At 38.8% G+C, this 144,179-nt stretch overlaps 1 protein-coding gene across 1 annotated transcript; it reads left to right on the forward strand.

Annotated features, from left to right (window-relative positions):
- Nucleotides 1-56,182: 56,182 nt before the first annotated feature.
- On the forward strand, nt 56,183-120,276 carry FAM135B (family with sequence similarity 135 member B). Its single transcript, XM_018074404.1, has 15 exons — nt 56,183-56,220; nt 64,010-64,136; nt 91,982-92,135; nt 94,798-94,847; nt 99,312-99,467; nt 101,572-101,645; nt 105,352-105,506; nt 106,558-108,607; nt 110,395-110,561; nt 111,744-111,835; nt 113,990-114,087; nt 114,389-114,540; nt 115,349-115,459; nt 118,075-118,188; nt 119,528-120,276. Exons 1-15 carry the CDS (start codon nt 56,183-56,185, stop codon nt 119,731-119,733), a joined length of 3,744 nt encoding a protein of 1,247 aa, XP_017929893.1. The 3' UTR covers nt 119,734-120,276.
- The last annotated feature ends 23,903 nt before the right edge of the window (nt 120,277-144,179 follow it).

The following is a 144,179-nucleotide window of genomic DNA, read 5'->3' on the forward strand; positions in this document are numbered from 1 at the left end:
CAAACTCTTTCCATTTCCAGAATTCAGTGGCAGCTCAGGTGGACACATCATTTGTCTCTACTGCTGTGTTGTTCAGTACTACTCTGGTTCTATTTTGCCTTCTGTGAATAATTTCTCCTGGGAGAAAACTTTTGAAACACAAGGTTTGTGTGAATTCTTATATTATTAATATTAATATTTTTACGATTAGCTAAAAAATGAGGTCATAGCTTTAGCAGAGGGGACAGATTCATGATACAATTGGGAATGAAAATTCTTTTCCCCTCTCTGTATAGATTTTCTGTAAAGGAGTGAGGACTCATATTGACAAAAACATTGTGAGGAGGTTGTGATGTAGTTGTTAGTGCTGATTCCATTCTAAAGAAAATGGGATTTCCATCTCCAGAGCTGTCAGCCTTGTGCCAGCACTGCATGTACTTTCATCAGAGAGTATTCATCTTTCTTGGAAGAGGGGGAAATGTCCCTTCAGTGCTGCCAACACTTCAGTGAGAAAAATAGGTGAATTTTGGTAAGATCCCACATTTAGCAATTAGTTTTATTTGTGTGGAGTGAGTGGGTGGAAACAGAGATGACCCATTTCCTGAGAAAGATTAGGAAATAAAATGTAATGCAGAAAGTAAAAATAAAGATAATGAGAAGAAAGGGAGAAGGATGACTTGCTTAGGGTGCACTGATTTGGTTGTCCCCAGTCCTGGTGTGGGAGAAATGCTCCTGTGTCTGACAGTCTGGACTCTCTTTATCTACTCATTCAACTGCTCAGTTTCTAGATTTATACCTTGAAACAATACTTATGGGAAAAGGAAAGCTGAAGGGTCACTATAATCAAGGGTAGTTGGTGTCCCTGTGCAGGCACTGGAAGCAGGGACTGCAGGGAGGGCTCTGCGGGGAGAGGCCAGGGCTGCACCTACTGGACACATATGATTCAAGGGGCAAGGAGGTGGAGGAGCTGGGAATGAAGGAGTAAGGTTGAGATTGGGAAAAAGGCAGGGAGAGAAGTCGGGGATCAAAGAGTGTGGCTGGCTGAGCCTTGGGAAAAGAAATGGATGCGGGGAAAGTGGTTTATTTTTATTTATCAGCATCCTACTCTACTTTTACTTTTACTTACTCTATGTCAATAAATTAATTTTCTCCAAACTGCATCTGTTTTGCCTGTGATGGTGACTGGTAAGTGTTCTTCTAGTCTTTATGTCAAGCCAAGAGCTATTTTTTATTTTATTGTTCTGTTGTGGCATGGGGACTGAGAGAGCTGACAGTTGACCCAGGTCAACTCACAGCACCCAGGTTCACCTTCACTGGCCAAAGTTGAGTGATGGTGCAAGTCCCGTGCTCTTCCTGCATCTCTAACTGCCACTTCAGCTATAGTATCTCCTTATTTTTACTGATCAGATTATCTCTATATTGTTCTAATTGGTCTAATGAGGCTGCAATCTCTCTTGTGTCACAAGTGCTTCCTGTTCTGCCTCTAACAGTTCCTTTAGCACTCAATCAGAGCTGCCTTCTTTAGGTAGCCATGCATTGTATCATCTGATTTAAACTGTAAAGCAGACATCTGAATCAGGTTATTGTACTGTTGTTGTAATCTTTCTTCATATTCTTTTAATTATCTTACCGCTTTCTTAATTCTTTGTAGCTATTGTTCCAACTAGCTTGCAGTCTCTAGGACTTCAGTAGCTCTGTTCTCCAGTTCTTGCATCTATGCTACAAGTTTCTTTATTTCTTTGTCACAGGCTGTAAATTCTTGAAGGTTTTGTTCCTTTTCTAATAAAAACTCACTGTTTTCATCCATCTTCTATTTTATTTCTGCATGTAAAAATTCTACCTTATATTCTGTGCACATTCGGAAGTCTTTGATGTTACTTTTGTTTTAACTGTTCTTCCAGTTCCTTGATTTATTGTATCCCATTACATTTTCCTTTTTATCACTTACCATCAGTTGCCACTGTTTTTCAAGGACTGGAATTTGCTTGCTTAGATATACAAGCTCCAATAATTACTTAGCTAAGTCTTGGTTTCTATGCAGTTGTTCTCCATGTTCTACATCCTATTTTTTCATTTAAGCGGGCAAGCTTGAATGGTCCTTTCCTTCTTGACACCGAAGCTCTAATTTGTCCTTTGTTAAAAATTCTACTTCCAGTCCTAGAAGGTAATTATAACAGGAGCAGAGAGATTAAAGTTTTGTGGCATATCATTTTCTTTTTATTGTCTTATGGAGTTGTACAGGACATGTGAAACATCAAAAAACTGATGTATTTACAAATATGTAGTTTTTGCTCCATGTTCAAATCTGACACTGAAGAGTGTCCACATTTCCTAGCTGCTGAGTGTTTTTTTCATGATTTTGTACTGAGATCTTTAGTTTGTTAGAATAGGAAATGCTACCTTCTTTGTTTGGTTTGGTGGTTTTTTGTGTTTGTTTGTTTGTTTGTTTGTTTGGGTTTTTTTGGTTTTGGGTTTTTTTTTGTTACATATATGACACGGTCATGTCTTAATCTCTGTTTATGTCTCATCGGAGTTACCCTCATAAATAAATCTGTCTGTCTGAATTAAGAACCTCATTTTGAGAAGAAATGGACCATTTCCATCTCTTTTTCCTTAGCAGGAGAAAATTGAGTTGTTATGAGTTCTAGGAATTGGGCTCCAAAAGAGAGCAGTATCAAATTCCTTTCTGAAACCCATCTAGATATCTTAGGAAATGGCTGTCAGAGTTCAAGGAAATGACCAATTTATTAACAGCAGAATTTAGGGATCTGCTGGATGGACTGAGTAACATAACTTGTCCTGGGATCGCGATTCACTGTGTGTCAGATGGCACTGTATCTCCACTTTGCTCATTTCCCTAAACTTCCTTCTTTTGGAATCTCATTCAGGACCAGTGGCTAGAAGATATTCAGGCTTCGTATTCAATTGGGATTAGACAACTACCAGGCTGTGAGTAAAGACTCTCCTTAGTGTGCGGGATTAGACAAATTTATTGTTTCCCCAAACAGTTTACATCTTTGTTTCAAGGGCACTTTGGCTTTCAGTCTTCTGAAAGAGCCTGAGATATGAAAAAATCTTTACAATCTTTTAAGCAATGGCCTCTGAGGATCCATTTCATGCTTATAATTTTCATTTTTCTCCTGTTTCCAGGAGTGGGATACAAAACAAAATGTAGTGTAAATAACCATATCTCCAAATCTGTTTGTCAATTTCACTCTACAAACATTACAGAAGCACTTCAGAACTCTCATGAGACACCATGTTTTTCTTATTCTAGTAAAAAGAAGATGTAATACAAAAGTTTGAATTAATCTTCAGGATTATTCGGCTCATTCTATATCTATTAAATGACTGTTAGCATCTCTTATTTGCACCCAGAACAGGTAAGGGTTAATTACCTCCCTGAGATAATCAGAGCATAAGTTTTTCCAGGTGCTTCAGACAGAAGAGCACAAAATCTCTCATCTCTCGCTCTTCATATAATATAAGAACAGGTTGGAAAAGGTTACTACTTGACTGTGAGAATAAATTAAGCTATTTTTCAAGGTTTCTTATTGCCTTTGAGACAAGAATATAAGTGCTCATATCCTTATTTGGATCCTAATTTTTCTGCCCTTTCCTTTCACTGTCTCCCTTTTCCAACAATAAAGCACATTTCTATCGTTTTGCTCTCTGTTCACCATTCTACTGCCCACTCCACCCCTGCTTTACTATGATGACTGAAAGGGAAGAAAAGGGCAAACTGCTTTAATGGTATGAATATGAGACCAAATAATAGACAGCACTGTTATCTTGGTGAGCACAAGAGAGCAAGAGCCCCTGAGGTGAGCATGAAAGGAGATGTAAAGAGTGCTGGTTGGTGTAATTGTCAGAGAGCCACAGGGTTGCACGGACTGAAGCTTTTATGGCAAGTTTCTACAGAGGAGAGATGATCTGATGAAACTACAAGAAGTTAGATGTATAAAAACAATCAAGGCTGTGGTTTACCTGGATCCAAACTAAAGCCTTGCCTCAAAACAACAAGTGCCAAGGGTAGGCTCTCATTCAGCAATGCACTGAAATACGGGAGTGCTCCTGTGAACATTAGAGCTCATTTCCCAGGAGCTGTTTATATCTTTTTCGTGTTGTACCCAGAGCACTCAGCTCTTGAGAGCTTCTAGCCCTAAATCCTATACTCAGGACATAACTATCTGTGATTGATCCTGGGATGTGCTGAGCACCCTCAGAAGATGCAGATAACCCTTGTGTGCTGGTTGCTTGGGTGAGAAGGAATCACACCAAGTACTTCTCAGGCCTGCAAAACTAGATAGCATCTGTTTTTTAAAATAAGATTTTCTGTCATAAGTTTAAAAAAAAAGGAAAAAAAAAAAAGGTTGCCATACATGTAGAACTAAACAGTTTCCTCTTATCTGTGTCTGCAAGATGCAGCCCCCTTGTAGGTGAGAAGTTTGCTTTCAGTAGAACCACTGTCTTTTACCGAGAGACACAACGTCTGTGGGGAAGGATGTGGATGGCCCTCCTCGCACTATTAATTTTAGACCTACCTTCATCAAAAGTTAAAGAGCCTGAGATTAAAACTGGAGTGAGAATCATAGAAATTTGATGTGACAAATGGCTGTGGAATCTGGACCTGAGTACCACAGCCGTGTTTGAGTAACCTGCTGTCACAACAGCTCTGACATCGCAGGGGAAGCTGCCAGATAGACCTGTCATCTTGTGCAATATTTGTGTGAGACTCAGCACTGAGGGCTGAGGAAAGCCTTCCACTTCTACCTCTAATAGCTTCCAGAGGGAGTGTGAGATTCCCTGGGCTGTCCGAGGTTTCCTTCCTACTGCCAAGAAGGTGGGAAGAAATTTCTGACGGTGGGAATGGTGATGGCTGCTGTGAGTAATGATGTGTTGCCTGCTGGTAGCTCCTGTGTCACACATTCAGTCCTTTTTTTCTGGGCTATTCTAGAGCCTGGCAGGACCCTGAGGTAGAGTGGCGTCAAAAAGGCTTCTTGAAATAATATTTAATTGAGAAAATATCTGTATCAGCATTTGTAGATGTAAATGACACATTTCGTGGTCATATTGTGGGACTTACTCAGGCACATGGTATTGCACATTGTGCTGGCTTGTATAGCAGTGTAATAATTTTCCCCCATAGTCTGATTTGTTTGCCTGTTTTCAATCTTAGGTGTAAAATTATCACCTTCTCCCATGCTGTCCTATTTGAATAGCCAAAAAACCCACCAAAACATTTATATACAAAATAGAGATGGATTCATACAATGCACTTCTGTGTGACTCATGCATTTTATGGATCTGTGAAATATTATTGACTCTTAGATATGTAACCTCAAGCATTATCACCACAAGCAAAGAAAATTCTCTATTTTTTTATGCAAACTTGCAGAATTTTGCATGGCTACACCTCTGATTTTTTTTACTGAAGGGAAAGGAGAAATAAACAAGGGTCTATTTACCTCCTTTTATTGTGGCTTTCTTCCTATACCTCCAAGACAGATACTTCACCTGACAGCTTTTCACTTTTCACTTTTCCAGCAGGAAGCTAACTGCATGGAAAGCTTTTGGTTTTGAAGTTTTGGCCCCCAGTGTTTATATGGGAAATAATAGTGTGTTTGGCAGATTATCAGTTACTATATTTTTCTGGGAATCAGCCTGGCTGGTCAGAGAGGTTTCTTCTGTCCTGTGTAAACTTCTGAAATATGTAGCAGGCAGCTCTCAGATGATAACACACTTGGCAATCCTCTTCTGGGGAACATCAGTACAGGACAGAAAGCTCTCCTAATGTTTCCAGAGGGGGGAACATGTTTTTTTCTATCTGAAAACCCTGAGTTCAAACTTTTCTTATGGTCCATGAAGTTAAGTTTTGCATTGAGATTTGAGGTTTCTTCTCATGCTGTTTTCATGAAGAAATCTGTCTTTTTCCTTGCCTGTCAGGTCACTGACTTCCAAGTGTTCTGCAACACTTGGCTCCCTGGAAGTAGTAATTCAGTGGAGAAGTTTTGCTGATTGGAGTTGCTGGAGGGCAACTCCAACACTGGTCTGAGGAGCAGGAGAAACTCCAGGCTGACTGATCAGGCTCAGCACATAGCTCGTTTGTTTGTAGTATGTATTAGCTTAAGGGTTGTTTATTTGAGTGTGGCCTAGCTAAGGATGAAATTTTAAGGCTTGGAGCTGTTTGGGTATAATTCAAAGCAGGAGGAAAGCTATTCAGCTCTGAACTTGGCTGGCTCCTATGATACTGTTACTGAGCCAATGGTTTTGATTTCCATTCTTTAGGAAGGATCAAGGAGGAGCAGTCTGGTCTGTCAGGGCTCCTGGTGGAAGTGATCTGGTTTGGTGGCATGATACATCAATATTATATTACAAATTGCTTCTCTCAAACTAGTCAACCCTTCCTAACCAGGGTGTTACCTGACTTCATTGCCAGTCAATGGTGAAGAAAGACGAGTAGGCAGCAACTTGCAGGACTAGATGAGAGCTGAGATACTCTGATATTAATCCGAGAGCAGGAAGGCAGGGAAAGATGGAATCCCAAGTGTCAGGAACAGGGCTGGTACCACCCTGCTCTCTTGACCCATCTCTCTGTTGGTTTTTATGTAAATCCTCTAGAATTAGGTACTGCCCTGTGGTATGGTTAGATCACTAGAGATGACATGATGAGTTATCTGTAGCTAAAACATTTTCTTATCCTGACATTAGGAGAGGAGGTCTGAGCACCTCCCTCGGTGTCAAGAGACTGAAAGGTATCAGCAGGTCTGCCTCCTGAAGGAGGAGGCAAGGGGAGCCAGTGTCACCCAGCACGTGTGTCAGTGGAGTCAGGCTCCCAAGGGGGCTATGTCAGCATTCTGGGTGAGTCAGGACAGGTCATCAGGGCTTAATATGTGTCCAGGCACAGGAAAACAAAGAGGCTATTCAAATTATTTAATTTTAAAGATGAGCAATTCACAAATAGCCATTAAGGTGGGGATGGCAAATTCATTGCTACTCGGGTGACCCATGCAGTTTGTCTTGTAAGAGAGAAGGGACTTGGAGTAATATGCTCTGCCTGCATACATAGCATTGTCCTGCAAATAAGAAGGATCCATGTCCTATAAATCATTTGGAAATTTACAGAGCTCCCCTAAAAACAAATTGGCTTTTTCATTCCTGCTTTTATTAGGAGGTGTTTTTCGGTTTTGTTTTTTTACAGTCTTACTCCTTTGCCAGCTACAGCTTATTATGTCTAAACTGGATTTATTCATGGCCAGTTTGGATGTTCTTGTGGTTGTTCTTGTGCCAAAGGTGCACTTTTTTGTACCTCAGCCTTCTTTTTTGTTCCTGACATTTTTCCTCCCATGGTTTTAGATGGAGAGGGGATCTGATAGTTCAGTGTTTTGCTAAGTTAACTTACCAAGTTCCTTTAGTTCCTAAAATCAACTTTCTGTTTCCCGATCTTCCCTTCACAGTGCCTGTTCCACATTAGCTGGCAATTTTCCATGCTGTCCCTACTTTACTGAAGTCCAAATAAGCTTTTCTGCACTGCTCTTGCCATTAAAAAGGAAAAAAAACCCCAAACACTACAAACCAGCTGTTTGCTCAAATAGAGGTACTGCCTAGTCTAACTCTAATGAGCCAGACTCAGCTTAATTGCAGCAAAACAGGAATTGTACTGCAGTTTCTAATTTATTTCCTAATTATTCTTTTCCTTAAAATCTACTCTAAAGCCTCATATATTTCTGAGACCACACTCAAGGAGACATGTCCACCCCCTTTGCAAAATGACTGTTTAGCTTCTTCTCATCAGCAGCCCTTCTGTACCTTTATGTATTTCTTGGATTTGCTGTAAGTCTGTAAGTGTCCAGTTCACATGTCGCTTCTACCAAGGTTCTAGAAGCAAAACAGCTTGTTATTTTTGGAGGCAATATCTCCATATCACTATCAGACAGTCCTTTCCTACACATTTGTGGTGGAGGACCTGGCCTTGAACACTTCCAGGGATAGGGCATACACAGCTACTCTGGGCAACCTGTTTCAGTGCCTCACCACCTTCGCAGGAAAGAATTTGTTCCTAATATCTAATCTAAATCTAATATCTTTCAGACTGAAGCCATTCCTCCCTGTCCTGTCCCTTACCAGGGACTGAGCATATTATTCAACCATTCAACAGTATAATTTTTTTTGTAGAGGCACTGACAAAGTCTTTGTAGGACTTAAAGAGCACAGTTGCCCATCTCAAACACCATCACCACAGGACTTTGCCGTGAGATAAGAACAGAATGGAGTAATGGGATGGTGCTGATTCCAGACCTGGCATAGCTGAGATCTGGTCAGCGCATCCCGGGTAATGCATCCAGAGGAAAATTCTCCCTGTGGCAAACTGTGTAAAGAAGCAACTGCTTATACACGTATCACTGGTCAAAAAAAGATCACCCCAAGTTATGGGACAGATGCCATCTGCAACCATCAGCAACAGCCAAAGCCCCCCCAGATATGTCTCTGTGGATACCTCGAACTTGGACTGTAACTTAAGCCACAGCAGGAGCTTGAGATGAGGTAAAGGTGGTACTGTTGTCCAGGTGTTATCTCAGACCTAGGGGGAGGTTAAAAAAGTTGTGAGAGAATAATGAGAAGTCCAGGGTGAAGGCTGGGATGCTGCTAGGTCCACAGGAAGTGACTATCTTCTGCTTGATATCTCTCTCCCTTCTCATTTCTTTCTATCTCTCTACCTCACACTCATTGTTAAGTAAAATCCATATTATTGACTTATGATCATAAGGTCTCATTTGCACCTTAATTTGAGCGGAGACATCTCTCAGTAACTAGATCTTAAGAGTGCTTTTTTTGTTATTTACACTCACATTAACATGGCTTTGTTTTATATCTTGGTCTCACTTTCACTCATACTGACACAACTCAGAGGTATGTAGGACAGTAGGATGGGGAAGTGGAGGTACCTGTCTGTGTTTACTGCTGAAGACATCATATAGGACTCTGCATCTTGCAGTGGCCTGTATTTTGATCAGCAAAACCCTCCTCACAATGCATAAGTTATTATGAAGTAACATCCAGCTTCACAGCGTGAGAGCAAGAACTTTTGTTTTTTGATTTTTTTTATTTATAAAGTCACTGTTTGGTAATTTCTCCCTGCCTTCAAATGCTCAGAGGAGAAATGGGTAATATTTACCTGCTTAATGATTTAAATATTGACATGTGGCTTAAAAATAAGAAAAAAACCCCACGACAACCAATAACCAAAAAACTGGTAATGAGTTTTATGTTAACTGGAAAACAAGAAGTCTGGTGAAAATCAAATGAAGATGTCTTCAGGTTTATTAAGGCTTTGATCTGAAGTCCTCTACATCACTGTCTTTCTCTACCATTAATCCAGCTGACCACCAGTGTCACTACCTTGAGACACAAGTCTTTGCAATGCACTCTTATGCACAGTTGAACCAACAACAGGATATTTAGAAGCCTCTTGTGTCTTTTGGGGATGGGACCATTCTCTAAAGTGTTTCTTAAGGAAGACGGTATCTAATTCCATGATGATTTATATCAGAATTATTTTATGCCATTGCAATATCAAGGCCAGACGTTTTGGATCAGATGCCAAACAACCAACAATAAATCATTTATTAATGACTGACTAGTGTCATTTCTTTAATTAAGAATTAAAACGTTTGGCTACCTATAAAATATGAGTGTCATTTTTGGCGGCAATCCTTAATATTGCAGACCTTACTAGTCTCCAGATTCTCTTTACATCTGGACCTTTAACTTATAGTTTGACATTCGACTGAGAGTTCCTTAGGTTTCTATGACTTTTCTATTCCGTTTTTGTTCTGAGCAGTTAAATTTGGTGTGTACACAGAAAGACGCCTTTTTATGACTTTTAGAATATCTCTGACATTCAAATGAATTTATGAAAATTTAGGAGATGAACAGGGAACGGTTAAAATAAGATGAAGACCCATCTCCTCTATGTCCTTACACCTAGTCCATTTTGCAAAGGGCATAATGAAGGTTGGAACTAACCTTGTTATGAAGTCACCAGTACTGAGGTATCTTCATGTGTCTTTGATATCCAAGGCAGTACTGTATTCAGCAGTTTTAATCTGGACAATGAGTGAAGCAAAGTTCTGCCCACTATCCTCTTAGGATCTGAATGTCTCTAAGTCTGCTGAGAGTTTTGGCTGCCTCGTCATCATTGCCCAGAAAGGTTGTGGCTGCCCTATCCCTGGAAGTGTTTAAGGCCAGGTTGGATGGGGCCCTGAGCAACATGGTCTAGTGAAAGGTGTCTCTGCCCACGGCAGGAAGGTTGGAACAACATGGTTTCTAAAGTCCCTTCCAACCCATGATTCTATGATTCCATTATATGAACCTGTCACCTAAGACACCTGTGGGTAGTCTCCCCAGATTTAGGTGGCTTAATCTGAAACACCAGCCAAGCCACTGGAAATCAGTTTCCTAATGGAAGTATTTAGGGCTGCTGAGATGCTTCTGGACATGAGACACCTGATGAGGGAAGGCTGACATTATTATAGTGTGGCAGTAGGTAGCCAGCTGGATAATCCCTGAAGGAAATGCAGCCTGTGGAAGCATCCACTTTGGAGTAGGGAGTGTATGAAGAAGATAGAGCAGCTGAGACATGCTGTTATGGACTGACAGTAACTTCCATCCCAATCCCCCTGAGCTGCGTGGGATGAGAGGAGCCTGGGGACAAGGGGGTGGGGTGGAGGAAGATGTAATTTTAATGTTTGGGTTTGTTTCTTACTACTCAATTGTGAATAAATTAAATTATTTTCCCCCAAGTTGAATCAGTTTTGCATGTGAGAGTAACTGGTAAGTGATCTGCCCCATCATATTTTTCAGTCTATTTTCTCCCACTATTTTGTTGATGAAGGGGAGTGAGAGAGCATGTGGTTGGGAATTTGGCTGTTAGTCAAGGATAACCCACCACAGTCTTAAATAGCAAAAATCTAAAAAAAGTGGCCAAACAGTTATAGGAGGTTATTATTTAGAATAGGTATATTGGAATGGGCACATTCTGAGGAATGCCCTGTTACATTAATGTGCATTTCCACTTTAATATCATCTTACTGGTATTTGGAAGTTATTAGTCTTTATGAGTTGTCCAAATAGGGTACTTTTGTCAGTTAAAAAATTTTATTGCAAAAAACTGTAATGAAAATTCAAAGAATCTTAAAGCATAATTCTTATATTTGTTCTAGAAGAAATCACGAGCAATGCCGTCGGTTAAAAACTCCTGCATACTTAAGGACAGCATAAGGGATAAAAAGATCAGGCAGCTTAGATTTGGTTGATGTTACATTTAACTAGATACTGTGTGCATTTAGAACCTGAGCTGCTTTTATTTTCTTTTCTGAAAACTAAAATGTAAATGGAGAGTTTTTATGTGCAAGTTCTTAACTAAAACAGGTACCTAAAAATGCCAAAGGTTGTGCCAAGTTGGCAAGGACCTGCCAGGCAGAGTAATGCAGGCTTTAATCTGTGAAGGACCATGGCACAACTGCCTCTGGAGTGGCGTTTTACTGTTTTGGTTTTTCCCCTCTCCTTTCTTCACCTTTTAATTTAGCAGAGACAGATCTAGTTTATCCACTATTGAGCCCTTAGCAAAGATTTTGTTGGTAAGTGTAACCTGTATGAGTTGTTGTTCATACAGGAGTTCATAGAAAACTCGGTGTTTTCATAGAGGTAGAATGGTTTGGGTAGGAAGGAACCTTAAAGATCACCTAGTTCCAATCCTCCTGTCACGAACAGCGACACCTTCCACTAGACCAGGTTGCTCAGAGCCCCATCCAACATGACCTTGGACACTTCTAGGGATGGGACAGCCACAGCTTCTTTGGGCAACCTGTTCCAGTGCCTCACCACCCTCACAGTAAAGAATTTCTTTCTAATATCTAATCTAAACCTATTCTCAGTTTGAAGCCATTCCCCCTTTTCCTGTCCTTACACGCTCTTGTAAATAGTCTCTCTCCATCTTTCTTCTAGGTTCCTTCAGGTACTGAAAGACCCCAATTAGGTCACCATGAAGCCTTCTCTTTTCCAGGCTGAACAATCCCAATTCCCTCACTCTTTCTCTTAGCCAGTTTTAACTGTTCATTTCCACATACGGATACACTCTTCCAAGGAAATAATTCTGCTAAGTGTCGTAACATGTTTAGTTGCTTGGTAGACCTTTACAAGTCAAAATTTAACCTTTATTTTTGTATTTAGAGGCTTGAAAAAAATCAGTCCAAAAACATCTGCAAATGCTTGTGAGATATGACAGATTTATAAACAAAGAAACCAAAGAAGGGAAAATGCAGAGAACGGGAGATTGACACCAACATGGTGTTACAGCAGGTCAGTGGGAGATCTGCAAACAGGTGAAGGTATCCTGAGCTACAAGGTACTGTGTACAATGTACTGTACACTGCCTCTTATCCTTCATCCATGGAAGTGGTGATGAGAGAAGACTGGGATGAGTTCTTTTCTCTGTTTAGACTTCAGCTCATATTTTGGGCACTGGAACAGGCTCCCCAGGGAATTGGTCACAGCACCAAGCCTACCAGAATCTGATTCTTGGGTTATCCTGTGCAGGGCCAGCACTTGGGCTTGATGATCCTTGTGAGTCCCCTCCAACTCAGGAGACTCTGTGATTCTATGGGTAATTTAAGCCAGTGAAATCACTGACTTTTTCTGTCTTTCCTGTCTTTCTTCATCTAACACATCTATCTGCTATGGGATAGCAAACAACAAGAATACAACTGGCTTAAATATGATTCACAACATCACAGAATGGGTATTGTTGGAAGGGACAACTGTGGGTCATCTGGTCCAACACTGCTTGAGCAGTGTCATCCCAGACAATTCTTGAATATTTCCAGTTATGAAGACTCCACACGCTCTCTGGGCAAATGATTAATGCTAACATTTTCTTGATGGGGTAGCCTCAACATGGAACAGCAGAATGATAACCACTATGCATAATTTAAATATTCCCAGATGAGAGATTAGCACTTTTGTTCTTTCCACAGAAGTTTCCTCTCTTTTCTTTTTTTTTTTTTTTTGTATTCATTTTTTTTCCCTCCTTGTCTGATCTCACTGCTTTTTATCATAGATGTTTCTCAATGTCTCTTTTCCCTACAGGAGGCCACACAGGAGGAGCTTTTCACAACCTTTCCTCATTAGTCACACAGTGTCCACTCTGCCTGCTGTAAAATAGGAGGGGCCAGGTTAAAACTGCTTTAGTTAAAGTTAAAAGGTAGAATAAAAGATCCAGTATTCCTGAGCATGCCCGTTTTCTTAAGCGTTTTTGAGAATGGATGCCCAGGATTCCCAGACTTAGGTTGGATCAAGTGGTCACTTCTCTAACAGCATGTAATTTTTCATTCTTCTTCCCCAGGTATTACCAGATAAGAGCTGGACTGAAGATCCCATCCAGAATTCCCCACAGGCTGTTTGCTACGATTGGAGGACAGACAGGTGAGCAGATCCTAGAGGAAGGTGACATGATTGTACGTGGATTAGATGGAGGAGTGTGTGGGGGGAACAGGTGAGCCTGGATTTGGATCCAAGCCTGGATTTCCCTAATGTTCCGTAGTTGTTCATCTCTCTGTTCTGGTGTGGGTTTGGGCTGAGGTTTGGGCTTGTGTCTGTCAGAAAAGCAGAGGAAATTCTCACTATCTTATCTGCAAGCATCTCTTTTATACATGGTTCCTTACTGACAATTTTCCAGTTTAATATTCTTTTATGTATTTAAGGTTCTCTTTTTTTTTTAAGGAAAAAGGTGTATTGTTCAATTTGGAAGTCTCCTTTAAATAAAAACCAAAATTATTAGACAAGTTTTATCTGTATAAAATAGAAAAAGTTAAACCAAAATCTGAAAATAAATCACATGAAAAAAAAAATCCCAAATTCAAAATCTGAATAAAGAAATTTCTTTGCAAAATCAATGAATGTATAATTTATATATTTAGTCTAGGTTTGGAAAAACATCTTGTTGTGAAAAATCATCAAGGAAGAAAGAAAAATATTGTTCTTGATATTCCAGTGTAATTTTCCTTTGGCATATCCAGAGCCACCTGAAGTTCTCCAGAAATGCCCTCAAATTACAGTTGTTTCTGGCATAAGTAGTCCTAAACTAATTAAATATTCTCAGTATGAGGACAGACAGAATTTTACTTTCTTGGGGTAAAAAACACTCAACAACAAACAACAAAAAAGGCAAACTACTCCCCGTTGTACCAGGGATGGCTGTACTATTTAAGGAAAAAACTCAAATATTTACTATATTTACTTTTTTAAAAGAACAGTATTTTCTTCTCCCCCATACATCTTCAGTGTCAGGCCAATACTGAGGGTTCTTTCACCTCTTCAAGGAACAATTCATGCAGATGCAGGGGCAGGAGAAAGACAAGGCAGGCAGTGCAGTTACAGGATTAGCAGTTGACTTTTGTAGTGCTAATGCAATCCAGACTGGGTTCTAATAGCTTTATAGGGCTGACATCAAGACAAGGGGTATTTAAACTATTAAGGATTTAAACAGTTTCTCCTTGGCTATCTTTGCAAGTACTCCCTAATTGATTTCATAGATCTGCAAGAGAGCATCATTTAATGGGACTGAACTTAAAGGCACACAGGCCATACTGTTGTTTTTTTTTTTCATACCACTGACCTCTCTCAGTATGAAAAGCTGGTACAGGACTAATTAAATTGTTGTGCATGTTTCAATAAGACACCTCTACTAAAGTAGCATTGCAAAGAAACAAGTGTGTTATAAAACTGTGAATAAACTCCTGCCTCACCAACAAGAATATAAAATAACTGACATTCGTGAGTTTGGTGTAAAGGAAATATTTTTAATCTTTCCCTTATTGGGTTCATAGGATCTGTGAGAACTGAAAATATATTTTGAAAATGATTATGTAAATTTATGTAGTAAAATCTGTGAATATATGCAGTAATAAAATATATAAAATATGTAAATATATAAAATAAATAAGACTCAGTATTTATTTTCCAACACACATGGCTTTTTATTTTTATTAAACGTACAGGATTTACAATAATACCTTGCAAACTGGCAGCATTAGCAATGTTTGCTTCCCACTGTATGTTTTCAGCAACAGAGGCAAAAACCCTTGTAGTTTCCAGTAATTCTGGAGAGGAGAAGCTGAAGTCTGTGTCCCTTGGTGGTGACCAACCAAATGTGTACAGCAAGGACTCCGTCCATGGCACAGCACTGACAGGTTGTAAAGAAAGCCTTGATGAGCTACTGCATGGGCCACAGTTTGGCCACATCCTTTTTGGGAAGAGAATGGGCTGTGTGGCTCAGCCAAACCCAAGGAGAGCTGTGCTGGAGCCCAAGAGCCCCTGTGATCTGGTCACTTCTGTCATCAAGGCTGCACATCAGCTTGTAATGAGTCAGTGTATGAACAGGAATATGCCTGAATCCTATCTGCATATGCACATATTCATAAAAAATATACATTTAATTCGTACTCCTAAGCACTTTTAGCAAGGTGGGTTTTCTTAGAGACATGACAATACTGGTGGCTGATGACTTTTCACAGAATCGTGCAATCATAAAATTTTGAAAAGATCTCGAAAATCATCAAGTCCAGCCTTTGTCCAAATACCAATATGTCCACTAAACCACGTTGTAGAGTGCCACGTCTACTCGTTTTTTTAACACCTCCAGGGATGGTGACTCCACCACTTCCCTGGGGAGCTTGTTCCAATGCTTAACTGCTCTTTCAGGGAAGCTGCTTGCCTATCACCTTGGCCTCCAGGCCAAGAAAAGTGTTTTGGTGGATGAACATTAAGAACAAAAGATATTTTGCATGGCATATAACTAATTAAGTTACTCAGGACTTTGATTTGAGTTCTGATTTCTTTTTTTTCTCCATCCAATAGTACCATATTACTAATTCTCAAAACTTCAAATAGACAAATATTTTTTGAAAACTTGGCCTGAAAATGTAATTATAAGTAATACAGACTATTTAAGAAAAATTATCACCCGCCATGCTAGTCTTTATTAGATTGTAGAAGTCTTCCATCTAATTGCAGTCAATTAAATTGAATTATTGTCTAAAAGTGCAGATGGCCAAGGACAGCCAAAGAATGTAGTTTGTTCTTAATTTATCTCATACAAGGCAGGGGAGATAAGATGCAATATTTGTTCCAGACAAGTTAAGAAAAAGTAGTTGTGATTGTCATTACACATTAACTCTTTTGATTGGTGATGTAGAAGTGTTTCATGTACCCACAGTTTTAAGCTTTTTCATAAAATGAAATATCTGACATTAAGTGACAAGGAAAAAGTAGCACAATTTCCATTGTGGTATGCAAAGAAAAAAAATAAAAAAGTAGATCAGAAAATCATGGAATCATAGAATCTTTCAGGTTGGAAAAGATCTTTAAGATCATCTCCAGCCATTAACCTCACACATTCAAGTCCACTACTAAACCATGTCCCTAAAATGAAGAACATTACTGTAACCTGTGTCTGAACTACACAAGTTCATGATCACTCTCACTGAATGCCTTTTCCTATAAATTAAGTATTGATCTGTGGTTACCTTGCACCTAAGACATAATTTGAAGGGTTATTTACATTTCTGATATGCTCCATAATTAACTGTTTGTGCCTGATTTTAATAAACAAGTAGTTATCCTAATTTCTTTGTTAGTGTTTGACTATCTCAGAAAAGTTCCCAATGAAGGAATTCTGCTTCAATAATTAAAGAGAAATCTTTTCTTGTAAATGGTTTCTTAATGCAGTCAAAACAAGTAGTTGCTTTTAGTTGCTCATTAGAGCAAGAAGAAACAACACTGTGACTTGTGAAAGAGTATGAAATTGCAGTCATTAGTTCCAATAACTTTTTGGAAGGTAATTTGTGCCTCCATTAACTGAAGATAAGGTTACTGCTTTTGAAGCATGAGAAAAGAGCGGAGAAATTTATGCTTTAGCAAACACATGGGCTTGTTTTCAAAGCTTATTAAAATTAATCTGAAAATAAACATGCTTTTAATACAGATAATAAAGCATACCTGACAAATAAAAATTATATTCAGAGGGGACTTCACTGTGAGAGAAGGTATTTTAGGGATGAGTTCTCTTAGAAAAATTCGCCTGTGAGATCATAAGAGATGACCCCATCCCTGGAAACATTCAAGATAGACTGGATGGGGCCCTGACCAACCTGATCTAGTGAAGTTGTCCCCGCCCATTGCAGAGGGACTGGAACTAGATTATCTTTAGGATCCCTTCGAATCCCATTCTGTGATTCTATGGTCAGACATTTTAAGAATTGTTAGTTCACAATCTAAACAGAACTAATTCCATGATATTCCAAGAGAAAAGAAGAGAGAAATAGAGAAAAAAGGCAAAAAGGAAAAAACTGAAGATATGTCTGACAGATGTGCTACTTCTCTCTGCAATATTCAATCATCTTCCATTCAAGGCCTTTCATAAATTTCTCAAGGATGGAAGCTGAAAAGACAGATTAGTGGCTATGAGATTTTCCATTGCAGACCCTAAACTAATCTGGATGCCCTCATTTCCCTCCTCCAGAAGCTGGGACAGATCATACAGGCCACAGTCTTGGAGATGCTAAACAGCATCCCAACCCTAAATTGAGACCTGGTTAGTGGAGAAAGTCCAAACTAGGAAGTGTCTGTAAGCACCAATATGTGCCACAAGTCTCTTCCCCTGGACAGTGAGTCTGAGATACAAAACTTCATCATCAGTGGCCACCTGAAGGTCTGTCAGGGACAGAATCCAGTTGTTTACCTGCAGAGAGCCAACACAGTATTTCTGCTGCCTGAGGCCAAAGATGAACTTCAGCTCTGGGGTTAAATCATCCATACAGATGTTTCAGGCCTACCACTCCTGTGTGAATTGGGCTTTCACAGACCTCTCTTTTCTTCCAGGTTCACTTTTGTGCCTTTGATTTCCCCATACAGTGATCCTTGTTGCCTTCATTCTAATGGTTCAGTCTTCAGAGTCCTTTAAAATCCACCACTGCTCTAAAATGACTGATGAGTCATTTACACTGATTCAGTAGGTAAATTGTACCCAGGCAACAGTTGTACCCACTCTGCACTGATGTAAAAAACTATGTGGTGTCCTATTTTAATGTCCCATACTTTAGTCAGGGAATTTTGCCACCTGAATTAATATTTGGAATAAATACATAGAGTGTCAGCTACACAACTATGTGACACAACAAATTAACAATCTTGTAAGTTTTTGAAGAACAAAATTCTTTTTAGATATGAATTCTCTAACTAAAAAGTCTCTTCGATAACTGGCTATGAGTTTAGAAACAGAAATAAACACTACAAAAAGCATAGATCGTCTCTGTTTTAACAAAGCATTAAGCATTTAGGGAGGAAAACTTTCTGCTGATCCCAAGCAGGTCAGTTATTCTATCGTCTCACATTTCAGTATGTCTGAGAAATGAACCTTGGTTTATAGAATAAATCAGAGATAAGAGACTGCATTTATGTTAGGATCTTTTGTACAAGGAAATTAATAGGACAACTTGCTTTTTATCATCACGGAATCTATGTATGGGTAGAGAGGTAGTTGTATGTAATTCTTTCCATGAGGCTAATTCAAAATGTCAAAAAGCAAGGTTAAGATAAAGAATTCATCTCAGAAATGTGCAGCTTTAATCAAAAGTCACACTGAGGTAGAAAACACTCTGAACTTTTTGATCAAGTAATTTTAAAATTATGGTGTCTCCTTTAGAAATTATTTATACTAAATATAACATCTCCATTTATTCTAAATATAAATATGCTAAACACAATATTTCAAAACTAAAACAAGTCTCTTCAAACATTTAAATAGGAAAATGATGATGCATTGAACAAGTTCACGCCTGAAAAATGTTGTCTTTGCACTTTCCAAGTAGGCTTATTTTATCCCTGGAGGGTCTGTGTGAGTATTGCTCTGGTAAAGAATTTGTATTTTCAACCTTCAGCAGCTGAGTTTTCAAACCTTCTAAAAAGTGGATTTGCAACTCAGTACATGGGCAGATAAATGTGTCATGCTCAGCCCTGGTTTGTTGACTTCAGAGTCTAAATTTTCAGAAGTCACTGGTTATTAGTGTTGGTTTAGTCTTTATTTATTTTTTCTTTAGTCTGGAACACTGAAATTTCAGTAGAAAAGCACTTCTGGAACTGGAATGTCAAAATGGGCAAACTAAATAGCATATCACAGCTTAAAGTCTGGAATAAGTTCTAATATTTCTTGTTCACTGAGTGCCAAAAAGGCAAAGTAGCATTAAAAAATGGATAGCTTGCAATAAATTACGAAAATCTTGACAATCGGCTGTAACAAACTAGCATATAAAAAATTTATATATATATCAATGGAGAAAAAAAAACCACAAAATGTATCCAGAATTCCATGCAGGAGACAACTTTGTTTTACCAACAAAGCTCCTTCAAGTCTGTCATCAGAACCAAAACCAGAGTTTGTCTTAGCAGTTCATGGAGCTATAAATTCCTGTGAGTTCCAAGTAATGATGAACTCACATCATTAGGATGGTACAGAAATGATGGTACAGCAGATTTAGTGCTAAGATGGAAGAACATGTGTATTGTCTTTCTACAGATGTAACAGATAAAACTGAAAGTTTATCCTGCACCTTGAATTCAGTGTGAACTAGGAGCAGTATCATGGGTAACTGACAGCCCTAATAACCTCATTTTCCCCTGAGGTAGGAGATATCAGAGGAAATACGACATACTGAACAGGTCTACAGAAATACTAGAAAATTCTGCAGAAGGTGCTCCTGTACCAGATTAATGTTAGCTAAGAAATATGTAGATATCACAATTGAGTGTTTGCACAGAACCGTTGAATCATTTGGTTTGAAAAAGACCCCTGAGGTCATTGAGTCCAACCATTAACCCAAGCCCACCACTAACTCATGTGGCCTCAGTGCCACATCTACATGTCTTTTAATACCTCCAGGGGTGATGTCTCAACCACTTCCCTCAGCAGCCTGTTCCAATGCTTGACAACCCTTTCCATGAAGAAACTTTTCCCGATATCCAATCCAAACCTCCCTTGGCCCAACTTGAAGCCATTTCTGCTTGTGCTATAATTTGGGAGGAAAGACCAACCCCCACTTCACTACCTCATACAATTGGCCTTGGCCCATTGATCCAGCCTGAACAGATCCCTTGGTGGAGCTTTCCTACCTTCCAGCACATCGGCACTCCCACCCAACTTGGTATCATCTACTCTCTTCCTCTGTCATCTTTCTGTTTCTCTAAAAGTTGATTTCTACATTTTTTAAAAAAATTAAACTCCCAAAAGAAAGGCCACAGGCATCTTTGTTGAAGACTGTGACCCACTGATTAAGGGACAACCTCCTATGGATCTAAAATGCAGAAGTGAGTGAGGGAATATATGAAGGAGTTTGCAGCATGCCTGTAGCCACATGTTAAAGGGGTTCCTCAGTCAGAAGATCATTTAGCCTGATTACATTCTCATTCGACTCAGTCTCTTTGTGTTTACTTTCACATCTCTCAGGTAATTCTGCAATAAAGACTTTGCTAAACAACCCAGGTGATAAATATGAAGTCTCAGCGGTCATCTGAGATGGGAGACTTTGGGGTCTAGTAGGAACTAAATGACTACAAATTCAGGAAGGTGAAACTAAATTTTTGTATGGGGACCACAAGTATGTTTAAGACTGCCTTTAAAAAAATTTGTGAATCATGTGAATCATGGCCCAGTGTTCTGCTGACCAAATCATTACAGACATGCTGGAGGGATTGATGGTTTCTTGAGAATATTGGTGGTCAGGATGTTCTAGTGACTATGGGATGTAAAAGATCTTAAAAAATTAGGATCTAAAAATCCTGAGATCTATAGATGGCACTTTAGATGACAGTTGCTAAGAAAGAAGACAATATTCATTAGTTAAAACATATATAAATATATATTCTTACCAGCTACAGATAATAGTCGTTCTTCCCTGGGGAGGGTACCTTGCATGATTTATATATAAGCTTTCTAACAAACCTTATTTCACCAAGATTTCTATACTAGCAGGAAATAGTTGTCTTGTGTTAGACTATATTCGAAGGGCAGGTAATAAATCATCTGTAACCTGAGTTATGGCTGTGAGATGGAAGAAGCCTTGGAAATCTGTGACTAAGGGTAAAAATAATCTTATCTAACTGCTGATATCTATTCTGTGAGTGTCGCCACCTAAGCTAATCAACCAGTCTCCCTTTATAGCCAGAGGAGAGAAACAGGTAATCTGAGGGAGTAATTTAACCTATCTATTTTCAGATGAGTTGAATCACACCTATTTCTGTCCGTTTACTATAAAAAAAGTTGCAGGAACTTTGCAGAGAGAGACATTTCCTTTGTGTTTGTAAAAGACCTGGCACAAAAAGGCTGTGATTGCGGTTTGTGCCTTCATATATGTGTGCAAATTAGGCAAGTAATAATAAAAGGTAGGAAAGGTGACACAGTCCACATAGAAAGAAAATGGTGCTCTTATCTTTCCCAGCAAAGAATCAAAGATGAATCTTGATTCAGGATTCTGCATAATGCTCCTAAAGGGTTTTTCAGGGTAAAAAGTAAGAGTAAGGAGAAGACTCCGGTATGAGCATAACTTTCTTATTCTTTTCCTAGAACTTCATCCTGACACTAACAGAAAAAAAAAATCCACTGTATTATATAAAAAATGAAATAATATTTTCCTTCTGGATTTATTAATTGAAATGAAGTTGTAGAAGTGGTGTAGTTTGTTTATTTATATTTTGTAAGACTAAAACCATGATTATATTTTCACCATGAATTTCATAAATCGACAAAAAATATACTGGGAAATAGAAGTCAGGTTTGAATTTTGACAAACCAGAAATAGAATCTGGGGTTCAGCAAATAATTCTGTGCTATTAACTGATTTCCAGGACATTTCCCTGTGGCCAGTGCCTCTGTAGCTTAACATTATGCATGAGATGTGACTGTAAAAAAGAAAAACGAGAATTGTCTGTGTGTTCAGGTGTATATGTGGGCCTTTCAGAAGGATTTTTTTAATTTGCTACTCTAGCCAAGGAATGCTGGTTGGTTTAATTTCCCATCAATATTACTGACAGGGACTGCTCTGAAAAATCTTGCAGTCTAGAGATTAAAACAGGGAACACAGACAGCAGAACAAACTGTGTCTTATCTGTAAAATGATGGCACTGCTTCAAAGATGCAAATATATATATTTAATCTAATACCTTTCCAAACATGTGAGATAAACAAGAGGAATCCAAATAGCTAGAGACATATACCCTCTAGCAGCTGACTCAAGATATTCCATCTGCAGAAAACCTATGTCCCAGGTTGGATAATGATGTCATAATAAAAGGGGAAAGTTATAGGTAATTTGTGCATGAATTCTTTTATGTCTGAAAAGGACCATTGTAATAGCTAGTCTGAAACACTCTAAATCTGAGCCATAGAGCTTTAACCAGTGCTTGTGTGCAAAGCACAGTTCCAGTATGTGAACTGTGTCATATCTTTGTAGAAGTATACTCAATATTAATTTTTAAAAGAGGCGTGTGGGTGGGGTAATTGGTTTTGAGTCGGGTTTGTAATTTGTTTGGGTTCTTCTTTTTCTTTTCCATTTCCACTTGAGAGAAAACATTGCCCTGCTTTCTGTGGTTAACTTTTTAGCAGAAACATTTGGAACGCACAGTTTTACTTTACATGGAACGTGAATCTGGTTTGAACAACAGCCTTGAACCATTCGCTGCCCACATAACCTGATCTTACTCACTCTCTAACAAAAAGATTAAGATGGAGTAATTAGGAAGTCAAGGGAACTACAACAAACTGAACAAGAAGATAGAGGCTTGAGGAGAATGAGACCTCAGGTTTGTGTGACATACTGAAGAACAGGAGAGCAACTCAACTCTCTTCTTCCTCTTTGGACTTGCATTCCCTGCTGGTGTGACACCACAGAGCCTGTACGTAATGCTGGAACTCAACACTTCCTTTCCTACAGATTTCCACATGCAGAAGTAATGTCTGGATGTTTATATATTCACTTGGATTCACTTGGATTTCATACAAAGTTTTCATACCTTTGCCGAAGATTAAAAGCCAGGTGTATCCTGAACAGGGAATAATTTACAATTTATCCCATCTTTGCATTTTCAATGACTGGGAAGTGCTTGAAGTACAATTAAAAACCAAATGGCTCAAACAGGTGCAATCTTTGGGGGAACAAAACCGCGTTTTGGTTTTTGGTTTCTTCTTTGCTATCTCTAAGATCATGTAAATTTGGGTCCTCTTTTGTGTTCCGTGAAGAAACAGCTTCCTCCACACTATATGTAGCCTGTGAATATGATCTGATCTGTCAGAAGCCGACACTTTGTCTGGTGATTGCTGTAAAATTGTGTATAGTAAAATGCTGGTTTGTTACTTGAAGCTTAAAACCAATCCTTTTGGTTTAAATGGAACCTGCTCATTTATTAGATAAGCATTTGCTTAAAGGTTTGATAGAATGGAGGAGAATGTTAGGAAAACCAACAATTTCACCTTGATTTTAAATTATACAGCTGGTAGCATAAAAATGTATGATGCAAATCACGCACTCTGTAGGAACTAAGAAAGTTCAAAATGACAGGCTTGGATTTTGCAGACAAGTGATAAAAGTTCACCTTCTACTGCAGATGCCGTGTAACTTATTCTTCCCCTTACATACGTGTGTGGGAAGTCATAATGAGCATTCAAAATTTGCTCCCACAACCCCCTCCACTGGTTGGATCATAAACTCTCTGAAATCATACCATTTAAATGTGCCTCCAAGGGTTGCATGTGGTGGGGAGATCAGTAGAGTAGTTAACTCACTACGTCTTTCAGTGTCAGTATAGAAAGTGATAAAATCACTTAGTCTCCAGCCACTCTGGGCCATAATTTTTTACTCTAGCATTGCAGGCTATGACTTTGAGAGATCTGTTTCACAAGACTATTTTATAATGCTGCAGATAATGTAGAAAATGCAGCATTAGAAGAAAAACATGTAAGTGAGGGATGGTGCTCTATCTTCTGATTTTTCATCTTGAAGAAATGATATTGCACATTACCAAACAGGCATTAACTCTTAGTATCAAAAGCTGATATCAAAAAAAACCAAACCAGACCAAGCAAAAAGTAAATTAGAAAAAATCATATATGATATAAACAGAATATAAACTCCATAAGAATAAGAATAATTTTTTCTTATTATGTTAGAAGAAACAGTCATGCTACTCATACTTAGGTTCCCAAGAATTATTTCAGCATTTGTTGCTTTTACAAAAGAAATTCAATCAAAATTGTAGTGTAGAGAAGATCCCTGTGTTACTGATACTTCATTTGGTTAAATAGTACAAAAAAATGAGGTTGTGACACATATGGATAGTACCCAGTATATGTCCAACACCCTCTGTTCGATGGACTCACTCAAGCCAGTGAATACCAAAAGCAGAACCCGAGGGTAGAACTTAACAGAAACAAAACCCCCTGAGTCTCGTAGCACTGAGCTGTGTGTCTGTGGAGGACCTGAGGACCCAGAAGGGTTTACTAGTCCTTAACTCCTGTGGTTGCTGGGCTCTTTTTCCCAGCTCTGATCTTGAGCAATCAGCCTCCCCGTTTTAGTTTCCCCATGTGTATGTCATGGGGTTAATTGTAGCTGTATTATAAGGATATTGTGAAACTCAGTTACTTAATATAAAGAGCTCTGATTTTTTTTTTGTGATAGGTGACAGTGTAGGAGAGTACATCCTTATCTATGGTCTTGAAATTTTTGTGGTTGGTTCACATTTTAGGGAGTAATAAAACAGATCCAAAAAGGGAAATGTTTGACCTACTACTTCCACTCTGCACTGTGCAATGAGTCGCAGTAATAACAGTAATCTGGGAATCTGTTAATGTAATTAAAACCACTGACTTTGCTCCTAGGCGGGAGGTTTTATATATGGCTGATGTCCGACACTGAAGTATGCTGCAACGTCATTGTAGCTTCTGTACCACATCAAAAATTAGGAGAATAATTCTGCTTGTGAACATATTTCTCCCCAAATCTCTACATATTAACCTGTCAAAACTTGCTAATATGCTTTTGGAAAATCTTCATCAATGAACCAATTTCTGCTTTTGACTGTCTGAATACAGCCACTGGCTCTGGAGTGTCATTATACTATAGTCCTTCACAGCAAGAAATGAGGGTTACTGTGGTGGAAGGTATCGGCTCTCAGCACTCCAGTGTAGGTGGCACAGAAAGGGAGTGGAGAAGAGGTCTAGGACCTGCTCTCTTGTTCTGTGGAAAGGAAAATATAAAACTACTTCTTTTACATACACATTAAATCTATTGTTATTTCACCTGAACTCCAACATGGGAGACATCTCTCAGAGTGTCTGGTGGACACCTCTGGAACCGGGTCCAGAAGGTGAGTCACATGCCGAGCACAGATGAATGCAGAGCTTCCTTGGAGCTCGGGTTGACACCCCACGGCAGGAGACTACACTGCCCCACTTGCTCCATGACCCTCTGTGTTCATCAAAGCTTGGACACACAGTTTGTTGTGAATATAAAACAGAGACCAGCTGAGATGAGTGTGTAGTTAAGAGCTGTTCAGGGGAAAGTAGTTTAAAATCTCAAACAGCAAAAATCAGTTCCCCCATCAGTTTAGCTACATCCCTTCTGCACAGTACCTGAGTAGCATAATATATACAGCCAGATATTGCTTTGGTGGAGTTTTTCTCTTTAATACTTTTTTCACCTTTGGGCTGTTCTTAGGCAGATGACACCTTCCTGTTTACTGGGCAATGTTCTTTAACTTTCTGGGAAACTTGAGCTTAATTTGTCATGGGTACAGAGAAAGATGCACATTTATCTCTTCAGAAGCAACAGAGCAAACCTATGAAAATGGGAGAAAAACCCCCCTATTTTATTTTAAACAGCTCAGATACATCCATTAATGATTTTTGGTGTTTGCTCATTAACAGTTACTAGGTCTTGCCACTCCTGTGTAGCACTTTCCATCTGCACATCTCAACGTGTCTCACTGCTGTGAGTTAACTCAGCTTTGAGGCCAAATTCTTGTGAGGTAAAAAAGAGCTTATGTCTATACTGCCAAGCACAAAAACATATTGAAGATCTTTAGCCTGGCTTTGTCCTGGTGCATTCAGTGACCTAATAAACACCTTCTCTGAACTAACTTACCTCCTCAGAGTGTGCGTTTGTGCTGTGTCTCTTCGTCAGCACGTTGCACGTTACTCATCCTGCCTCTTGCTCTGATAGAATTTTGCTGGTTGTTATCTCAGGAGTATTTGCACCATTCTCTCTTGTGCAGTCGTTGGTATCATGCCAAGTTTATTTCCCATAACTTTCACCAAAAGACCCCCAAAAAAGCCCTGCACAGATATAGGCTGAAAATTTTGTGATTTTCTCTGCAAGCTCATCTTCAGGAGCTGGAAAACAGTCTAACTAGAGGTCAAGTTTTATCCAGGGAAATAATGGGAAATACCAAGTGAGGTTCTCCCTGAACCTCTGCTCTTTACCTGAATAGTATAAGGTTTTCCTACAGGAATGATGCCTTGGTGAAGATGAAGATACCATGCAAGTTCAGCCTACTGTTACGCTGAGAGTAGCTCCAGTCATGGTGACTAATATCATCCTGTAATTTCCTGGATTTGTCTATTTATGTCTATCCATCTGTTATCCCTTATCTTACATTTCACCTAGGAACCATTTACAAAAGCGAATATCAATTTGCTTTAGATTTGAGTTTTGCATATGCAGGCACATTTTCTGCCATGTCTCATAGCTCTGAATCATCTCTTGCATCTCTGTCTGCTGCTCTTAACAGTGGACTTCAACTCACAATCTCAGGAGGAGGAATGGGGGTTTCTCACATGATCTTAGCGGTACAGACAGACTGAGTAGCCTAAGGTTATAGAGGAAGTTTCCCCCATAAGTAACACCGGGAGGACTTCATTCCACATGTCTGAAGGATGCATTTTAGGTTACAGCAACTTCCTGATATTAGGTCTTGATTTCTTGACACTGATATAAAAAGAAAAAATCAAATTACTTGCCTGCCTTTTCTGTGACTAAAATGAGATATGAAAAATACCACCCTAAAAATTTTATTCAAGGCTAGTGGGTGCAACCAAGAGGCTATATAGATACTGAGATGGATCTGGGGAACCTCACCAGTAGGCTCTGTTCTAAGAAGTGTGTGGAAGTCAGGATTTGAGTTTTCACCATGCGACTTCCTCAGAAATGTCAAGGTTAATTCCCTCCCTCTTAGGTAGTGGGAAGTAGTATAATAACTCCTTTCAACCACTAATAAAGTAGGGATTATATTTGTGGGAGATGAAAAATCTCTGGCACAAATAACACAATAAGGATTTTCATGTTACTAGACATAATAATATTTGATTGAAAATACACTCACCAGAACTCAGAGTCTCAAGTTTAGATTAGAAGAGACTACAAAGGATCTCTAACAGGATACAAGAAAATACTGTGTACTTTCGTACTAGCATTGCACACAGGGAGCAAAAGGAGAGGTTTAGACTTCTATAATGAATTCATTTTATTTGTGGATTATAGTAGGGAGGATGGAGTTTTTTAATTTTTATTTTTTATTGATGAATTGGGTTTTAAGTTTTAATGAAACCAAATTAAACTGCAGATTGTTTTGGGTTTTGATTTCTAGAAATAGAGGTTGCTATAATACCAGAGAAAGAGAATAGGGAACCCATACTGTTGCTGAACTGTGAGATCTGGCTTCTGCTTCCTGCTCTCCAACAACTTTCCTTCCTCTCCAATGTTAGACAAGACACTTAGATTCAGATCTTCCAAGTCCCTCAAAGGTCTAATTTACATTGACTTAATTTCAATACTCCTGAGGAAACAGGTCCAAGTCATGCTGTGCCTCGGGTTCCCACCTGTAAAAGAGACATGAACAATATCTACAACAAGCATTGTGAGGGATAAAGGTGGAGAACTCACTCTGCGAAAATGTGGTGAAGGCCATAAAAATGTTCACATGATGGATTTGAAGGCTTTCATGTCATGTCCAATAGATTTAATCTAGAATGTTGTTCACTGTGTGCATTGCACAGTGTCTGGTTTCAGCAGCAGTTGGCTGCAACAGGAAATTGAGTGACTACACCTAATGAAGTAAATGCTTTGAACAATATCATTTGTAGCTGGGTTTTCATCCATTTATTGTTGTCTTTTGGGATAAAGAGGAAAGCCCATTTAAATTGTCCTTTCTAAAAAATTATTTTTATTTTTTAGTCTGGGTAGCCAGTTCTTTCCTCAAACTGAAATGAACTTTTTTAAGGCTTTTCCATTCTTTAATTATGAGACAAGTGGAACCGATGAAGGTTATCAAGAACTTCACTTTCATTTACATAATTGCTATGTGGAATGGGAAATTGGCTTATGCAAGAAGCCTGAGGCTCATTAGTGACAAGCATCTTCAGCAGAGAGAGTGCTCCCTGCATTAATGTTCAGTTGCAGGTTGTGGGTGGTTTTAGGAGAAGTATTTCACTTTAGCCAGCCAATTAATGAAAACTCAGGGTAATTGAACTGAATTGAGTGTTTGCTTGTTTCTGTGAGGTTACTTGCCTGGTGATTGCAAACAAAAGCCTGACAACTGTACTCACAGCAAAATGAGATGGTGAACACAGACTGGGGGGAAGAATGGGAAGAGGTACTTCTATTTCATACAGAGTGATCACCATAGATTAAATATATGCTTTGTAGTCTGAGCTGTGAGGGTAAAAAGGACGAAATCTTCTCCTTCTTCTTCAAGACTTTAGGTTTATCAGCAGCTTGGGGATAAGGGGGGATGCAGACACCTGAGGTAGCCAGCCTATTCCTGCACAGAAATTTGTTTTCATTCACTTATACTTCATGATTCCAATGGCTGATCCAACACCAGAGGAAGGGTAAACAGTATGTTGGTGGTGCTTTTGTACAAAAAAGAAATTATCAAATTCCATTCTATTTTCCTAAAAGAATTCAAAAAGGAGCAATGCCTCCATGGAGATTAGTCATAAGGTTCACATACTTTATAGTCCACTGAAGGGCTTATTCTCCACTGATCTAAACCTCACATTGAAGGCACTTGATTTTCATATCACTTCCATCTGCCGAGATAGTTCAGCACAGGCCTAAGGGACCTTAGCAGTATCCTTGATTTTAAAGGTCAAAAGGTGGAGTTTAATGAAAACCTAAAGGATGAGTAACAGCTGTGCCTGGATGAGTTGATGATCAGGAGCTCCTTGTTGTTGCAAGTTTTGAGACCATCTGAGTGCAAGGTAAACCTTAGTTTACAACCACTGCATGAAGGGAAAAGCCATTCTTGGCTTGGAAGAGCTCAGCATTACGAAACATCTTAGTTAATTGTAGCAGGAAGGAAACAAAAGCATTCCAGTATGGAGCTTTTGGTTTGAAACCAATCTCTTGCACATCTTTTGAGAGTCCCCAGAAATGACCCAATGGCAAATGATTCCACAATGTTCTCAAGCAGAAAAAACACAGCTGCACTGAAGGAATAGCTGCTGTTCCAACATAAGCTCTCTTCAGAGGTGCTGACCCAGCTTTACATGAAATTTTGTTGAAAATGGTGCACTTACATTTCTTTCCTGACAAAGCATTTTCTCAAAAAGACATCAAAGTCTGTATTAAAAATATGAAGGAAAGCCGGTTGAATTTGAATAGTTTCATCCAGAGAAATGCAGAAATTAAGAAAAAGGAAACAAGATTAAATAAACATTTACCAGGTGTTGATGTTAGTGTGCTTTAAATTATTCATCTGGTTGTAGAAATTAGGATTCAGTCAGCTGCTCAGTCCTAACTCTGGCTGATTTAGATACAGTTTCTGCAGGATTCAGTTCTGGAAAGAACCTTCTCGCCTTTATCCTTTGCCGAACTTCAGCGGCAAGTAAGCAAAAACAGAGAAAGAATGTTTTTCTTTTTCCAAGAAACAAAGAGCCTAATTATTTTTAAAAAATTTTGGTGCTATTTTACTGAACTGACCACTTTTCCAAAATTCCCAAGCTTCTAACAACCATCTCTTGCTCCAGAAATGTCTGTTGCCTGCATAATGTTTCAGAGAATAAGAAAACCTTGCCCAGATTTAGATATAGAACAGGACTGAGTGTGTGTATTAATGATCCAGGTTTAGGAATATGAATGCAGAACTTTAATCCAGTCACATGTAATTTGAGTATAGAACAGGACTGAGTGTGTGTATTAATGATCCAGGTTTAGGAATACGAATGCAGAACTTTAATCCAGTCACATGTAATTTACTCAGTACCCCAGACCAAGTGTCTGATAAAGCTGGCACAGAAGTTTCTAGTTTTAAGTTCAGTGCTGAGGTCACTATAGCAGGATTAGCATTTGGTGCCATGGTTTTATTTTGTCCCCCAGCTGTACTTTTTTTAATAAATAAAGAAGGAGCACAAACTCCTCCCAAAACACTTTCAGATTTCAGAACAGCTCCCTCTGTCACCTTCCAGCGCTGACCATTGCTACAGGTGTGGCTCACAAATGGAGAGAGAGTCAATGTAATGGAAATTCTTGAAGAACCGTCTGCAAAAATTGCATCTACTGTTTTTGATTAACCTGACAATCCTCTGCTGCTGTTTACTTACTCAACTCTGGCTGTCCAGATAGAATTATTGTTTAAAATATAGACTGTGGTAGGCTGTGCTGGGGGCAAGTACCTGACTTCAGTGCACAGAATAGGAGTATTAACATAGGAAGAGGATTGTGATAGATAACTATTGAATGTCATCTGTAGTTTCTAAAATGTATATTTTGGATGCTTTCCAATTTCCCCATATTTTAATTATTTTTTTCACCAGTGTGAAAAGTTCCCATCAAGTCTCTAAATTCCCTTTATTAATTTTGAATAAGAACAAGCTAACTCTTAGTCTTTTCCTCGTGATTCATATCCACGGGCTCTTACATGATTTTCCATAGCTCTCATTTTGAAGGACAGCCATCCTTGCAAGGACATGGGCATGTGAAAAAGCCTTATGCAAAATGCACTGTAATTTTTTTCTACTTCTTAATATCTGTAGAAGAAACTTAACCTAAATCACTATTCCCTGGGTAACGGAAAACAACATCTTGGTTTCCAGCATTTGTAAAAGTAATTGAAAGTATTGTTAAAGTATTGAAAAGAGAAGAGACATTATTTCTACTAGTTTGAGGCTTACCCTGCTTTATAGAGACTTTACTGATTAGCCCAGTGCAATATTGAAGCAGCAGTGTGTCCTTGGTGCCAGGAGGACATTGGGAAAAGTGTGGGAAGCAGATAGAGGAAGGTGATCCTCCCCCTCTACTTGGCCCTCGTGAAGCCACATCTGGAGTCTTGCATTCAGTTCTGGTCTCCACAGTTGAAGGGAGACAAAGAGCTACTGGAGAGGGTCCAGCAGAGGCCACAAAGATGATTAAGGGACTGGATCATCTCTCTTATGAGGAGAGACTGTGAGGCCTATTTTAGTCTAGAGAAGAGAAGACTGAGGGGGGAATCTCATCAATACATATAAATATCTCAAAGGCAGGTGTCAAGAGGATGGTACCAGACTCTTCAGTGGTGCCCAGTGACAAGACAAGGAGCAACAGCCATAAACTAAAAGACAGGAAGTTCTACCTCAATATGAGGAGGAACTTCTTTACATTGAGGATGGAAAAGCAATGGAACAGGCTGCTCAGGAAGGGCATGGAGTGTCCCTCTCTGGAGACATTCCAAATCCACCTGGACGTGTTCCTTTGTCACCTGCTCTGGGTGACCGTGCCTTGGCATGGGTGTTGGACTAGATGATCTCCAGAGGTCCCTTTCAACCCTAACAATTCTGTGATCCTGTGATTCTGTAAATATTTTCTAACAGGGATCTCAAATATTTGTTCTCTCAGACTTTCCTACCCCTGAATTCTCTTAATTCAAATATAGCATCAGAAAGGATGATTTTTTCCCCGAAGTTATGCCACTTGAATATATAATATTCATTTTATTATTCATTTGGAAGGAGTTTAAAAGCTAGGAAGGGAGCTGTAAACAGTTGCAACACAGGTCCCATCTGTCATTTTCTGTGAACCTTGTAAGAAGTTATAATACCTTCAGGAAATGAACTTCAATTCAAACCTTACAAATCTTGTGTCCTGAATATTGTCAGCTTACATGAGGAAGGTGTATTTGTCTCCAATCTCACTTGGGATTGTTACTCAGAAAATTATTAGGAATGTTGATCATTAAGTTCAGAGGACCAAAAAAAAAGACAATATTTTATTAAGTCTTTAGAAAAACTTATGAGTATGTCACTAGGCAAAAAATATCTAAGGAAATAGCTTACAATTTATCCATTGTGGAAGCCGTTAGGGACTCACATCCCAGGCTCAGCAGCATTTCCCAGCCAAATTAGAATAACAGCTGAGAGCAGTGTGGTGAGTATTGTAGTGAGATTCAGTGCTCCAATGGCAGACTGGTTAAATGAGAGACAAGGTGAAAGAGAAATTAATAAGTGGGAAAATGAGGCACAGATTTCCCTCGTGATTTGCTTCACGTCTCTCAAAAAGATAGTGATAGCACAGGAATCCAGATCTCTTGATGTTGGATACTCTTAGTGGAGCCACATACCCATACAATATGTTGTCTAATACAGTGGCAGTGAATGTGTTTGGTAGTAAATACACAATTTTCTTCACACTATATGTGAGTTCTTTGCATATAGAAGCTGTGGATGCCTCATCCCTGGAAGTGTTCAAGGCCAGATTGGATCGAGCTCTGAGCAACCTTGTCTAGTGGAAGGTGTCCCTGCCCATGACAGGAAGGTTGGAATCAGATCATCTTTAAGGTCCCTTCCAACACAAACCATTCTGTGATTCTATGTGTTCCTTCCCAGCTTTACCACAGATTTTCAGAATTATCTTGGACAGTCAACCATAACTTTGTGCAAGCTTACTCTCTCTAGTGTGGTGGCAATAAGATTTTTTTTGACACCTTTATTTTACTTGGAGAGGTAAAGGCATTAAAAATTTTGAGTGCAAGGAGTTTCTCAAGAATTTTTTTTGATCAATAGGATGTAACCCCTTTCAGTTTCAAAGTCTTATATGAAGTTTTGCTGCTGGTGGGATTAGATTCAAAACCCTTGGTTTTATATTGATTAGTCCATTTAAGATCTTACTGCAGGACCATGATATGTATACAAAGTCTATGCCAAATAAAGACAGACTGTTAAGAAAGTGACAACAGATCCTTTTCTTGAGTGACCCTTAGCTTAGACTGAAGACGATGAACAGCCTTACATGACAACAGTCCAAAGAAAGAGAACAACTAATGATACTCTTGGCACATTGCAGGTAGAGAGAACATTAATACAGCCTAATGAAAACCCAGACAGAAAGCCAAATGGCTTGTGCCTGACATGCCTTGACAAAGAAAGATCAGTCTCTTGCTTATTTATGTGCATGTGTGATCCAAATGAAGCCAGAGGATTTCAATTGAGACAATGTACATAACTAAAAAGTAAAAAAAAAAAAAATAAATTACTGATGCAGTGGCAGAGGTTGATGGAATCTAATTGGAGAAGCAAATAAATAAGAAAAAATCTCTATTGTATTTTTGTGTTGAGCTGTGTAGACAGTTCATCAATTAAATCCCTAATCAGGCAAGAGTTGGCTGACCTAGGAAAGGAAAAATCTCATGTCTCAGCTGGATGGGAAGTTTAAAAATATCTCCTCAAAGGAATATTTAAAGGATAAAAAACATACAGAAAAAACATTCTGGGTTTCAATTAAGCTTATGGCTTATGGAAACAGTTCCTATGGCAGATTAGCAATATAGTTTAATTATTTGGAAGCTTCCCCAAATCTTCGTTCGTGAAGCCTAGCCATGATCGTGATCTTTATAATGATACTGGTTTTATTTTTAACAGAAACTCTTTCTCAGCAAAAGGAACTGCAATTTGTTTGTGTGGGCACGTGTGTTAATATTTAGGATAATTTTTTATTCCTTTAGATTCTTTAATAAGCAGATAAAATTGTGTTTGTACAGTTTTGCTTGAGGATCTACGTGGCACCTATCTGCTTCAGGAGTCGCAATGACATTTGTGTCGAAAACATGAGGCCTTGACATAACTGTGGTCTGACTCTGCCAGTCCTCCATCCCATTGACTGCCTTTCTGGAGGCTGGTTTGTATTTCTTTGCCTTGAGAAAACAGAGCTGTACATGTGAAATGCCTCCAGAACAAAGATCGTATAGTAATTTATGGAAAGAATTTAGGTCAGACGAAGAACATCTAATTTATTGTGCATTATCTTGCCGTGGGAGCTCATAGAGTTCTTCCACCCTTTTATGGGCAGGTAAGGAGCTGAATGTGTTTCTACCCTTTCTCCCATTGTATATGAATACCAAATCTAGTGTCAGAATCAGAGACCACCTGGGCATTAGGATCAGGTCTCTCATGAATGAGCAAGGAATCTGATCAGGTCCAGCTGAATGTGGAGGAAGAACATAATGCTGAGGGATCACTTTGAAGATGTGAATGTCACATACCCACCTTGAACATCACAATATACATTGAACCTGCAGCCTGTAGAAAGAAAGATGCTCAGCTGCAGCAGCTACAGCTGAGATAACAGGTTTCTTGTATCTCTCTGGAGATTAACCATAGAAAGGATATGAAATACCTTCTTACTGGTATTGTAAGCAAAGAGATAAAAATCTGTAGGACATCGAAGCCTTTTCTGTGTAGTTACTTTTGTGATCCAGAGTGGGGAGAGTGGAGTTCAGAAACATGTATTTAAATACTTGGATAACTCGCCTGGCTTTTCAGAAACACTAACCACCAGCAGTGGAGGATTCTTTCAGTGGAAATCTGAAGTTCTTTACCCTAAATCTTCAGACTTTTTATTTTAGAATGGGATCTTACAGACTACATCCTATTTCTGACAAATTAGATTTATTGTCAGATTTTTTATTACACTGTCACAAAATGTTTTACATATTTAATTCACAGTATTTTACCCTCTGAGTAAAGTGCAACTGGCCGTAATGCTGAAGATAAAAGTTTGGTAACGTACAACCTCCATTCATCAACTTCTTGAACACAACAGGCATTGAAATAGTACATTAGAGGAACATTTAGTTCCTAATCTATGCCACTGATAGAGGACTTGAAAATGTTACAGACCCATCAGGGAAAACTTTAATTTCCAGTTTGATTTAAGGTCTAGGATTTTAACTCCGGACTTTTCTTTCTGATTCAGTAGCTGTTGTGTTGATGAGATGATGCCAGATATACTGTGAGACACTGAGGGAATAATCAGTGGGTCCTAATGTAACATCCATGCTTAAAGTGTCTTTAAAGCACAGATAGACACATTTTTATATATATTTCAGCTCTTACATATTTGGACCTCTAAACATTTGTGGTGCTCCAGCTCCAAAATGTCATGTGAACAGGGGTGAGAAAAGTGGAAGAGAATCTTCCCATTGGTAACAGAGAAATAGACAAGTTGAAATGAAATCCTGGATATGATTTCTTTCCTCTGTGTGCACCACTCGTTTACACAAAGAAGGGTTTGTGGTTATAATGGGAAAGAGCTACCTGCCTGATGGGTGGAAGGAATTAATTTAAAACATATTATTTTATTTCCCCATTTATTAATTAATTCATTTGTTTGTTTATTTATTTATTTATTTATTTTAATCTTAATTTTTACTAGAATAGTTCTAAACTTCCTGGAAGGTCAGCAAAACAGTCTAAAATTACCAGTCTTGTGACGCTGAAAGAGCTATTTAGTGTTTGAGGTTTTTAAAAAGGCACTTCGACTCTTCATTTGCCATATTTAGGACTGGATTAATTTTTATCCTTCATTCTTTTCACATTACACAGCAATGCAGAATGACATTGACGTTGGAGGCAGCTATAAAACATTTGCCTGAATAGTGCAAATTGTCATTTATACAAATAGACATTTATACAAATGCCCATTGGACATGAAAGAGATATCTTGTCTTTTTTGAACTCATTGGAGATATATTGTTCTCTAAATAGGCTGGAAACTCCCTTCCAAAATTTCATTTTAGTGTTGGATCCTTCTTTGCTCCAGTTCTTCAGTGCTAAAAGCCGGTTTATTTTGTGATGGGGTTGTTTCTTTCCTCTCTTTTGCTCAGTGTAGCAGCATAGGGGCAGTGAAGGAAAAGTCAAAATATCAAGAGCACTGCTACAGTACATGTCAGTGGGTATTTACTAGACACAGACACTTCTTGTCCCAGAGTCACCCCTCCTAATGTGCTTGGTGGTCACTGTACTTTGTCTCTTACTATTTCTCCAGTTTACTATTTCTCCAGTTTATTATGAATTTCTTCCATGTGTTAACAAAGACATGAGTTAACGTGTAGCTGTAACTGCTGTGTGCCTAAGTCCAGAAAACCAAAGAAAGGCAACCCTGTTAGTACCTGATTTGGAGGAATTTTTATAAAGAAGAAATGAAATTTCCAGCTGAATTTCACAACAGTTACCACTGTTTGATTAGTTTTGTTGGAGATCTATAATTAGCTCTTATTTAAGAAAGCATATGGCTCCAACAGATGGTAAAGAAAAAAAAAAGCAAGTTAGATAAACAGGACAGCACAAGGTTTTCTGATCTTCTTTGCTTATATTTTGCAGCACAGTGCTTGCTTAGGTTCTAGCAAGATGGCATCCTATTCATATGAGGAATGCTTACATGCTTTAATTTCTCTAAAAAATACCAAAATTAGTACGGCCTGCAAGCATTTAAGAATTTTGACAACCGCAGAAGAATTGAGATGAAACTTAGAATTAGAAAATATGTGCCTATTTTGTGGGGACTCTGAACAAGAAACAGCTCTCTTTGTGAGACTAGTGGGAATTTCAGATGCTAAAGACCAAGGAACAGATCAGCATGTGTCAGGATGGATGAGGGAGATAATCATCCACTAGACAGTTATGTACCACTCAGGACGATGGGTGCTGCAGAGATCACTCAGATTACAGGTAGGTGGGCTACAGCTAGTCCAGACTGAGATTTTGGATGCTTTGGAGAGAACTTATAACAGCCTTCGAATATGTAAAAAAGAGGAAGAGTGACCTTTTACATAGTCAGATAGGGATAGAAAATATGGAAAAGTTGTAATCTAAAGGAGGAGAGCTTTAGATTAGGTGTTAGGAAGAAATACTTCATTCAGAGGGTGATGAGACACTGGCACAGGTAGCCAAGAGAAGGTGTGGATGCCCCATTCCTGAAAGTGTTCAAGGCCAGTTTGGATGGGGCTTGGCAGGGGGTTAGAACTAGAGGATTTTTAAGGTCTCTTCCAACACAAACCATTCTGTGATTCTGTGATGACTTTACAATACTATCTCCACCCATTTATTATCCCCCTCCCTGTTCACCTCTGTTCCATAGATGGTGTGATTGCTTCCAGCTCTCTTCAGGGCAGGGACATCCAGCTCAGTTTAAACTGCCTCCTGCTGTGATTTACCAACAGTTGACTTTCCACTGAGACATATTAAGAAAGATCACATGAACTGCTGACACAACATGTCTGGGTGGGTGGTAGCATAAGGCTTGTGGGTAGGAAAGTTTCAAAACGTTCCCAGCTCGTTCCCAAGTGAGTGCCTTGCAGTGCCCTCCATCCGTCTGCGCACGAGTGACCTGGGAGAAAGAACCCATCTGCCTTTAGAGGTATCATATGTCTCTGATATTTTCTTGTGTGGCAACACAAGTATAGAGACTATGATAAGCTTCTTGTGATCATGAGTTAGGCTGAATACAGATGTTTAAGTGTGTGCTGTTATTTATGAAGAAATATTTACAGTAAAGCTGTAGTACAGCTGCAGTATCTTGATTTCCCTACGTTATTGAAGAGCATCTCTTTCATTAAAGCAAAACTTAGCAGTATCCTGCTTTTCCATTTATCTGAATAGCAGCATAATAATACTGCTTTTCCCAGACAGCAAGAGAGATTCAAGAAGTTGCCAGCATTTGAGTAATTATCTAATTTCCAGTGCTGTAGAGATAAAGGCATTAAAGAGGCTAGATCTGAAGTTAGATCTGTTTTCCATATGGATTTTTTCCTGACTGTGTAAGCACTATCTGTTCATTTTAGCCCTCTCACAGAGTGCTTAAGAAACTGTAGAGAGATAATTCTAGAGAAGGCGGATATAAACCTGAAGTCATCCTTCTAAAAGGCCTGGAGCTGTAATTTTATATTTAGAATAATAAAAAAAAATAAATTACTTTCTTTATTCTTTGCCTTGTGTTTGGGATAGGAAGCAATGTAATGTCTCTGGCAGCACTGTAAGGACTGTAATGAGTTGTCTCATTTCCTCCTTCCTTACACTGAAAAAGTAGTAAATGATCTTACTTCTATGGACTACAGAATATGATCAATTCTGTCTCTGCTCTTTCTTTGTCAAACCCAGAAGCTGAAGCATACTAAAAGTGAAGGCAACTGAGGGGTATAAGTATGTGGTTTTCCCCTGCAATTCTCAGCATTGTGTAGCCAAATACTACAAGTCTAAAAGAAAAATTATATAGGAAAAAAATTTGCTGTGCAAGAGATTTTAATGTGTTTCCTCTGGAGAACACAGTTTTTCACATTTCATTGAAGTCTCATGTTCGTTTTTGTTTAGAGAAATCTACCATTATTGAAAGTTATTCTTAGCAAGATAGTAAATTTTAAAATAAACCAAGGACCTAATTCCAAGGCTTTGTTCATGATTCCAGTACCTGTTTGTACTGGAAAAGTAATGCAAAGTGATGTAATGAAGAATTTCTAATTTTCCTTTTCTAACCCTCTTCCTTTCTAACTTTTTATTTTTCTTCTGAAACTCTCCAAAACATACTGCCTTTCACTCATGGCTTTGAGGTACCCTCCTGTCACAGGAACATTACCTCATGCAAGACATCTGAGTTATAGTCTGTGCAATTACATGTTTTAAAGCCTTGAAAAAATAAATATGAACAAACCTTCAGCATTTTTCAAAGGTTAATGCTGTTGGGCAAATATGGGTTTGCAGATCAGGATGCTCAGAAGGGTTGTTGGTTAACATTTATTCCAGTTTTCTTTGGCAGTTAGAGACAGCATGAGGAAGCACAATCAAACATTTAATTATGGAAAGAATCTATCTGGTGAGATGAGAGCATTCTAATCACTTACACGCCAAAGAGAATGCAGAAGGCATAAGAGCCAGCCAATCCTATTGCTTTGCATACAGCAAGGGTCCATGTGACTTAGTTGGCTCTGGGGAAATCATTCATTATCAAACTATACCAAGACTTTGCCATTTCAGAGTCTGTCCTTGGCAGAAATCAGAGGTTGAGATGTGTGTGTGCCGTTGTCTGTTGATTCTGCCGAGATGAGTTCATTGTTTGTTTGCTCTGTGGAAAAGTTATTGACATAGAAGAATCATGAAACTTCTTAAACCATTTTTATAGAAGTTAAAAAAAAAGTGGCTGAAGGAGGGTTCAAATAAAGGACTGTTAAAGGAAATTTAGCCATGATGAAAGCAGAGAAAGGATGCTATAAAAGCTCGGAGTTGATAAATGAAGACATTGCATTATCTGGAGAGGACAGTTGGGATAATTGACCACTGAAGTTTGGGAGTAGGTGTGCTAATCTGCTTGTTGCGTATATTAGGATCTTAGAAAGTTCAGGGGAACACTTCTGACCTGCAGAATATTATCAATATCTTCCACTACTTTTCCCTAGGAATGTCTTCCTCTCCTCACATGAATGGAAGTGGTGTGAGGGTTCTGTTGGGGGAAGTAACACAAATGAGAACCTTTGAAAATCCAGAAAACTTGTGCCCCTGTCATAGCTGAGGGATGCTGCCTGTCTGGTTGGGCAACACTTTCAGTTTATGTAGCAGTGGGACCTTCAAGTAGAAAGGCAAGTTGTTCCAGCATATCACACTCCTTCAAAACAGAAATAGCAGAATAGTCAATTAAAGTTGATTTCATTATCAACTTTATCAAATTATACCTACTACCAACATTAAAGCTATGGTTAAGTGGGTTTGACCAGATGTCACATGTCTCTCTACAAGGCTAAGGTTCCTGGGGTTATCCTTCCAGTTCTAGTGCTTTTCCTTAAAGATGTTAAAATACATTTTTTCATCAATTGCTTTATTTTTTCTACTCTCCTATTGCAATTCTCACATGCTCTGAGGCATTGTGCAAAATTTTCCTATCCTATCCTATCCTATCCTATCCTATCCTATCCTATCCTATCCTATCCTATCCTATCCTATCCTATTTCATTCTATTCTTTATTCTATTTTCTATTCTATTCTATTCTATTCTATTCTATTCTATTCTATTCTATTCTATTCTATTCTATTCTAATTTCATTCTTTAGGGGCTTTTGCACACCTGCCACAGACATCCACCACCCCCATCCACCTCAGTGCCTTCCTCCTGACAGTGGTCATCAGAACAATATCCTCTTTGTCACTAAATTGGTTGGAAATAAGTAACAAATTTGCTTACACGTCACCTATCTATCAGTTCCTTTATTGTAAGATTATCTGAGGACAGGTTTTCAGGGGCCTCCAGGATCTAATAACCTCTCTCTGAATCTTTAAAGGGATGAGTAATTTCTGTATGATGTGCTACAATAATATTTAGAAACCTCCATCTATAGAAACTTCCAGATGGGAAGATTAGGTAGAACAGAACATATCTGAAGAAGCCTAGAAAATTGTATATGAAAACAGTGGAAAAGCAGAATATGTTTACTGACTTTACAGGCAGCCTATGTAGGAAAGTGTCCACAATTGAAAGAGCCTTTTTCCCCTTCCTTTTTAAAACTGCTGTTGCTCGATAGTCTGTAAAGGAATTTCTAGGAGTGGTGGTGGGATGGCATGGAAAGAACAGTAAGAAAGAGATGCATAAACATGCTTTTCTCATTCTCTTAACTGAATGTGTGTGGAACACAACTCTCCTCTGCATGCTTGCTATAGTTCTTATGGGTCTGAGAGCTCTTTCTAGATAAATTGAAGACCTGTTCAACACAAAGACAATATGCAGCAAATGGAATAGACATGTAGGAAGGGGAGACAGGAAAGCAGGATTCCTTCTGGTTTAAGGAATACTGCACATGTCACAGATAAATCTCCTAACAAGGAAATTTACTGATCAAAAATTCATTACCACAAAATTAGACTTTCCTTTTTGGGTTCACCAAAGCTCAAGCTTTTGAAACTGTAGGATAAAGAGCTAAATGCAGGTCAGTAGAGTCTTATTTCCAACTCTCATCAGAGAGTGAGAGCTCCCAGCAGTTCCTACACACTGGACAGTCTGTGTTCCTTGGACTGTCTGTGCTTGCTGAGCAGTGCAGGCATTGCTCTGAGCTGTTTGCATAGCCCAGGTTATGCCAGAAAGGGATGTGGTTCCAAGCTTCTCTCTCACACCATCCTGTGCTTTGTGCCAAAGGACAGAGATGTTTGTGTGAGCACTGGGATACATCTGCCACGTCTCCTGAACCCGGGGGGATGTCTGCTGTGTCTTCTGCCAGCAGCCCTCTGTGAACAGTGACAGTTGTGACAAATGCCACTTTTATTGCCACTGTCTGTTAGCAGACAAGTCTGGAGTTTAGAGACACATGAGTTTCAGAAGATATCCCAGGAACTAGGGAAAGTTTGGAAAAGTTACCAGGATGATGATGTTTTCATGGATTAGAGTAAAAAAGAGTATGTTTGGTGCAGGTACCTCTTCTAGTTAGTGCAAGAAGCACAGGTAGAGCAATACAGCCTGGTCCCTGTCTGTTCCTTAAAGCACAGGATACACCAGTTGTGCTGCAGCCCGAAGGGCTGTGAGGATGTTGTTGTTCCCCTTTGCCTGGAGAGGCAGGATGCCTGCATTGCTGTCAGCATTACTAGTCGTGTTCCTGCTGCCAAGGTCTCCTCTGAGGAAATCCCTACTATAGCTTTATGCCATAATCTAGGAAAGGAAGAAGCTGGTTGTGGCCATTTAATCAGGCAGGGATAGATTGCATTTAGGGGATGATCAGTCACTCGTTGCTGTAGATTTGCAGATCTCTGCAAAGGTAGGTCTCTGCTTAAAACTGAGAGATTTTTGACCCTGTAATATCATATTCACTCTAATTTGAGACAATCCCAAACATTGTAGCATGTCTTTGACTGTGACCTTTCCAACAAGAGAAATGACTCCTTATGCCACCTTGCAAATCCAGCTCCTAAAGTAATTACACATGAGGAGTGGTCTGTGCAGGAGTGTGTTTGAAAAGAAAATGAGATTAAACTTTCCATTCTAGAAGAGTACCAGTATATCAATATCCAAATCAAATAACATAAAGTTTCCTTTGTCTGCCAGCTAGGAACAAGAATGCATTATACCTCTAATATGATTTTTACAGTGTCTCTAATATCATGAGGTTTAATTAAAATAAATATGACTGTATGCTTTTGAAGAGCTAATCAAGCTGAAACATTTTAGTCTAACTGGTGTAGCACATGAAAATAAATATATATTTTTCTAGGCTACCTGGTTTTATGCATGACTATTGTGCAGGATGGATGATGGGAAGACAATGATTGGATGAAACACTTGGGCTGTTCCTGGGTGTGCTTAGCGAAAGTCAGTAATGGGAAAATTATTTGAGTGTAGTCTGGATGACAGCACTATGGTTCTGCTAATTAATTAACTCAAGTTTATTGGTCTTATTGATCTTATCGGCCTTTAATCAACTCTGCCCCATATGATTGATTTTTTTTTTAAGATATTTCTTTGTCCAGGCTATTCCAGTTCCAGTAGACTGGCACCACAAAACTAACCATTATAATGACAAACTTCCATTCACTTATCTACCAGGACCTTTAGTACATTTGTTGTTGTTGTTGTTTGTTAGTTTGTTTTGCTTTAAAGTCCATTCTGTTCTTTTATTTTTATTCCCCCCAACCAACCTTTACCTCAGGAACTCTTTTCTTCTCCCTCAGTCTTGACTCACTGACCTCTAATTGCAAATTATGTACAATTGTTGCATTGAAAAGCAAAACTTCAGTAGCTTTAGCTAAGCAACTTTGGCAGAGCAGAATAGACCTGTCCTGATTTGAAACTCTTGACAAACTCTTGACAAACCTAAGACTTTCTGACCTGGACTTTTGTCTTACCACAGCTCGTGGTCTCAAAACAATTCTACAGAACTCCAAATTCTTAGAAGTACCTTCTGAAAAACTATGCTTTCTAAAAAGCATGTGCCTTCTGGCTTTCTTTATGTCTCTCTTTCTGAATGACTGGTTCTGGTACACCTGTTTTAAGCACACCTCGTTGGGAGAGTTCCAAAATACCATTTGCTGAAGGACCATATTTCAAAAGCTCAGACTCCTACAGAACTGAATGCTGGAAAGGGATAAAACCAGCCCTGAGTAAGTTTTGCTACAAGTTGTTGCTCTGGGGCTATGAAAGTAGAATTAGCAGGGGGTTCTGATTAACAGCTAAAAGACACAACTTGAAAGTACCTAACTCTGGTGCCCAGTTGTTCATTAAAAACTCACACAGTCATTACAGGTTCCTCTGGAAGGTATTCGCTGTAGAACATATTGTTGCCTCCAATGTGGGTTTGTACAGTTAAGCAAGTCACACTGTTTTCCTCTCAGTGAAAGAGGGATTACTCAACAAATGGTGGACTTGGAGTAAAAATTTGCCTCACTATAAAGCAGGCACTTTTTTTTTTTTAATGATGTCCTAAATTCCATAAGCTCGATTGTAACCAAAACCAAAACCACCTCAAAGTTGGGGAGAATAAATCCCACGTCAGTTTTTGCGATGTTCATTGGTGATGATGTGATACATCACACAAATGAAGCTGTTGGCTGAATTTGATGTGGAGAAGCTTAGGGTTTTGGTTCTTGAGTTCCTCAGATTTATCCCAGCTTTATGGACCAAATTGGCATTTCTCACATGTGTCAAGGGCTTGAAGGATTACACAGGAATCTTAGAAAAATGGTTACTTTTTTATGTTTCTGTATTTTAACTTAAGATTCCTCTGCACTTCTAATCTCTACATTCAAGGTCTGCTCCCAGGTAGTAACTTCTGGGAGCACCAGAGATGACACAAAAACTCCCTCTTAAGAACACTCCCTCTTCTGAAAGATGCCCATTGCAGATAAAAGATGAAATTTCCCGGGTGAACTCCCACAGTCCTCATGGTGCTGGGTAGCAGATCTCTCTAGGATACATTTAAAGCTTTAACTTTTATTAGAAATAATGTTAATAGGGTAAGTGCTGTCACAGGATCAGTTATTCTCATTTTGAAATTCAGCCTGCCTACAGTTTAACATTAGTTTTCTTTAAATATCATGTTTGGGAACCTGGAACTCACAATAACAGTCTGCCCTGCTATCATTAATTATTGAGAATGCTATGTTTAATTACAAATACTACGTAGATAATCCTCAAGTGAAATCACAGGAGAAAAAGTAATCTCCCTGCAGAAATCACACCAGGAATCTGTCTGTTTTGTGCAGGTGATTCCAGCATTTGCTCAGCCTGTGTTCATGAAAACAACATTTACAGCAGAATATTTCAGATTTTGTACAGAAATGAAGAGATCATTCTTAATGAATCAATGAACTTCAGAGTGCACCTGCTTCTGGATGGCGAAAGGGTGAGTTGTTTTGGGATGCATGTGAAAACCAGGAGGGCTGGGATTCCTCTAATCTAACTTTAGGTCTGCATTACAAAGGTAACTCCATTTAAGAAGTTGTCATGAGGTCCATGTGCTGTCAGAGGTCTCAGCAGTGTAGCTGGTGAAGGTAAAGGCACAATTTATCTGCCTGGTATACCATCAGCTGCCCTAGGAGGAGATTGACTGTCCTGCACCCATCAATACCTGTGTTGATGAGGATGTCTGTTGTGATTTGGTTTTTTGTAAATCATTATCATCATCATGGCCAGGCTTCGCAAACGAAGATTTGGGAAGGGCTCTACCCACGTTTGTTGCAAGCGCGTTGGTGGCTAAAAAGGCCAATACGAGACAGGCATGTCCGGTTGCAAAAGGCACAGCAGAAAGACTCCTTAGATGGTATATTCTGCAAGGCACGATTCTTTCTGCATTGCCTTTTCTCCTCAAGGGTGATCCTGCGTGCATTCTCAAAAGTATCAGCAGCGTTATAGATGGTGTGTCTCCAGACCTCCCGGTTGGAGGCCAGAGTAGACCAGTTATGGTGATCAATATGGACAAGGCTGAGATGTTGTTTCAGGGAGTCCTTGTGTCTCCTCTTCGGGGTTCCTCTCTTGTGGCAACCAGTGGCAAGTTCACCATAAAGCAGGATCTTAGGGAGGCAGTGGTCCTTCATCCTGGAGACGTGCTCTGCCCAATGCAGCTGTGTTCTCAGTAACATGGCCTCAATACTTGTGACTGCTGCTTGTTCTAGAACAGATGTATTGGTCACATAATCTGACCAGTGGATGTTTAGGATTGAACGGAGGCAGCGTTGATGGAAGCGTTCTAGGAGATGCAGGTGGTGGTGGTAGAATTTTTTGTAAATGCTGACATTATAAACCTCCTGCATTGAGCCTGTTATAAAGAGTAGGCTACACTTTGGCTTTTCAGTGCAATAAGATGTTGACGTACTCTGGTACACTCAAGTGTCTCAACCATAGTTTGTTAATTTTTGCACTAGATCACTCACTTTCCATAGTGTAGATCAACCCCACCTGAGAAAACTGGGAATTTGCTGCATCTTGCCAGGACCAGCTTCTTCTTCCATTATCCCTATCTTCTCCTCTCTCTTGTCACTGGTTTTTGCTACAGCTGCCCAGTCCATTTCCACCACTCAGAGGTCTCCTGACCTTTCTCCTTAGTGCTCCTGATTGCAGGAGTGTGTGGAAGTGCTGCCGAGCTTACCCTTCCTTATAATCCATGTACAACCTCTTTGCTTTCTGTTGCACCTCAGCTAGATTAGGTCCACACTGAGATCCTTCTCCTGATTTTCCATTTACTCCTTCAGCCAACAGTGGCACCCACACAAGGGATGTACAGCATCTGAGCCACCCAACTTGTAGAGCACCTATGACTTACTCTTACTGATATGAAAATGTCTTCCAGTGGCTCCTTACCAGGAGCTACAAGAGAGGAGCAATCTTTGTTTGTGGAGAATACTGTTTAACTGGAGTCTTAAATACCAAGGAGAGAAAGTGTCATAGTAGAATGGCACTCAGGTCTACCTTAAAGTGTCATAGCTATGCTTTGCCAGCCCAAGGACTGGCAGAAAGTGCATGATTTTTATAAGTGCCCTAAGTGATGATGATGAGAGACACATCAGTATCTTTGCAAAGTCAGCATATCATCAAAAATAGGTGCTATAAGTTACACAGCCAGTGTGAATTATGTGCTGTGTATTGGGCGTGGGGCCAGAGACACTCACCTGTCTTCCCTTGTATAACTTTCTTTTTGATCATGAAGAGATTTAATATTTCTCTTTTGTCCTATTTCAACCCATATATATGTGTTATATACACAACCCATACATATGTGTTATATACAGATCAAAATTAAAACAACTTGAGAACCTAATTTAAGCTTAACATGTTTCCTTTTCTCTCCCACTTTCTTTTTGCGGTTTTAGTTTGATTTTTTTTTTTAAGATAGTGTCTTCAATTTATTCCTCCCTAGAATTGTTGGTTTGTGCTTATATGAAAAATTACTAAATGCAAGTTTATCAATATTTGTTAGGAAAATGTCCCAACATGCTTAGTCAAACATTAAATTTATCCTGCGTGTGTGGAACATCTCTGATTAAACATCTCTCCCTTCAAATTATAGCACTTTCCATTGTGTTGAACACGAATGATTTCTGATGATTTTTGCATTATTATTCAGGAAAGTTGTGCACCTCACAAAATGCAAAAGAAATAAAAGTCCGCAAGACTCCTCACAGCTAAAACTCATTCTGACTCTTGTGCTCCATGCAGACACTTGACTTTCCATAGGAGACCCCTTGGCAAGAGGCCCAATTCTATACTCACAGAATGATTTTGCACAAACTCCATTTTTCTGTATTATGAAGTTGCTTTGGGTTTTCACAGAAGTAGAATAAGAGGATAAACACGTCTGTTGTCCCAGATGAGTTGCTGAAGACACTCTAAAGGATCAAATACAAAACATAGAGGTCTGTAAAAATTTTTGTGTTGAGTAGATTAGCACAATTTACCTCTGTTTAATGCTCCCAGGCCTCTTTTTTCAGCTTTGATGTCTTGTCCTGCACAACTCTACAAATCTGATATAAATGTGGGAGAGATAGAAGTGTGCCACTCCACTGGGCACCATGCTCAGAAGAAGACAAATATATCCACAACTATTCAGAGACAGCTTTACACCTTTGTCACGTAATCTCCTGTGTTGGCTGAAATCCTTGCAATCTGGTGTTGGCAAGACACCCAGAGATTTTTAAAGTGTTTTAAATATTATCTCTGTTCATAATTCTTAATTTATTTAAAACACAACAGATGTGAATCCTTTTTTGTGCCAGTTGTGTGCTATGGTGAGTTTTCTTGGTTGAGGGTGAAAGTTCTGTTCAATGTTTTTAGTGTGAATGGAAGTTATGACAAGTAGACAAAAGAGTTAGTCTGGGTAATGGAAGTATTGAGTTCATATGGTCATAATAAGGGAGCAATGTACTTTCTTCTCTTGATGCTTGGGTAGTTTTGCTGATGAGATAGTTTGCTGCGATAGGCTCAGACAAAACACCCCTAAATGACAAAACCCAATGTGGATGTCCAGATTAGATTATTTGCTACTGGTTTTTTTTAATTCTTCCCCCCCTCCTCTAGCATAACCCTAGATAAGCTTAAATACGTAAATACATCTTTTTTTAGTGTGGCACTGAATGGAAGAAACCTCAATTATCTGCCAAGAAGTGGCACCGACCACGCCTTTCACCTTATAAATGGTACCTTAAAACTCTCCATTTTTTTAGATGCCTTTTTCTATATTATCCCAGCATACAGCAGCTTTTTGAATTCATAGGGAACAATATTGCTGAGGCAGCCTTTATTGTTGGAAAGACCATTTTGTTGTTTTCCTGTGTAAAGGATCTTATGTACCTATGTCTCTAATAAGTGAAAAAAAAAAAAAAAAAACAACCAAAAGTCCAGCAAATATCAAAGCTGTATAGTAACATGTCACATGATTACTCTAATTCTGTTGTATCTCAACCTGTGCATAAGTCTTTTAATGATATTTTCTTGTAAAGAGATCAGTTTTTGAGCAGCTGTCCAATTTTCATTTAATATTTACATCCCCAGTATAAAAAGGAAAACATTTCTGTAGTGAAAACTGTGATTGATTTTTTATGGGGTTTTTCAGTATTCTGAGCAGTCTGATTCCAATACAGTTTTGGGATTAAAAATACCCTATGTATGCAGCTCACTACATGACCCCATGCAGTGATGAGTATCTCTCAGTCTCTCAGACATCTGTTCATTGCCTCAAGGTGTTTTGAGTGAGTGTCACCAGCTATTGAACTTGTTTTGAACACAGTCTTAGATCTCAGTGACAGTTGCAGGTGCTCAGCAGTATTAGGCACAGACCCAAAATTTCATCCCCTTTGTTGGAGAAGGAGGTTTGCTTTGTCTGAAGCACTACACTGAATTCCTAGTTTAAATTCAGACTGTAGCTTCAGTAATGATTATTTTCTTGGCAACTGCCAGCAACTGTGATTTTTAGTGACAACAAGTCATTAAAAAGGAAAAAAATCTTTTTTTTTATTTTTTAGTTGTTTTTTTTTTCTTACGAAAGGCACATTTCCAGGTGTTTTGAGACAATTACAACAGAGAAAGCAGATTTTCAGTAAATAGAAGTGGGAACTGTCTCCTCACATCTCCATGCCTGTGGCCATGCTGGAAGAAATATCACATTACTGCAGAAGGGATTATGTTTTACATCTTTGATAATTTTGTCAAAGTACAATCAATCCCTAACTCTCAATTCAGGCAATGGCACATTGTAGATGCAGTTTCACCTTTGAAAAGCCCAGCTAAACATAGTTCATGTTATGTATTTTATGGATCCTTCCTGTCAGGGCAGGCTAGATACCTCTGATGATGCCTTCAGTGTATTTTTGGTGTGATCCGGTATTAAGAATGTGATGATCAGCTTTGAAGAGTACAATTAATTTTGCCTAATTTAAGCCATATAACATGCAAGTGTATCTAGACCAAGATATTTCTCTAGTCTCTGTCTATGGTTAGTAGGAAGAGACAGGCACAAACAGAAATCAGTTGTCCTTCTCCAACATGTACCTAAAGATGGAGCAGCTCACTGTGTGCATCTACTCGTTGCTTTCCAGTAACAGAAGACAGAACCCAAACGTCTCACCTCACATTTTTTTGGCAAAAATGGGGTAAAAATAAGTTGTATTTATAATACCATATCTCCAGTCAATAACTCCACTTTTCCACCTGCATTCCTGTGCATCTCCTACTATATTCTGGCATACAATAAAGGATGCTTACATTCACAGAGGAAGAATATTTTTGTTATAAAATGTGCATTTTTTTGGTTCATATTTCCATTTCAGTTGATGGAAATGATTTTATTTTTTTTTTATTCTACTAACCCTACTTTTTTTGGGGGAAAAAAGATTTCAAAAGAGTGAAGGAGAAAGAGCTGGTCAGCTTAATCCTTTTTCCATTCTAATTTATTTATTTCCATTGATTAGAGTTGTTTGAACTGTGCCAAGCTGGGATGTGTTATCCTATGTAGCTCTTTACAGATGAAGGTAATGAACTGTCAACTCCAGTACTGTTTCCAAAAATTCAATTAAACAATTTTATTGGCAATAAAAGAAGGGTAATTTTACTGGTGGGACCTATTGAATGAGTTAGATGAATGTACCAGTGAGTAATACATGGTATCTTCAGTGGTTTTTGGTAAGCAGAATCCTACCATGTATAGCCATGCTCAGGACCCTGCAACAAAGGGAACAGTTAAACTTCTGTTAATTGAAGCTTTAAAAACAACAAAAGCCTTTGAATTTTGGAAAGAAAAAATGTCTAGATGAAGATCGATGGCAAACTTCCTCCACGAATTTGTGAAGGGCAAGAAAGGGTTACCAGGAGGCAGGAAAGCCTCAGTTTGTTGAGAAACAAAGTAAAAGGCTAATGATATGAGATCAGAAATTGCCAGAATTATCTGAGCCATTTCTGATTGCTTTAAGCTGTAAACTTTGTCCCTTGAATTAGTTACAGGTAGGCAAACAGAAGTATTTGTGGCTATTTCTCATCCAAGAAAACCCAGTCCTTGCTGTCATTCACCTGACAAGACAACTCAAAGGAAGATTCACTCAGTGAGGGAGAGCAGCCTCAGAAATGCTCCTCTGACTCTTGGTGTGCAAAGAGCAAGGATCCAACAAATGCAGAACTCTGTGCACTCTGGTTACTCTTGTCTGGAGTGATTTTCTTGACATGACAGGGCACCCAGGAGCAGATAACACCTCTAACTGCTCTGGTTCCCTCTGACTCCTTCAGCAATTACCTCGACTCACTGTCACATTTGCTTCTTTCTACCTCTGTGGTGGGGTGCGGCTGTTGCTGCATATTTTTGCTCTTATCAGACAAACCCACCCACCTTTACCTTCTATGTTGAAGGTGCCAATTTATAAAGGTAACCTTGTCTTTCTCTTTTTGTAGGTGGAAGATGCTTTGAATGAGGCAGATTTTCAGCTCAAGCTGGACCTGCACTTTACTGATAGTGAGCAACAGTAAGTGCTGTTTTGAAGCTCAGTTGGTAATGTGGGGCTCTGTTCAATTGGGAAATTACTTTGATAAAATGAGAGTTCTTTGTAAAAAGAACTTTGATAAGTCTTCCCTTTGCCTCAGTGTTGAAGTTTTTCTGTTTCTTCTCTCTGCTTTGAAAAGTGTATCTCATGCTCCTCTTTAAAGGAACAACATTTTTCCCCCTTTAAATGTAAGTTTTTTCAAAGGTTATAAGTGTTGCTCTATCTCTGCTGCTGTTAAAGGGAATATCATCATTGACCTGCAGGTGGGCAGGGGCTGTGGTTCAGGAATGCACTTATCTCAGGAGGCAATGAAGTATTTCCTGGCTGAAGACAGGAGTATAAACATGCTAAGCTCTTTTCTCCTATTAAGAACCAAAGCTGCCTCAATATTTTCAAGAGGAAGGAGTCTTCCCATTGAATTTGATTTTATCTAACTGTATTTGATCCCATAATCTTAGGTGAAGTGGGAGTAACATCCCTTCCTGAGACACAGCAGGAAGTGTGACCCCATATATTATTCAGCCTCACTGAATCAGGGAAAAGTCTGCCAATGACTTGAGCAGGGTTTGCAGGGACTGGTAGTGTAGGGAAATCATCTGAGGTGTGTTTCATGCTGAGACTGTCCCGATGGGATTTTATTCATACCCACATAGAACTTAAACAAATTTCTGTTATCTTCAAGATACAAAAAGTGAAAATTTTTTCTCTCATGCAGGTGAGACTGGACCTTCAGTACTGGTGGGTCTTGAAGAGAGAAAAAAACAAACATTAAATGATAGCCAGGAATAAAAATAACTCAAAGTTATGAAATTGTGTTCCAACACATGCATTTAATTTCTGTTATAATATTAAAGATTATTCTGATTTACTATAAACAAAAGTAGTGATTTTTAGAAAAAAAAATATTCTGCAAAGCTTCTGGAAGCTTGGGACTAACCATATACCATACACAACCATCTCATCCTAGGTTTTCATAGTTCTGGGAAACAATTGGCTTCAGAAGGGTCTTTAATGCTGTAAAATAATTCCTCTTTAGAAATTTCACTTTAACTGGAAGGATGTGGTGAGGCACACTCCAGATTTACAGCTCAGTCTCTCACTATAGGTGACTGAGATGTCATGTGGTTGCCTGCACACCAGGACAGTTATTCTGGAATACTTATAACAAAATTTAAATTAAAGTCTTGACTTCCATTTACTTAAAAAAAAAAAAAAAAGGAAAGCTAATCCAACGTGTACTGTTTCTCTGCAATTACTTCACCTAGTCTTTTGGTTTTCAACCTCTTCCAAAAAGTTTTTCAGAATAACAATCTGGAAAGGCACTCTGAATATTTTCAGCTGTGTCTGGCACAGGAATGCTTTTAACTCTCACTGGTTGCCTGGGCTGATTGTTCTTGTACAGAAAATCATAAATAGTAAGCTGTCCCATCTATGAGCACCCAAATAATCTGAACAGTTTACTAAATGCACTTCCTTCTGTTGCTTAGTTCTTGACATCTCCAGAACTAGTGGGTACACGGACATCAAGGGTAACCAGCGGGGAAAACCGGAATTGCATTGCACTTATTCTTTTTTTTATACAGTACATTCATATAACTCTACATATGTTATTTATTCTTTGTGTTTCTATTTATATTAGTTATAGTTATATTAATGTTCAAATATCTATATTAATATTCATATTTATGCTTGGCACAAGTACAACACCAGACACTCTTCAGTTATCTTACCCCTTAAGAAGCTGAGAAGTGATAAATTTCACACCTCGAGTCATCTCTCAGTCTGCTGCCTGTAGCACGTTATAGGCTGTGACAACTCAGGCCTTCACTAACCCTTGTTAAACCTCTTTCCCTTGCAGGCTGAGGGATGTTCCAGCGATCCCCGTGATCAGCAGCCGAACACTGTGTCTCCACTTCCACCCCCAGCGAGGTCTGCACCACCATGTCCCTGTCATGTTTGACTATTTCCACCTGTCAGTGATCTCTATCACAGTCCATGCGTCCCTGGTGGCACTACACCAGCCTCTGATCAGGTAAAGGGCACAGAAATGTCTGTGGAAAAGCAGAGGAGATTTCTCTGCTGAGTTCTCTCATACAATTTGCTTACTGGATGGGAGAAGGATAGAGGATAATTTAATTTAAAGTTTTTTGGTCCTGGGCTAATGGAGATTGGGATTTACAACCAAACTCTGACACCGGCCTCTTCCCTTGGTAAAGCACCAGAGGTCTGATGAAAAAGTGGTAAAATTATGGGAAAGAGGTTAAAAATTTTGACTAGTCTTGATCTCTCTATTCCCTATTTGTAATGAGAAAGTTAAAATTGTGCTTTCCTTGGCAGTTTTTTCTCTTTAGTCTAAAAGCAACTAAGAACATTTACATTTCCCCCCCTGTGATGTTTTGTAAAGCATTCAGGACAACTGGACTCTAATCTCATCCATGGCCTCTGTGTATGAGCATAATTCATAACATGGTTAGGAGGAGGCACAGAGGAGTCAATGCTGGATAAGGCTTCACTGGGTTATTCCTTTGCAGAATCATCTGGTTTTACTGTGCAGCAGTATAATACCAGCTGCCATGGGGTCTAGGTGTGATTTATGTTATCTGATTCACAATGACTCGAAAATAACTTAGAACTCCTTCAAGTAAAACAGGGCTGGAGGTCAATATCCTCTCATATTAGAGCAGGCGAAGGGAAGCAAAGGTCTTTCTGGCAATTTACTTAGTGCTCAAACTTTTCAGTGCATGAGACAGAGTGTTGAGAGGTCTTGAAGCAAAATGCAGTGTTCAGCATTGTTCAGCTTCCCTTAACTCCAGCAAGATCTTGTCGTTTACCAAACGGCCATGAAACTCTAAAGCTTGGCAAATACTGTGCAGAGAACACAGTGTCAGAGAGGAAAGATGAACCTGTAGAGTGTTTTCCTTGGTTTTCATGCTTTGACTTGATACATCTTTGCTTCAGTTCTCCATTTGTGTGAAGGCATTGCTTGTACACAGTGTCACAGAATGAACTGAGAATGTAAGAGGTTGAGCCTGAGGTTGAGAAGTCAGTCTGCCCCACCCCTGAAAGCGTTCAAGGCCAGATTGGATGGGGCTTTGAGCAATCTGGTCTGGTGGAAGGTATCTCTGCCCATGGCCAGGAGGCTGAAACTAAATAATCTTTAAGATCCCTTTCAACTCAAGCCATTTGAAGATTCTATGAGCTGTGGTAGTGATGTGTCTCATATCAGAGATCAGACTGATATATCTGTCTTCTGCTGATGTGATACAGGTAACAACTGTATCTCTGTTCTGCTATGTGTCGACTTTTTTAATGATGAAATTAAATTGTAACAGACTACTAACCAGATAATTTTGCTCAGATAATTTACTTACTGTTCTACTATAGAAAAGGATGAAAGAACAATAGTTACCAGGCTTAATGACTGTTTTGAGTGCTGTTTTATCCTCTAATGAATGGGGCTGCACAGGCTTGTTACTGTTATTAGGCATAAATCACATGATGAGTAATTGTTCCATAGTCAGATTATTATAGCTTTTAAAATACTGTTTTGTGGACCTTTGTGAAGTATACAATGTATTTACTTAATGCAGTGGAATGAAGATTTTTGACAACACAATATACACTCTCATTTGCTTAAGCCCATAAAATCATTTTAAAGTGTGATACTAAGGATTTATCTTTTTCTTGATAAATATTCCAAACCTGAAGGGTTTTTATATCATGGATTTTCTCAGTATAAATCAGGATGAAGACACTAGCATAAAATAAATTGCACTCTAAAACAAAACCAGCCAACTAAGACTTGTTTAATTTGCTCATAGCTCAGAGCTTTCCTGTTTCTCACTTATCATAGGAGTTTAGTAGGAATATAGAAAAAAGACCATTGTAAAGTCATTTATAGGAAAAAATAATTTCCAGATCATAGAATCACAGAATGACTTGGGTTGGAAGGGACCTTAAAGATAAATTTGTTCCAACCTCCCTGACAGGGGCACACCTTCCACTAGAACAGGTTGCTCCAAGCCCCATCCAACCTTGCCTTGAACACTTGCAAGGATGGAGATAGTTACATTATCTGGGAAAAAAATATCTATGCAGTGCTTCACAATGGTTTTTTTGCTATCTTGAACTGTCCCATCATGGTACATACTTTGTGTGTATATACATATTATTTCTGCACATATCTGTAGCATCATGGCTGGGCTTCACGAACGAAGAATTGAGAAGGGCTCTACCCACGTTTGTTGCAAGCGCGTTGGTGGCTAAAAAGGCCAATACGAGACAGGCATGTCTGGTTGCAGAAGGCACAACAGAAAGATTCCTTAGATGGTATATTCTGCAAGGCACGATTCTTTCTGCATTGCCTTTTCTCCTCAAGGGTGATCCTGCGTGCTTTCTCAAAAGCATCAGCAGCGTTATAGATGGTGTGTCTCCAGACCTCCCGGTTGGAGGCCAGAGTAGACCAGTTATGGTGATCAATATGGACAAGGCTGAGATGTTGTTTCAGGGAGTCCTTGTATCTCCTCTTCGGGGTTCCTCTCATGCGGCAGCCAGTGGCAAGTTCACCATAAAGCAGGATCTTAGGGAGGCGGTGGTCCTTCATCCTGGAGACGTGCTCTGCCCAATGCAGCTGTGTTCTCAGTAACATGGCCTCAATACTTGTGACTGCTGCTTGTTCTAGAACAGATGTATTGGTCACATAATCTGACCAGTGGATGTTTAGGATTGAACAGAGGCAGCGTTGATGGAAGCGTTCTAGGAGACGCAGGTGGTGGTGGTAGATGACCCATGATTCAGATCTGTATAAGAGAGTAGATAGCAACATATCTATAGACTCAAATGTAAAATTGCAACAGTTCTAGACCCACCCTGAAAATAATTATGTAAAATTAAAATTCACTGCTACCTTGAAGTTTTCCTGGAAAACCACTTTGCCTGAAGCACAACTGTGTGCTCACATATGCCCTGTGGACTCAGCTCTTCATACTTTGTTAGCTCTGTTGACAAATTAGATACTCTTCCCCAAAGTTCTTTCATGTTGTCTGTATTTAAAGGTAGAAATCAAACAGACCAATTCAGGCCATTGCCTTCAGGGAAATGTACACTCACAAATAGTTAGGGAAACCTTTCCAGGATGCCTCTCTTGCCTTCTGCTTTTTGACAAGTGAATATTTTGATATTGTTGTTTGTCCTGATTAATAATTCTGAGCTAACAAATATTACATTAGGTTTGAGACTCTGAAGACCTAACGTTTTACCAACCTGAGAACGATTAAAATTCATATTTCTGGGATCATTTGCAAGCTTCTGGATGGAAATTTTGTGATTCAACCTTTCTAAAGAGTATAACCCCCAGCTTTTTAGTGAGATGCTGCATTCATGGCGGCTGCTAATGGCTCTGTGGATTTACTAAGAAGGTGAGAGGTTGGGTAAGAAGGTGGTGAGACAGACTTGGAGTCAGTTTATCTCCAGCTTTGTTATCAAAGAATTCTAGAATCACAGAATGGTCGGGGTTGGAATAGATGTTAAAGATCGTCTCATTCCAACATTCTACCATGGGTAGAGACACTTTCCACTAGACCAGGTTGCTCAGAGCCCCATCCAACCTGTCCTTGAGCAGTGCAAGGGATGGGACACCCACAACTTCCCTGGGCAACCTGTGCCAGGGCCTCATCATTCTCACATTTAAGAATTTCTTCATAAAATCTAATATAAACCTCTCCTCTGTCAATTTAAAGCCATTCCCCCTTGTCCTGTCACTGCATGACCCTGTTAAAAAGTCCCTCTCATACTTTTCTGTAAACTACCTTTAGGTAGTTTAGTGCTTTAGTTTATTGCTACAAGGTCACCCTGGAGCCTTTCCTTCTCAAGGCTGAACAACCTCAGCTCTCTCAACCTGTCTTTATAGGAGAAAAACTCCAGCCTTCTGATGATCTTTGTGGTCTCTCCTGGACCCACTCTTAAGAGGTCTAAAATTTCCCACAGTTTCCTGTGCTGATGACTCCAGAACAGGATGCAGGTCTCCAGGTCCCACAAGGGCAGAGCAGAGGCTCAGAATCATTGCCCTTGACCTGCTGACCACATTGCCTTTGATGCAATTGGCTTTCTGGGCTGCAAACACATGCTGTTGGCTCATGTCAAGTTTTTCATCCACCAGAACCCTCAAGTCCTCCTCCACAGGGCTCCTCTCAGTGAGTCTCAGTCTGTACTTGTATCTGGGACTGCCCAAACTCAGATGTAGCACCTTGCACTTGGACTTGTTGAGTCTCATGAGGTTCTCATGGGCCCACTTATCTCTAGAGCAGTCATTTTTGGCCTAGATGTGGGATGACCAGGAGCGTGGTGTGATGCTTTGGTGCTTGGATCATCTCTCCTGGTTCCTTGGGCAGCTGCATCCCTCTGCAGAGGGAACTCTGAGCAGCAGGGAAGGGACTGGGTGTCTTTTGCTTGTCCTTACTGAGCCGAACTTGGTTAAAAACTCTGACCTTTAGAGTTCTCTGACTCCTCTAGAAAGCACTCCAGAAGTGACTGGGGAAGCTGGACCACTTGGAGTCAAGCCCAAAACTTTGCTTTCCAGGTAGGAATGCAGTAATAGGGGAGAACTGGGGTGTAGGGCTCAGTGGTTTTGATAGTTGTTGTCTTGGCCCAAAATACTGCTCCCCTCACCTGTGTCTTGCCCTACACCCAGACCCTTCCAACAGGACACTGTCAGGGCAGGGCTGGAGCTGAACTGTGGTAACTCCTTGCCCTCTCTCAGTGACAGCAACCATGTCTGCACCAAATGCTTTCGGCAGCTGCAGATCACAGAGCTGTATTTCAGACTTTTGGGATGTGGGACAAACAGAGGAGAATCTGGAGCAGGAAGTTGGATGGCACTGCTCTCCTAATATCACGGAAGTGATAGTTCTCTTTGGAAAGTTAAAGGCAACCACATTTTACCCAGGATGACACAAGATGAGCCCAACAAGTCTGTCAAAAGATAAACAGAAAAAGTGAACAATGTTCGAGCTTGAGGCTGTTCCCCTGCTGATGCATTGACCTTCATTAAATGCTTAAATACCCTTTTTATTTTCTTACCTAAGCTCCAGAGGCTAAATGTGAGCAGACAGCTGCAGGAGGAAGGTGAGGAGGAGAAGGATTTAGGGGTTTTGGACTACAGTTTTCTGATTTGGTTTCTGGCCCGAGGCACTGACTTCTCCCTCAGCTCCCTGTCACTGGCTTCACAACTGGTCCAGTTTGGAAGTGCAACCAGCACTTATTAACCCAGTCTCAGCTGTTAGGAAAGGTGCTTTGCTCCAACATAGCTCAGACTTCAAGAAATATTTCTGTTTTTCCGAAAGCGAAATGTGCAGATCTGTGGTGTAAGGTCTACTTAGTCTCAGGCATGCTGCAAGCATAGTGCCTTTCTTATATTGGACTCATTTAAAAAGCAAACAACAAGAAACATGGTTCACTTATTGCATAGACCTCTATACCACTTCCTCCCCCCCCCCAAAAAAAAAACCCAAAACAAACAAACACCCCAAAAACACCAAGGAAAAAAAAAACAAGTCTTGAAATTGCTACATATAATCAATATCTTTCACCATAGGCAGCTGGCAAACCTGTTTTCTCTTGCTTGCACAAGAAAGGGGTTTAATTTTCTCAGCTTTCTGGATTCTCCTCAGCTTTCTGTTCCTTTCCCCACTTTCATACATAAATTTACATGAAAAACAAAGTTGACTTTCAAGATTTTACTTATTAACATTGAATCCTTAATTGCCCACAATCAAATGACTGTATGAGAAACAAGAAATCTTGGTGGGATCTGTGATGGGAAAATAATATAATACAAATTTTGTTGGTGGAGAAACCAAGACACAAATATTCAATGTTTTAATGTCTTTAGCTTGTTCTGCTCCAGAAAGAAGAAACAGAATCAAGGTCACAGAATATTCCAAGGTTTCAGCTCTGCTCCACTGCACTGAGGAATCAGGCCAACCCTGGCCATCCTTGAGCAATTTTATCTCACCAAAGTTCTTTTGTTTCCAGGCATCCTGTTCCTCAAAAGCATGACTGATCTATCTATAGGTAATACACACACTGTACTGCCCTGTGCATCTTGAATCTGGGTGCAGATTATGCAGGTCACTTTTTCTACAGTTGCAAGAGTGGCTGGCACCTACTTATGGGGAGCTTGCATCTGAAACTGCAGAAATGTAATACTGGGGAGTAAAATTCATAACTTTTTTTCCCTTTCCATTCTATTTACAAATAAATTAATCTGTAGAAAGAAAATTAAATACTTATGCAGTAAAGAGCTATTGCTTCTATGTATGCTTATTAGAAGAATACTGGTTGATATTATTTTCCTCTAAGCACCCCCTCATAACAACTGGATGATTTTTCCTTTGAATTTTCTTTTATTTGGTAGTTTGTTATGCATCTGCAAAGATAAACCTCCTCTTTGACGTGCCAGTCTCCTGAGTTACCAGCTGAGAAACCACATAAGAAAAAACTGGAAATTTCTGAGTTAAACTTAAAAAAACCCAAACCCAACAACAACAAAAACTCCCACTGAAAATTAAATATCCCCACATGGCTTTATCTGTTTTCAAATTTTATAGCAACTAAGGTTAAGTTCAGGACAAACGAACCAATATTTTCCAGCAGTCAAAATCTGTAAAGATTTCAGACCAGATTGCCTCCATTTGGGATCTAAGGAGAGATATCTGTTTTCATTAAAAATTTTATTTTAATAAATCTTATCAGTTTTACCCAAAAAGCTCAGAATATTTTACAGCCACTGATTACAACCTTAGTGAAACTCCTTGAGTAAGAGAAATACATGCCTAAAGGAGCACAATCTGCAAACATCCACATATTATTCTCAAAAATAAGTAACAGATCACCCATGTACCCTATGGCCACATGCCAGTAGTAATTTCCCAAAAGCTATATTAAAGTTTTGAGTTAAAAAATGGAGGGAAATCAGTGTTGTCATTACAATTTTCCTGATGTGTGGGAGTTAGAAGGGAGCTCCTGGTGAAATACAAACAGCTGGCAGTGGGGGCTGTGAGGGTTTAATTCTGAGGTCTGCTATTTCTATGGGACTGACTTATATTTTTAATTTTTTAAAGAAATAATATTTTATGCATAAGGGACTGAGGGAAAAATAAGTGGTTTCTCCAAGGATCTGGCCTAAATGGGATAAAAGTTAATTTCCTGAACTTCCTCTCCTGATATAGTCCCAAGATTGTCATTTCTTGTAATTAGAAATGTGATGATTGTGTGAGGTTTTGTTTGTTTGGGGTTTTTAATTTTTTACAGTTTGATCCTTTCAAATAGAGCAAGATATTTTTTTTTCCCAAGGAAGATTCAGATCCCAATCTTCTAATTTTCCTCCCATTCTGCTAAAACCTAAAATTCATGGAAAAAAAAAGTTTTGTTTACCAAAACCAAACCAAAACAAAATTAAAAATTCAAAAAGGTTATTTCTTTTTCAGAGAAGTTTAATCTCAAAGAGAACAATGTTATTTTAAACTGCCCTGAAGTATTTTTTCTGATTTGCTTCAGTAACACATCTGAATTAACATTTATCAAGGCCAATCCATTTGTTATGCTAAGGAACTGCCATCTCATTTATACGTGAGAGAATTGTCCAAAGGTAAAATAAACAGGGAATGATTATTTAATATTTTGTGCTATACAAGAACCAAGAGGTGCCACAACCAATTCCCCAACAGGGAGTTCAAAAGAATCAGAAAGTTCAGAACTTACCACAAGTGCAGTTCGTTCCAAAATGAATGTAAGTTACAGAGGCCAAGAGTATAAATCAAAAAGGCATGGACACAAATTCATAGAAGGTAACCATGACTGTTGGAAATAATTGAGTACAACCTCTGACTCAGAAAGTTCTTAAATTTTGATTGTTGATATCTTGCAGGCTATAAGAAAGGGAAAAAATGCAGTTTTCAATGCAGTTTACTGTACTATGTGTCCATAGACGGCTGCTGTAATAACTGGGAGACTCCTCTGAAGGATAAAGACATTGAATCATAGAATCATGGAATGATTTGGGTTGGAAAGGACCTTAAAGATCATCTCGTTCCAACTCCCCTGCCATGGGCAGGGACATCTTCCACTGGACCAGGTTGCTCAGAGCCCCATCCAACCTGACCTTGAACACTTTCAGGGATGGAGTGTCCACAGTTTCTCAGGACAAACTGTTACGGTGCCTCACCATCCATGATCTCATGGATAAGGTCATCAAAAGGTCAGCTCAAAAAAAAACCCATAAAACATTTCACCGATAATATTAATAGTCCTGCACGCATGTTAATCCTCTTGGACATGCACCCATTACCTCTTTTGACCTTTTTTATCCGAAATCCAATTAAAAGCTAAGGTTAACATACTGGATAAGGATCTAAATGTTGATATTAAATCAATGCTATTAAATAGTCTGAATGGACATGTAAGTAAACAAGGTTCATGATTCATACAGATAAACATGTTTGCAGAAATAATTAGAAGAAATAAATACAAAAAAAAAGATGTAACAAATTGACCTGGTATTGCTAATAAAAATTATCTTCAAGCATAAGGTACTTCAGAAAGCATTAGGGGGACCTCGGCAGTTTGTAAGCCTTCTGCTTAAACTTCCCTCAGCATACTGAGGACATTTTGGCATGTTTCCCAAAAAAGGGTTTTGTTTTACAGTGCTATGTGAAATCAATTTCCATAAAATCAACAGATTAAAATCCCTTCTCTGCTGTAAAAGCAAAAGATAAATAAATAAAAAAGGCATTAAAAAGTGCTTTTCTTTAAACCTTTGAAAGCTTTGTTAATATTCAAATGAGGAGTTTTTCATGTGCAGGCAACATTTGTTTAAGCTTCTCTCTCTGATACCACAGCAATCATTTTTTATTTCTGCTTCTTGAGCCTTGCCAGCAGACCAGGGCAGATAACATCACTCAATAACAGCTGAAATTATTCAGAGCGCTGTTTATTTCCTGGCTGTTTGAAATAGTTTTATTTATTTATTTATTTGTTATTTTTATCTTAAATGTTGTGTGTAGGAAACACATGGGAAGACTTCATGCTTCTTAGAAGCAACCAGCTGGAAATTCCTTCGATCACATAAATAAAACATACATAAGCAAGAACAGATATTTGCTAAGTTTTTCTACCCCATCATCCCTCTTACAGGATGGTCTTTTTGCCAGTATTTATATATAACAAGCAACACTTTTGAGCTACAGGTAAGGCAGGGATTTGCATTTAACCTTCTGAAAGTCGTCCAATTCCTAACTTTCCTTGAGATTCTTTTTCTGACTTTGTACACCTTGCTCTGTTTCACACCAGATCCTCACATGTTGTTTGAGTATAACAAGTATTGCTGAACCTTTTTTTTGTCTTTAGCATAAGTATCATTCCAGAATTCAAGAAATATTTACACAACACTCTGAGGCACATGGTGTGATTTTTGCGTGTCCAGGAGTTGGATTTCAGTGATCCTTGTGGGTCGCTTACAGTTCAGGATATTCTATGATTCTTTTTTTATGTGCATGCTTCTGTACAGCAGTCAGTGCTCTAATCTGTCCTTAAAATCTGAATCAGGTGTAGATATCAATGAATTAGGCTGATCTGAGCTGAAGTGGCCATGTGATGCACATCTACACAGAGGAACAACCTCAGACTGGAAAGTGTTCCCAGCATGAATGGAACTGCCCTGTGGCTTTTAGTTCTGGCACGTTATGGTTTTAAGATGTTTCTTGTGCTCTCCACCCTGGAAGTTTTTATTCTTTCAAGGAGACCAGGTCTCCTGGGTATGATGTAATTTGGGATGCCTGGATGGGCATCAGGTACCCGTGGATGGTGATCCCAATTTGGGAGCTGTAACACAAACTCAAGTGGCATTATCCCTGCACTTTGTATGAAGAGCAAATGTGTTTTCCTTCTTTCTCTGCACTTCATTATTTTAGTTCCACGTTTACCTACATGTTTTTAAAGAACACTTCTGGTTGCTTGCATCACTATTGGACTCAGTAATTTGACTCCTTGTATTCACCCCAAGTAGCCTGATTTCCCTCTTGAAATCTTGATACAGTTTATGTACAGCACATGCTCTCCGAGGGACAAACTGTGGGGTTATCTCATTTAAATCCAGTTGCTGATGAGGCCTCTCTTTATAGTCCACAATAAGAAATAAGTACTTTGAGGGTACAAGTCCCCTGATCTATTTGATATCACTGCTTTAGAAGGAGGTGACTCATACCCTGGAAATGCCAATTCCTCTCCAGTGAATATAAAGGCAACCTACATCATTAACTGGGAGGTGTATTTTACTCAGATTAACCCAGAGCATGAGCCCTGACTGTGCATCAGGACTCTAGTGGGCTTGAGGCTGAGTAAACTCCAGTCAAGATATTCCACTCTCAATGGGTTCAATGGTCGAAGATAGGAGACATACAGCCAGAAGGGAACACTGGCCATAATAGTCAGCACTGAGAGGTAATGTCCACAACACCAAAACACCAAAACAACTTACATTCTGTCAGGATTTTGAGGAAGAATTTGGAGAACAGTGAATTCATGTTGCACCAAGGATATGGGAGAACATTTCCCAGATGAATGGACTGCATCCAGCAAAAACAAATGTAGCTTTTGGGCTGTAGTCTTGTCATTTGGTGCTGGAAGCTAATGTCATGGGAAAGTGAGAAGTGGGAACTACACTTCCAATCTATAAGAAGTTTGGGATGAGCTATAGAAGATATTTGTAGATAAGAGAGGTCATGCACAACTCAAAGAGGAAGGTTAAAGCAAGAGAGGAAGTTGTTGCATCCATCAAGGTGAAAGCTGATGAGAAGTTGGATAAGAGTATTTATCTGTGTGGATAGATGGAAAGGTTGTGTTGGTGAGATGTTATGCTGGAAAAAGATCTGTATGAGAGCAGAGAAAGGAATGAGTTAGAGATAACACTCAAACCACTCATCTGAATGTCTAGGAAACAAACTTGAGCTAGTGATGTCCAACACACTGAACAATGATCATTTTTAAGAGAAACATGAATTTACAGTGTCAATTTGAAATTAATAAAAGCAAAACCCAGCACCACCAAAAGTACAATATTTTCTAAGGAAGGAAATAATACAATGACAACAATGACTCTTCTCTAACAATATTCCTTTAATTAGTTTTTCTTCTCAATTTTTCTTCTTATAGTTTCACTCGTCCAGGGAAAGGTTCTTGGCTTGGTAAAGGCAACCTGGAGGCGGGACAAGACCAGTCCAGTATGTCTTTAGAAAATCTAGTGTTTGGAGCTGGCTACTGCAAACCCACTTCTTCAGAGGTAAGGAGGATGAAAAATGATGTCTTACTTCCATTGGATCACTCCGAGTGTCCCTATTACCTGTGGAGAACTTGTCATGGTTGTGTATTTCTAGTAGAGGGATTTTGTTGGAAGAAGAAACCCTCAAACATTTCTGCATGAACTAGCTGGCACTTGGATATACAGTCCCTTGGTGTTCAGAAAGTTCAAGATGTGTGGATATATACCCCGATTGCCAATGGCACTTTTAAGACAGGATTCACCTGATCAGGTGTCTGCTTGAAGGTGAAATTAATTATTCAGGAAGAGGCCCTGGCTTTCAGGTTTTGTATATGACAGCCAGAGGACTTGAGTCATTATTAAGGATGTTGTAAAGGAAGGTTTTGTGTCCTGAGTATTGAGTATTGTGTGTGTTGGTGATGGGGTGTTGTACACATTGCCTTACCCATGGCAGGTCCCACAGTTAGTGTGTGCCTTTGAGAGAGAGCTCATTGTGCAATTTTTAGTAGAAAGTTGTTTGTTTGAAAAATAATGATTAATTGGGGGTTTTTTGTTGCTTTGTTCCTTTTTTTTTCTTCTTTTTTTTTTTTTAAGCACTTGCTGTGGAGTGTTTTGTTGTGGGTATGTTTTGTTTTGTTCTTTTTTTCTTTTTTGTCAGAAACATTTCCTCAGATCTAGAAACTCAGCCCAGAATATTGCAATAATTAACCTGTTAGGAAACCATGATTCAAGGTTTCTGATTAACATGCTGCCCTCAGCTTCCCTCAAGCTTTCTTGTCAAAGCTGTTTTTTATAAATATTTAAAACATCCAAGCCTAGAGCGGCTGGTGCAGAAGAACTACCAGGGCTGAGAGAATGTTTGACCTGAGGCTGCTATCCGAAACATTGGGTCAGTGTATGCTTTTGGCAAACAAACTGACCTCAACCTCTGTCTCTCTGGTAGGCAGTCACATCATAGATGTTTAAATAGCTGATTCAAATATTTATTTTGTAGATTAATCTGTGTACATCTCTGTACATCACACAAAAGAGATTTCTTTTGAGAGTGGTGCCTACTTTTCATTATCCTCTGGACAGATCTCTATTGTAAGAAGAGAGATGGAAAGGCTAACTGCACTCTCATTTTTGCTTTTAGTCTCCCTGGAAAAATCTTGTTCTGTTGTGATTAGGAAAAACCTTATTGCTTTCCCAAATTTCTTCCTTAGCTGGACACTATTTTCTACTCATCTCTGTTGACTAATCGTCTTTTTTTTTGGTTTGGTTGTGGGTTTTTTTTAATGAGGTGTGGTTTTTTGTTTGCTTGGTTTTTTGTTTTGTTGTGGTTTTTTTTGTTTTGTTTTGTGTTTTGTTTTTTTTTGTTGTTGTTGTTGGTTTGGTCTGGTTTGGTTTGGGGTTTTTTTGTGACAATATAATTGTGGTGAGTTGACCTTGATTGGAAGTCAGGTGCCCACCAAGCCACTCCATCCCTTCCCTCCTTAACTGGACAGGGTAGGATCAAGGAACTTTGTGGGTAAAGTCAGTTTAATGAAGCAAACCCAAGAACCACGTGAAGAAGCAAAGGAAACTGAAAGATTTATTCTCTCCTTCCCATCAGCAGGTGATGTCCAGCCACTTCCTAGGAAGTGGGGCTTCAGTAATGTAGTAGTTTCTCTGGAAGACAAATGTCATAATAGTGAATGCTCCCCCTTCTCCTCCTTTTTCTTAGCTTTCATTGCTCAGCAGATGTCATGTGGAATGGAACATCCCTTTGGTCAGTTCGAGTCAGCTGTCTCAACTATGTCTCCTCCCAAGATCTGCACACCCCAATCCTACTGAAGGGGAGTGGAATGTTGGAGAGACAACGCTGATGCTGTGCCAGCTCTGCCCAGCAGTAGCCAAAACACTGGTGTGACACTGACACCTTTGTAGCTACTGACGCACAGCACAGGCTGTGAGGGCTGCCATGGGGAGAGCTAACTCCATCCCAGTCAGACCCCATACAATAATTATTATCTTGGCAGGTGACCTACGACATACCAAAATGAAAGGGCTCTCTCAAGAACTGGTTTTAGCACACTGCTGCCCTGCAGTCATCAGAATGCCGCACACCAAACCATCATAAATAAAATGCTGCATGGCCCATGTGGTCAGATGTGCATTTGCTTAGCTTCAGAAACCTCCATAAGTCATGGCATCTGTTCTTGAGCTGAGCATTTTAATTTAATAGAATGTGATGGCCTTTTTACCTATGCTATCCATGATGTATGATAATGAGCAAAGGATATTTCTCTTAGTTTAACATAAAAAATAAAAATTCAGAGCTAAAAAGAACCTATTGTGAGAGTAAACCTAATTCCAAACAAGGGCCATGTGACTGCTGGTTTATATGGGACTTTATATCAAGCCATAAGGGATTGAAGGAAGAGGAGAAATATTAGCTCATACAGTGTTACAATGCTTTTCACTGGGTCAAGTTTTCTTCCCTTTGCAACCTTGTAGATTCCATTCCAGATTGTTTGAATGTGTTTGTTAAATGTAACTTCAACTGAACTATAGACATTTCCAGATTTGGGAAATTTTGCAGTCACTGCCCCTGGGCATGAGAATGGATCCTACTCTTTTCATTAGATGAAAAAAAAAAACCTGCAGACCTCTCTGCTCACTTTTTACATATTTTTATTTGGACCTTGCCTACTGCATGTTCAAATTATTAACTGTTGAATATCTTAATTCAAAATATACCAGTTATATTTTTGTTTGTAAGCTTCTCTGATTCAATGCAACTGGCTAAATCTAGGCTAGGACAATTAATGTATCTCATCTTCCAAGGCTGACAAAGCTTCGCTGAGAGGCAGGACATGGGAACATTAAAGGGATGTTGGTTAGTTCCTTTTTATGTCATAAACTTCTCTGAAACAGTTAATGTTGCTCTGTCCTGTTTTTTTCTTTTGTTTTGTTCTGTTTTCATTTCTGCAGATCTGAGTTTGGATCCTTCTATTTTTCATGTACATTTCTGTGTTTTTCTTGATCTGAGAAGTCTCTAGGCTTAATGTCTTAAAACACATCTCATGGGCAAGTGTTTTCTGTTTAGTATCTTTTCTAGGAAACCAAATCTCATTATTCAATTTACTGTAAGACTGCAAATAACCAAGACTTTCTTATTCAAGCTTTAGCTATTGTGAGTAAACCTAAAAGAGCTTTTTTCTCTGACAGCTGCAGATAGATTATTTTTCCAGAATACTTTCCAGAATATTACATTTGAACAGAAGCTTGTAAGGGGTAGGAACTCTAAATCATTTCTATTGCAATTTTCCTGAGGTCTAGATGTAAACCCCCACAAAGTAGTAGTTTCTTGTGTCTGAGGCACTTACTAACTCCACAGTTTATTCAGTTTCATAGGTTTGACATAAATTGTACAAATCTGTGAAGCAGCCTAGATCCCAAAATTAATTTTGTTCTCACTAGTGTCATGTTATGAAGTAGATGGTTTAGTGGCATGGTCTATTTCGTTTATGTGGCAAGGTTTTGGTACCAGAGAGAGATGGGATGAGGGGAGGCTTCTTTCCAGAGAAACAAGAACCTTCCACCACATTATATAGAAACAACTCCAACTGTTTCCAAGGTGGACCCACTGCTGGCCAAAGCTGAGCCCAACAGCAACAACTGTAGAACCACTTTGATAACATATTTAAGAAAGGGTAAAAACCACTGTCAGCACCTGTGAGACAGAAGAGTGAGAAAATGAGAAATAAACAACTATCCAAGCACCAATGTCAGTGAAGTACGAAGAGAGGAGTTGCTCCAGGTGTCAGAGCAGATTTCCCTTCAGCCTGTGGTAAAGACACAGGTTATCCCACTGCAGCCTTGGAGAGCCCCATGCCAGAGCAGGTGGTTGTGCCCTGGAGGAAGGTGGTTTTAGATTTAGTTCTCATTCTACTCTGTTTAATTGGTAATAAGTTCTATTGATTCCACCCAGCAGAGTCTGTTTTGGCCATGGCACTAATTGGTCAGTGATCTCCCTGTCCTTACTTTGACTCTTGAGCTTTTTGTTGAGTTTTTTTCTCTGTCCTGTTGAAGAAGGGGAGTGGTACAGTGGCTTAGTCCACCCACGCCATATGGTTTAGACAAGATTTGAACACAGTAGTGTAGTGACTGGATTTACAGTAGTGCTAATCTCTTGGGAAAGCCAGAAATGTGCTGAAATCTGGAGTTATGACTACCAAGTTAGACATCTTTTGAAGACAAAGCAGAAGACACTCACCTTGACATGTCATCTCTAGGTCACACTTTCCATTTTCCCTCTTTCTTCCTTATAAAACATAGATGCATCAGAGAGTTAATTCTCTTTTTAGGCCCACAGACTGACTGCGGAAGTGCTCATCCTGTTTACATCATCGACTTGCTTTTCCCTTATTGAAAAGGCAAGTGACTGCCTAAAGAAAGTCCATATCAATCAACTCTTTTTGTCTCTTCCAGAGCTAATTTTCAGCATTTGGGCTGCTGAGGTGCCACTGCTTAATAATAGATCCCGAAGGCTCCTCGTTCTGCACTTCTGACTTCTCAGTGCAGAGACTAATTAAATGTCAGCAGCTCTGGACTGTACATACACATTTTCCCTAGTTCTCCCCAAGTGACTTCTGAACATCACTGACAGTTTCCTCATCTCCTGGCTTAGCAGAGTAGTTATAATAATTAATCGTATTTAAGCCTTGGTAATTTTTTTTTAAAAGTCTTCCTGTCTCTTCCCAGTCCTCTACTCAGCAAAGGGGGAATCTTCCCTTTCTCCATTCCTCCTTTCTTCTCTCTCTAATACTTTCTGTCTATCTATACTACACTCTTCCTTTCAAGGACAGTTAAGATAACAAAGATATTTATTATTGAAATAATATTTTTTGTTGTCAGATAAATACAAAGGAAGACATTTTAGTGGTCAAAAAACTAGTAGAGAATAATCTACAGAATAATAAAATGTGCTAGGACTTTCTCAAGTTGTCTTCAGCCCATAACCTATTCTCATGGGGAATATACATCACAGTAGGTGTGTTCAGAATAGGATCGTATCTACTGCATTCTTGCAGTAGATAGTGCAGCATTCTAGTGGAATGAAGCAGCCTCATGAACTGTGTGTGACTAGCTTCCCGTGGGGGCATCTGAGTTCCCTTTTGGGTCTACTAAATTGTTTTTTCCTGTGAGGAAGTTCAAGGTTTTTTTTGTATCTCAATGCCACACTGACTCATGCTTTCGGGTGATCTCAACAACCATAAGAGATGGACACTGAAAAATTTCAACAGCTACTACATCTACAAAAAAATAAAATGTTCCTTGCAGAACTGCAAATTGAGTGGTCACTTACACTTCAGGATTCTTATGCCTTACCCAGTACAATAAACCTCTTCTCTATCCACTGTTGTCAGCTTGGTTTAGTGTCTTTGTAATATTGTGCATCAAATGCCTGCTGTGTTATAATCAAGTTGAGTCAATGACATTCTGGGAATTATTAATAAACTGTACTCACAGTAATCTTATTTTCATTTGGCTAGCAGTTGCACTGCAGATAAATTGACTTCTAAGTAATCAGATTGATTAATCATATGACTTCCCATTAATAACGTGCTGATGTTTGATGAGAAGTGTTCTTCTTTCATCTAGCATTGAGGTAGCAATCCCAAAAACATGAAGTTTAAACCTGGCATAACACAAGAACTAGGAGTGTCATTCAAATAAAATTTCATTGATTATAAGAGTTCTTTTCCACAGACAGTTTGCTAATATTTTCATCTTTTCAGCAACATATGCAAAACCTGGGCTCTTCCAACCTAGTACCAAAACATTATTCAAACCCACATTTTTATGTCACATAAGAGTCATCTGTGGTTTAGTCTTCTTTTTTTCTGTATAGTTATGGCATTTTGATCAACTAGTTTACTTTTTCATCTCTTGAAGAAGGAAGAGCCTGAGATTAGGTCAGCGGGTAAGAGCATGGTACTGAAAACACCAAGGCTGTGGATTTGATATGTACGGTCCATTCCCTGAAAAGTTGGATTCAATGATCCTTGTGGGTCCCTTCCAACTCAGAATGTTCTGTGATTCTGTGAAGACTGTGCATCAGAGAAGAGCCCAGATAGGATTCATTGTGGGAACTGTAATACGTCCTGAAATCCCAGTTTGACTGGGAGGAGAGCATAGCTGTGAAAGTCATTCATCTATAGACAAAGGAACCTTAATGTAGAGACTCACGTTATCCTTTTTTTTTTCTTTTTGTATTTATTATACTGACACAGCATCCATCTTTCTAACGTTATTCAATTGTTCCTTCTTTTTTTTTTCATGGTACTTGCTATGTACTGACCCCAAAACAAAATTTTATGAGAGATACAGAGAGAAGGAGAGAAAGGGAGAGTGAGAAAGGGGAAGGCTGAAGGAGAAGGTATGGGTGAAGGAAAGTAAGGCAAGGCAAGGACAAAAAGAGGTACTAATTTTATAAAAGAACTAAAATTCTGCAAAGGACTAAAACTCTCCTGTTTCTTTTGAAAGAAAGGGTGATGTGAATTTTGTTTTTTCCTCTCCCTTTTCAGAAAACTTACAGAGGTTCTCTATCTCCTGGTAGAAATAAAAAAGGGACCTGATGTGTCTGGAGGGCTTTGAAGTCGTCAAAACTTTATTTAATTTCTTTTTTTTGGTTTTTCTTAACTTTGTACCAAGGACGATGTTTTACAAGCAATGTCTAATTATTTACAAACTCAAAGTATTGTTAAGATTCTGATTTTACCAATTTAGAACTTGAGTGTGTAAGATCCCTGAAAGTGTTCAAGGACTGGGGTTTAAGCAACTTGGTCTAGTGGAAGGTGTCCCTGCTCATGGCAGGGTGTTGGAACAAGATGATCTTTAAGGTCCTGTTCAACTGAAACCATGCCGTGGTTCTAAGATAGTTGATATATATCATTCAACTTCTTTTTTTTTTAATAAAAAAATTTAAAATCCTAATATTTAAAATAACTTTTATTTGTAATTACTCCATGTAGCTAATCCAGACTGCAGAAGTGTAGTGTACCTCAGGATTTCATCTGGAATTGTTAATTTTACATGGAAATGGTTTTAGTTTTTGTGTCAGACTTCTCTGCTTTGGTGTGTGTAATGGCAGGCATTTCTTTCATGTGTTTTTAAAAGATTCCTTGGGTGTCTTACTGATGCCAATGGTGATTAGTTGTGATTGGGACTCCAGTGTATGTCCAACACACAATTATTCTAAAACAGTAAGAGAGCTGATATAGTGCTCTTTATAAGGTATAATGACAAGTATCTTTAATCAGTGTGTTCAGGGCACCATTTGTGATAATTACTGATGAGGTCTTTAATCTTCCGTCGCCTGAAGATAAATGGCTGATCTTTAGAAAGAGCTAAAAGGTTTTCTAGCTGTAGCAGAAAACATGGTAACTAATAATGACAATAACTGGTTTGTTTAATCATTGGCATATTTCTTTTCTGTGGTCGTTTCTTTTTGATCTGGCATATGCAGAGTACGGCAAGGCAATGATCTTCATTGTGATAGAGTTCAAAACTGAGATTAATTTGGATTTAGGCCTGAAATATGGTGTTGAAAAAGCTCTGCAACATTTTTGTTGTGGGTGTTCAATTAAAATGTTATGAAATCATCTGGAGTTTCTCGTGAGAATTCAGATAGGAGGGTGATGGAGTCTTGTTCTGGACAAAATCCTCAGGAATTGCTCATATTGGACTGAAAATTTATTCCTTTTGTAAAGCATTAGAATTTGCACTTTTCAATTCAGTTTTTTACTATTTTTTGGTTATGTATTGGGAAGAATCAGTCTCCTGCATTCTCTTTCCAAATCTTCCTATTTCTCTGCAGACCACTGTGAAAAAGCAAATCACACCTAGACTTGTATAACTGAAAACAGTTTTATTATGGTTAATTTAGAGAGTTGTGAATAGGGTGGTAAAAGGCAGACTAAGCATGGAGAATTTCTTTCTCTTTTACAAAACTGCCATTACAGTGATATACTGAAGAATTTATTTGATTCCTCTCACCAAAATTTCTCACTTTGGGGCTGAAATCCACTGGTGTGGTTTGTACAGTCATTTACTTGGCCGACATTCTTGCAATTCAAGTTTTTCCTCTCTACTGATTTCAGCTTTGATTTTTCAGGAAATTTATAGGAGGGGGCTTGGGAGATATGTTTTGGTTTTTTTTTTCTTTCTTTCCTGAAGTGCAGGGGCAGCAGAAACAGCCTTTCTGCTCCTCACTTCAGGAATCAGACTTGGCTGTTCTCTACCTTTTGAAAGAGCGCTCTATGATTCACTTTTTCTTTCTTGTCAGTATTTTTTCCCAGGGGTACTTGGTTGAAAAATCATGTTCATACGCCCTAAAGAACACTACAATAATTCCTACTGACTGATGATGAGACAATTCTTGAAGGGAGACGTAATCAACTCTCACAACTTCTGAGCTGATGGCCTTTCCAGCAGGGGTAGAAATGCCAACAACATCACAGTCCAGATCCGTCATCTGGAAGCCAATCCTTTGCTATTGGCAAGTATCCCAGACAGCAACTCTGGGACTGGGGAATGAGAAAAGAGATTCCCTCTTTTTCCAACCACTTTGTCTTGTTTTGTGGAAACAAATCTTCAAGTGACAGCAAAAGCCTATACCTCTGTTCACAGTTATCATGTCTGTCCTAATGATCCAAGAAACAGTTTCACAACTGATAAGAATTAAAAGTTTTGGTGCAGTGCTTGGCAGGAACACTTTGAAGTGCAGTCCCTGCAATTTCAATTTGTGCAAAAACGACTGACACTGCACCAGTGATCTCACAAATTCTCCAAGGATCAGACAAGTTTCAGCAGTTCTGACAAAAAGAAAAGAATAGGCTAAGAAAATAGAGATGGGTCAGTGTGTTATGATTCTCAAAAGTATTGCCAAATGGAGACAGAGGTGAATTACATTAGACAGAAGTTCAGCTAATATAGATAAAGCAATTTTTCAAAAATTTCATGGAAAGATAAGAGTAATTTTAGAAGATCTTCAGTACAAGAATAACTTCTGAAGATGACTTAATCACGTGTTCTGAATCTGTATTCAAGTGTTGTGGTGAGTGGCAAAAAAAAAAAAAACAACACCAATTTAGATTGTAATTGGGTAATGCTTTGAGGAAGCTCTTTGCATAACCAGGAAAAGTGTGTAAGTATTCATGCAGTTACATATATGAGTATTTAGATAAGAATATGGGTCTAAAGATTTGTTTAGGGTAAGCCAGACACAGTCACATGTGTATGAGCTTCCACTACTTCTTTGACTAGCATAAACCTTGAGGAATCAAGCTTCCAGTCAGCCAGATTTTACAGTACTCTGCTGTTCCCAGCTTTACAGTATGGTATTTGAATAGGATCTGATGTATTGTTAATGTCTGTGCACTCACTCACTGCGTGATCCCAGGTTATCTGGGTGTGTCATGAAATGTGTCATTCATCTGTAGCCTCCAGTTCCTACCAGGTCAGATAAAGCCAACAGTCTACTCCCATCACTTTTCCTCCTTGTCCTGTTCATAGACTCACAGAATGGTTTGGGTTGGAAGAACCTTTAAAGGTCACCTGCTGCAATCTCCCTGCAATGAGCAGGGACATCGTCAACTAGATGAGGTGGCTCACAGCCCTGCCAAACCCGACCTTGAATGTTTCCACTGATGGGACATCTACCACCTCTCTGGGCACCCTGGTCCAGTGTCTCAGCACCCTTGTCATAAAAAATACCATCCTTATATCTGAATGTACCTTCTCTTAGTTTTAAACCATTACTCTTTGTCCTATTGCAACAGGCCCTACCAAAAAGTCTGTCCCTATCTTTAAGCCCTCATTAAGCATTGAAAGCCTGCTATAAAGCCTCCCAAGATATTCCCAGACTCTTTTCATGTGCAAGATAAAGCCATAAAGTCAGTTGAAGGCACTATATGTCTACTCTTTGACGACCCAAGGCAAAAGCAATTGTCATCTCTCAGGTTTTTATTGATGCAATCAACAATGTCTCTGTTGGAATAAGGTCTACCTGGCATTAGTAGACACAGTTGGTTGATAAGAAGCAGGAGGGAAAGGCTGAGCAGGACAGAGGGGAGCACTCCAAAGCAGAGTTAAGTTATATTTTTTGCAGGTGATAAAGCTCTGTTTTTGATCTATGTATTAGGTTTCTTTTGTAAACAAACACAGTTTGACTCTCCAGAGCTGTCAGTCAGTTAATCTCTTTCTCCTCTACTAAACTCATTAAAAGTATTTTATTTAAAACCATAAAGTGAAGGCCTGCAGAATAAATGGTAAGCTACTCATAGCTCATGAAATTTGATTGTCTCTGAGTGTAAATTACTTGAGGGCTGGTATATGTACTATGCATAATACTGGAGGTATCTACTAGGCTAGGAAAATGAACCTGTGAAAATATAATAGCTATACAAATTTATACTGTTCCAGCTATTCAAAAGTGACCCATTTTATAGCAGTAAATTGTAGCAGATGAATGTAATTGCCCTAAAGTTATATACCCTGGAAAGTTTCTGATTAGCCATTACTTCTCTTTCAGTGTTAAAAAACAAATTGTTGATTTCTGTAGGGATAAAAAGGACTGTATATTGTTTTATAGTTGGCTTTGCCATTTGATGTATGTTTGCATGCATGTGAAAGGCCTATAAATGATTCATTGCCTGAGAGTATCATAAGTGAAGAGTTCAGGAACGTGGCATAATGACAGGATTAGACGTTGAGCTGTTTCCTGGCAGCAAAAGGCATAGAAACCACATCCTCCCCCCACATCAAAGAAACCAGAGCAACATTACAGCATCTGGGCCAAAGAGTAGTAATTTTTGTGCAGACTTATTGTTTGCAAGAAAGAAGGTGCCTTTAAGACAAGCTTTAAATGATTTTTCTGGGTGTCATTGGTTGAAATAAAATAATACTCATTAAAAACAGGCCTTGAAATGTTTCTAAAAGAAAAATATAATGGAACCCATTTGATCACTTTGAAGACTCAATTACCTGAAGTGAATCCCTGAGTAATGGGATTCTCTGAGCTGCAGAATTATCTTCAGCAAAATGACTGGGGAAGGAATGGAACATGGATTTGGTTTAGTTTTACAAGCAACCTCGAAGTAGAATCTTTCAAGAGATCTTCTGCTGATTATCTTTTGCAATACCATAATGGAAAAATTCAGGTAACCTGAAAAATAGCACATTTAGACCCAATAAAGGGATTATCACTTCCCCATTTCTGTAGACCATAAGAGAGCTGGTATAACACATTGCCAGAAGGTGCTTCTGTGAACTTTGTAGGATTTGACACGATTGTGCAAAATAACAGCACTGACAGTTCCTGAAGTCCTTGTTCTGAAAGAATGGGAACTGTGAGGGCTGTGGTATAAACCAATACTTGGGCAATTTAAGGAAGACTTTACCTGAAGGCATGCAATTTCTGAAGCTGTCAGGGCTTAGTCTTACATTTGTTTTCTTTACTTCTGTCCTGTCGGTGAGTATTTGATACTTGACTGTGATCGGTTGTAAAGCACAAGACTTGCTGGATTTCTCTCCTGATCCAGTTTGACAGAGCCTATACAAGTCAACATATTTTACTCACCTCTTTGGGGAAAAATGAGAAGTCAATCATGAACGAAGTAGAAACAGTGGGATATGCAAGAGCATTTGTAAATAATAATAATAATAATAATAATAATAATAATAATAAATAATAATGCTATCAACAGAGATATGATTTCTTCCCACTTGCATATGAATCATAGGAACCTACTTGGTAACACTTGTGACTGTGTAACAGACTGAAGGAAACAATAAAATAAAAAATCTGCCTTGGTAACAAAATGTCAAACTACTTAAAAAATGAACCCATAAAGGTTGAAGTAATTTGTCACTGTCAAAAGACAGCTAAATATTTCCTTTTTAGCTATTGTTTGACATTGCTGCTAATGTTTAAATTTACCAAGCTGAGGAAGAGATCAGAAATAGTGTTGTCAATGTTTTATTTTTTATCTCCATTTGCAAAGACAAAGCTAATTAACCAGCATGCAGCAACTGCTCTAATTATAGACATCTCCACAGTGAATTCTGGGCAAAGCTCTCAAACAAATAGATCAGGGTGGGCATGGATGGCGCCACATCTCTTCTCTCCTATGAGATGCTGTGTGATCAAGAACCAAAATGACCCACTAGGAACCTGTTTTCAGATAGTATCCATTGTAAAAGAAGCCAAGCCTGAGGGAACATAATGCCAGGTTTCAAAGTGTCCATCTGCAGTAGTAGCTTGGAAATCAAATGGTACAATTTATAAGCATCCTGTTTATAGGCAGGATTAACAACATATCACAAATCCCAAGGGGTTCATGTCCCTATACCCTTTTTATGAAAATAATTTACAAGTCTTCTTGGTGGCACCATGCCATGTTGCAAGACTGTAGATATATGTTCCCCACATCTAATACCAGTGAGCGTTGATTAAAGCAAAGAGTCAGGACATCAGATTGATGGGGAATATAGACAAATATACATTTCTGTGTGTGTGTGTGTGTGTGTCTGGCCTCTTTGAATTCTAGGTTTCCCAAGAAAAACGAATACATCCTATTTTGTACAGCATTTATATGATGCACGAATAATGGTCCTCACATTGTGCTTGTGGCAGCATCAAACTCATAAAGGCCTTTTTGACAAAATACAAACAGGAAACGACGAAATTCATCACCTCATTTAGGTGGGACTTGATTTTTTATCATCCCTTTAATATCCTTCCTGCACTGGTTCTTTATATATTCTTTTCTTTGGACAGGAGGATCCTTGTCTTTGCCTTTGAGTCTTTCCTTCTTAGCAAATTCTGCTTCTACTTGTAAGTTTTACACCAGTCATGAAAGAAGAGGTACAGAAACAAAATACTACTTAGAGCAGCCAGCAATCCATCTTCTCCCATTTCTCATTACACATATTCCAAAGAAAGATTCCATTCTTATGCCTCCATCTAATTTCTCCTTCTCTATACATGAGGATCCAAGTCCACTTTGTCATCAAATTCCCCACTTGCTAGCTGTGGGTGCTTTTTGTCTCTGCTCAGCTTATAAGTAAGGCTGATCCATAGTCAGAGGGCTGCACCAGTGAGCTCACTTTATAATTCAAATATTTTTCTCTAACTCAAGTTACTGCTGTGCATAACTTGAACATGATTTGTGTACCCGTAGGGTCATAAGTACCAGAACATCCTGGCTGATATATTTTACTGCACCTTCAGATTCAAAATAAACAACAATAAACTTAGTCTTCAAGATAAACAAATTTTTCAGGCTGCAATAACACTAAACCCTATCCTTTATCTTATGACAAGTTGGTGTTCCTGTGTTTGAAGTAAATAATTCTTCCTCAATATATGGACATATTTGTAGCTGAGAACAGTTTTATTTTAAGAGAGTAGCGAGATGTCAAGTGGTTGGGTTTTTTAGGCTTAAAAGTAATAATACTATACCTTAGAAATAGAACTCATCAAATACTTGATCCCTTTGATATTTAATTATGAAACACTTTCTGTGAACATTTTGGGAAGGTAAAAAAGGAACTAAACTTCAGAAAGCCCGAAATTGAGTAGCAGTGGTACAAGTACAGTGAGACTGGTGTTATTTCTAAAATCTTAATGGAATGCCAATGATGTAGAGTCAACCTGGTTCTCCTCTTACATGTTGTAGCCCATTGACATGATATTTTCCTAACAAGAGGGAGATCCCGAATACTGTGGTCAGAGACAGGAGGGAAGTGATGTGACCGCTGAGCTCAGTCCACCACCTCTGTGGGAAACTGTGAAACAGGCATGTACTATAGTGGGTTGAATATATTTTCCATGCAAACATCCGCTCTGCATCCTACTGTTTGCTATTCCCCGGGTTGAATAATTGCTATGGCATCCTGTGCTATGTTACATGACTCAGCACACGATAGTTTATTGAGCTTCATAATGTACAGGTGAGCTTAAGGTATGATTCAATTTGTATTTGTAGCACATTAAGAGGTTTGTTGTAAAAGGTTTTTTATGGTGTTCAAGTGACAAGTCTTGAAATGTGAAGTCAGAATAACCAATAACTAAGAAAAATGTCTTTAAAAAAAGGGGAAAAAATCATTTCACTCTGAACAAGGAAATACTTCTTTCTAAGTTGACTTAACACGTTCCTTTTTTCCCCAGTTTGGGCACTGAATTGTAAAATCAATTATTCCTGTGGTTCTTGTCATTTGTGAACAGAGATCCAAGCCTAAAGTCACTTTCTCTCTGGCAGTGACTGCCAGTACATAATAGAGCCTGGCATTTCTAAATAGGAAGCTATGGTCCTTGTTGTTGCTTTTATTAAATAAAGAACATTTCATGGTGACCATTTGCTTTGGGTCTGTGCTTCAGAAGGCAACATGGAGAAAAGTAGTTTGGTGCATGCAGTGTGATAGAAATTCACTGTGTTTAATGGCATATTCTGACTAATGCTATAAGAGAAATGGCATCTGCAAGAGAACTGAGTTTAATTTGTTCGTTAGGTCCAAACTGACCCACGTACATCAGAAAAATATCTTCAGCTGGCTCTTGTGTCAACCATGGCCATACTCTCCTGCATGGACATGAACACTGTGAGGACAAGATGAGACCTTTACATCCCTCCACACCACTTCCATCTCAGCTCCATTGAGGTCCTAGTTTTTCTCTAAGTTAGAGTATTTCCAAAGCTCACATTAGACCCAAACAAATACATGCTCTGGGACTGGTTGTCAGCTTCTTGGAGTCAGCAGTTACTCTGAGTGAAGAATCCAGATCATGATGTCTGAAACATTTGTCCTGTCTGAGAGAAGAAAACACCTCTTCAAATTCAGGATGCCACAGTCCTGTCTGTTTAAAACTGCATGATTTTTTTTTTTTTTTAATAAGTGCTGAGGGGGGAACTTCTTTACCCATCTCTGAATTGTCTGCATCCGGGCTTCTAGTTTGTTTCCTTCATACACAGTCTGTGGAAAGAAAGGAGTATTTCTGGAGAGTAGTGCATTATGAGGATGGTGAAGAGGGAATTTTTGCAAGGGCGTGTGATAGGACAAGGGGAAATGGTTTTAAGCTGAAAGAGGGCAGATTTTGACTGAATATGCAAAGAAATTCTTTCCTGTGATGGTGGTGAGGCCCTGGCACAGGTTACTGAGAGAAGCTGTGGATGCCTCAGCTCTGGAAGTGTTCACAGCCAGGTTGGATGGGGCTCTGAGCAACCTGGGATAGTGAAAGGTGTCCCTGCCCATGGTGAGGATTTAGAATTGGATGACCTTTAAGAGCACTTCCAAACCAAACCATTTCATGATTCTATAACATCAGCATTTGAAGTAGAGTGGATGAACTGTGTTCCAAAAATGCCTGCTCCTCTCTATCTGCTATGGAGGTATTCCAGGCTGATAAGTTGAGCTGGACATGTTTACAGTTTAAACACAAAAAATTTTGCTAGATACTAATCTCACCATTCTTATGTAAGCAAACTGTGACATGTATTAGAGCTTTGATCCTTGACCGTTTTGTAATTAATTACAAACATTTGTGAACAAAACCATTAATATGCTATAAAGTCCAGGGACACACTTATTTGTTTGTTTAGATATTTAGTTATTTATTCATGTACTTAATATCCGACAGTATATAGCATTGATGTAAAGAGAAAAAACTCCTCTGCCAACTGCTAATCTGTATGATTACACAGCATAAAGCCATTTCCACCCCAGCCGGAAGCGCAGCTGAACATATCCTTCCCTGTTGCTAGGTATACAAATTGAATCAAAGCATTTTTGGCATTTTCTGATGACCTGAATGTCAATTCTGATGGCCTAACTGTGTTAATGTCACTGAACAGGATTTCCTTATGTATGTGTGAGTGTGTACATACAGGTGGAAGAGACAAAAAAATGTTAACAAGTGTCCTTTAAAAACTGACTGGTTTTATGCTGCTGCCTGCAGTGATGAGTAATAACAAGGCAGCTCTTCAGCTCGGGGGTCCTTGTTTGATCACAGAAGAAGGAATGGATTTGCTTTCCTTATCTGTGAATAGGCAGAATGGACTCTCTTTAATCAGGAAGGACAATGTATTAAGACCCTTTCTGATGTCTCTACTGTTTTATTTTTGTTTAGGAGATCAGAATTTACACTTTAATGGGTATGTATTAATAAATATTTAATTTATAATTGCATATAAAAACCAGCTTTCTTTCTTTCTATCTACCTCCTTTTTTCTGCATAAACAATTATATTAAAATATTTTTTCCCCATAAAATTGTAATTATTCAGTATTACTCTATCATCTCTTAGCCCAAGGATATCTCAGTTTGCTTTGTGAATGTTCTCTATGGAGATTTCATAAAAACAATAGAAAGATATGGACTAATATGTGTCATTTTTATACTTGTATCTCACAGAGGGAAATTAAAGCATACTTGGGGGTAATAGTGGATGGGGTGACATCAGCCTGATGTTGTCACCAGTGGGGTTTCACAGGGCTCTATCCTCGGCCCAGTTTTCTTCAACATCTTCATAAATGACTTAGACACAGAACTCGAAGAAATACTAAGTTTGCTGACAACACTAAATTGGGAGTAGCTGTGGACTCCCTCAGGGGGAGGAAATAGAGAGATGGGCAATCACCAACAATATAAAGTTTAACAAGGGTGAGTTCCAGATTCTGCACCTGGGGTGGGGCAACCCCAGATGTACGGACAGATTGGGGAATGAGATGCTGGAAAGCAATGCCGGGAAAGGGACCTGGGGGTCCTGGTCAATGGCAAGTTGAATATGAGTCAGCAGTGCCCTGGCAGCCAGGAGAGCCAACCATGTCCTGGGGGACATCAGCAAAGCATCACCGTCTGGGGGAGGGAGGGGATGGTCCCACTCTGCTCTGCACTGGGGCGGCCTCACCCTGAATATTGTGACCGTTTCGGGTACCATGATATAAGAAAGATATTAAGCCATTAGAGAGCATCCAAAGAAGGGATATGAAGATTTTGAAGGGCTATGAAGATGGCGAAGGGCCTTGAGGGGAGCCGCTGAGGGCACTTGGCTTTTGCAGCCCAGAGAAGGGAAGACTGAGGGGAGACCTCTTTGCAGGAGAGGAAGAGGAGGGGCAGGCACTGATCTCTTCTCTGTGGTGACCAGTGATAGGACCTGAGGGAATGGTCTGAAGTTGTGTCAGGGAGGTGTAGGTTGGACATTAGGACAAGATTCTTCCCCCAGAGAGTGGCTGGGCACTGGAACAGGCTCCCCAGGGCAGTGGTCACAGCACCAAGCCTGAGAGAGTTCAAATGTTTGGACAATACTCTCAGGCACAAGGTGATTCTTGGGGTGTCCCATGCAGGGCCAGGAGTTAGACTCGATAATCCTTGTGGGTCCCTTCAAACTCAGCATGTTCCATGATTCTATGATCTATGATTCATACAACTTTTCTTGTGCCAGATGATTCAGTGCTCATCTTGGAAGAAGTATGCCTCCTGTCAAACACTGTTCTGACTTTCATGAGATGTTTCCCCCTGTGCTGAATTTACTGCTAAAGCAATGTTTTTACGGCTTTAATTTTCTCTGTGGTGATGTATAACCCTAGAGATCAGGTGGAGGAAATGGATTTTTCCCCTTCTTATTTATCATTATCAAAATTGTTCAAAAACTTCTATAGAATACCCTACATGTGCTTTTACATTAAAAACCATCAAGATTGTAGGCACTCGTTATGATATAAAGAATATAATGTAACCTTGGGTTCAGTTTTAAAAAAAGATGTGGGAAATAGACTTCAGTCTATTCTAAGCTAAGGAGATTTCAGAACTTGGCATCATTTTTATTGAATAGAAATTAAAAAAATTGGGAAATGTTCCCTAAAATAAAAATCTGGAAAAAAAATCTACAAGAAAACAAAACACCTATGCATGAATTAAAGCATTTTGGGATTTTTGCCCTTTAAATTCTACAATATACTGCAATATGAACATGATCTGAATTTAAAAAAAAAGCAAGAAAACCAGAAATTATATTTTAAATGAAAAATCAAAATGCCTTTTTTTTTTTTAAGAGGGTCAGTATGAGATATTTGGATCTTTGTCAGTGGATTTTCAGATTTTTGTGCTAGAATAACTTAAAGGGAAATTGGTGTGAACTGTGAAGCATTTTTGTTTACTAGAATGATAGACTGATATTTTTGATGGAATTTTTTCTATCAAATACTTTCTTGGTCACTTCTTCTTCCTCATCCGCTTGTAATTAAGAAATCTACAGTCTGTGTTTAGAGCAGTAACTTCTAGTATTGAAACCACAAGACACAATCATTAGAGCCAACCAGCATAATTCTCTTCTACCTGTCCAGAGAATGCTCTTTTTCAAGCCTCATGGGTCTCAAGTCAAATACTTTCTACCTGCTAATTTTGTACAAAGTGTAAATTATCACTAAACCTGACTGCAATGTCAAATATTTTTTCTACTGCATTATAATTCCAGTGGTTTGGTAAAATAGCTCCAAATTTTAGAGGTAATATAAATGTCAAATTGTATCTTGTATTTATGAAATACCAACCTATGTTTTCTTACAAAACAGATTTAGTGAGCAGCATATCATAAAGCCTTCCATATATTGTCAATGTTTTTTTAACTATTTTCCTTTATTGACATTTTAGTGTCATTAGTGTAACAGAAATCAAATTTAAATATAATATAATTATTTTATTTTAATTTTAGAACTTTGGTTAATAAACCATCATATCAAATAGTAGGCCAGTAAATCCCCAAATCTTTGTTCACGAAGCCCAGCCATGATGATGATGAAATCAATACAAACAAAGCCATTTATTAAGTTGATAGATTATGCACTTTCAAGTGCATCCTAGTCTACTGTATCTGTTCATCTTAAATGTTTGGTTCCAGGTTTTACTTTGTTTAATGGAAAGCACTTAATTTTTCCAATTTTCCCTAACTGTTTCTCCCATAAGCTTGCTGTATTCCTGTTATTGGATACTAAAGGAAAGAGGTTTATAGGAGCTAGCTTATGTGGTTGTCACCCAACCCTCAAGAAAGTTCTGCTTCTGATAGATGGAGAACAGAGAGATGCATTGTTTTGCTGCCAGATAGGATCAAAGTTTGTGTACCATGCCTGCTATATGTAGTCTGTGTTTGCTCTGTTAGATAAATATTCACTTTTTTTTCTTGGCTGCCCATTTTTACCACACCTTTAGATATTTCATGACTTTTTTTCTATCTGAAAGGGGGATAAATTCAGCCACCACTTAGAAAATCGTTGGGAGCACTGGCAGAGTGACACATACACAGATAGCATCTTGAACACGCCGTGTTTGCTGAGGAAACAAGGCTGAGAAGAAACAGAATGTCACCACAGAATGGCATCCACAAATTGTGCCACCGTGGACTTCCATGGATTTGAACTATGGTTTATTTTCATGTTTGCCAGTAATTTTTCACTGCCTGGCACAGGAATGTAGAAGTTGTTTGTGTTGATGAATGAATTATTGAGGGGGAGTTGTTTTGGTTTGGCATTTTTCCACAGCTTATTGGAGATGTAAATATGCATATTTACACACATATGGAATCATAGAATCGTTAAGGTTGGAAAAGACATTTAAAATCCTCAAGTCCAACTGTCAACTCAGCACCACCATCATGTTCACCATTAAACCGTGTCCTCAAGTGCCACATCCACATGCTTTTCGAACACTTCCAGGAATGGTGATTCCACCACTTCCCTGGGCAACCTGTTCCTATACCTGACAACCCTTTTAGTGGAGAAATCTTTCCTAATAGCCAATCTAAACATCTACAAAAACTCTATATGTTTACATAGATATTTTTCTATATATGCCGTATATATTTATAAAAATTTTCTCAGTCAACTCAAAAGCAGAATTTTTCTGGGTTTTTTTGTTTGTTTTTTTTTTCCTGATAAAATATTCTGATTGAAATTTGTTAATTTAAAATAATCTGTGTTCTTTTATTCCCTTTGAATTTCATGTAATTTCTGCCATAAGAATGACTCAGAAGACATTCTTTGCCTCTTTGGTCTTCTCTGAGAGTTCAGTTTTGACATATTTACTTGATAACCTCTTTAAGGCAAAAACAATTTCTGACAGGCAACAAGTTTCAACAAATGGAGTAAAAACTTGTCCTTTTCCCACCACTGCTCAAGCTGTAGATTTTACATTTTGCATTCACAACACTGATTTGATTAACAGGGATATATCATATCTCCCTCAACATGTGTAGTCATGCATGTGCCTTCACGTGAAAAGGGAACATCTGTAGGTGTCTATTCTTGGTTTCTCAGCATGAAATAAAATATGGTTAAAGGAAGGAAAGAATTGATGTTCAGGATAAATTAAAAACGAAAATAATTTTAGCCATTTAGTAAATCTATATTTGCTTTCTATCTCTGTGGAGGGTTAGCAGACTTTCTCTTTTTATTGGGGTTTCTGTCTTTACTGCAATATAAGTAATATGAATATTTTAGAAATTATGCTTCTGGAAGACTTTTCAGCTTCTATGATACAAAACATTTTAGCATCAGTGTCAAGGGGTATGAATTTAAGTGATAAGTGTGTTATAAATATGAAGTTCAAGTTCATCCTATAGTTCTGGAATAGTAGGGTGTCAGGGTTCTGTCTGTGTGGACACCCAGTGCATTTAGGTGTTAATTCACTGGTGGTCCAGGAATTCCTCTGTTTATCAGCTGTATAGATGAGATAATGAATCAACCTGAGAGGAGGAGGCAACAACAAATCAGCACTAACCCATTGCTGTAGAACCTTTCTGGGTGGAAATTTTGGTCAGATAACTTTTGTGTTTTGTCACAGTGACAAACACCCTGAGGGTTCCCTGGTGGGAGGTTCCTGAGACAGAAACCAAACACAGATGAGACTCCTGTGGTTGGCCATTGGGAAATATTCCTGCAGAGGTATTTCTAGAACAGTCTTTCATAAACAGTTGAGATATTAATGAGTCGTTTCATAGGGAATTTAAGATATTCAAGGACATTCGATGATGCATGTGGTGGAGTGGTCACAGAAGACCACAGAGGTTTTGTTGGTTTTTGGGTTTTTTTTTCCTTAAAAAAACTTTGCAGATATAAATATTTATGAAATAATTAACAAGTACAAGAAACTGGCATAATATAAGTTGCATGATGCAACTCTTGGTTCCCTTTCTGGTTTACTTTTTTTTTCCCCCCATTAATTATAACATAAATTATCTCTCTTTGTCATTTGTGTTCCTACATATGTGAAAGAGTATTCTTCAGTTCACATCCTTCAGTCACACCTCTAATTATCAGAATTTTTTATCATTTAATCCTCTTACTTTTAGAGAAAAAAGTGATAATGAGGTGTAAACACTCGATTCTAACTCAAACCATAACTACAGTTTCATTTCCAACCACCAAATAACAGGAAATTTCCTACCTTAGAAAACAGCGTCCAAAGTAGAGATGAAGAAATTCCTTGATTCTTGAGTTTGCAGCTACAATGAAATTTACATGTTAGAGGATCAAAATGGGCTTGCAGACGAATGGGCATGTGCTCTGGACTCAGAAATTGTATTCACCTTGGGATGCTGAGATTTATTCCTCTGTTCCTGGCAGTTCTCTAGATCTCTCACAGAAGTAGGTAAGGTAGGCTAGATCTCTCTGCTACTGGAATACTCTTGGAAATGGTAAAACTTGTCTAGTTAGTCTGGAATGGCTTTTTAGTATCCTAAAATTCTTGACAAGCAATTTGAATCTGAATTGTGAAATGTGTTAAGAATTAAATTAAACATAAAGGGTCTCATTTACCAACTGTTAGTGCTGTTCTTGAACATTGCATATACTTAACATAGCTTATGAAATTGCTTTAATACAAAACATATACAAGCTACTTACTGTATTTACAAAGAATAAAATCCAGTTGGTGCCTTTTGAAATTAGATGGACTCAGTATACTGGAAGTGCATATCCACAAATTGTTCTCTGCATTTGAATAATGAATTGGCATGAACTTTATTTAATGAAGATGTTTGCTTTTTGCAAGTAATTTTCCTTTCTCTTCTTATAAAGGAAAAGTACATTTATAAAGCAATACACTCTAATTACAGAAGAAATCCGTTGACTGAAAAAAGCTTTACACGGGAAACCTTTTCATTTAAAAGGCTGATTTATTTAAATGTATTCAGCGGGGATATTGCCCAGAATCTTTAATTTTTTTGGAGCTGTTGATATTGCAGGCTATTTTACTTGGCTGGGTAAATCTAGCAGAACATCTTAGAGGATAGATGGACAAAGGACAGTGACAGTCCAGTGCTGGGGTCTAGCTTTGCACAACATGATCAAATTGAACCGAAGCCTTTACATTTCCAAAACAATAGGCAGTTGTTTTCATCTGACATTTGATGAGGTTTTTCTTTATGTGATCATGCAGTGGGAGGTCTCCTTACCCATGGCAGGGGGGTTGGAACTAGGTGATCTTTAAGGTCTTTCCAATCCAAATCATTCTATGATTGTATTCTTGATGATGATCATTTCACAGTAAAAAGAGAAATGGAAGAATTAAGCCTATATTCACATGATTTTTCATGAGAAGAGAGCTTAAGATGGAGAGAGTTTATGGCCTTTGGAAGAAGGGGCAGGAAACTCAACAGGGTGTTGTGAGGTTATGCAGGGAGAAAATTAGAACAGTCAAAGCCCAACTAGAATTTAATTTGGCTACTGCTTAAAAGACAATGAAAAATATTCGTATAAATACATTCACAACAAAAGGAGGGCTAAGCAGAATTTCTATCTTGTATTGGATGAGTTTCCAGGCTGCCTCTTTTTCATCATATCTTGGCTTTCTTGATCTTTTTTGCCTCTGATGGTGTTGGTACAATAGAAGAAATCCTTTTTTGTCAGTACAATTAACTTCTGTGTTGTCATCCAGCTTTGCTATCAGAGTACCTTTAGGTCTTAAGTATTGAAGTGAAATTTGTCAGGCATTCATGTCCTCCAAAAATTTTCAGAAATAGGAAAAGGCAAAAGCCAGAGATATAGTCTACCATGACAGACAGAGAGGGTCTTGGACTAGGAAATCATGCAGATACATTTTACAACCAGCATAGGAAAATCTGTCTACCTACAGACTAATGGAATTAAAATAAAAGTAGACCAAAGGAATTAGCTCAAAAGGCTATGAGAATTTTTACGAAGGAAACCAACGTGTACTTTCATAAGGATCTTACAAGACCAGGGCAGCCACCAGCCTTTGTGCAAGATGGGATTGTCAGCTTCAGAATGAATTTTTTGTTTTAATAGGAGATTTGTTTTAACCAGAAGTAAACAAATATCTGTCCTCCTGATTCAAGAAACCTAGAAAGCTGAGTAGTAGTTGTTTAATGGGTCATAGCCACTGTTTTTCCTGAGTGCTACTTTTACAATAGTGTTTTCCCTTAGAATAGTGTGTGAAATATTTGTTTCTGAACTTGGTTTGCTAGTATTGTAGTCTGGATCCCTGTTTCAGGCTATAACCAAGGAAATAGGGGTTTACCTGAATAAATGAACAGAAGATGCAATTAAAATAGAGAGTGGGAAAGGTTTGCAATCTTTAGACCATCCCAAAGGAAGATATTTCTTGACATTTCTCAGCTTACTGAACAGTGACAGATGAGCTGATTTAGCTGCAGCAGTTTATAAAATGGCATCACCTGACAGATGCCTGCCCTGCTGGGGTCCCTGCAGATGAGGATGCACAGGCCTTAGTTCACATTAGTTTAAACAGTCCCTGAGGTGGGTTTAATAATCTCTCTAATGCCCTGCTCTGCATCCTGTATGTGTGTGACAACTTTCAGAAGAAGCAGCCCTGTGAGAACAGTAATGTCTTTAAGTCACCAAAGGACCAGAAATTTGAAGCCTGTCCTCTTTTTTCTGTCACACTCACTTTCTGTCTTGACAAAAAGATTTTTAAATTAGGATGGATGTTCCCATTAAACAAAAGGGTTTCAAAGCCAGTTGCCATTTAATAGAATTTCATCAAAATTCCTCAGCTTAATGATATGGCCTCTTACTCATGCATGGCATGGCCTGGACTGTGCAGTGCTGTTCCTCTCATGCAATGGCATTCTCAGAGTGTAGCACCTTTCTTTGGCCCAGATGCTCCTCCCAGAGAGCTGGGTCAGGAAGAGAAAAGAGATCTTGAAGCAATCTTTTCAGGTCTCTATCCAAACGTATTCCAACCATGTCTTACTGTAGTTTGAAGAAAGTTCCATCACAATGGACAGCAACGTCAGAGGAAATCTTACCTGTCCATTGTGGCTGTACTCAGTGCTTCTAATTCTGTGTCTACAGTGTAGAACCTGTGCTCAGTTGTCCTGTGCTTCCTTCATAATTAAGGGGAGAAAGTGACCACAGTTCAGTTGTTTTGAGATGTCAGTTTTGTGATGAAAACAATCATTCCCCAGCAACATGTTTTTATTTATCAGTTCTCCATGTCTCATCAGAGATGGTAGCTCAGAAACAGAGATCTAAGTTTGCCTACATGAGTCCTTTTCTCAGAACCTGGAATTTTCTTATTGATGTTTTTAATGAAGATATTTGAAAATCTTTTTCCTTACATGTTTTCTCTTGAGGTGGAAGGTATAAAACTGGAACCTTTCACTGTGATAAGTACACTGATATAGTCTCTATTCAATTAGTGCTTAATATTAGAAGATGGTATTCCTCTAAGGAGGGAGCAGAAAGAACAGCCTGTATGGACTCAATATGATCCTACTTATGCAGAAAACCAATATTACTTTAGAGGACTGCACCATTTTCTAGCTGTACTTTTTCCATCCTAAAGCATCTCCTTTTGCAGAATGAAAATCTAGACTGTATTGTACAGAATATGACCAAAATAGTGCAAAGACTCTGCTCTTTCTCTTGATTTCAGAGGATTCTGGATCTCTGAAAAGTTTAATTGGGAGGTAACTTATTTCTGATGGTAAAAAACCAACCTAGTCCCCGATAAATCCTGATTTGTAGGGTTAATCTACAGAAATGTTTGAAAGAGAGCACAAAACAGCTAAATTCCCATTCATGAGGCTACAAAAGAGAAAGTAAAATTTGAGGTCATTCTCAACAAAAGCAGATACATTTCTCTGATGTAGACAACAGTGCTACCAAAAAAAAGCAACCCTATAAGCAGTTCCAGTACTTTGAGGGAGACAATCCTTCCCCTGTCCTCAGAAATGGAGAGAAGTGTCTGCTATCCTGTGCTCCTCAGTACAAGAGATGTATGGATTTATTGGAGCCAGTCCTGCAAAAGGCACCAACATGTTCAGGGACAGGAGCATACAAGGTACAAGGACATACAAGGACAGGCCAAGAAACCTGGTCTTGTTAAGTCCAGAGAAGAGAAGACTCGGGGGGGGGAGAGTTACTGTCATTTGCAACTACCTTGATTGACAAACAAAGAGAAGATGAAGCCACATCTTCTTGATGGTGAATGGGACGAGAGGCTACACACACGCAAGGTGAAACCTGGGAAATTCTGAATTCATATCAGACAAAAAAAAACAAAACCAAAACCAACTGTGAAGATGGTAAAACCCTGGGACACATTGCCAAAGAGGGAGTAGAATCCATCTCTTCAGAGATGTTCAAGACTCAGCAGGACCCAACACTAAGCACCTTGATCTGATTAGACCTCTTTTAAGTAAGTGGTTGGATGAGGTAATCTCCAAAGGTCCCCACTTAAACTATTCTAAATTTCTAAAATAATGACCAAGTTGTGCTGCTAATATGGAATGCCCAATGGGTTGGTTTTATTGTTTTGTTTTTCTTCTTTTTTTTAAATAGTGTTTCCTTCTGTGTTTTGCCACTAAGTAAATTGTTGCAATACTCTCCCTGTGCTTCAATAATTTGAAGTATCTGGTCTCTCAGAATTTTAATCAATTCAGCTAAGGATAAATTTGATAAAGTACCATGAGAGAAACAGACAAACACTAAAGAACTCAAAACTGAACTAATTGAGTAAGATTTTAAACATCTTTAGTTCACATAATTTTTGAGCCCACCTGCAGGTGCATTTTCCTATTACTTTTTATTTTTAGTTTGCAACTATAGTCTATGCCAAGAAAGGCTGAAAATAGACCTATTAAAATGTAGTCATGCATAACACCATGCTATACCATTGATACAAACTATGAAATTAGCTCACATTCTTCCTTCTGTTCATCAGTGTGGCATTTAAATGCCAGATTAACTTAAACCTAAAAAAAAATCAGCAATGGATTGTAAAAGAGGGCATATTTTTATGACATTGCACATCAATTCACTTCCAATTTTCTATTGTTTCAATAGAAGCATCATTTCTTTATGCTCCCCTTTTCTATAATCTGTAGTGAGAGTAAAAAATATTCATGCTGAGGCTGGAAGTTTTGAAACCTTTGAAAAACAACCAATTCCATAAATTATTATCAGCCATCTCTCTGTGGGTCTAGATGAGCAGTTCCCTTTGTGTCTACCACAGAATGCTAATTAACTTCTTGAAGATTTAAGTGAGAAAGCTCAGGAGAACATCCCAGCTCAAGCTAAAAGGTTCGAAATACAGGTTTTAGGGAAGTCAAAGGGAGAAAATTGCAGGACCTGCATCAGTATGTGGTTGGTGAAGCTTCTCTGTTGCTCCTGGAGATGCACAGATATTTGGACTGTCCAAAAAGGCAGCCAATACCTAACTGTCATGTAAGAATTGTATTCTCACCCCATCAAGTGGCAAACAGTGGTCTAAATTTCAAATTGTCCATGTTTCACAAACTCATGGATTAATAAGTTGTTTTACTTTAAATCTAAACATTACGAATTTCAAATATGAGTAATTTATACAAGAATAAGAATTTTTTGACAGTAGTTAGAACTTCTGATTTATGGTGCCCTAATGCAAACTCATATTATGTTCTAAGGATAAGTGTGTTGTTTGGGAAATGTTTGTGATAACATGCTGTGATCTGTCCAGTTGCATCTTCCCACAAGAGATATACTGATACAGACATTGATCCTGTAGTAAGGAATGGTTCATATTTGTTGACAGGATGGCAATGCCATCTGCATTTTTATTTCACTAATACACATAACAAAGCAAACCATGATACCATCAAGCTATAACCTTTGCAGGAGGGGATAAGAGGATATGATGGAATAGGAAAGTGAATGCAACCAACTTCATAGTCCTTTTCACCCCTTCTCCTCTGCCAGAGAGGGTGTGTTATGAGGAGAGACATTGGCTCCACAGTGGGACGTGTGTGATGGACAGAGATAGATTTCTCTGTTGGACTGTTTGCTCTGAGGGTCTTTTCATGTGGCAACATTACTGGGACCTAATAGTTTTGTTATGGCTTGGGCAAAATGAATGTGTGGAATTAGATACTATTGGATGACACATCTAGCTAGTTAGGTGACTGGGAGGTTGGGATGGTTAAAATCTCTCTTTGTGGCCATCTGCTTTATTAGAACCATAGAACCACAGAATCAGAATGGTTGGAAGGGACCTTAAAGACTCTCTAGTTCCGACCCCCCTGACATGGGCCAGGTTGCTTCAAGCCCCATCCACCCTGGCCGTGAACACTTCAGGGATGGGGCAGCCACAACTTCTCTGGGCAACCTGTTTCAGTCCCTCAACAGCCTCACAGTAAATAGTTTCTTCCTAATATCCAATATCTTTTAGTTTAAAGCCATTACCCCTTGTCCTATCACTATATACCCTTGTAAAAAGAAATGTAAGGCTCTCCGTAACTGGGGTTTTGTGGAAACCTCTAGCACAAGTTGAGACCATGAATTTTAATCTCTGTATTTTATTTTCTTGATATTTTTGCTTTGCAGGGCAGCTTTTATGTCCCATCTGAAAACTGCATGCAGCACGCATACAAATGGCATAAAGACCTCTGTCTTCTGCTCCTGAATGCTCAAAGAGGACTTCACACGTACTACACCCTCATAATGAATGAGATTCCTGATTTGCCACAGCTGAAGTTGGGTAAGTGAACAGACATTTAAAATCACTGAATATTTTACAGTACTGCATTATCAACATGCATTTCAGTACCAAAATTCTTGGGTTCTTTAGAGAATGAAAAGGATTTTCATTTCTATTTTCTGATTAGTATTTATTTTGGCACACTGTCAAAATAAATCCTCAGCTTAGATGGATCCTTTTATAGGATGTGGCCTAATGTGTATAGGGAGAAAATATTTTGATAAATTTCTCAAAATACTTGCCTTTCAGTGATTTTTGGCCTCAGTTGCATTTTGAAAAGTGGAAATTCCAGTTCTGAATGTCCATGAAATCTAGGGAAGACTTTAACATAATTTTTTTCCTGAGTAAACATTTTTTTAAAATTGAAAAGAAAAATCTGAAAGGTGATATGAGTGGTTTTGAATAATATTCTTTTCTTTATAATTCACAATGTATTTCTCCCCTGCCAATTACATCTTGCTCTTCAAAATTATTCTGATTTACTTCCTAATTCAATTGTTTAATAGATTTTCTGGTTTTGGCAGAAGATTTTTTTGGCTGGTCAGGCCTGTTAGGTCCAATGTGAAAATGCTGGTTGGATTTGCTGCATGGAGCTCTGCAATTTGTGTTTAGTCATCTTTGTAATGACAGCATGAGCTCCTATGCAAATGAGAGACATTCCTGACTGATTCCTGCTCTCCCACCTGTTTCTTTGAATTCAAGAACTGTGACCCATAATTTCACATCTGCATTTTTGAGCTGTTGTGTTTCTATGTGCAGGTTTTGAATTATCTGTTTGTTATGTTGCAGAGATAATTACATTTGGGAGGGTCAATTGCATTGGCCAGCAGGTTTTAAAAGGGAGTAAAATGCATTTTCCAGTATAGTGCTTGTATACAAGAACCATCAAACACAATACATTATGCTTCACACACTTATGGACTTGATAGCTCCTATTTTCCACTCCATGTCTTGTTTCCCAACATATATTTCCCTTCAAGGTAGCCTAAAAGTCATAGATAGGGTGGTAAGAGCATATAATATGTTACTCAATCCAGCTACAAGAGGAAAAAAATTACAGCATTTTAATTTGGAATTTATGAGCTCTCAGACAGAATACAACATGAAACAAAACTCCTGCTTCATGCATCTGGATTATCAGGCACATATAATAAAAGATTTGTGGCTCACTCAGGCAGGGTTATAGGTTGGGAGATGTAAGAGTTATGTTTCATTGCTTGACCACAACTCCAGAACTGCCCTAGAGCACAGACAGGTTTTCTAAATAAAATTTGCTTGGATTTCAAATGATTACTGGTACTGAGGCAGGCACTGCATTTGCAAATGTACTTCTTGCAACACATGCAAATTTGCTAAATGCAAATACCCTTTTTAGCCTCTTGAGCAGAGTGCTATTTGTATCATTTTATTCACGGTCTGAAAACCTACTGAAGATTTGATTTTAAGGTTGATCTTCTGACACCTGTTGGAAAACTCAATAAAATCATGGGGTGTAAGATTCACTCAGAGAGATGAACGTAAATCAAATTTTTATATCTGTCTCCTTGCAACTATTGGGGTGAAACAGGTCCATTTAAAAATATGTTATCTAAGATAGGTATTGCTTTCTACTTTTGGGATGGCATGAAATACACCTTGTAATTGCTATATTTATCCACTGACTAGGGGAAAAATGTAAATGACTCAGCTGTAACTGGTAAGAATAATCTCATCATAGGTTTCTACAGAAGTTTAAGACAAATCCAAGACTATAAATCTCTACACACTTCCTTAATTATTTTTTTCCTAGCTCCCTGAGTAGTATATTAAAAAAATAATATCTTAGTTTAGACATTAAAAATTGTAACAATTATTTCCCAAATTTTACCAGCTAAGATTAGGTCTTTTCAAGGTGCTCTGATCTTGGCCTGTCCTTTCCCATTTGTTAGTACTATTTGAGAAGAATCATTTGGGGACTGGGCAGGGAATTGGCTTGTTAGTTGTTCTGCCTTGTTCCTGTTTTGTTTTTCATGGATACTATTAGAAAGTTCCGCATTGCAAAATCAATCTGCCAAAGTTACAGAGTTGATTGATGTCCTCCTTTGCCTTATAGTCCACGGTGAATTTAAAGTGGAGTGTCCCTGTGCTGGATTCTCTCAGGACTGCATCAAAACACTGCTCCTTGATGTAGTAATGAGGTGCTTCAAACTTCCCAAGGCAGTGCAGAAATGCCCAATCTTTTACTAGTCAGGCATCTGGTATCGTTACACAGTCCTTTGTAACATACCAGGAATCACCACTTTCTGCACCTCATCTGCTCAGACTTTGCATTCAGTTCTGCAGTTGGTCATAAATACCAAAGGCTAATAAGAAAACTCCTAGCAAAAGAGAGAGTAGGCAATGAAAAGCCAAAAAAGCCAAATTCTGTTGTCTTTCTCTTCACAACAACTTCTACTGGTCTAGTGGTCTAGGTTTCATGAGCAGAAGTTGCACCTGCATCAGTACAAGGTGGGTTGTGGAGTGCCCATGTCCAAATAGGAACTTGCCTGTCAGGCAAGTGACAATTGACCTCATGAATAAACATGAGGTCATAAATTGACCTCACATGAATAAACACCAGAGCATTAACATTTCACGTCTGCTGTTCTCAAACCTGATCTCTTTCTTTGTGTTTTTTCCCCAGAGGAGCTATCTGTGGAAGAGACGTTGTCCCAGCTTTGTATGGAGCTGCAGGTATTTTCTTCAGCAGAATCTGCCCATAGGTTTTTCAGGTCCATTTTTCAAGTGCACTGGGACAAGCCACTCACATATCAGAACCGGGAGAAAGGAAGTTTGGTGCCATTAGAAAGTTTGTTTCTCTTCCACCAATTGTTTCACATCATTTTGATTAGTCACGTACAAGGTGTTCCTGTCACTTTTAACAAGTCACCAGCTGGATTACTCTAACATCCTTCAGTGAGCCTAGTCCTGAGTATCAGTATGAAGAAAAAAATTATTTGGGGTAGGTTGCAATTACAGCTTTTCTGCTGACAGGAGAAAAGATGCCTTGGCAGGTTGTACAACCACATCTTTTCAAATAAAAATACCTAAAAGTGCAAGAAGGCTCATGGGAGGAAAAAAGTTATTTTGGCACAGAAGTGACTGAACTACTCTCTTGAGCTTGCTTTCTGCCAATTTTATTTCAAGTGAGACATAGACAAGTCATCAAGGGTGACAGGGAGGAAAGCAAGCACCAGCTGATCTCTGGAAAAAGTGTTTTAGAATAAGACATTTAATAGATTTTATTTATCATAGAACCATAGAATCATTAAGATTAGGAAAGACCTCCAAGATCATCAAGTTCAACCTCTGACCAAATATCACCATGCCCAGTAAACCATATCATCTACTAAGTTTTTTGAACAATTACAGTTTTGATAACTCCACCATTTTCCCAGGGAACTGAATTTGATAACGAAGGAGGAAGATGAGTCCAAACCTAACAGGAAGTCCATTTACACTCCTGTTACAAAATGTGGGGTAATGTTTGTCATCCGTGACTTAAAAACTGTTTGAAATTAAAAATTTATTAGTTTTAAGTCCTAACTTGGATACTTTTCAAGAAATCTCATTTCATATAAAATTGATTTAGAAAAACGTAAGTTATTGGGCTCAACTTTACTAGATTTAAAAGTTGTAAGAATATAGGACAGACAACACAATCTAGAGTCTCCTCTGGACTGATTTTCTATGAGTCTGTGAAAGTCCAATTTGGCTTGGCATACATCAGAAAATGGCATCATTAATTTCTCTGTATTTTCTACTTCCTGTGCAATTTTTCTTCCTGAGATCTTATTGACTTGTTTTACATGGCAATATTAATAAAACCAGTCTACTTTGACTGGTGCTTGAAATCTGATGAGGACAGTGTGGCAACAGATAGGGAAACAAAACAGCCAGAACAGCCGGTTCTGTAGATTTTCCTGTATGCTGGAAAATGTTTTGCCTTAGAATCATAGGATGACAGCTTTCTATGTATCTATTTGATTATAAAGACAGTGAGTATGCAGGGACTTGATACAGAAGTTGAGACCTTGCACAATATTGGTAGGACATAGGTGCAGCCCTGACCATCACTGCAGTGTCAGTGCATGTACCTCTGTGCTGTACAGATTAGTATTGCAAAGCTCTCCCAGTATTTTGCCTCTAGGGATATGTGAACTGAAACCATTTTTTTTTTCAGCAGAACATAAGAAAAACAGTCATTTATAAAGGAAGAAAAAGCTATTAGAACCCATACAGAGAGAGGCCTGTGGGGTTAGTCTCCCATTACCACTGTATTACCAGAGCCAGGTCCATTTTTAAAATTAAATTAAAAAAAAAAAAAGGAAGAAGAAAAAAAAGTGAGTTTAACCTGCCATGACTTTGTATTCAACTCAAGAGAACAACAGATACTCAATGCAGGAGAAAGTGGAAGGGAATTAGTTTTTCAATTGTGTGATTGATTTATAAACAAACAAGGAAAAATAACTCCTCAAAAAACCCTGTTAATTTGTTTTGTGTGACAGCGTTGTTAAAACAAGAGTGTCCACCAGTGTGGGTTTTGAAAGATGCAGCACAGGGCACAGACTGACAGCAGGTGTGTGGATGGAGTAAGTCACAGCTGGTGATCTTTTTAATTGCTGGATTTTAGTCTGAGAAACTGAGTCCCTGGGATTTGACCTGTGTGTAGCATTGCAGTAGAATGATGCCTTAAGCCCCTAATGGTTTTTTTATTTTTCTAATACTTGTAAGTTTTATAAGTAGTGGACGTAGACTCTAAAAGCAGCATCCCTCACTCCCTCCCTTGTCCCTTTCCCTTTCTCTCTAGCACCCTTAGTTTACACATTCCTTAACCCTCTTACCCCATTCTATGCTCCCTATATCACTCCTACCCCCGAATACAGCAGAAATGTTTAGTCTTTTGTCAAGGCAAGGCCTTGTATACAAGAACCATCAAACACAATACATTATGCTTCACACACTTATGGACTTGATAGCTCCTATTTTCCACTCCATGTCTTGTTTCTTGTTTGGAGAATGCTTGTATCTTGGCCTAAACCACAGAACACAGTCAAAAACTGGGTGACTATGTACCCTTTGTGCTCTGATGAAGATGGGATGAACAGAGGGTCCCGGAATGCACCCCAGACCCATTTTCAGGGGGTGGACCCGGGGTGGTCCAGAGTAAAGGCCACAGGGTGGACACATCTGGGATTGGATGGATGGTATTATAAAATGTAACATCTCAGGCACGGCCTGGGCGTGTCTTGCAACATCTTTACCTTGGCAAAATAAACCCTTTCTTATCTCACCCCTAATTAACTGCTCCGGAGATTTTTTCAGCACCTAACTCCCATGGGAACAGAAACAGGCATTGTCTTTTCCTTCCTTCCTTCCTTTCTTCCTTCCTTCCTTCCTTCCTTCCTTCCTTCCTTCCTCTCTGATACATTCAAAAGTTTAAGAACCAATAAACTTGAAAAATAACCATCACAAAACTATTCCTAAAATGACTTGCATTAATAATGTATCTTCCTTGAAGACTGAGATTTCAGTTTATGATGTAAGAAAGTGGCTTAAAAAATTAAAAATTAACACTGAATCACAGCATATAAAATTGGGTGCCATGAATAAAGTAGTTCCCTGACTCTGCAAATGGAAACATTTGGGCAGAATGTTTTGTTTCCCAGTATCTCCCTGATTTTTCTGGTACTGGAATGAACTTGTGCCATTTTGGACTAGTTTTTAAAATAGAATAGCATCCAGACAATATAAACATAGTGACAACATCTGTGTTATCAACACACGAATTTTCTCTGCTTTTCTCACACGCAGACAATTTGTTTTTTCGCGGCTTAGTTTTCAGTGTCATAAATCTGAAAACTATCTGTATAATAAAATGTGAAAAATAAGCAGGCTTTCAACTGGATTGCAGTTCTAACTGAAAGAAAGACCTGGTGAAGAGCTGATTGTGATATTTGGTATTATTTCTGGAGTATTTGTGGTGTCATTAATGGTTTCATGGAAACATGTAGAGACCCTGGGAATAGATGAAGGCTCAGATCTGTTCTCTCTGTGCCAAAGCATGGAGATAAAATGCAATTTCTGTCTCTCCTTACATTAACAATTATAAACACAAATTGAGAGAGTTGGGGTTTTTGGGCCTAGGGAAGAGAAAACTCCCGGGAGACCTTTTAGCACCTTCCCGTAACTAAAAGGGTTGCAAAAGAGCTGGAGAGGGACTTTTTACAGTGGTATGTAGTGATAGGACAAGGGGATATGGCATTAAACTGATAGAGGGCAGGTTTAGATTAGACATTAGGTAGAAATTCTTTACTGTGAGAGTGGTGAGACACTAGCACAAGTTGCCCAGAGAAGTTCTGGATGCCTCATCCCTGGAAGTGCTCAAGGCCAGGTTTGCTGAGGCTCTGAGCAACCTGGTCAGAGGAAGGTGTCCCTGCTCTCAGCAGGAGGGTTGGAAGGAGATGATCTTTAACCAAACCCATTCTATGACTCTGTGATTCTATAAAATTGTGAAACAGGAAGCCTGATGTGCAGAGACTTTGCTGCCAGCATAAGCTTTCTCACTGCAAAGCTTTAGCACAGAATTGCAGCCCAGAGCTGGAGGGCATTCAGGGTCCCAACATGTGTTAGTGTGAGAGAGAAGCAACAGCAGACTCTTGAGATGTCTGTTTTCATTATGTGTAGAGGACACAGTGGTTTGGGTTTGTTGTTCATTTCCTCCCCAGTTGCCCATCTGGTATCCTAATGTGACATGGCTGAAAGGGCTCCTTTTGCTAAGAGAACCGGGCCATGGTTTAGTATTTCAGAGCATCCAGCACCATCTGGTGGATAATTTGGAACCCACATTCTTTGATTTTTTTTTTTCCCCTGGTTACTACATCTGAGTAAAGTGTCTGCAAAGACTGAGTCTGTTCTTACTTCTTGCTCTCCAACTGGGTAACTAAGAACCTTTGCACTAAAATATATGGCTTTTAAAGAGTAAAAGAAAAAGTGTCACCAGATTTATTTGGAGTAAAATAACTCAAAATGGTAACTTTAATAATACTACTTCTAAATCAAGAGGAATTTTTGTTATTGCTGTTGTTCTTAAAAGGACTTAATCCGACATAGGAACTGATTCTGTCTTGATGTCAGAATTTCCTTTCTTTCCTCCAGCTGCTGAGCAATCCAGAAAAGATAGCAGAACAGATAAGCAAGGACCTTGCCTGGCTTTGTTCTCACCTCCTGGCCCTGTGGACCCAGTTCCTAGAGGTGGCAACACTCCATCCAGAAGTCACAGCTTATCTGACTCAGGAACATCACATGCTAAGGGTAATGTTAAGCAAGTTCAGTAATGGTCATCACCTAACAGGCATTAATGCTTTATCTAAATGTATATTTCCAATACAATTCTGCCTCTATGAGTATTTATGTGAAATGGGATAAGCAGGACAAGAGGTGAAGAGGTGAAGCCCAGGATTTGAAATTACAGATTTCAATTTCTGGAATGAATGCTGTTGCCTTTGTGTAACCTAGGATTCTATTTAAAATGAGTGCACTTCAAGCATCAGCATCAGACATAGAAAACGAGGTGGGTGGGAAGAGGTAGATATCACCGGTACTTGTCAGATATCCATAAATCATAAACATTTGTTTTAGAAACCACAAACATTAAAGTGACAAATAACCAAAAATATGATTTTATCTCAACTGCTTTCACAAAACTGCCGCGAGGAATATAAATTTGTTCTCTTCTCTTTGTCACATATATATTTTTATATATAGCTATTTGCCTTTCTTCCAGTGAGGTGCACACAACAAAATACTAATATTGCTGATGTTGAAATTTCTTCTTGTACTTGGTAATAAAGAAGGCACAAAAGCACTTGTGATTTGATTTAATATTGTCAGATCTGCTTGTCTGATTAGTTCAGCAAGTGCTTTGTCCTCCATTAGGACGTTCTTGGTTATTGACCAGACATCAGTTCAGCACATCCCCTGAGCTGAACTCAGTCTGATCTAATCATTAGAAAAAAGGGTGGGATTCACCTTGCTTAGCTTTAGGAGCATATAATGAAGTATTGACATCTCAGCTTACGTTTTTGCTCCTGTCAAAGTCACTGGAGGTCTGCTGACTCTCCAGAGTGATCAGAACAAACCTCCAGTTTCTCTCCCCAGGAGCATGGCTGAGCTTGCAAAAGTGTGGCATAAAATTCAGGAAGAGGTGAACGAGTGCCTTATGCTGAGACTGCCCTGGTTAGTCTGACTAGGTCTCCCTTGACTTTGAGAGGACCTGGGTGTCTTTCAGCCAAAGGACCCAACTCTGTATGCTCCCAGCTCCAGCAAGGTGAATCCCAGCCTGTGGTTTCTTCCAGCCTCGACTGATGCCTACTGCCTGCTTGGCCTTTGTCAAATTACATACCCTTGTATGCTCCACATAAATTGTTCCTTCCAGTATAAACTGTGTGTAATTATACTTTTCCACCTCTGGAAAACAGTTTGAGAGCCTTAAATGAAAATTCCTACTATTAAGATACAGGTTTTTTAAGGGATACTAGTCCTTTTTTTCAGAAAGGCCATTTGTTAAAGCACAGCTGGGGTTTAGGGAGATGCTGAGATGCTGTGACATATGTTTTTCTCTGCCATTTTCTGTCACTGTAACAGAGGTCACTTTTACAATTACTATTAAGAATGTATGGGCTGCAGTTTAATAGCTCAGTACATTTGATTGCGTATTATGCTTGATTCATTTAAACTCAAAGCTTATTCCAGGGCAGATGACAGCACTGAGTTTTTTATAGCTTATTTCACACTCTGTGCTCTGCCAACCACTTCAGATCCATGGCTCTTTCGTAATTGATTATCCAGCACTGAACAGATCTAATGCCCATGAAGGGGTTTGAAGAGCTCTCATTTTGTATCATGACATAGGCAGGTGTGCTTCTGCAATGATAGGGTTTATTCTCCTCTGGACTGATATGTATGACTTCTTTCACTGTCTTGGTGGTTTGAAAGTCACTGTGAGTCACTGCGGATATTTCCATAGAAGAGACAATCAATTGTTCTAATTTAGTTAGTTGCTCCACTAATGCTGTATAATTTGGAAAGGAAGAAATCTTCCCCACTTTAAGAATATGAGGGGAAATGGTAAATTTCACAACTTTTAGAAAAGTAGTAGAAGATGTAGATAACCAAATTTTGATTTATTGTCAAAGGACACTTCTTACCTCACAGCAAAATATGCAACAGCACCACTTGTTCTGTGCCAGATTGGGGAAGTGAAGTAGAATTGAACTCTTTGTTTTTTTCTGTCAACAGAATGATGCTACCACGCTGAGGAATCTGGTCCTGACAGTCACTGTTCTGTTATTAGACTTGTGGTACTTGGCATCTTTCAGCAAATCTTTTGTTTAACTTGTGTGTCTCTCCCTCTCAGGTGAGGAGATTCTCAGAAGCCTTCTTCTACACTGAGCACCAGAAACCTGCTGTGCTCACATTCCAGGAAGGCCTGTAAGTAACCCATTAACCCTCCCCTGTCACTGGAATGACTGAAAATTTACTTTAAAACATTTCACAGTCAAGACTGAGGTCTTTTTCTGCTGGACATGGAGGAGTTTGGTTTGAGAGAAGTCACTGGCTCTATTTTAGCTCCATACTGTAAAACCATTGAAATGAGTTTCAAAAGTAAGTGACTCTGATCAGGACCCAGAAAGAATTAACTTCAAGCTTCGCACACACACACACACATATATATATATTCCTTTCTTCAATTAAATTCCTGAACCAAATGCACCAAATCCAGCACAGGTAGTTTAATGGGAACTACTGGGAAGAAACAAATCTTAAAATTTACAAATTTTCTCTCTATGATCCCTAATATACATTTTTGGGGTAGACAGTCATGGATTTCTTTTAGTGTTTAGTCCAACCCTATTTCCTATAGCAGAAAGAATATTTAAATGTAGACAGGAGCATTAAACAACCAGTGCAAAGCTGTGGATGTTCAGTAGATGCAGCAGTGGAGGGCAGGAATGGGGAATACCACTATATTAACAGGAGAAAACATGGGTATAATATGAGTTCAGGGCTGTTAATGAATTGATCAAGAATCAACTATATAAAACAGACAAGAAAAACAAATGTTGAACTGGGCTGCATTCATAAAAATATGCCCTAAAACATTGGCAATGTAAGTATTTCCCTCTGCTGGACATTTCTTGCTTGTACCAAGTAGGGCAGCATGTAAAGCCAGTTTTAAACCTGCACCTGGGCAAATTTTGCCTTTAGTTTTAGCCAATGATCCCAAGTGGAGCACGTGGACAATACTCAGGACCTGACCCTTGAAGGCAGAGTTCAAAGATGTTCAGATTTGAATTTCTGAGTAATGAGGAATGTCCAGACTATTTGTCTGCTGAAACAGCCTGTCACCATGGGGGGACCATAGCACTACCAGTGTGCAAACCCATCTTTCAGAAGGGGTTTAAAGGCCATGACATCAGGTCCTGTCATGATTATGAGCCTTAAGTGAGCCATTTGCTTCTGACCCAGTGCAAAGAAGAAAATTGCTTTCTCACAGCTGTCACTGGGGACATTAAGGCTGATTCAGTGTCGATGGAAAGGGCCATGACTTCATTAGTGGGTGAGTGGTACCAGGCTACCTTGTTCTGCCAAGTTAGAGCAGCACCAGGGCTGCAGGTGCCCAGTTGCTTCACTTGGTTCTCCCACATCAGGATTTTAGTGAGCTGTGTACAAGGAAAATCCCCATGTCAAGATCCTGGGGTGAAGGTACAGACGCTCATGGCCCCATTCAAACAAACATAACCCTGCACAGGAGGAAGCCTAATTGCATGAAGTGCTTTTATTTCTCCAGGCAGCCACAGAACTAGCCTATTTCCTACATATAAACATAGTGTTTTTCTTAATGATTATCAAGGAGACTGAGTAAAAAAAAGTAAAATAGTTAAAAAATTAAAAATTGGTTTGTGTAGCAAATATAGTCTATATAGACCTCGTGGCAACCATGCTTTCTTTTTGAATTTGCTAGATGATAGAGCTGGAAAAACAGTCTTAACTGTCAGAGTATTATTAATGTTGTGGGTGGCAGTAGCAAGTATTAATTGGACTCACAGAGTCTCCAGCTGAGATTGGTGCTCAGTGTGCCAGGTCCTGTACAACCACCTCAAGCAGTAACAGTTTAGTCCCTCAGTTCTGTCTTCCTTCTTACTACACAAGAGCTGGTTTATGCCTCCTATACTGTTATGAGTTTGTGTGAGGCCGTGCACCTACGTGTCTGATAGCATTTGACTGGTTAGACTGAAGAGGACACACCATTTCCAGAATGCTGGGTATGGCCCAGTGTGGAGGCACCTGTCAGGTGGTATATCCTCCCTCGATTTACAGACAAAAATGCTTTTCTTCAGTCCTTTTAATAACAATTATTCATCTTTTTCACAAGGGCATGTAATAATGAGACGGGGTAATGGCTTTAAGATGAAGGACAGTTATTTCAAATTAGATATTAGGAAGAAATTCTTCCCTGTGAGAGTGTTTAGGCACTGGAACAGGTTACTAGAGAAGTCGTGGATGCCTCATCCCTGGAAGCGTTCAAGGCTGGATGGGGCTCTGAGCAACCTGGTCTTGGTGTCCTCCAACGCCGTAAGGGGTTGGAACTAGATGATCTTTAAGGTCCCTTCCAACCCAAACCTTTCTATGATTCTATTAATTAACGTGTCAGTGATAAAGTTATCATGGTGCTAAGAGTTAACTCCAAACACCCAGGTGTTACTGCCAGCAAGACTGATCAGTTGGCTGTTTGAGGCTCCTATCTGAGTCATGTTTTAGCAACCAATGACTTGTTTATCTCCAAGGAAAAAATTACCTGTCTAGAGGTAAGAAAAAATGATAGATAGCAATAATTATGATCTGAAGTTGGAGCTGATATGCTGCTCTGAATGAATTATTTGTGTATGGACATAGGAATCTTCCATTCTGGCATGAATTCCACACCTGCTGTTTCAGTTTTGGTTCATAATGTGTAAAGTGCATTTTTACAGTTAACTACCACATGATAACCTGCCTTTTGCCAATGCTAATCTGAAGGATTGCCACTGTGCTGTCCTATGGGATCTGTGCAGACTTACTTTCAGCTGACCATCTATGAAAAGCTTGTTGCCTTCTTCTTTGTATTTGATGCGTTCCCATTTTTTTTGGGACAGATATTTAAATAAGAAAGTTCATCAGGACTAAAAATTATTTTATTTACTATAGCTGAACACACATTCCTGTTCCAATTTTAACTGATGAGAGCCTGGTAGCATTTTGCGTGGCCCAAATGATAGAAACAGACAGGGACCTACAAGAAAGCTGAAGAGGGACTTTTTACAAGGGCATGTAGGAATAGGACAAGGGGAAGAGGCTTCCAACTGAAAGAGAGTAGGTTTAGATTAGATAGGAGGAGGAAATTCTTTAGTGTGAAGGTGATGAGGCCCTGAAATAAGTTGTTCAGAGAAGTTCAGGATGCCCTGTCTCTGGACTTGTTTAAGGCCAACCTGAGCAAACTGATCTAGTGGAAGGTGTCCATGTCCATGTCAAGGGGGTTGGAACTGGTTGATCTTTAAGGTCCCTTCCAACCCAAATATTCCATGATTCTATAACTCTAGCTCTGCCAACAGACAGTGGCATCTTAGCTCTTCCAGATACGTATGTGTGTGAGATACCACAGTGCTCTGAGGTCTGGTACAAGTGAGACAGAGGACCTGCCATGAATCTCCTTGACTTTGTTCCTCCCTGTACTGCTCAACCAAATTTTCGATTATTGCTTCCTGCATCTGGGTTTTGAAACCCTGACTTTAGCCAGAGTGACAGACCTTTTTTCCTGACCGGGAAACCAACTAAGTGATCCAGTCCCAACCAGCAACTGTGACCCCTGGGAGGACAGCAATGGTTTATGGCAGCTAACAGGAGCCTGTGGCAGTGGCAGCTGGAATAGTTTCAAAAATGCTGAGGTCTTCAATAAGGGATTGTGCAAGTTGCAGCTATTTCTTACAGAGAGATCGAATTGTCCGAGGAATGCTGGGTATCTCCCATCACGCATCTTCCTTCTCCCTTTAAGGACATTGACTCTGTCCTCTGCCTTCGTATTGGGGCTTGCAGGAGTGATGGAGAGACAGCACAGTAGCTACTCAAACCCTCAATTTGTTTTGTACTTTACTGCCAGGATCCAAAGCCACGCACAGATTTCTACAGAAATTCGTAACTCGGAGTATTTCACCAGCATGCCCCCGCTGCCGGCAGAATGCCTCGACATCGACGGGGACTGGAACACTCTCCCAGTTATCTTTGAAGACAGGTACATGGATATGCCTTGCAAAGGTGAGTGAAACACCACAAGGTGCAGCTTCCTGGGACAGCTTGAACTGAGGGAGTTTTGCTGTTCCAGCCCGAGATAAGTCATCTCACATCCCTTGTGCTGGTGATCTTGGAAGAGAGTGTGACTCCCTAAGTAATTCATCTGAATTCTTCTGTTTTCCATAATAGAAAACTAGAGTATTTCTTTCGTATTTTTCATCTTCAAAGTAAGCTGTTTTGTTAAAAGAGCTGGAGGCAAAATCTAGAAAGAAAACTACATTGTTTGGATTTTTGTTATAGTACAAATTTAAAGGAAAAACACTATGACTGTCATCCCCACTGTGACATCTAGTGGTAAGAAATCTCAGAACAAAAAAACCACAATTTCATTGTGAAGCTCAACACTTTCCTGAAAGGCAGTATTGCCTTCCAAAAATATTTTGCCCTTGATTATCCAAATCAAAATTTTTAATTAAGAAACTATTTAGCTATGTTAATTTTTTAGAAAAACCTCAGACTTTAGTAATTTTTTCTTTTAACTCGACCATTAAGATTAGCAAGAAAGCAATATGAATTAATATTATAGGTGACCATAGTCTAATGAACATAATCTGTGGCACAAAATTTCCACTCTTCCACAGTTATTCTACTGCCTAAATTTTGATAGTGCTCATTATAGATATTTAAACTGTTAAACTTAGTATTAAACTTCTTCAAAAGTAAGAGCTATACTGTGAACAATGTCAAATGACAACAGGAATACAAAGAATTATCAGCTTTATTTCACTAATCTGTGCTTTAAAAAGTTAGTTTATGTACAGTTGTACTGAAGACATTGATAATTTCTTTGGCCTAACAATAACTGTTCAGTGAGTACAATTCTAGTTAAATGCACTCTGATATGTGCATTATAATCTACTTGTAATGTATGTATAATTTACATAATATAAATATATATAGGATATTTTTTTAGGCCTTAAAATTGCTTTTAAAAGTCCCGTATGACTTTGGTGTAATTTATTGTGTTCTTACAGGTACTACTGCTATCTTTTTTTTTTTTCTTTTTTTCTTTCAGATCAGAATTTGGAAGTTTTCTCAGATTTTGAGGTTCCTGCAAATACTCAAATGGATGTAATAAATGAAAATGAAGACTGTGCATCAAATGATGCCACTGCAGTAATGAAAGGAGACTTTGGGAAAGGTATTCCACTAATACATGACAGGATAAACAGGAATCCCTCATGCTTATACAGCAGTACTGAAGGTGCTGCTGAGGGTTTAAACCAGCACTCCACGTCTCAGGTATATACAGCGAACAAAGAAGGCCAAAGGAAATCTGAAAATATTTTTGTTTCAAGAAGGGAAACTGTTTCTGACTCAGAGTCAGGCAATACAGAACACATATCAGGAGACTTTGAAACACCCAAGGAAGTTTTATTAAAAGATAATAGACTTGGGGCAGATGTTACTTGTGGAGACACAAAACCTAGCAATAAGGACTCTCACAAAAGTGAGCCTGTGTTAATTGTCAGTGGTCAGTATGAGTGTGGAGCATGTGGAACTGATGGCTCAGAAGACAGGACTGAAATACGTGAAATAGATGAATCTGGTCATCCTGAGAATAATTTCACTTCATCTGAGCTTGCACTGAATGATTTGACCAGTCTTGAAAAACCAGATGATCCTGACACCAAGGCTCATCTCCCTGTTTTGAAACCTTTGCCCTCACACTGCTTTGAAGCGAAATTGCTCACAAAGGAGCAACGAAGTGAGGAGAGTGAAGAGTTTACCCTCATGACAGGGGTCATTAAAAGATCTTCCTCTATAATATCTGATTCGGGCATTGAAAGTGAACCAAGCTCAGTGGCGTGGTCTGATGCTCGGAGTCGGGCGCTGGAGCTGCCCAGTGATCGAGAGATCCTGCACCCCTTGGTCCGGAGGCACGCCATCCACCGGAACTCCCTGGAGGGCGGACACACGGAAAGCAACACCAGCTTACCCAGTGGGATCCAAGCATCGCTCACATCCATCAGCTCTTTGCCTTTTGAGGAAGAGGAACGGGAAGTGGAGCTCACCAAACTGACAAAATCTGTCTCAGCTCCTCAGATCAGTAGCCCAGAAGAGCCCACGGAGGAGGTGGATATATCCAAACATGGTGAGGCGACCTCAGGAGACCAAAACCCAAAAAGCTGCATGGAAACAGAGGGTGAAGATGCGAAATTAATCATTGACTCTTCTGAGTGTCAAATCACCACTGAAAGTGGACAAATAGAGCCAAGACAACATCCCAAACTCCCCCTCAAACACAGTAGCAGTAACACTGAGTTACAAGGGGAGGAGGAGAAAGGTTTTCCAGAGACTTGCTGTAGTTTGGAAAATGCAAGACCACCCCTTTGTCCAAAGCAGCTCCAAGATAATGTCTCTGAGAGCCAGTCACTGGAGAGCAATGGTGAGTGCAGCTTAAAAACACCAAGGGCTTGTAATTACTTGGACCAAAATATAGATAAGTTCGATACATTCATTGAGGATCCAAAGGATAAACTTAAGCTGGACAAATTAAAAATACAACAGGGCTTCTGCAATAGCAGAATTTCAGGAGAGGAGAGTTTCTCTCAAAGTGTAAAGGTGGTACCAGATTTGTGCTATCCCATTACAGCTCCGTCAGAGACCTCCACTGAATTTGACTCACTGCAAGGAGAGTATGGCAGCTCTCTTGCTGATGAGAGCTCAGCAGTGTGTGCAGAAATGCAGGTGTTACAAGAAATAGAGCTCAATGACTCACCTGCCCCAGCAGACCCTGCAGCAGGGTCCTACCAGGCTGAACATCCTCAGGAACCCAACAGCCAAGAGCATAAACTTGTAGCGAACGGCACCGGGTTTCCTTTGGCAGTGACGGAGGGAGTAACCCTGGAAAGCAGGAAGGTTGCTGATGTGGTTAACCTGTCAGTCTCTTGCACAGCCACGTGTCTTCCCTTCTCTTCCGTGCTCAAAGAGACCCCCGCCATGGTCGGCTTCTCTGCAAAGCAGGCTGTGATCCCTATCACGCGCCAGCCCCTGGGCTCCTTCGGAGTTGTCTCTTCTAATTCTGATGAGGTGGATGAAGAGACGAACGAAAGAATGCTGAAGTAAGAATGTCTTATTACTTCACTAATGTAACTGTAATGCCAAGAGACCCCGGCAAAGTTCAGGACCTTAGTACACTAGGCACACAGCAATCTTGCACTTGAGACAGTTACCTGAGGAATTTCAGTATAAATAATCCAAATAGACAAATGGTTTGTATAGAATGAATTATCTAAATAGACAGGAAGGATGAAAACACAGAGAGACCAAGATTGTCAAAGACAACAGGTCCTTAATTCTCATGAAAAGGAGTGGGATTTAGGTGTCTAAATTATCTTTAAGATCTGACCCTCCTTCATGAAATCAAGGCTACCCATACTTGATATCAACCCCAGATAGTCAGTACACTATAGATCTGCTATAGATTATTTTTCTCTTCTGCTTCAGTAATTGCACTCATTAGCTTAACTCTGAAATGGGAGCACAGCTTGGTTGGTAGGTCTCAGTTTCAGCTTCTCAAACTGGAAAAAGGGGACAATGGGAACCATGGGTATCTGGAGAAGAGGAATTATTATTGGTTTTGGCTTCATTGCCCAATGTAGAAGTGCCACACCATGATGTCCTAGGGGCCCACTGAACAGATTGGTACACTACCACATGTACACTTCCATCATATTTTGCTGTCTCTGCTGTGTTGAGTGCCAACAGTAACATTGGAATTTGTCAACCCATTCAGTCCTCCAAAATGTTGGCTGTCTGCATGTGCATTCCTTTGAAAGGCAAGGGTTTTTTTTTTATTCTTTTGAAAGCATTTTGAGGTTTGTTTTATACACAATACTGTAAGTCCTGCTTAATTTAAGCACAAAATTTGTTTCTTATTTGTGAAACAGAACATTTAAGCATGTGTTCATGCACATGAATCCAAGGCCTCCACGTCCATCACCCAAAAGCTAGTTTTTTCATTCTCATGTCCCTTAAAGTTTAGTTGGCTTGATGTAAGTAAATGCTCACTATTGGACTCATTGATCTTAGAGGTCTTTTCTAACCTTAATGATTCTATAATTATATCAAGTGACCTTAAGCTGTCCCCAAGCTTTGAAGTTTTATGTCTCCTGATTTGATTCATCCCAGTTGTCTCCCTAATTCTACACTTACATTGTGTCTATTAATTCCTAAAATCTCTGGATAAGTTTTGCTAAGTCAAAAGCCCACCCGAAGAGTTTGTCGTCTTCAGCCAGCGGAATGCTTCAGGATGAATTCAGGTGTCACATTTTAGACCTTTATTAGGAAAGAGATTAGTTTAATTCTTTGAGCACTGAGTTACTCTTCGTCTAAATGCTACTAAATGTTTTTAAAAGAACCCAAAACCAAACCAAACCAAACCAACAATATCTACCATATGAGTTGCATCTTTTAACTCTAGTCTGAGGAAGGAGAACACCTTCTACCTGACTATAAAGGCATCTGATGGTAGCAAAATGACACATTTTGTATTCCATTACCTATAAGGCCAGTGATATTGTTAAGATGCAAAATTGCTAATTCTGTATCTTAGTCTCATTGTTACAAGCTACCAGACAATTATTTTTACCCTACTCTTTCATTCCTCTGGCATGTGTGAGGTGCTAATGCACTTTAGCTATTCCCTGTATTTAACCAAGTTACTCAGAAACAGACTTTCTTCCCTGCATCCTGATCTCTCTCAGTCCTAACAGATAAAGAAGAGTATCCAGGTCTCTACTTGAAAACTGCAAACATAACTTCTTGCAAATACAAGCCTTCTCATTTCTAGTTTGAAGGTTTGTTGTTGAACACCCAGTTCTATTGTGATTAATAATGTATTCTCCAGTTTTTATCAGGCCAAAGAAAAATTTAAAAAAGAAATGAAGATTGAAGGATTTCTGTACAGTGACTTATCTGTACTAGCTTCTGATATCCCGTATTTTCCACCAGAGGAAGAGGAAGAAAATTTAGAAGATGGAATTCACCTGGTTGTGTGTGTCCATGGGTTGGATGGTAAGGCCAGGAGGAGTTACACTTTGTAAGTCATTTTGGCGTAAATTAAAAAAAAAAGAACAGATGTTCAGCAAGTATGAAAGAACAGAGAGTCTAAGTATTTCTCTTAGCTAAGTATTTATTCCTTATCATGCTATTTGGTCCATTGTAATAAAGGACCCAGGAGAATATGAAATATTTGGGCTAAGAAATGAGGTGCTGCAACCTTTGTTTGCTTATGTTTAAACAGAATTTTACACCAAAGCATATCAGTCCTCCTGTGTACAGTAAAAGTTCATTACAGTAACTTCTTTTGTCTTTCCACAGATACTTTGTTGTTTTGCAGTATGTCAGCAGGAGAAAAAAATATTTAACTCCCCAAAACACTGTTATAGGGAAGTGAGTGGCTGGCATTAGAAAGTGGGAGAATAAAAATCATTATTCACTGCAGAGGAAGCAGATCTTGGAATTTTTTTACATGTGTGCTTTCTGAGCAGAAAACAGTTATGTTAAATGTGAACTTTCTCTTGTCAGATTCTTGGTATTAATGGGAAAAGCGTAGATTTTAACCTTGAAGCTACAGAGAAAGAGGGGTAGAGACTGAAATCTCAAAAAAATGGAAAACAAACACTTACTGGCTGTTTGCCATTGAATATCTCAATGGCAGGAATGTCCTCCTCGTGAGGTGGCCATACCTACTTTTCTAACAAAATATTTTTGAAGACTTTCTAATTTCCTAGTATGGAATGAGGCATCTGTCCAAATATTAGGAGCCTAACAATATTTCAGCACCATCTCTAATAGTGAATACACAGAGGTGGGCTACTCTTCATCTGAAGGTACAACCCTATAACCTAGCACATGAGCCGAGGTGTCCCTGGGGTCCTCCCCATCTGTGAAGATGGAAGGACAGACCTCAGCTTGTTGTCTTTGTGTCCTACCTCTGTTGTTCAGCAAATAGAGGGCAGAGTTATTCTGTGCCTGATCTTTACCCCTTTTTCCCCACAGCAGCAAGTGAGGTCCAGCCCACCTGGGGCAGGATGTGGGTGTTCTTGCTCTCCCACTGTTTCAATGCATGGTGTGGTAACCTTCTTGTCAGCACTTAGCAAGAGCTCCCTGGTGTCAAGGTTGTTGTGTTAAATTGACTCTATACTCATTAGTTTTCTGCTGAATTGCATCTTATAAAGTACCTTTTATTCCCAGGTAATAGTGCAGATCTGCGCCTGGTAAAGACTTTTATAGAACTGGGACTTCCTGGTGGAAAACTGGACTTCCTAATGTCTGAAAGAAATCAGGTAGTACAGAACAAATTTCTGGCTTCCTTTAGATTACTGACACAGAGCCTTAAACAAAAGCCTTTTCAGCAGCTGAATGAAGCAAAAGCACTTGTGAATTCAGGGAATTTTATGTAGTATTTAGTGCAAAGGCCTGGTCCTCTTACTCTCTAATTTGGTAGGGTGTTCAAACCTATTGGAAAATATTTCTGGCATTAAAGTCAAATGCAATGACATTATCAGTAATAGAGCTAGACCTTAGAGGAAGAAAATGGATTTATCCTGTCAGTTTGCAAACTTGGCAGCCTGGTGCCTCTGCAACACCGCACAGATGAAAAGCAGCAAGTTTAGTTATGGTAAATTCTCTGGAGGATATGGAATATCTAGCAGGTGTTGTCAGCTCCCTGTGCTACATCAGCCATTGTTTCTCCTGTTGCAATGTTTGTGAGATTTATTTCCTTGAATGATAAAGAAATGTCTTCCAGAAAAATTGATTGTTGGTCTAGGCAGAGAAACAGAAATGAATCCTGTGCTTTGCTCTGCAACAAACACATATTTATGGCACAAGGGCCTAACTTTATGCACAAGATAAGTATTTCCAGTGCCCAGTCAAAAACATTATTCTGATTTATAAGCCGCTGGGAAACGTGAGTCAAAACTTTCCAACCTTCTTTGTTCAACAGCTTTTATTTTTTGAAGTGGTTGGTTGGTGTCAATCCGTGAACTTACCACCTTCCAGCTCACATCCCTGTCAGCTGCAGACCTGTACAGTGAATGTAAGCAAGGTGAAATGAGACCACTTCATACTTCCATCAAAGCCTTTCCTCAGAGAAGAGAATGTTTTCAAAGAATGAAAAATCATACAGCATCTATATTTAACATTATCCAGAGCCCATAATGGGAACTATTTTAAAGGTCTCATAGTCTGCGAAGGTGGGGAAATTCTCATGGCACTGGAAATAGAACATGAATGGTTTGATGACTATTTTGATGCTTCAAAGCATTCCATCACTGTTTTTTTCCTTTCTTTGAGAACCACACTGAAAATGACCCAAGAAATCAGTCATTTAGCTGTTTTACCTTACAGAGGAAAATACAAATCACTTCTTTTAGGCATTCATTTGTGATGCATTTGAAAAGCTCAGTCAGGCTGAAATGATAGTAAAGGATGGAGGTATGACCAGTTGAAATATGAAGCTTGATGCGCTTTGTTTATGATTAATGTTCAGGCTGATATTCTTCCAGTTTTAAACAACCTGAACGGTTTGGGATAATGAGCCGAGAAGGAAATCATTAATTATCAATGCAAACAAAACAAACAGGCAGAAGGTTAGTGGACTGTTTGTAGTTTATGAGAACATTTATTTTAAGTCTCTTGCAAAATGAATATGCTCATGTTTTCCTTTGCAAGGGTTGCAATTAGCAAGATGAGTTGTGTCACAAAAGCATTAATTAATGATATGTTTCAAAAGCATTAATTACTGATATGTTTTACTGAATAGCTGTTCCAACACTTGATGATTGTTTTTGTGGCATCTCATTAGTTATGAATTTGATTCAGAGCTCTGTTGAATTGCCAAATGACACAGTTCTGAGTAAGATCTGCCTGTAATTGTATAGACTGGACAATATATTATTTGTTTTATTGTCTCACAACTGGTAGTACTGTTGCAAGCAACAAATTGTTCGCTTCTCTAAACTCATTCTCTTTCTGATGGCTGTTGAATAACAAACACACAGCATTTGATTAAGATGGCCAAATAATTTCGTGATGACATCCTGATCATCAGCATAACTCTCATGTCAGCGTATAATGCTGTAAACAGTTTTATCGCTGTAATCTATTGATTCCCAAATGGCAAAAGCTGTTCTTCCATGTGCAGACTCTGATATCTAGAACAGCTGAGCATTAGCAGTCATCACTGATGTCAAGTCAGGCTGCTTTAGCATAATACTTAGGATTGTGGAGTCACTCAAAAATCTCTTTGAAAAGAGAACTTCAATTTTTAGAGGACCTGGAGACTGAGAAAAATCGCCCTTTTTCCTCCTTGAGCATGTATAAAGAAAATTTACACAGGTTATTACATTTCTATTTGCATTTTACTTTGAAAAACAACATCTGCCTGCAATTAGTGCATATATTTTAATTCACTGACTCATTTCATTTCTCATCAGACTGATACTTTTGCTGATTTTGATACAATGACTGACCGATTATTGGATGAAATTATTCAGCATATCCAGTTGTACAACCTCTCCATATCCCGAATAAGGTAAGCCCTATGGTAGTTAATAGTCTGTAACTTTTTGAATTACATGAGCAACACCCAGTGAAATTAGCTTTTCCAAAAGTGCTCTGTACTACAAGCCATTGAATCAGTGAGACTAATTTTTACATTGTTATAGATGAAAGAGTATCTTGTAGACTGAAAAAAACATGAAACGACAGCTAAAGGACTAACTGATAACTAAGTAAAAGAGTCGCCCACAAGAGTAATTTGTCCTATCTGTGTGTTTAATTTAAAGAAAATACAGATGGGTTTTGTGTTAGTGTAATTCTTTTTTTCCCTACAGTTTTATTGGACATTCCCTTGGTAACGTCATCATTCGATCTGTACTAACTCGACCCAGGTTTCGCTATTACCTCAACAAGTTACACACTTTCCTGTCCCTCTCTGGCCCTCACCTGGGAACCCTTTACAACAACAGCACTTTGGTTAGTACAGGTAAGAGCTGGTGGGATAGCTGTGACTGCCTGTGGTCCATGGCAGAATGCATGAGAAGGCAACGCAGGGAGTCAGCAATAAATCGTAGCATGACTTGTGCATTGCAGTTGTGGAAAATATTTTCTGAAGACTTCAAACCCACAAAGAAAAAATTGCAATGAGAGTGGCTTTCAATATCTACTGCAAGGTCCATCACAGTGCTCCCTGGAAAACCCAAGGGTGCGTAGCAGTGAGAGATGACCCTGCTTCCACTTAGTTTTCCACTTCTCTGGATGCTGACAATAGAGACATCCCCAGGGCTGAAAAAGACACTTTTTCATCAGAATCTAATGTCTGTGATGGAGAGTTCAGTCTCCCTGAATGTTTCTGCTAGCATGACATGGATAATCATAGAATCATAGAATAATTTGGGTTGGAAGGGACCTTAAAGATAATCTAATTCCAACTCTGTAACAGTGAGCAGTGACATCTTCAACAAGATCAGTTTCCTTAGAGCCCCATCCAACCTGACCTGAATTGTTTCCAGGGAGGACATCTCCCACCTCTCTGGACAACCTACTCCAGTGTCTACACCCCTCATGGTAAAGAATTTGTTCCTTATATCTAATCTAAATCTATCCTCTTTTAGTTTAAGACTGTTATGTCTATCTTGTGAGACCCTTAGACTTTTTTTCCCTGTTGATTAGGAATGCAAGAGTAAAAAAGACTTCTGAATTACAGTGTTATCCTTACTGTAGGCACATATCTTTGATTGCCTTGCTTGATAAGTAACAAACAGGAGAAAAATATACACCAATTTTCTTTCCAGGTCTGTGGCTCATGCAGAAGTTGAAAAAGTCAGGGTCTCTTTTGCAACTGACCTTCAGGGACAATGCGGATCTGCGCAAGTGTTTCCTCTATCAGCTCAGCCAAAAAACGGGTGAGTAGGGCTTGATGTGCCTCTGGAAATACCAAGGGCTATTCCAATGGGTTGTGCTAGATTGCCATTTTCTCTAGGGAGTAAAGGAAATCTCCATTTTGTTAGTGATCTTTCTTTAAACACTCTTGTTTTCAGGAAGGGTGGCTCTTTCTAAAATCTAATATCTATTTTATTTGTGCATTTTTTCTGTACTGGTTATCAGAGAATGTATTTTCCAAACAGTAAACATCAAACAAGATCTTTGTGCTGCAGTAAACATGCACCTAAGTTTATATTCTGCAAGCAAGAAACATCATTCTTGACAGGCCACCACTGCTTAATTTATGTTACTAGATGAAAACCATTTTTCCTTTCTTATTATTTTTTGTAAGTTTAACATCTCCTGTCTCTGGGAAATATGACTCTGTGAGATGAAGAGCAAATTTTAGTCATGTCTATTTTGACACTTCTGTACTAAAGAAAGATGTATGGCCTCACACTGGAAAAATGGTGTCTGAATAAAGAATCTTTTTACCCCTTCTTCGGTCTGTCATGAATAAATAAAATAAATCAGGCTTTTCTTAAGAAAAGAAAGCAAGCATGATCCTTCTACTCAAGCAAATGTTTTCTTTTAAGAGTTATTTTTCATATTGTGTTTGAGCAAACTGGTGCCAAGCATGTAGTCACAAGGTCTCTACTTGGTGTTTAATTTGTTTCTCTTACTTTGTTGCACTGCTAATAGGAAACAAAGACTATGCTAATATGAGTATAACATCTTAATTCTTAGTATGACCAACATAGACTTGTTTCTTAATTTTATGAACACACTACATAGCATAATCAGTGACAGGAAGATGGTGTATACTGGTGTTATTTGAATTTTCTGTTTGATTCCCTGTCTCTCATTTCCATGGAGTACAGTTGATGTCTGCTCCACTACCGTTGAGTTAAAATAAATTGGGTCTACACAGGAAGCTTATATTGTAAACTCCCAAGAAAAAGAATTTCTAATCATGTGTTGCGAGTCAAAGTGATTTGGTTTTTGTTAGTTTGGTAGACTGGAGGTGTAACACACTATAAATTAAGGCGTTGTACCTGAAAATGCAGAAAGCAGAAATTTAAATGTGGACAGAGTTGCCTGTAAAGTCAGAATCATCCAGGTACAAGCTTATGCAAAATGTCTGAAGAAGCAGATGGGTCCATATATGAATATATGAGCTGGCATACTGAGTCAATATAGAGATGCCTCTGCCTGAGCACCCTGCTCCAAGAAGTGGTTGGGATAACCTACAGAGGAAGAAATGCCAGAAGCAGTGTTGTACCTGCATTCCCAGATGACACTTTAAACCTCCAGCGATTTCTGACCTTCTTGTTAAAGTTGAAGTCCCTGCTACTTTTCAACCTCTTTAAAAAATACTCCTCATGCTTGTCTAAAAAAAAAAAAATCAAACAAAAACCAACAAAATATTCTTCTGTATTCAACCTCTTCACATAGATTTTTAGATATGGTAACACGTACTGTTGCTTCTCCTACTTTTTACTTTAGAATTAAGTTGTAAACTCTGTTTAATTACACAAGAAGAAAAACAGCTTCAGCCAGGTTTTGGAAGGGCAGGCAGCAGGTCTTTTCTTTGTGGTGGTGATAGTTAGCTTTTCTGTGAAAATCTAGAAATCACAGTCACAGAATCATAGAAACATAGGATGGTTTGGGTTGGAATGCACCTTAAAGGTCATCTCATTCCAACCCCCCGGCCATAAGCAGGGACACCTTCCTCTAGATCAGCCCCAGCCAGCCAGGCCTTGGTTCTGGATGCTGCCAATAAAGAGAGGTATCTCCAGGGCTGAAAAGGACACTTCGTTATTGGAATTGAATGTCCACGATGGAAAGTTCAGTCTTCCTTACCTCTTTCACACAAGATGGGAGGGAAGGATGAATGACAAATCCATAGTTTTTCTGTGTTCAGGGTACTCTCTGGACTAATAACCCAGATCATTGGTATCTGTTTTCTTACTTTTCTGCTAAATGTGGGCGTGGAGGGCTCAAGACACCACAGACAGGGCAAACAGCAGGAGCCTGTTTCCACAACTCATCAATGGCCCTATTACCTCTAGGGAAGAGGGAGGATTCCAGTTTCCAGTCGATGTACCAGCAGTGTACATTTATCAAGGGACTGCTGAATGCAGGGATTGGATGGATCCCAAGGCTCTGTCAACAGTGGTGTAACAGTATGACATCATAGCAGTGAAGCTGGCTCCTTTTTTCCTCCCTCTCTCTATTATGTTTGAGAATTGTGCTAATTCATTGTGTTATTTTTAAATTTATTTCTGATTAGAGGTATAAATATTTGCAAAATTAAGGTTTTAATCAGGTTTTTTTTTCACAGTTCTTTTTTTGTTAGCATACAGTTAACCTTTTTGGTTGTTGATAAGTAATGAATACGTCTCAGAAGCAGCAGAAATGTGTTTAAGCTGTTAGGAATCTTTCTAAGCTCGTGTTGTGTGTTTTAATAATTATCATGTATTTTGCACTGTAGGTTTTCAAAAGCCTTTGAACATGAAGTAGTCATGCTGACACTGTGTGTATTTTTCATCTCTGCACTTCACTGTGATTAATGTATTTAATATGTTTGCCACAGGTCTTCAGTACTTTAAAAATGTTGTGTTAGTGGCCTCACCCCAAGACAGATATGTACCCTTCCATTCAGCAAGAATAGAAATGTGCAAAAATGCACTTAAGGACAGACACACAGGTATGTTTAAGATCTTTTCTATATTCACAAAGCTATTGAGGAATTGTGGTTTTGTGCAGCTGAGGTCATTGCATTAGAAGGGTTTTTCATCAGCATGATGAAAACTCAAATGTTTATTTGATAAGGAAGAAAGTGTTCTCTTCCCACAGGAAATTACTGAAATCAATAAAATAAGCTTTTCAAGAAGCTCTTTGCCTGATGAAAAAAAACATTCAATCAGGTCATAATCAAAGGTTTCTTACTGCTTCTTCCTCTTCCCTCTAAATTTTTTTCTTTAAAGTGATGATAATAGAACTAGCTCTTGATAATATTTTTCTGTAGTCTACTGATTTACTTATATTATCTCATCTTTGTTACACATAATGAAATCTCTCTCAGCATAACCAGAGCCAAGGGATTTTCTCTTTCTTTCCAAGAGTGTTTGAGTGATTGCCAGATAATTTAAGGGACAGATCTAAAATTGTGTTGGTTTGTAATAAAAACTGTAAAGCATATCAGGACTCAACGCCACTCAGAGGCTCTCCTGTGAGCTCAGGCCATGTGTTGTCCCAGGCATTGCCTTTGTTATTAAGTCTGCCTCATTTATAAAATGTTTCGTGGCTTCAGTTTGATACCACTTCCAGCAATAATGCTCAGTGCAATTTCATCCCTGTTTCATATATGTGATTACCTAGAAATTAAGGTACCCTTTAGAAACAGGAGACACCTAGGCCCAGTAATCAGCATGGTTGCCTTCACACCTCTTGCCTAAATGCCAGCTCTTTCTATCCTACCTCTGATATGAACTAAAAGGTCATTCTTTAACTCTCATACAGTTCTTGTTTCTCAGGGAGGTACTTGACCTAGTAGGAGCCAGATCTGCATTCGGTGTAGATCATTTATCAGTACGTGTTTCTTGAGTCATAGTTTTTGCCCCATAAACTCCCCAAATATCTACATGACATTCTTCCTGCATCAGATTCTGCAGAGAAACTCAATGGACCACTGTGTCCTGCAGACCCTTTCACATTTGAATCCACAGGCACTCTGAGTCCAACCGCACTCCCCTGAAAGGAACAAGAGCATTTTCTTCAATGACAGAGGAAATGTGACTGATTGCCCAGGATTTTCCCACTCCTCCTACTCGCAGCTTCAGCAGATCACTCCACATGGCCAGTGCCTCCACTAGATTAACAACACCCTGGCACCTGGCAAATCTTTGAACTGGCCTCCTATCTCCTGCATTTTGGCCTTGCTTCTATTTTCCTTCTCACTGGGACTGTAATTAAATGATACTGGAAGGAAAGAGAGGATCTGGGGTCTGTGGCATGTAGGTGTGACATCTAACCTCTTTTTTCAGGTCCTGTTTACGCAGAGATGATTAACAACCTGCTCCAGCCTTTGATTGGGGCAAAGGACTGCACTTTGATCCGACACAACGTGTTCCATGCCCTGCCGAACACGGCCAACACGTTGATAGGCCGGGCTGCCCACATTGCCGTGCTGGACTCTGAACTTTTCCTGGAGAAGTTTTTCCTTGTGGCAGGACTCAACTACTTCAAATAGTGCCTGAAGTACCGGGTAGCAGAGGCCAACCTTTTCACAGAACAGAGGAGAATCCCTTAGCCAAAGGAATGCAGTGTTAGAAATGAGATCAGGTGGGACTTTCAAACTTTCCATTTCCATTTCTCTTTCAGAGAATAAAGTGCTATGGCTTTAAGGCATTCAAGCTTCCAAGTATTGGTGCTTTTGGAAGAAATAAATATTCCTCTTCGGTTTCTATGTTCTTTGTCCACATAAAGACATGAGCCACTTCTGGACTACAGAATCAGAATAAGCAGGCTAATTCTCCAAATGTGTTTGGACCAATATAATTCCTGTTTCTCCTGAATATTAAACCAGGAATTTGTCTGTCCTTGATTTAATGCTTATTTATGTATTAACAAAGCTATACATTTGTAGCACTTTTGGGGTAGTTAACACAAGAGGAAACAAGTGTATGTGAACTCAGGTTAAAACCTCCTTTGTGATGAGCTGAGAAGTCTGAAAACCATTTATGAAAGTTTCAGTATTTCTGTTTGTTGCAAGAAAATATTTGGATGATTCCATTACTGGTTATAATTACTGGTTATAATTTGTAACATACATAAATTGTAATATACACAAATTCGACATTCAAATAAGGGAAAGGAGTGAAATATTTTACATAAAATGAAGAAATATTGGTATTTGTCTTTAAAAAGAAACCTCAACTTTAAGTTGGTAAGAATTTTATTCAAATAAGAAGCTACCAAACCAAGAGGAATCTACTGTATTACTTGTAAAATATCAGTGGCATCTGTTCACATTTCTTCTGTTTACATTTATTGTGGTTGTTATAACCTTAGAGGTACAATTTTTACTTTAACCTTTGTATGCAAGTACATTTACCCTGACAATTTTATTTATTTATTTTTTAATTAATTACTCTGATTTGAAATTCAAAATACCCTTAAAAAACCCCAAACACTTAAAAAAAAAAAAAAGGCTGGAGATGTAGAATAGTAAGGATTGTGGAAAAAGAATGTCTTATTAAGATCCTCTGCAATATCCTATGAATGTTTTGTTAATGCCCCTTTGCAGTGCTGTATAGTCCTAATTATTATATGGTTTCAGGTGGTTTGAACATTCAAAAATTTATTCATGCAAAGATATCCAAGTTGTTTTTAAGAGTTTGGAAAAGAACATTTTTCTCACTTTTTATTTTTTTCATCAAATTTTCATTAAAATATTTATCAAAAAATTATCAGATTTACAGTGGCAAATTTCAATAACACTGTACATTTTCATAACATTTTGATAAATTTTCAATGTCACAGCAGTTTTTTCAAAAAAAGAGAAAATGAATAATCCTTCACAATTATTTTTGTTTGAAAGGTAGGCTATTTTTTAATGCAGATATAGTTTGTTTAAAAACATAAATAAACAGGTCTCTATATCTTGTAACAAAGACTGTAAAAAAAAAATTAAAAAGATGGTTTTAGGTGTCAAGGCTCTCATCAGTAAATTAAGATCAAGATAGTGGAGATTTCTGAAATAAGAGAATAAAAAATGTAAACAAAAAACCTCACAACCACAGGGAAACATTTGTACATGCAAAAAGTAAAACTATTTTTTCTCAAAAGAAAAAATGTGAAAAACTTACACAAAATCAGTTCAAGAAAAGAGTTGTTAGCAGGCTGGCAAACACCGATAAAGAACAAGTCTGGTTTGATAAGGTAGGCATTCTTCTCCTTAATAAGGAAGGAGAAAGAAGGAATATACCAAAGAGTGAGATTAAGATCAACTGAAAATAAGAAGGTATATTACATATAAAAATCTCGTGTCCTCAAAGGGGTAGAAATTATATAGAAAGAGTTCCATGGTGTAATTCACTCTCAACAAGTTTTTTAAACATTAAATATTACCTCAGTATTATAATCAAATAGATAAATACTATTTTCTCTTTTTTTATTTCTTTTCCTTTTTATAAATTGACAATTAAAAGTTAAAAGTCGATTTTAGCCCATTAACAAATAAATTATGTCAGGAATTAAAACTTCTCGGTTTCACTTCTTGCTTGGAAATTCCTTCTCACTTTTCAGCCTCAGCTGTCTAATGCCACCTACACTGACATATCACAGCTTACTTCTTCCTCGGTAAATTGTCTAGAGAATTTTAATATTATGGGATGTGGAGATTGAGCTGTTATACAGTGCAGTATTTTTGAGCCAGGACATGGATTTTATGTGAAAAAACAAGAAAGAAAAGCAATCTCGAACCATCAGCAAGCTTCAGTGTGCTGTATGAGGGTCTTGTCTACTTGTAGAAAATGTTCAGGAGTCTGCCACCAGAAAATTCGGAAAAAATATTTAGAAGAAAGTTAGTTTACACCTACATACATGTCTGATGTGTGTGTGTGTATGTATACAGTCTGTATGAGGAAATATGCTTATGTCAAAGTCTCACACCAACTTTTGCAATCCTGGGTGTCCTGAGCCTGACAACGTACCAGTGTAACTGTTCTTCCACTCAGATTGGTGGTTCTTGCCTTGCCTTGTACACTGGACAGCATTCCCAGCCTTCTACTTGCATGACTGTGAGACAAGGGACATGTGAAAAGATCTCTGTTTTGCTGCAGAAATTGGTGGGCCTTTCCATGTGTTCACTTTGACATCCTACACTCCTACCAGTGCTCTGGCTGATGGAGAAATACACCTAAAGGTTTCGGTGCTCCTATTCATATGGAATTCTTTGATGACTCAGTCTGATTTCAGAATTGGAATGCATATGGAGTTGGATTAGGTCCATAAAACTTACACCTTGTGGGTTATGGCGAGAGCTTCTATCAAGCCTCAGAAAAATCTGGGAGATGTCATTCCTATCAAAAGATAAGATACAGATTTTATCTTCCTTCTGCTGGCAGAACATTGTGGGGTATATTGGCAGTAACAGACTAATTGAGTTTTCATTTTAGCATTGTCAGAACAACCTCCCTCTCTTTTTCTTCTTTAACAGTATGTTGCCTTGATAATGACTCTCAATATTGTAAACCCACTTAACTGTATAGACTATACTGCAAAGAAATCTACATTTTCATTACAATACAAATAGTATCTAAGTTGCTGGATTTCATCAGCTATAGCAATCAGCATGGACTTATTTTCAGATTTTTTGTTTGCACAGAAAGAACTATACATTAAAAATTATCTTCATAAAAATAGCAAACTAAATGCATAGTTAGCATCTTTGTTTCTGTCTTAACCATTGGAATTTTAATATATTGTTCTTTCACATAAAGCCTTTTAAAATAAATTTAGCTGCATTTGCAAATGGAAACTGCACAAACTCCCCTTGGCTTCGTGCGTCTATGGGGGTAGGGTTAAACTTTTAAACTCAGCTCTCACATTTATAGAGGATAAGATAGTTTTTCAAAACCTTGGACAGAGGAGGGACAAACAGGAGTTTTTTGTAGCTTGTCAGTGTCAGTGTTTGCTGTATGTGAAGTGAAATCCCCTTCAATTCCGTGAGATTCTTCAGTTAAGAAAAAACAAAGCCAGCATTCCAGGGTTGTTTCTTTGGCATGTAGGAAGATTATAACCAGCATGGAGGATCTCCTGGCTCCACCAGGAGAACTGCATTTGGCTGTTAAAGTTTCCAGTGTTAGAGATGAGCGATGGGGTATAGCCCAGATGAGTAAGTTCTCTGGAAGGAAAGGTGATAGCCCACATATAGAAAAAGAGGAGCAGAGACGAAGAGAGGAACAGATCTCAGAGCTTTGAAAGACAGAGGAAATGATGGAGGGAAGGAAAAGACAAGAAGTTTCTGAAGCAGTTTGTAGCATTTAAAAGGACTGACATTAACTGTTTTAAAAAATTTGAAGCACTTGAAAACAGTGCAATTATAACAATTCAATGAATATCTATGATTATGCTTTTATTAATAACTGGATTAATATTTTCCAATATTTTAGGGCTTCTAGATCCCATTGAGCTCAACTTTTGAAAGAATTTAGTATCTTCTGGAATTGAATATTTTTTTCTTAAATCTGACTGAAAAGAAATTGCAGTATTGACTAAGTTTGAGTAGATGAGGGACAGAAGAGCGAGTTCTTTCTTTCTGCAGGTGGGCTGAGGATTTTCAAGGAGTTGGTTTTGAATCTCCTAGAAATTGAAGAGCCCATCTCCTGTATCCTCTGGAGATGTTTCTACTTGGAGAATCATAGACTTTGACTGGTCTAATTTCATTACTTAATTTGTGCTTAAAAAGTAGTTGCAAAATGAATTTATTCTATGAAAATAAAAGTCTTCATTTCTCTATGTAGTCAGTGACATTCAGGATTACTTACCTCTATTCTCTGACCAGGGGACTTATTATAAGACTCACTTTTTAGATATCTAAGACATAGACCAAAATTGGAGGCCCAGCATTTGAGGACTGGATGATATTCTTATTAGCTCTTCAGTTTTTCATACTTGGGCACAGTTTTTGACTGTATACCTTGAACAAAAGCAAACACTGAATATATAAATCAGACTCCTTTAAAATTTGCAGGAAATGTGTCTTTTCCCAGCCTCCAATGGATGCTCATTTTCTTTTTAATGAAATTTATAATTTGTTTTCAAAATCAAGTCTGTCCACTGACAATAGGGGAAGTTGAAATTTCTTAGCTTTAAAGGATTATTTTTTAAAGACTTGAAACCTTAGTACAGAGCTTTGGAATTACTTACAGGAACACTGAGAACTATTTCACTTCAAAGCACTTCATAAATATCCACTGACCAATCCTCTTCACTCCCTCGCCAGAGAATAACCACATTTGAGAGATAAAGCTGTTACAAGACAGTGTGAAAACTGGGAATTCAAGCCAAAGTTTTCGTTATTTGTAGGTTTCTATGGTGCTTTTGGTATGCTTAAAAAAAGAAGTTATCTTCCTTTATACCTCTGCACTTGAAATAGCTAAGTGGTGATGAAGGAGAAAGGTGAGAACTTCTAATAACAAGGTTAGACTCTTGTGCAGGTTTATGAAAATATTCCATGAAATTTAATATATAATGAATAGTCATGGGGCATTTCTGCAGCAGTCTTAGCATGCAAATATGTGTCAGCCCAGCTGAATGATTATTTTCTTTGTGGACTTAAATTTCCACTTATAAATTATTATCAGAACAACCTAACATATTTCACTCCAGATGGTTATTTAAATGTCAAAGGTCATGTCCATGGAGAACACTTATCGAATGTTTTCCTTTATTATAATACATATGCTCAGCAATTTTGATATTGAATGTTGTCGCATAATTGACAGTCTCTGGCTCAAATTACCTCCTCCCCCAAATTTTCAGTGTTTGTTTAATCATTGAATTGGTTTCAGGTTGTAAATCAGTATAAATACAGGTCTATTGGAGTCAGAGTTCATCTTCTTTAATGCAGTTGCTTTATGGTTGTAGTGTCAGAGTTTCAGGGCAAATAATCACTGAATTAAAAATTGGGTCAATTATGGTTGGAGTCATAAAATACTGAGTCTGAGACTTGTTTAGCTGCAGTTCACTCTTCTCTGGTTTGGTTTTACCTTTTGAGTCAAACACAATCACAGCAAGATTGTGCCTCTGGCTGTGTTCATGGTTCCCTTAATTTACTATTCTTTGAGATGCCTAAATTGCCCTAAACTGCTGTTCTGTTTTGTCCAGACATCCCTCCATTTGCATGGTCACCTTTCCATGACCTGACTGCACCTCCTTCAGAGACTGCTAAGTAGTGCAGATGTGCATTCACAAATATATCCAGCACTGTCATTCCATTTCTCCGGGAGTGGGACATCGTGGTCTCACATTCATTCCAGTCAATTTTCTCAGCCCTTTATGAGGATTGTTATGCACCTACCCATACAAGTTACAGATAACAGAATATTTTGTTTCAGAAGGAACAGTTGGAAATGTCCCAGTCTAATTCCTGTTCAAAGCAGGATTATCATGAGCATCATGGTAAGGTCAGCCCTATCTTTGTCTTGCTGAGTCTTGAAAACATCTGGTGATGGATATACTACAGCTCCTCTGGATTGCCTTTTCAGGTGCTGTACACCTCTCATAAGGAAGGGGAAAAAAGATAAAATCCAATTTGAAGTTTCTGAGCTGCAGTTTCTTCCTCTTATGTTTTCTTATCCCACCTTTTTATTCTACAGGGGCAGTCTTGCTTCTGGTGTACTTGAAACTCCCTTTTCCCTACCTTCAGACAGCTCTTTGTGATTTGGCATCCTTTCTGCTGGACTACATAACCCAAACTCAGCCTTCTGAGGCAACTAAGAAGCTGTGTGCTTAGACTCCTCACTGTCTTGGTAATCTTTTGCTGGGACCTGTCCAGTTTCTAAACATTGAACTGGGTTTTGGAGGCTCCAGACACCGGCAAACTTCCTTGGATGGTAACTCTGCTGCAAACGGGTGCCTTTTTTCTGTTCAGGAGGGCTTCAGTGGCTGCTAGCACTCATCACATCCTCTTCCTAACTGAGGCTCTAATCCAAAGAGCTGGAGCTGTTCTCCTGTTCCCACAATTTCAATCTTCCAGCTTGCAGCCCCCTGTGAGTTAACCTTTACTTTGGGCACAGCAGCTGCTGTTTCTTCTCTATTTTAGTAAGACTGTATAATACATATGCACTTCCCTAAGAGAAATCCATGCACTGAATAAAAATACTTATGAAACAGTTTAATCAGTCTTAAACAGACTGCTTTAAATGCAGATGAGTCATGCTTTCCTCTCATAGGATAAAAGCATAAAGAATAAATATGTATAAACTTTTCTTATGCAAAAGGTCAGACTAAATTAACTTCTGTTACAACCTTGAAACTTGATTTCTCTGCTTTTGAAAATTCCGTTCTCTATTTTCACCCAAAGTGCTGCAAGATCCTATTATCTGAGTAGCAAACTAACCATATCTGTCTGAAATGGATTTGCACACATAGGTGCCAGAAGTCCATTGGCTAAATGCTAAATGCATGGAGCTTCACGGCTTCAAGTATCTTCTGCCTCTGAAAAGATGAAACTGTGACACAGTGAATAGGTCTGCTCTTGCTGCAATCCAGCACGCCTTCCAGTCTTTGAAAGATATCAGCTACAAACACAAACCACTTATCCAAAGGAACAAATAAAAACCTTCTCCACATAAAAGTCCAGTCTCCAGTAATTATTTTTTTTTGAAGTGGGTAGTTTGAGTACAGCGATGGTCTCAATTATTCTATGCATCCCATAAATGGGGTTACACTCATAAGTAAACAGATTTTGGTGCTGAAAATTCCAATATTTAAGCAACTAATTTAAAAAGTTTATCATTCCTTCCTGAAAGCATAAGTGCTAGCAGAAATCTACCTGTTCCAGTCCAGGAGACACTTCTTCTTTGCTACTTTTATACGGATAAGACTGTGCATCATTCCCAGCTGTGGAAAGATGTCCAGGAATTTCTGATACAGTGTCATATACACAGCTATATGCATGGGAAAGGTTGAAGAATAGATTGTGGGAAGTTTTTTGATCTAAGATGAGTCATCACTTTCAGCAAAAACGATAATATAAAGTATAGTTCTTGTATGTCATCTATACCACATGATGTATACCCTACCTACATATGTACACAGAAAGTGTCTTTTCCCATATGAGAAATATGTTATTTCCATGTGTGGTGTCTGTATGTTCCCAGACACGCTGTATATGTACCATTCCCTTAGAAGGAAGCTGGTGGTGATCATTGAGTCTAACAGGTTTCTGTTGCTTTTGGGGGGAATTTATGTTGATTATCCTCCAGAGCTCTGGTGAAAGAGCCGCTTGTTGGCTTCACCCACCTCATTGGAGGAGAGAGATTGTTTTGTAGAGTGATTTGTCAACCTCTTGGCACACCATTAACCAACTAAACTTATCTGAGCAGTCCTGCATTTTATGTGTGTTATCTACCACCTCCATGGTTTCCATGGTCAATGCAACATGTCAAACTGAGCTGCCCTATCTTCTGAGAAGGAAGCTTATCACCATCTTTTAATTTTCCTTCATGTCAATCCTCTTCAACCAAGCATTCATTTTTAAGCTGATAGACCAATGATTTATCAGCTTTGCCACTCTTCTTACTAATTTTAGTCTTGTATATATTTGACTATGCATGCAGTTCGGGAAATTAATTATTTCTTTTTTCTGCAGTTAAATCTTCTCATGAAGTATGAGGGAGATCAGTCTAGACAAGCCACGGTATTCCTTTGCAACTGCATACCCAGGAAAAAAAACACACTAAAACCCCACTAATATTTTGTAGTGCATTCTATGTTTATTTTTCACTGTGTTTGTTTTACCAAGAAAAAAGATACACGTAATGTTTTGTCCCATGCTTTTTTGGATCTCCAGGTGAGTCAGAGTTTAGATACAGTTCTGATAGATTAAGAAGGCAAAGATAAGCCCTTCATCTGTCTAGGATGTGACAGGAATATACCCCACCAGGATGGCAATAATGACAGGGAAAGCAAAGAGAACAACTTTCCAAACGCTACTCAATTCACCAAAATAAATCACTCCAGAGTATTATTGGATATTTGGGAAAAGTATCAGTTCAAAACTAAACCACAGATCAATATATTCCAAAACACAAAGTTCAGAAAGAAATTGAAACTTGTGTTGATGTTTTACTACTTTGATTTGTCTCTAATAATAAGATTCCTTGAATGCTGTACACTTTAACCTAGAACTTGTTTTCTTGGACTTAAACTATGAATTTATTTATTATTGAGGGTTTTTCAACCAGAGTCTCAGACTCAGGCCTCAGTCATATTTATAACTCCCTTAATATATCCTTAAATCTTTTTAGAAAAAATAAAAATCTGGTCTTAAATCTACGTCTTTTAATTATGCTTAAACAATTAACCACAGCACTTGAGACAGAGAGTTAAACCTTCTCTATTTGCAGAATTACCTTCAATGAACAGTACAAGCCTTAATAGGGAAGACCTGTCTACTGGGAGATTTTCTTTCTTGTTTAGAAGGAGTTTATGTTTATTAGTCTAATTTAGTCAAATAAAGACAGTAAGTGAATTCTGTCCTCTTTCTTAGCCCTCTGTTCCATGCTGTAAATTCACAATCAGGCACTTAAAACTAAACATTCTAGTTATGTTATAAACAAAACACATCTGTGGGGCAGGTCTTGATTTATGTTACATCTTTCCTTGTGTGCAATGTATGAACACAGTTACTTTGTTTTTGACACTGGAACCACTATTGTGGTTTAAGAGTCTTGGAAACCTTGATGAAACTTTCTTCAAAGTTTATTAAAATTGTAACTCTCAAAATCAAGCTTTAACTTTTTTAATGGTTAAAGTTAGTAATGTCATCAGAAGTAACCTGTTTTACAGTATCTATTCAAATGGAGCACGTTACTTACGCTGCTGGATTAATTCTCAGCTCAATGGTAACACCTAAAATGTGTTACTTATATGAAGGACTGTGGTTGATGCCCAGTTCCTGAAAGTATTCAAGGCCAGGTTGGATAGGGCTTGGAGCAACTGGGTCAAATGTGTACACCTTCACTCTTCCTCAACTGACATGTGGAATAGAATGCTGTGAACAGGAGCAAAGTTCTGTGAAGATCCTCATCCTATGTTTCAAAGAGTTATATTTTACTTATTTTATTTAATATTAAGAAAATATGTCTTGGAATTAAAACCTACTGTTTCCTGTAAATAACTAACTCTGAAAGTGCTTTTCTTTAAGAACACTCTTACAATTTTTAGTTAACAAACGCAAGGCTAGAAATTTTTTTAAAAGAAATTATATGTTTTGTTTTGGGGGTTTTTTGGTTGTTTTTTTTTTTTTTTTTCAGACAAGTACCTGCCAAATACTATTGGGTTGAATTTCAAATGAGTAATACTTTAAACATTTTTAGTTTTCGTAAAAAACCTATACGAATTCAAGATCTTGGCCCCTGAACTTAATAACCATTTGTACTCTTGCATAGTGGATGTAAAATACTAACATTGGATATATGCCCATGTTTGTGCACACAAACTGCAAAGCAAAACATCAGAGATATATCCTTCTCCAAGTAATTCCTTTGGGGCTGATTGTTCAGGATAAGCAATATGCATGATATAACTGGTGCATGTCACAGTAAGTGCAACCTTCTGCAAATTTGAATTTAAAGACTAACTTGAAACTGAGGCTGAACTTTGTAGATGAGTAGTCTATGGTATTTTTAATTATAACTATTTCTGTGGTCTGAATATGAGTACAGCTGATTCTGTCATGTGACACTACAGGTTGGACTTTTAAATGAGACATTATTACATTTGATTGAGGCAGTTATGTTTCTTGAAAATTTTATTTCAAATCAGACAGAAGAGGCAATAATTAGAGGCTGAGAGGAGTGAAAATCTGTATCATTTATTTATTTATTTTTGAGAAACCAAGATTTACAACACATACTTTGTCTGCCTCTCTCTAATTTACTTCCTTTTCCCTAATGAACATTTGTCAACTGTCACACACTTCAATTTTCTTTAGCTGTGTCTATCAAGATTTAAGTGAGACTTATGTTGAAGAACCAAAACTAATCTCACAAAGTGGAAACAAATGAAGTTGAGTCAATTCCATGATATTTTAGGGAAAACAGAGATGCAAATCAATTTTCTTGAAATGTAGGTTCTGACTCAACAGCATTCACAAGGTCTTTACTAAAGGTCTGATCCCGAGAAATGCTGGTCAAAGGAACTCTTGATATAATGGGTGAGATGCCTAGGTGGATTAACCTGATGAAGAGCTTTATACAGCCTGAGGATCTTATGGAATGGCAACTAACAGCATCCGTGGCATCTCAAAATCAGACCACCAGAAGATAGCAAATGTTCTGGGTTCTTTTTAAAGCCAATTTTCCAGTTGGTCAAATGTATTTTAAAAGTAACGTCTTCTTAGACAAATGCAGACCTCTCCAAGGGATCAAGTCAATGGATTAATGTGGACAGATCCTTATAGGTTAAGGGAAAGGGCTTTTCATTTTTAAATCTACTACTTTTAATCATGACCATACAAAAAAGCTGAAGAAATATGACATGGTCCCTTGTATAAACAAGATCATGAATGTAAAGCTTATAATGCCACTGTGAAATTTCAATGCTTATTTATTATGGTTATGATGAAACCTGTATAATAAGATGATGATGATAATAATAATTATAGTAATAATAATAATAATGAATAGACATCAGTGCCAATATGACTCTACTATTTTTCTACATATGCTTTATTGTGGCATTTTGTGTAGCTTGTGTTATGTGTAAAGAAATGTCAATAAAATCTTTGCTTCCTTTTGTCTGTACTTTCCGTGGTCCTTGATTGTTAGCAAGTTCCCCAACTCCTTTTGTCCGTGTAGAATGTGGCAAACATGATAGTGATAAGGACAAGTAGGATAAAAGATGCTCAAGGGCAAGCAAATAAATAAGCTATATGAAGGACTGTGGCTGATGTCCCATTCCTGGAAGTGTTCAAGGACAGATTGGGTAGGGCTTGGAGCAACCTGGTCAAGTGTAAGGTGTTCCTGCCCATAGCAGGGACCTGGAACCAGGTGGTCTTTAACATCCAATCCAAACTATTCTGTGATTCTACAATTCAGATTGTTCTTCTCTTTGAAGAATGAAAACTATCTCTGACTTATTGAATAGGTAATTATTAGATTAACTAATCATGACCTAAAAGCCCTTGAATATGGAGCTCTTTTTCACCAGTTAAATGAATGAGACCTTGAAGTAGCAAAACCCTGAAGGCAGAAAATTAGTAAATGCCTGGAAAGTTTTTTTGCAGGTTTTTTGGTGTTTGGTGTTTAAGAACTCATTTCAGGGATGTAATTCATGAGTAGACCTAAGTTCCTCTGGCCTTTTATACTGAGACTGTGAGCTTCCTGACATCCATTTGCAAACTGTTACTAGGAAGTTACAGAGATCAGTGGGTTGGGGTTGAAGGGATTTGCTACTTCTTCATGACTCTATGGCAATGTCTGTACCAATTAACCAAACAAGTAATGGAGATTTCTTCTTTTTGTGTAGTCAAATGAACAGAGACTATAACCATAAGTTCTGGTCTTAACTCAAAAATTTCTGCAAAAATACATCTGTGCTTAAAATTAATCACATCCATGCATCATCGAGACAAGCATCTGTTTATCCTTCTTGCAAGGATACATCCCTCTCAGTCTATTTTGTTAATTTTTCTCCAGAGATATTTACTGACTGCTCATGGCACTGGTGGTATAGTGTGGTACAATGGGATCTATCCCTAAGTATCTGTCTTGGGAAAAGGGAAGGATGGAAGTGAAACAGAGCAGAGTATAGTTCCAGAAGAAGGTTCCTGGTCCCAACTAGTGTTTTATGCTATTTCAAACAATGCTTGTGGAAAAAGAGGTATTCAAAGGTGTCTTCCACAGAGACTCCAAAAGACAGCAAATACACTCAGAAGTTGATGGAAGCCCTGAGACAGACAGGGAAGGAGTGTAAAACTTAGAGGACTGCTGGCTTCATGTTGCAAGCTGATTAATAATCGACAAGGGCTGTGTTGTTGTGCCTGTGTCTGTATAGATAGATTTTTTCCTGACTAATTTCTCAATCATATCAAATGGCAAAGGGGGCAGCAGCAGGGAGGACATAATTAGTGCATTGGTTAAATGCATTTTCCTTTTGATTACAATTACATTCCACTCTCACAAACAGAAAATTAATTGACTTCACCTTAATCCCAACAAGTCATTTATCCATCCCTAAAATGTTGCAGGAGTTGGCATATTCAGTGAGATTTGGCAGAATGCACCTCAAAGCAGTCAGGATAAGCAGACAAGCACATACTTTGGGCAGTTCCAGGAGAGACTCATTGTCACAACTATGCAGGAAAGCCAAACCAATTCCAGCTTTATAATGTGTAGTCCTAACTGGTATTTTTAGCCCATTATTAAAAGAATTGCTAAATACCCCTCAGTATTCCTCTGAATCAAAGTGTGCTAATATGGGAAACCATATCCTCATTAGAATCCAATGTTGTACTGGGGACTCCTAGTGAAGAAACACCATGATTTGGTGTTGTGGCTGTCCAAAACAAAGTACACATGTGATCTGTGGTTCAGCCCACACGCTGGTTAGGTTTTAGTCATAGATACATGGGATTCCTGGACCAATAAAGAGAGATAAGAACAACACTTTGAAAGACAGGTCTGTGTTTTCTCAAAGACAATGGGCAGGTGCCTATAAGGGGTCAAAGGCTCAGTTTGGTGCTTTGAATGCCTTCTTAGGGGAGTATAACAGTGAGGGCTATAGAGGGAATCACAAATAGCTCCCTGCCAGGCATGAGCAATGAGAAGTACAGCCCAGGTCACATGAGCTTTTATAGTCTCTTCAAGACTAGAGACAATATGCTTTTTTTCCTTTATGGTTTGAGAACCAAATGTAAGTTGGCTGGTAAAATGCTACTCTTTATAGCCCAGAGTGAATCTGGTCTAAAGCCTCTTCAATGCTTGGAAGCAAAGTGAATTCTGCACAGCTCTAGCCTTTGAATGGCTGGGCTTTGGACCTGTTCTTGGAGATGTAACTGATACCTGTAGCTGCAACCTGGCCTGGTCCCATAATATTTATATCCCAATTTTTCTCTCCTTTTCCTCTAACCCATGCCTCCCATACAAACACATCTTTGTTCCCTGCCCATTACCAAAGATAGAACCCAATGTTATGAACAATTGACAGTAAAAGTCAGAAGGCAAATTCAAAGACACTGAATTAGTGCAGACCCAAATGCCTATTTACACAATTAAGACTGCAATTAGTAAACAAACAGGGCAAAATTGGTCTGCTGGACTTTGAGTTAATTATTGTGCTGGAATTGAGGGCTAATTGCTGAAGAAAAGAGTAAGTGTGGGTTTTTTGCATTTCATCCTTCCAGGTGTCATTGGTCACACACTGATTTGTACAGAGTGGTGACATTAGCAACCTACTCTTTAGCTTGGATGGTTCATGAAAGTTCACAGTGGTTTGATCAAATTTTTATTATTGTTCTCCAAAGAGATTTCCTCTCTGATTTGAGTCAGAGAAGGAGTGAGATGTATTCATGTGCACTCTGTCACACACACAAACACACAAACCTGCACACAGAGATAAGCATTAGCCTCTACTATACTTAGAGTTAATTCTGCTGCAGGGCTTAGTCCAAATAGGCAACTAATAGCTTAATATTCATACCAAATTTCATACATTTGGGAATACAGATCAAACTTGGGCTGTGCTTGTCTTCCTTGAGCCATGAAAATGAAAGTAAGAATAAACATCCAAATTGGAAATATTATCTTTCATCATTGCTTGCCTTTTCTCCCTCTCATTACATGTCTACTGCATTTTGTATGCAAACTCATCCATTAACTAATCATTAGCAACAATTGTTGTGCCTGTATCTGGAATATGTTCATCCCATGAGCATCATGAGGTGTTTATTGCAGGGACTGCAGAGAAATATATAGAAGTACGAGAAGTCTGCCTAGTACTGTACAGTAGAGATAGATTAGCTCAGGAAACACTGCCTATACTCCACCAATTTTTTTTTTTTAGACAGATCATGTGATTTCTCTATTGAATTTCAAATTATTTTGGTGGGCTTGGACATCAAAATCATAGAATCTTCTCGCTTTAAATTGTACAAATTCTTGCCGCAAACATGCTTCTTGCCTGCTTATATAATCCCAAACTGCTACAAGCTTTTTAGCTGCAGAGTTATTTATGGATTACCCTGTCTGATCTTTAATGTGGAACATATACAGCAATACCTCTCTAGTGCTTTGCACTACTGTACTAACTGTAAAGAAGCAGCAGGCAGCTCAGAAAGAGCATCCTTAAGAAGCTTTGATAAATCATAAAAGCAATCTGTACATGGCAGGGAGACACAGCTAGTCAAAGGGAAAGCTATTTTAAATCACCAGTAACAGTAATTGCAGACTCTCCCTGTCTAGTTCAGTCTGGGTTAGATGTGAACATTCCCAAGAGCATTTTGTGCTTCTGGATCTGTGATTGTGTAACTGGTTTGCTGCCTCGTCTCCTTGTGAAAGGCTTTGACAAGCAAGGCCTTTGGCAGGGCTAAACAGGCAGCACATCTTTGCTGCCTTTCTCAGTGTTAAACTCTGAATCCAATCTGGTGTCTGCATGTCCATGTTGTTTCCTCCATAGCTGAAATTCCACTGCCTAGTGAACCAGTGGGGTGGCATTAACAGCCCCAAATAACCTACAGAGTCATTTCACACACAACAGGAGGGCTTTTGCCACTGCCAGTTTGCAAAAGAAAAATAGGAGGGATGATCCAGATTTTGTTACTTTTATGTTGGCTTCCCAAGCTGCAAATCATTAACAAATGTTTTTAAAAAATCACAGGGATTCTTAGTCCTACAGACAGTGGACAGTCAGAAGGGAAGTCTGAGGAAGAGGTCTCCTGCCCCTGCCAACAGCCACACGATGTCAGTATTGGCTCATACAAAGAGAATGAGTTGTGCATTCCCTCGATTGCCATTGTGCACCTGGCAGGGCTGTGACAGGTCAAGGTTATGATGCTGGAAGTAACCCCGGGAAGATGGAACACCATGCCCAAGCACAGAACTGGGTGCAAAGTGGAATGGTCATAAAGGCAAAGCTGTGTGTTCTTCTGATGTGCAATTTTGCCTCTGATAAATCATTTATCTTTTCTAGACTACCACCATGTATCCCAAGGGTACATGAATCACAGTTTCCTTATGTTTTTCCAGTTGCTGATGACATAAATTGGAGAATCAGACCCAGCACCTGGCTTAGTGCCTACAGCTTGTTTTGTGCTTTTCATCACAACTTTCTTGTAAGTTGACTACTGAGTTCTCACAAATCTGATTTACAGGCTGTTCAGGACTTGCTGCTTCTTATTAACAAATCTGTGAGCTCAGATTAGAATATTTCACTATCAAAAAGCGTGAGGGCGCAGAGCCTGCTGAAATTTAGTAGGAACATCTCAATAGATCAAGCTTTTAACAATGGAATTGCCATGAGGCATTAGTCAAATACCACCTTTGTGCTTCTTACAAGCTTTTATTAAAATAACCAGTGAATCTTTGGTATTAACATGTCCTCCCAGAAATGACTACCACTTCTTCAATGGAAGGGTTTTCAAGCATTGGAACAGGCTGCCTAGGGAAGTGATGGAGTTATCACCCAAGAAGTGTTCAAAAATGTGTGGATATGGCAATTAAGGACATGGTTTAGTGGTGAACATGGTGGTGGTGCTGGGTTGAGGGTTGGACTCGATGATCTTAAAGGTCTTTTTCAACCTTTATGATTCATGAATCTGGAAGAAGGGAATATTTTTTATATGAAATCTATGTGAAAGTTTGGATGTCTTTTTCCACTGGAGAATATACAAGTACTGAACTAGAAATGGAACAGATCTGTTACTTGGCAACTCCATTCCTGGATTTCTCCTTCAGTTTGAACATCCCTAACTATTTTAAGGAATGATGCTCTAGAGCTTTTATTGAAAAACTTAATCCATTCTACTGGTGATATGTCAAAGCTCAACTGAGAGCATATGCTGGATACATTCTGCAAACCTTCTTAGGTTCCTGTGTTTCTGGTGTTCTACACTTCCTTTTCTGTGAGATGATTCATACACAGAGAAAGATTAGTTCTGCATTAGAACAACTTTGTTGCATATGTTATATAACATCATGTTTTTTCTGTTGCCATATATTTGATGGTATAAACACAAACAACAATGAAAAGCCAAATCATAGTTTAATACTGAAATCCTCTTAAATCCCTTTAGCAGGAAGCCAGATGGTGGTGGTGTTATAGTTAAGAAATAAGTTTCTATTTTAGTTTAATTTTAGATTTTTTTTTTTTTTTGCATGATATTTGTTTAAAAGTCTTCCAGTGTGGTTACCTCTGGAAAAACAGATGCAACAATTGGACCAGCTTTTCAGTTGACCCCTTCAGGTTTCTTCAGAAAATGACAGGATCACACTATGCCACTGTTCTTCCTCTTCCATTCCCTCTTGATCCAAAGGGAGGAAGGAGGATTCAGGCCACAGACACTATTTTCTGTATTATCCTGGGATCTAAAATCTAGAGTGAAATTACTTCTGTGTGAGTGATCTTGCTTTCAACCAAGCAACTAAAATAGTGAATGTCACAGCCTCTCTGTGAAAGACTTTCACATGGGCCTTTTTCGTAATCATACACAAGGAAAATGGAAGTTCAAGTCATGAAAAGCATCCTCAGACACACAATTCTCCTACCTTCCTTCAGGGCTACTGCTATGTCATTCAGTTTCTCCTGGAAGAAAATTTCCACCACATGATAAAGGTGCCATTACACAGACCCAAACTCCAAAATGTGCCTCCAACTCTCTCTTCCTCTCTTCCTCTTAGGGTCTGTACTCACCAGCAGCATGGGCTGAATGCCCTCCTGTCCAGTGCACTTCCCACAGGAGTGCAAATTACTCATTAATATTAATTTTTCAGAGGGGAACTGGAGTCAACTTGAGTCAAACATTTTCTACTGTCAAAGGGTTTATCAGTTTTATTCCCATCCTCTACCACCGGTTTATTGGAAGAAGTAGATCCAAGGAGTGCAAAGTCTGCATGGTGGTCCTTGGCTCTTAGAGGAGTTTGTGGTGCAACTTTAGGTCTTCACTGAGAAAACTCTGCTTCCCTTAACTTTTTTTGATAGGATATTCTTGCATGTCCAGCTAAGTAAACTGTCCTCCAAGGGTGGGTGCAGTATCCGAGTCAGGTGGCAAATGGCTGAAACAAGGTATCAGAGGCCAGACCAAGTGCAGTCCTAATGCAGAATGAAATACATGAAGTAGAAGGAACTAATGAAGAACACTACAATAAAAAAGAAACAGAAAAAAAAACCCAAAAAACCCTTTAGTTAGAGAACAATCAGTCAAGACCCTGTTAGAGATTTTTATATCTTCAGACACATTTATCAAAACTATTTCAGCTATCTCTATAGTACTCACCCCTCACAGAGGAAAGAACATTGTTAGGTTGAAGTGTCAAAAGAAACAAATAGGAACAAAAAAAAATAAAATTGAGAGATTCTGAAAACATATCAACCACCATGTTTCAACCATCTGATTAATCTTCAACAGGGCAATTTTGAAGCAATATTCCTATTAGACAAGAGTGTTCATAGGTTTTTGTAGTTTCAAGGCTTTTTACAGAAATTCTTCAGTGTTTCCTCAATTAGTGCAAATATTGACCCCTTCCTTTGAACAAGACAAAATGAAAAAGTGGAATCAATTAAACATATCCTCTGGCTGCCAGTCTAGAGAGAGGAGGTTTCAAATCAATCCTAAAGGAGCAGTGGTGTAGTTAAGAAGTATCACTGTTCCACTTGTTCTCTCAGGGTAAAGGAGTTTCAATATTCCCTTGGCTGTTTTGTAGACTGTTTTCATACAGTCCTTCTAAGCATTTCGACTGGAGTCCAATTTCATCTAAGTTTGATGGGGGGATAGAAGTCACTAAGGCATTAAGTTCTCACTCCTCTAAGCAGGAGAACCCATCAGAAAAAAAAAACAAAACTGAAATGCAAGCTTGGTCTTTATTAGAGATGTTAATTTGTTCATTTTTTTTTTAGCAACAGAGTAGTTTAGCATCAGTATAGACTTATTTTGAAATAGTTATTTATTGCGCTAGAAAGTAATGCCTAACACTAAGAAATCTAAACTTGTTGAGTAGTTCCTGTATTTCTTAACAAAGTAAACTGTTAACTCTCCTCTTACTCTCGTTTTCCCCCTTAAATTTTAAAAACACATCCAGTCTGTCTTGCTAGTAACCAGACAGTATTTATTTTGCCTCTGAAGGGAGTTAGCGTTAATAACTGTGTGGCCACTGTGCTCATCTGAACACTAAACCAATCTACAGTATAAAAATTAAGGGGATTAAAATCTCTTGATGTTATGAATTTAAAAATTTATATGTCATGAGGAAAGATTGAAGAGGTAAAAGTTGTAGGCAAAAGACAAGATCCAAAATTTCTCTCAGATTGATGTCCTGTATTGCTGCATTCAGTCTGGGCTCAAAGGCTGAGTCTTACTTTAAAGTATAGAGAAAAAGGCAAAAAAATTTACCAAAGGTCTTGTACATCACTCCATCTTCACCAGTGGCAGAGGAGGATAATGTTCTCACTGATCAGTGTGCCACGTACCTTTTGTGGGCTTATAAACAGCTACATCAAATGCAAAGAGGACACAAGGGATTCCCAAGGTACCTGCCCCTCAGGGTACCCACTCTCTCCACTGTAGCATCTGTGTGTTTTTGAATACAAATAATAAAACTGTATTGGAAAACCTGATGGAACCCAATATCTCATCTCACATCTCCTGCTGTCACCACAGGCAGGTCAGTAGTCATAAATATATATATTTATATTTCTTAGCCTGCTGTACTGTCCCTTCCCACCAGGTTGAGCAGGTTTTGTCCTAGAGCCAAAAGCAGAGCTCTTGCTTTGTTATTTGTTATTTGGCTGTCAAACTGTAACTGATGTTTTTTGACAAAGTGCCTGTGCCTGTTAGAGACCCCAGATGCAGGAGACTCCTGATGGGTGTGAGTGTAATGGGCAGTTAGTTCTGCTTTCCCGGCCATTACTTTCTGCAATACCGTGGTGTGATGAATAACGAATTGCCCGTGTTACCTTCTCTCTTCTGAGGCTGTTTTTATGCTTAGCAATAACTACAAATTCTGACAGAACTAGCTGGGAATCCTCTAAAAAGAAATGTTATTTGGGGGAGGACTGTAGGTTGCTCAGTGCTAGAGCTAAATTACATGGTGTGTTTGCTTTAGCAGAGCAGACTACGACACTATCTGGTCTGGCCAGGAAGTAGAGTTATTTTGTCCCAGCCCTGCTGTTACATGGACCATATAACAATTACAACATCTAAATAATTATAATATCTAATCTGTTCAACAGTCCCAGCTGGTCCTGTCCCTCACACAGTCAAGCTTCCTGCAGTCTTACCTTTGAATACAGTGGGAAGTTCATAAGTCAGTGTCTGAAGACAGGATGTGACTGTGGAGCCAACCAGACCCCAAGCACCTGCTCAATTCCTCTCATTTAGGAATCATGTATTACAGGCAGGTAGGAAGGCAGGCAGGAAAGTGGGAAGGCAGGAGGAAAGAAGGAAGGAAGAAAGGAATAGAATTGAGCAGATTTAACAGATTATAGCAGATAATCAAGGGATCATAGGAATATAGAACAGTTTGTGTTGGGAGGGATCTTCAAGATCATCTAGTTCCAACCCTTCTGCCATGGACAGGGACACTTTCCACTAGATCAGCTTCCTCAAAGCCCCATCTAACCTAGCCTTGAACACTTCCAGGGATGGGACATCCACAACTTCTCTGGGTAACCTGTGCCAGTGCCTCACCAATCTCTTAGTAAAGAATTTCTTCCTAATATATAATCTAACCCTGCACTCTTTCAGTTTAAAGCCATTCTCCCTTCTCTGGTCACTACATGCCCTTGTAAAAAGTCCCTCTCCAGCTCTCTTGGAGCTCCTTTAGGTACTGGAATGTTTCTATAAGGTTATCTTGCAGCCTTCTCTTCTCCAGGTAAAATATCTTCTATTCCGTGGATATCACCATATAAAAAAACTCCAGGAGGATGGATATGTAAAATATCCTTTTCTGACTACTCAGGCTGGTTTTGTAACAGCGTTATGTTCTCCTTGTCCTGTGGGAACAGAAAGGCAGTAGGCGGGAAGCACCTGGCTCTTCCCTCCTGCATCTTTTCTGGCACACTCCAGAGGAGCAGGGATGAGCTGCTCACAGGCTGCTGCTGTACTGTACATCATCAATGCATGTCCTTACAGGACAGAGGTGAGTCTAGAGGCAAAGAAGTAATTCTGAAGAGATACAGATCCATGTGTTGAAACTGATCACCATGACATGCTTTAAAGATTAAGAATAAAGATTGAGAAGCTTGCAAATCCAAGATAAAATTCAACAGAAGTCAACAAAAAGCCAAGCTAAAATAACACAACAATTAATTTAAAAAACAGAGGAAAGGTCATAGATCTCATCTGTCAGACTAACTACCAGTGAAATCTCATCTGAAACTGAACTCCTGGCCAATCAATGTCCAAAAATTATTGAATAAAATAAGGAGATGAAAGAATGCATAAATAGACTAATATGAACACAGAGAAGAAGAAAAACCTTTCAAAATTTAAAGAGTTTGACTTTAGTTTAATAAAAAAAAATCACATTGAAGAGGGCAGGAATGCTGCCTGCAAACATGAGGTATGTTTACAAATGCAGGAAGTAACAGGAAAGAAGAGAAAAATGATAGAACAGAAAAGAAAACTTCTTACAAACTGTTTATGAATATAATTTGACTAAATACAAAAGGCTTCCAACCACCAAGTACTGTGGTCTGAAACAGCCTTCTGGTGAGAATAAAGGAAAGTGGAAACTGAACATGCCTCAAGGTGCTGGTCAGTCAGATTTTGTAACCAAGACTCCAGGACTCCCTTCTCTGCAAACTAAGATATCTCTTTCAATCAAATCTCATACTTCTATACAGATCTGTGTCTCCAAATCATAATTTGATTCTCATCATTTCTCAGAGTAGTGAAATTTTCTCCTTTCAGCAAATCTTTTCCAAATATTAAAATAAATGCTGAGAATAGGAAATAAAAGTGAGAGTGGAAGCTGTTATTGACTACTTATAAAAATGCTCACGGTAAGCTACGTGTGAAGAAGGAAGAACAGAAACATCTGCAGCTGCAAACATAACAAATTTCACAAGGAGGTTGAAATGTGTGATTTGCTTCAAGGGAAAAGTAGGTTTTCTTTTCTACAAAGATATTCATGACTTAAGTTTACGAAATACATGAATGATTTGGCTTAAGTCTCATCCTCAAGTAACTTTGAAAATCAAAGTTCCATTTCCCTTCAAAAAGATCCAGAAACCTACGTCATCCCAATACTTTAAAAAGAAATAATTTCTCATTTCTCTGCTGTTTTTCAGAGCACCTTGCATCAGGGGAAAAAAGTTGTGAATATGACTTGAAATATTCCCAAACCTTTGCCACTAAGGAAAATTTGTTTACAGTACTTTCAATTCATACAAGGGCAGGGCAATATAAAAAGAAAATTACTGCGCTTGCTAAAAACAAGTGCATGTGTGCATGGAACCTTGGTTATCATTCTGTCCCTTAATGTAGACACACTGGACTTGCAAGTTTCAGTCTTTATCTCATGATCTGAACATTTAGCTTCCTTTTTAAATCGATCATCGATGAAGATATATGGTTTACTGCCCAGTCATTCATGCAATATTGTTATATCCAGTCCCAAAAGCTGAGTTTTGGACTCATTGTCAAATATTATGCCCAGAAGGAACCATGGAGTCTCTGCAGTGTGTATTTTACCAACAGCAGAATTTCACCTGCTGCTGAAATACATTATGTCCTAATTTATTTCAGCCTTGGACCACATTGTGCTAAACCCTGGAGCTTAACAAAGTTACAAGGAATATCTCGCAGTTTCTACCCTCGAGTCCCCCAGTTTCAAAGTATGACCAAAAGGTAACTGGGAACTTTCAGAAACGGAACAATCTGCACAGGAGAAAACTGTCAGCTTTCATGTGCTAGACATGCAATTGAATTACCTTCTTGAGTTTGATTTCACTTCCCTGGGACCAAAACAGGATGAAAATCTGTAGTCGTTGAGAGAAAAACCTCATCAGCACAATGAAATGGGAAAATAACACTGAAAATAGTGCTGAAGTAAAAGCCCTTCCACTCCTGCTTATCCTTCCAAATGGCTGGGGGTGAGAAAGAACATGTTGCTAACTGTGTAATGAGGCACAGATTGAAAATTGCTTAAAAGCCTGTGCACAGTAACAGGGAGGATTTTACCCTGTGGCAGTCTGAGAAAATTATTGTAATTGCACTTTTTAGTTATTATCAACTTGGTCTCCAGGACCCCAGTAAGTACCATTAGACATCTGCTGTGGGACTATTCTCAGCAAGCAAAGAAGCTATCAAGTCTTTTAAAAAATATAAATAAGTGGGGGAGCACTTTGGTTTGGTGTTTGTTTTTTTTCCTTTTTTTTTGCATTCCTCACAAATAACATTATGGAGATATTTTTTTCTTTTCTTTTTTTTTTTAAACTTAAATATTATTATTATTATTGGTGCAGGTTGGCATTTTCTATTTGCTGTAATAAGTACTTTCCAGGTGATTTGGATAGCATGTGCACTCATTTTAATACTTATAATAGCTGAATAGAATAATAACTAAACAATTGAAGAAAGGTATATTATAGGTTAGTAGAAGTTGAATGTCTAGACTCTTCACTTTCAGTATTTCATAACCTGTATTTTCTTTACTTCTGCCATGGTTCTGTGTGTAAAAAGAAGGGGAAATAGAGAGAAAAGGGATTAAATTCAGAAAATAATGGATAGATTTATAGAAAAAAAAACCCCTCTATTCCTTATGTCTTCACTGTGAGAGCAGAGAGAGAAATAAGAAAGGCCTTGATGCTGTGCAAACACTGTTCAGCAATAGATAAAATGTGAATGGGTTTTATCACAGATGTAAAAGACATCTCCTTAGCAGCTGCTAGGAAGGATATAAACTCCAACCCAACCAGGCCTGTGCAGAAATATTCACAAGAAAGAGCTCAGAAAGTTAACACCTGAGTCCTAGACCCTCTTTCATTGGAAGTATATCCTGTCCCAAGGCGGAATCCCAACGCCATCCCAGAACCTGGGCAGAGATGCTGCCATCCTTCCTGTGGAGGAACCTGTGCTGCTGCAAACAAGGGAAAGCAAAGTGTATGGCTGCAGGAGGAAGACAGTATGAGAGAGCTCAAACTCACAGTGAGAATAATCAGCACCCAGTTTTCACCCTTACTCTTGAGTTGTTTCAGTTTGGTAGTCAGTGCTTATGCAGCAGAAATTGGGGAAGGTTACATGTACACAATTAAATGTACTGGGACTTCGTGCTGGCACTGACACTCCTGGCACTGAGTGGTCAATGTGTATCCTATCAAACTTTCTTACCTTCCAAATCAGGAAGGTTGCACCTAATATGCTTCTTGGAAATGGCCTGTGGCCCCCTCATTGACCAGTTAAGTACCTGGGACTTGTCTAGGGAGTGTTGGTTGGTCCTGACCAAAACCTTGCCAGATACTGTTTTAACAAATCAACAGTATTACACAGCAAGTTGCTGTCAGTGGCTGACTAGGATATAGACACAGTCAAATGGCCAGTGACCTGATTATCTGCTGTAGCTATTTAGGATTGCCAAATATCTGTGGCCACCAGAAGTTATTCTGCCCAAAAGGACTCACCTCAGTGAAGGTGGCTCTTAGACGGACCCGACTTCAACGATCCTTAGACTTCAAATAGCTCATCAGACCAGTGTTGAGCAAAAGACCAGAATCCTCCCTTGCACACTGAGTCCACCCCTTGCGATAGCC

The sequence above is a fragment of the Manacus vitellinus genome, unplaced genomic scaffold, assembly GCF_001715985.3.
Source record: "Manacus vitellinus isolate BGI_N305 unplaced genomic scaffold, ASM171598v3 scaffold_1_pilon, whole genome shotgun sequence".
Taxonomy (NCBI): Eukaryota; Metazoa; Chordata; class Aves; order Passeriformes; family Pipridae; genus Manacus; species Manacus vitellinus.

Coding starts and splice junctions, on each gene's coding strand:
- FAM135B (XM_018074404.1), top strand. CDS start 56,183: ATGGCGGCTGCTAATGGCTCTGTGGATTTACTAAGAAG. Junction 101,646..105,351: donor CTCACATTCCAGGAAGGCCT/GTAAGTAACCCA, acceptor CTTTACTGCCAG/GATCCAAAGCCACGCACAGA. Junction 105,507..106,557: donor CATGGATATGCCTTGCAAAG/GTGAGTGAAACA, acceptor TTTTTCTTTCAG/ATCAGAATTTGGAAGTTTTC.